Here is a 144,179-nt window from a genome sequence, read left to right on the forward strand (position 1 = left end):
AGCTCCCCGCTAATCACGGCGCCGGAACGACGTCTGCTCACTGCACGTCGCTAGCTCCAAGAGATCATGTGCTAGAAAGGTGGAGCGGGTTGCGCAGATGAGCAGAGCACGTGAGACGAGCAATCTGCTCGAGCGAGGGGTCGAGTAAACAAAAGAGCTCGGCAGAATAAAGTAGCAGCTGCGCTTCTTCTTTTCAGATACCCTAGTGACTTGTCACGGAAGGGAAGCGAAACCTACGCTTGTGATCAGGCCAGCAAGCTGCCTGTCAGCAGCTCACTGAGATGAGCGTCGTTATCACGTGAAGAATCAACTGCAATGCCAAGTGCTTCCAATTTTCTAAAGCTTACCGATATCAGCAACACAGATTGCGAGACCTGTTTGCCAGCAGACCTGTTGAGGAAAATGATGAAACAGCGAGAACTAAGGTCTCTGCATGCATATGCAGAACACCCTACCGTTTTCAGAAACTTTGAGACAAACAGCAAGTGCTGCCCGCTTACATGCTAATTGTTGTTAGGAAATTAGCCGTGAAAGCGATAGATTGATCTATCGAGATAATACACACGAAATAACTGAAAATACCATCTAAGTCTATATCCATAGTGCATGACAATATGCACTCTTCCCCATGATTGCAGCACTGGTCACTACAGAGTCTCGACCGAACCGCCGCTGCTCCCTTACAAGCATGTCGTTATATCATCATTTTAGTTACAACAGCGGTACTCTTATATTTATGGAAATATTGGGTTATAAGAGTTCAACACCAACTCTACATATACCGCTTATTTCAATACATATTCAACAATGATATTGGCAAGAGAGTGGTATGTCATGTTCTTATGTGGAAGTGTGGATGCCATGAAGTTGCATTCGAGGACAATAGTTACTTTAGGGTTTTTTTCCCTATCAATGATTTTCCAATCAAATTACTATTTAGATTTATAATTACAGCTTCAAATCTAATATGTAATCTATCTTGTATAATATTCAACACATATTCGATAAAGATATTAGCAAGAGAGCCGTACATCATGTTATTCTGTGGAAATGTGGATACCATGAAGTTGCATTCGAGGACAATCAACACTTCAGGGCTTTTTCCTTCCAATCAATGACTTTCCAAGCAAATTACTGTTCAGATTTATTAGGCAGCCTTTCTTGTTTGCACTCTGACATGCTTTTGGCTGTTACCGTAGTACTCCCTCTATTTCGTTGTACAGGATAGGGTATAATAGGATTTGAAAATATCTTTCAAATTATATTTTTGCTATTAATTTCTTTTAGAATATAATATTAATTATTATAAAACTAATATCTTGTTAAAAAGACATGTGAAATACAAACTCATTGATACATCTTTTGTACACTCAACATGTGCATAATCTGACAAATTATTGGTCAAAATTTACAAAATTTAACTTTTTTTTAATCCGAAGGAGTACTACTATGTTATGCAAGAAAAAAGGAAGGTATGCCGGCCACTCTTTGTGTCTCCTTTTCCTGTTGCTTGATTGCATCACGTTCTGTCCTTTTGTCAGCGTAATCAGTGCCTTCATTGTGAAAGTTAATCTCTCTTAGAAACATTATTAGTTGAACGTCCATGTCACAGCTTACCAGCAGAGTCTATCACTCTTGACTACACATAGTACTGCTGCTAGTACCACACTGCTTATCAGGAGCAAAGTACTGACCGAGAAGTACCTGCGGCAAGATCCTCTGCACGTACCCATTATGCATCAAACCCAAGTGTCCAAATATTCTAAGATCATTCTAATCATTTTTCTTTTATTTTCTTTTTTTTATTTTATTTCTTTTCTGATTCTTTTTTCTTCTTATTTTCTTTATTTTTCTCCTCTCCAACAGAATTTGAATGGATTTGTAAAATGAAAAGAGAGATAATCTCATTCTAGATATAATGATTTTAGAATCACTTTGTAAAAAGCTATAAAGAAAAACTATTAGAATATTAAATAAATAAAAATCTTTTCGCGAAAAAATTTGTTGGACATGATCTCACGCCTACGTCGATGCCAAGTGTTGACCGATCCCGAGCAGCTACGCACACCTGTGTGCCCATCCAAACATCATTTTTTCACCTGTATTTTGGCATTGTCCATGTTTTGGTAATACCAAACTTTGGCATGTTTCTCATGAGCACAAACCAAACAAGCCCTGAAAGCCCGATGTGGCCCTAAAAGGTTATCCGCTTGAGGATAATATCAGCCGGGTTGATCATGTTATCCGAGACTAGGCCGGGCCGGGCCGGGCCGGGTGTCTAGCAGTAGCTTGGGGGCGACGCTCCTGCATCCGGTGATTCTTCACGCTTTGCCTTCAAAGGCTCAAAGCACCGGGTCCCTAGTTTACCGCGCATCGGAAAAAGTCACCCACATCCTCTGCAGAGAAAAAGGAAGGAAAAGAAAAGTCGCCTCCATGAACAGATCCGGGCGCCGTAGAGAATGCACATAAGGTGGGGCTAGTGGCCGATCATGTCTCGTTGAATCGATCGCGCCGCACGCAGGAAAACGCCATGTTTGAATACCATTCCCTTCCAACCCACGAGAAGGTGAGCACGCCGCGGAGCATGTTGCGGCGCGGGAAGGGGGAGGAGGCGGTGTAGTGGCGTCGAGAATTAAGGCGCGCATGTGGCCGGGCCGGAGGGAACACCTCCCTTGTCAACGCCCTGTCTCGCGGACGCTGCTGCGCCCGGCCCCTCCTGGAGCACCGCCTAAAGCAAACCCAAGAGTGGATTTGGAGGCCGCTAGCTTTTCTGTGTGCTGAAAAGAACATCACGTCGATCACTAATCACTAACCAAGTAATCAGAGAGAAACCGGCACTTGTTTGGGTCGTCCGGCGAAGTTTGGCGAAACCCGAACTGCCTCTTGCGTTGCGAAAGTTTAGGATTCTCTCGCCCACTGGCATGGCATGGCATGGCGAGGAAATAGGAGCAAGCGTGCAGTTTGTATGCTCAATGTCAGCACGAAACTCGCAGGTTTAAGGAGGAGGAAAATCAGGGGAGCAAACATGGCCGACATAGCAACTTGACTCGCCTAATCTCTTTGCCTTTGCGTTCCTTTTGCTAGCCCAAAGCCAATCCCAAGGCAAAAAGAGATGCCCTGCACTCACTAGACTAACCGCAAGCAAGCAACTGTCTCAACTCTCAACCAATCAGCACCTCATCAATATTCAGTCATCACCAACGAGGCAAGAACCACCGTAACCGACGCCCCATGAACTGGTGCTGTTCCCAGCTACCCCTCGAGGCAACGCACTCCCGTGGCGCCACCGACACCTCTCGCAGGGTCCACCCGAGGACAACCGGTCGCCTTCTGCAGCAATAATGCAATTTGTGCTTTCTTTTTACTGTGGGTCTGTGATTAAACCTGCCCTTGGATTCCGACCTGGGGTGTTTTCTATTTTGACAGGCTAACAGACCGGAAGGAGTATTGTGATCTTGTAAGCTCTGTCCGTAGACTTCGACGAATATGCGATGCTCCCGCCATCCTAATTCCTTCTCCTCCAATGGATCTACATTTTGGCGGCAAAAAAAACACACTCGGTAGTAGGTACCGCAACAAACTTCTGGAGACAGCTCTAAAATTCTAAATATTCCTACTTGTCAGAGTTAGAAAAGTTTCCAATGGGAAAACTTTATGACAAGTAGCAAAAGAATTTTTGCGGTATGGTTAAAAAACAGCAAGATGAGAGAAGAAAGAATTATGAAATTTGCAGTACAGTATTTAGAAAGGTTTCCAATGGAAACAAATATGACAAGGTATGGTTAAAAAACAGCAAAATGAGAGAGAAAAGAATTACAAGATTTGCAGTAGTGCAGTGCTTAGAAAAGTTTCCAATGGAAAAAAATTATGATAGGTAGCAAAAGAATTTTAAGGTATGGTTAAAAAACAGCAAAATGAGAGAAAAAGAATTATGAGATTTGCAGCACAGTGCTTAGAAAAACCCTACTCCCCTGACGCCGCACATGCCTACCCTCGCCCTCTATAAACCCCCCTCACTCCTCACACTCCACCCCGCAGCTCGCCCCCCAAGACACGCATCCAGTCCGCAAGCCAGTCACCACCCTGCCGGCGGCCGCGCGCGCGCTGCATTGCCTGGCCTCACTCCCACCCGGGCGCCGGAGCGACGATGGACGCGACGGTGGGGCTGCCGGAGGCGTGGTCGCAGGTGCGCGCGCCGGTGATCGTGCCGCTGCTGCGGCTGGCGGTGGCGGTGTGCCTCACCATGTCCGTGCTGCTGTTCCTGGAGCGGATGTACATGGCCGTGGTCATCGCCGGGGTGCGTCTGCTCCGCCTCCGCCCCGAGCGCCGCTACCGCTGCGAGCCCATCCCCGAGGACGACCCGGAGCTCGGCTCCGCCGCGTTCCCCGTCGTGCTCGTCCAGATCCCCATGTTCAACGAGCGCGAGGTACGCCGCACCACACGTTCGCGCGAGCGAGCTACCGGCCATTGCCGAGCTCGGTTGGTCACCAGCAGCATCTCAAGCTTGTTTCCAATGGAGTGGTTCAATCTGATCGGGATTTTGATTAATCTTTGTCTCGCGACGCGCCGCAGGTGTACCAGCTGTCGATCGGGGCGGTGTGCGGGCTGTCGTGGCCGTCGGACCGGCTGGTGGTGCAGGTGCTGGACGACTCCACGGACGAGGTCATCAAGGTAACACAAGAGTTCAATTAGCAGCACTAATCACGTCGCGTCGTCATCTTCTTCTACCTCTCGCGCCTGTCGGTGGGTGGCCATTGATACGGGCTTGGAGGGGGTATATCGGTAAAAAAAAAGGTGAAGCCGTAGAGAGTAGAGCCGGGCTCTTTACTTTTTGCCCCACAGTTCACTGCCCCGTCCGGCCATCCCAGTCCCCAATTAAAAGGGCCCGTAACGCGCGGGCATCCTGCCAGAGCTGCCCCCGACCACGCTCGTGTTCTTTACTCACGCTACACGTCGCACCAAAAGTACGGACCTGGCAGCCATTGCTAGGGCTACATTCCTGGCTTGGCAATGGAGATTGGAGGGTGATAGGCCACCTTGCTCTCTACGCACTGTGTGCAGGTGCGCTTTGGAACGCATAAACTCTGCAAGAGTGTCACAGGAAACGGTCCAGTTCTGGAAATATAGGACCTGTTTGCCAGGCTCCAATAATTTTTTGATCTGGTCATTTAGAGCTCTTAGAAATTTTTAAAGCTGAAGCTATAAATATATTGATGATATTTGGTTGAGTCACATTGTTAATATTTTAGACTAAAAATAGTTATTTAAACCACATTATCTTATTTTACAAACTCCAAATTATGCATGGATTTTGGAGCTAGAGTTATGCCAAACAACTCCATAAGATCATGAGCAGTGGCCTTAAAAAGGAGTTCTTATCTCACAATTTTTTGGCTGGAATTTAGCTTAGGCACATTGTTTTCCCCCCGTTAATTTTAGGTACCGTAAGTTTACCGTGGAAAGTCGTATGCCGAATTGTAAAAGAAAAACCTTGCGGGTCGTTTCGACTTGGCGGGATCCAATAGAAACACCGACGGGGGCATAGCAGGGATTTCAATTTCGTTTAAGAATTTTTTTTATCGACGAAAAGATCGAAATTCGTAAAATTTTTGTTAAAATTTCGGTTATTTTTCGTCCTTCGCTCAGTGAAAGAAAATTCCGGAATAAAATATTCCGTTCACTTCTGAAATTCACAAAATTTTGCAGAAATTTCGGCAAAATTTTAATCCCTGGGCACAGCCCATTGCTGGGGGACGTACCTTTGGCGTCCGATTCAAATGACGCAGCAAGAATGTTAATTTTTTGGCTGTTTGGGGTGCAGGAAATGGTGCGACAGGAGTGCGAGCGGTGGGCGAGGAAGGGGATCAACATCACGTACCAGATCCGGGACGACCGCAAGGGGTACAAGGCCGGCGCGCTCAAGGCGGGCATGAAGCACGCCTACGTGCGCGAGTGCGAGTTCGTGGCCATCTTCGACGCCGACTTCCAGCCGGAGCCGGACTTCTTGAAGCGGACCATCCCGTACCTGGTGCGCAACGCCGAGGTCGCCCTCGTCCAGGCGCGATGGAGGTTCGGTAAGTGCTTCCGTAAATCCCGCTGCGATTTACTTACTATTCACCGTGTTTCCTTCGAAGAAGATAACTTAGTTTAGCCTTGGAATTGTTAGTACAACAGTGCATGCAACATGCTTGGGATGCGTCTAAGTCCAGCTAAGTGAGCTATTATTATTGTCCTAAACGAAACCGGGGTTCGGGGTTTGTGTCTTTGACTTTGGGGCGTTTGGCACACGTGTCAAATGGCCTAGTAGAGCCTTCAGTCGTTGGATTATTCTACGGAGGATCCAGATCGGACTCGGAAGCCACCGACGGTCTTGCACACCTCCTCCTCGTGCTACGACGGACCCTCTAGATTAATCTTGTGCCGCTCGAAGCTGATCCAGCGGACGGCAACATGCCAAGCAGATCGAGCCATCTTGACCCCGCCGTGCGGTACCTGGATCCCCGATCCCGTTGCGATTCCGCCGGGACCGCGCGGAGGATCCCCCATCGTGTTGGCACGCGCCCCGCGCACGTGATCTCGTCGCTGGTCACCGGTGCCTGCACTTGTGGCTGGCACGGCACGGTCCGGCGGATCTCGATGACGTGAGGACGTCGCTGCCGTCGGCGGAGTGTACCGTGTACGCGCGTGCGGCCGGGTGCATGCAGTCACCGTCGGCGCGGGCGGGCGTGTCGGAGGACGTCGCCGTGTCATCGGCAGGATCTCGGTCCCTGCGCTGTCGCCGTCGCCGTCGCCGTCGGCCGGGGACCGGCCCGGGCATCGTCGGTGATCTGCTGCAGTTGTTTTCGGGTTTCATTTGCTGCAGTCGTCTGCCGGGTGGGCGTTTACTATTTCGCCCTGCAGGTGTAGCATATTCGCTCCTGCTGGACTGACGAGGTTAACAGTAAGACAGATTCTTACCGAACTGTGTCACGTGCCTCTCTCTCGGGTGAACAACACGCAACACAACTCCCATCTCTCTCTCTCTCTCTCTCAAGTCTCTATCCAGATCCAGAACTACATGAACTGTGTCCCGGCTACACTGACACTGACAGTAGGCCGGCCCAGTCGCCGGACAAGTTTTCTGTGTCCATGTGGCGCAGTCCGCCGGAACATGAGGAGCGGGCCCGGGCGTCGGTTATCCCGGAACGCAGACGTGGCCGCACATGATTGACCATGAGTCCATGGCCAACGCTCGCTGTCTCTGCTCTGCTTTCGTGCAGTGGTGCAGGCACGCCCTGGTGCGCCCCTGCCCCAACCCCAATGCCTATCCTTGGGCCTCTCTCAATTCAGCATAAAGAACACGGTCATCAAGTAGCAATTATGGAAACACATCCAGATCCGGACAAGCATGGTGAATTTATGAGCAAAATACTGTAGAATATCTCTGGACTAAACTAAGCTACGGCACGAACGAGTTCACGCTGTAGGCCTGAGGGAGCCGGTAGCGAAGTCGTTCTCAACGGAACACCGCTCTCTTCTTGTGTGGCTTGAATTTGGTGAATGGAACCAAGATTCAGCTCGAAGTGACATTATTCAGCCTCTGTTTTGATGGCATCCAGTTTCAGTGTGGCCTGATCTTTCATCTGTAACTTCCTTTTTTTATGATGCCCTTCGCTGTAACTTGGTAAGAGCAAGCAGTACTAGCTAGTTTCCTTTTCCAGCCTGACCACATTGCTTGGTCGGATAGTTCAATTACTCACTGACCAACCTAGAAGTGACAGAACAAAAAGGAGCGAAAAAAAAAACCAGAGTATCATGCACATGTGTCCACGGCAGTGCTGGTCCGTTGCAGCAGTAAATTACTAGTGTCTGTCCGGTCAACCGGACTGTAGCGCACAGAAAAAAGCCTATACACGTGGTCTTTGAAGCTGTGATTTCTGATGGTCTCTTTGTTTTAGTCCTAGACATTTTTCTTTGTCACATGTTTCCCTAGTGATTAGTAGATCACCATGCATCATGAATTCATGATATGGATGATGACTCTGTTTTTTCTGCTGTTTGTTGGTGATCAGTGAACGCGGATGAGTGCTTGATGACCAGGATGCAGGAGATGTCCCTGGACTACCACTTCAAGGTGGAGCAAGAAGTCAGCTCATCCGTCTGCGCCTTCTTCGGCTTCAACGGTAACCAAGCTCACACCCAATCCTCTCTATACTTGGCATTCTGCATTTGCATCTTCTTCATAGCATCTGATTCGTTTTCGCAACCAGGAACCGCTGGCGTGTGGCGCATTTCTGCGGTGAACGAGGCCGGAGGGTGGAAGGACCGGACCACGGTGGAGGACATGGATCTGGCCATCCGGGCGAGCCTCAAGGGGTGGAAGTTTGTCTACCTGGGTGATGTTCAGGTACAGTTGATATACCACTCATGGCATCCATCAGTGTCAGCTAGCACCCAATGCATCTTTCTGCATTGCTCTCATTGCATTTCATCCATTTCCTCTTTCCGAGGCAATAGCACATTCAGATTGCTCAAGAGGAAAGTGTAGTTAAGCCATGGTGTGCGCAATTTTCAGGTGAAAAGTGAGCTGCCGAGCACTTTCAAGGCTTTTCGGTTCCAGCAGCACAGGTGGTCGTGTGGGCCGGCGAACCTGTTCAGGAAGATGCTGATGGAGATTGTGACAAACAAGGTATCTCTAAACATGATTCATAAATCTAAACATTTGAACCCTCTGAACACAGTACAATCGATTGAATTCAGAAGTTTGACGCGGGCAGAAAGTGTTGCTAACTCACTATTGACCATAATGCAGAAAGTGACAATCTGGAAGAAGATCCATGTCATCTACAACTTCTTCCTGATACGCAAGATCGTGGCACATATTATAACCTTTACGTTCTACTGCCTAATTATCCCAGCAACTATCTTTGTCCCTGAGGTCCGCATACCGAAATGGGGCTGTGTCTACATTCCTTCATGCATCACCCTCCTCAATTCTGTTGGAACTCCCAGGTGAAAATCTATTCGAAAACCTCACAAAGCCAACGAAATATGGTCATAAAAGATGGTTCTTGGTGATCAGACCACATGCTTACTTAACTCGAAGACGTTGATTTCTGCAGGTCTTTCCACTTGCTTTTCTTCTGGGTCGCCTTTGAGAACGTCATGTCACTGCACAGAACCAAGGCCACATTGATCGGCTTGTTAGAGGCTGGCAGGGCGAACGAATGGGTGGTGACAGAGAAGCTCGGAAACGCTCTGAAGATGAAAGCGTCTAATAAAGCGACGAAGAAACAGTTCATGAAACAGTTTATGAGGATATGGGAGAGGTATGGAACAAAAATGAATTCTACCATCTTCCCGGTGTTTTCTTAAGCCCTGCAACTAATTTTCAGTGACAAAATTCAGGCTACACGTTACGGAGCTCGGCGTTGGAACCTTCCTTTTCTCCTGCGGATGCTATGATCTTGCGTACGGGAGGGACTATTTCTTCATATACCTTTTCTTTCAGTCAATCGCTTTTTTTATTATCGGTATTGGCTACGTTGGCACAATCGTCCCGCAGTCATAACAGACGCATGCTCAGATCATCCGCCTTCGATTTTCACAATGTCTTCAGCGAGTTTAGTAGCGGATTACCAGTTTGAACTAAAGATCATGCAGTCCTCTCTTTCAATGTATTTTTGAGGACTGGCCATGTAGCCTTCGGTTGTATGTGCTACTGTAAAAATAGAAGTGCAGTGTAGTAAGATCACTGCAGGAAAAATTTAGAGATTGCTGCCATATGGGCTGGAATATTGTGGTGTTTTTGCTTATATATACCAAGTATGTGCTGTGTTTTAAGGGGTGCAGGATGATTGCTTCCAATGTACTAGTAACATACAGAAAAAGAGGTTCAGATATGTGTTGAGCAAAATAAAGTGTTCAGCCTTCTCTTTTATGCCGCTACATTTCAGACGTGTTGAAGATAGTCCCTCTTCTGGGTGTATTTGTATGACGTAGTAGCTTCTCTTGTGAATGTAATCGTCTACTTCCAGTGGAAGTATCGTAGGAAACAGATTGATACAACGTTGGGGGATACCAGGATAGTCCTTCCATAAAAATTGAGCCTAATAGAAACTAACCTAGTTCAACATACACAAGTAACTTCAATCTTTTAAACTTTAATAAGTAAAAGAAGTTAGTGGAGAAGGTTTGGATGGAAAATTATCTAATTATTTAATTAAGTCGAACTAAGAGGATGTATGAATATCTATTGGCCTATCCATAAAATTAAGGTGGCATTTGGATAGAGATTGGGTTAGGAAAAGGAAAATGAGGTGGGATAAGAAGAGTTGGGTAAAGAATAGGGATAAAGTTTTTACACCTATTTCTATATTTGGTATGTATTGAGATAGGGATAGAAAATAAAATTTTAAGTGACTACAGTACCTTGTTTTTGATAGAGAAGAATCAGTAAGAACATAACTTTCAAAGGCAAAAATATAATTTCACGTATTTTTACTCTATCCTATCCTATCCCACTTCTCCCATAGGTTTGAAACGGTAGGAAAAGAGAACCTCGTATCCCAATCAAGAGTTGTTGTTTTTCCCAAACCCCCTATCCAAACATAAAAATAAATTCATCCCACATCCGATTTCCAAACGTCACCTAAAAGTACCCGCGTTACTCTCCCGCCTCTGAGTCTTGGCGCGCCAATGTTGCCGCGCTGGTAGGCGTGCCGCCTCTGTCTCGCGCGTCCGCCTCGGCCGCGCGCTCCAAACGTACCCTCGCCCAAATCCTGCCCTCCTGCCTCGCCGGCGACCTCCTCCCGGCCGCCCGCGCCGTCGTTTCCGACGGTCTCGTTGCCCTATTTCTCACCAACCTGCTCCTCGGATTACTCTGAAATCGGACTCCTCCATGATGCCCGCCGCCTGTTCGGTCGAATGCCTCACCGCAACCTCGTCCCCTGGTCGTCGGCCATCTCCATGTACGCGCAACACGGCGGCAAAGATGAAGCTGTTGGCCTGCTGCTCTCTTTGCAGCGTTCCAGAAGGCCTCTCACGAGGTTCCTAGCGAGTTCCTAGCGAGCCTGCGCACAGTCGAGGGCTGTTCCTTTAGGCGAGCAGGTGCATGGAACTGCCGTGAATCTTGTCCTGGCTGTTTAGGCTAGCAAGTGCTGTCAGTATGTTCCGCACTTTGCCTTCTTAAGGGACAGGCAAATACATGGTTATGCGAATCGAACTGCAGGAGAAAAGTATGCTTCTTAAGGGGCAGGCAAATACATGGTTATGCTTCTTAAGGGGCTCGGAAGCTGTTTGATAGATTGGACAACTATAATCTCTGGTTATATGCAGAACGCATTCGAGAGCGTCTTCCAGTTTTGGTAGCAGCGTGCTCAGCGCAGAGCTCCTGAGGAAGTCCGAAAGGGTCTAAACTCTGTGGTGATCCTTATGGTCTGATCTATTTGGAAGCTTTGTAACCGATGTATCTTCGATGGCACTCGGCCTAATGTGAGGAGTTTGTTGCGGGAGATCAACGTGGAGGCTCAGCTTTGGTGTATGGGGTGCAGCAGGGTTGCGTTCTTTGTTGGCGTGAGTGTTTGGGCCGTGGTCGTAAACACAAGTCTGGCGCGTTCATGAAAAAAAAAAAGACCGGCTGTAGATGTGGCGTTGTAATCGGATGATATATTTTTCTTAATATAATGACACGAGTTCCTCTACATATTCGAGAAAAAATATGCAGAACGCATGTGATGCTGAAGCCATAGCCATGTTTCTGCCAGATGAGACGGGCTGGCTGGATGGCTGGCAGATGGATGTTTTTGCTTGTACAAGTATCTTGAACTCGTGTGCCTCATTGGATGCGATATGGCAAGGAAGACAGATACTGCCTTTGCCATAAACACTAATCTAGAGAGTGACAAGTATGTCAAGAATGCTATCATCGACACGTATGCTAGGTGTGATCATCTAACTGAAGCGAGAGGTGGTGTTTGATGCCTTGGCAGAAGCTGATGCAATTTCTTACAACGCGATGATCGAAGGATATGCAAGGCAAGGTGATCTTATAGAAGCGGTCGATACATGTGGTAAAATGAGGCATTGCTCTCTAAGGCCAAACCTATTGACTTGTTTCATTCCTTGGGGTGTCCATTGTTAACTCCTAAACATGATTATTAGCCCTAATTATGAACACCAAAGTCATTAGCGGAAGTGTGAGGATTGACCTGATCCCGATGAGGCCATTAGGGCTTGACGGCGAGTTGAAGCAGAGCGTTGATGTAGGTGTACATGTTGGTGAAGACCGTTGATGCAGTGACGGAGACAAAGTAGCCGACATGGTGAAGCAGGTTGCAGGCATGGTGACCGTGGATGATGTGGTGGTGGCGGTCTTTGCACTGTAGTAGCGCGCTTATGATCGGTTAGGTTAGGGATGTAGGGTGAACGCTAAACCTTGCATGAACTTGTCAAGCCAGGCGCCAAACTCTTCCCCTTTTTATATATAGCACTGCACGGATACAGCCTATAGGACCGCACCTATCGAGTCAGTTACGCTGCTGATCAAGGTGCATGCTCGGGTGGGAACCGAGTCCCCATGTATCTCAGTCAGTTAGCACATCCTTGGGGACGTTAGGAAGCCGAGATCAATCCAACATCCGTATCTCAGTCAGCCCAACTCATTTTAAATGGCTGACATCGGTTTTGCTTTTAAGCCATTTTAGTGGGGTTTTTTAAGACCGTTCGGTCTTGCTCCAAGATTCGTGCTTTGTTTGATGGTTTACTCATCTGGCCGGAAGAAATAGCAGCCTCTTAATCGCGTGCAGCTACGGGCCCAAAGCACGTTTCTCTACGCCTATGGCGGGCGTCGCTCTCCCACGACTCGATGGGGAGCTTGTTTAACCTTTCCGCCCACCCTTGTTTGAGTGGTAGGACCAACTCTTGTGATTCCCTTATGCAAGAGGGGTAAGAATAGAGATTCAATTTCTTTCTTCATTATTAGTTTCGGTTAAGTTACAACCAAAGTTACATTCCTATGCCAAAAAAATATTACATTTCAGCATAGTCAAGACCCTAACGCAATTAGATGATGCAGGAACATCCGGAATACAATGCCCAGCACCAAAAGAACCATGACAACTACCCACTGCCGCTACTCAAATAAAACGAAGCAGGGTAGAAATTGGGGCATCTCCTCCGACCCAGCCTATCTCGTCTAATCCCCAGAACAGACTAGCCCCACAAACTAATTTCGCCGCCGGCTAGTCTAAACGACAGCACTTGCTAGTGCCATCCCTCAAAACAGAATTTACATAGAGCAAATGTCAGCAGAGATTATTCTGACCCTGAATACCAGCACGGAGGAACTGAAAGGGGGTAAAACAAGGTTGCGCCCTTATCGGGACACCAGAATCTAGGGTAACCAAACGACCATAAGGGGCCACATAGGCCGGGACTTTGTATCACCATCATCTATACCTTCGATCTACTTGACCACGGCGTCACATTGTTATGCTGCCTGAGAACTGAGAAGCTTCTAAATAGAGAGAATCTACAACGGAGCAAGGAGCACCCTCCATTATGATGCTCATGATTCCGCCTCTTTCCTCCTCTTCCCCTTGTTAGGCTTTCCATTGTCAGCCGGCTCAGTGTTTGGAACATGATCCTTCATGTAGATGATGCAGTCATCAAGAGTGTAGATCCTTAGTGCGAGCGAAGATATAGTAGCTGTCTTGATAGCTGCTGTGAAGGAGGACCAGTACCACCAATCGTTCTTCAGGAATTCAGCTTTTATCATACTCTCCAACAAGTTGGTTGCCATTACCATCTAAAAGAGGCACAGATGAGATTAATCAGATAATTAATATGCTAAAACGATTTCAAGCATAACTGAAACTGCATTTACACAGACTTGAGTTAGAAGGTAACGACAGAACTACAGATTAGGTCACCAACACCTTGGTCTGTCATACCTCCAAATTAGCCAATTAAGTCCATATAATTCTAAACTTCTAAAAATTGTTATTGGCTTATTTTCTCAATCTGGTGAGAATAGACCTTGTACTTGTCATTTTTAGTCAGACACATAGGGCAGCAACAAATGGGGCAACATTTCAGATGCAAGCCTAGCTAGTTAAAGCATGAAATCGACATGAAAATTTCTGGGAAAAACTTTACATGTACTTCCCAGTTTACTCTACCTATGTACAAAATGTGAAGATAAAATGCATTGAGTCAAGATTTAGGAGTCAAAAAATAAGTTCTGATAAATCATAAGGAAAAAAAGAAGTGCTATCATAACAAGAAAGTTTTCTGATATATTTTTTTGTTTCTTCAAACACACTTCGAGATTGAAGTTGAAATTTTAAGCCTGCTACAACACAGGCCCCATTTTTTATACTAAATCCATACAATGCATTATCAAAAATTTGGATTTTTTTTAATGTTGATTCGGTGCCCCAGCTGAAGCTGCACATTATAAGTTGTCAACATATAAAACGAGGAGTGATGAAAGAGATGCCACATGCCATACTTTTGAGCATGGCAAGTTTTTGTCGTCAATTGAACAAAATTTGCCTTCTAAAATTATAGATAGCACTTCTGACTAAAAACTTAGTGCACTGCACTGTAATCAAAACTTGCTACCTGGAGACTGTATACATGGTGTTTGGAAACTCATTGAAAGGTAACCTATACTGTTCAAATAGGTTTTGTCAGTAAATAGGAAATAAATAAATAGGTTAACATACCTGGGATATTGATTCTGCATCCTTGACAAAAGCTCGCCACGAACGTCTTCTTATTTGCTGAGACTTTGAGGCCCTCAATGCTTCCTCAGGCAAAGTTGCGTCTACATCAAGCAAGTTTATCTTTAGCTGCTTCAAGATATGAGAGTTCCTTCCTATCACAGGTCTCAATGATGACTCTGGAACAAAGCCCCCATTAACAGCTAGCAATCTTGTTGGTTTGACTCTTGCAGAAGATGCTTCCTCGCCAGAAGTACTATCCCTGACAGGCTTCTTTGATTTTGGCATCTGCTCATCACCTGCATTGCCAGGACAATCTTGACCAGACTTGGACCCCTCTTGCCCGATCTTTTTGGCAGACATTGCCTGGCATTCCTCCAAAGAGTAAGTCCAATCATTTGGGATATCGTCATATCTTTCATTTTGACTTTGCACAACTGGCGGTTCAAGGAAAGATGAAGGTGAAGGCACAAAAGATGGAATTCCATTTGATCCAATGAGCCCAATCTCCTTCACTGTTTCCTTGTTTGAATCATTTGTGACGAATTTTCTGCAAATTTCTTCAAAGTCATAAGGGCATGGCTCCAATTTTCTGTTGCTAGATGGCTCAATGGAACAATTATGATCTGCTGGATCTTTTTCCTTTGTATCAGACTTAGTAGCCTTCAGTTTTGGCTCATCATTTTCTTTGGTTTCATTAGGAGAATGATTGCTTCCTTTGCATTTTCCACCATTATGCTCTTCATATTCTGCTGATTTGAGATAAGTCTCATGACAAGTTAAACAATGGTATCGAGAAGGCCATATAGGTTCTAAACAGTCGCAGCGGTACGTTCTTTCTTCAGAACCTGATTTTGTCTTCTTTCCTCGCCTTTTCGAGAGATCACTAGTATCCTGGTCCAACTGAAAGCCATACTTTTGCTCCAAAATTATGAAAGCCTTGGTATTTGGAAGGTCTATAAGTGGTTCACTCTTTGAAAACTTGGACGCTGGAGGATCACTAAAAGGAAAACTAGCCTGGAGATTAAGAAGTTTTTGCCAGAGCAGGATAGAGTCTTTCAGTTCTTTGTCCCTTGGCTCGTAGTCACTTAGCCAGTCAACAAGACACTTGATTTCTTCATCAGATTCATACATAACAACTGACGCTGAATTCCAACCTCTACAATCAAATGTAGACTGAGGATAGCTGCTAACCATGCTAATGTCTCTTTCCTTGGGTACCAGCATGCTTCCATCAGCAACCAACCAAGGACGTTTACCAGGTCTTGTTATAACCCAGTACAATCGACCCACAGAATCCTTTCCCAGACACTCTCTTCTCAAGGATGACATAGTGAGCTGTGACTCTACTGTGCTAATTGAATCCTGCAATTGTGAAATCCGATCCAATAAAATCTTCATTTCATTGTTATCAGCATCATGATCAACTACTCTGGTTGATGATTCCTCAAGGTTATCTTGGAATGATGTACTAGCATTTTTGTCAGACAACTCTCCATTTGGTGCACTGATAATTGTAGCTAAATGAGCCTCTCTCATATTCAAGTTATCGCAAGTACCACTTGTGCTACCTAATGACTTTTGGTAACTTTGGGACCCTTCACCAATAGCATCCCCATCAATCCGGTCAGCAGTTATCCCTGATGGCTGCTTGGAAAGTCCCAAAGATTTATTTCCTTCAATCAAAGATGCACTGGATACGTCATTGTCAGTTTTGTAAGGTTTACCCACATTCAATTGCCCAGAGGGAGCCCCATCAGCTGGGTGGTTGAGGTTAACTCCAACATTAACCCGTTCAGCCTCTTCAAGATGGTCCGATGCTGTGGGTGTGCCACGCTGCAGATTTTCCACAAGTCCTGAACTATTATTCAAATGTTCATTTTTGATCCATCTACTTTGTTTGGCGCATGAAGTCTTTATTTCTAACTTATATTTCAACTCTTTCAGTTCATAATTCCTAGAACGAAACTTCTGCTGGAGATCACTTGACTTCTCTGAACATTGATCTAGATGTTCCCTGATTAGAGCTGTGTTGAGCATTTCATCGCATAGAAACTTCAGCAAATATATTCTCTGCATTTTTAAAATCAAAATGATATATCAGAAAAATCTGTCACTTGTCTTCTATGGAAAGCAGCATGGAAAATAAGGTTTAAATTATAGGATTTGCATGCACAGTTCATTTCTTGTTATTTTCTCTCTTTTGCCCTTTCTTATTTGATTCTCTTTCCTAAGCATTTATACATTCTGAGTTTCTGACAACTAAACTATTATCTCCCATCTTTGTGGTTTTCTAAACCTATGTGACCAGTCAAAATATGCTTTATAAAAAACAACTGACAGAGTATTAATAGTTCAGTACACTAATAGAGAACAGCATATCCAACAGGCTATGTAAAATCATACCAAGCTAAAAGAGCATGTGATATCCGTAAACTGATAAAAAAGCATCCCTAATTATAGAGCGGAAAGAAACTTGAAGACATCAATAAAAACAAGTATTTAGCAGCCACTGAGAAAATAAGCAGTACACAGAAACTCCTTGCCTGAAATGCATAGCTCCAAAGAAGCAAATATGGGATATACTATATTACTAACATAGTAAACCCTTTTTTATGACATATTTAGGGCTTGTTTTAGAAGAGCTTAGCTATTTTTAAAACCCATATTTAGGGCTTCTTAGAAAAAAAATAGGATTGAGTAGCCTAACCTTCCTAACATAACCAAGGCTTGACCTTACCTGAGATGTTACTACATCAAGGGCAAACTTAGAACAACTGCATGGTCAAGCTTGGCCACATCGATAGTAAACTTATAACAACTCCAATTTAAGCTTACGCCACTATAATGGTTTGAGCTTAACAGGGGCCTAAGTTTACAGCAAACTTACCTCCGACATAGGAGCAGGCAAACTTATACATAGTGGCTACACTTGCAACTTTCCAGCAAAAACAGTAAGTCTGGGATTGGCGTTGCAGTGGTTTTCTCAAAAGCATTTATTCTTACTTTGGACAAGACAATTAGATGAAACATCTTTTTTGGAGCCATAACAGCAAAATCTAACTGCACCTGGTAAAAAATTCGTAACTAACAGAAACTGAACATGCCAATGCGAAAACTTTGGTTTAGCTAGAGGGTGTGATCTGATAGGTATAAGCCTGTAAAGCTAGCATGCCCGGTCTCAAGGATGCCAACTCTTTTAACAAGTGAAAAGAACTTCACAATTCGATGCCCCATTATTAGCAACGGATAAATTTGAATGGTTCTCACACTTTCTTTATCTGAGATGAAGGAACAAAAAGAAAAACATTTTGAACAGTAAAGAGCCAAGAACTTTACTTCACTTTAAAGACAGAGAGAAAAGACAAACCTCTCGTATGCTAAGCTCCCAGAAATCTTTCTCTTCCATTGCCGTAGCTAACTTATTAAGTGCCTCATAAAAAGCATAAGAATCCTCCCCAACACGCTTCTTTTGTTCTCGCATCAAATCTGGAACACTGTGATCAGGATGTGCTCTCTTTTCGCCTGCCACACATGATGGGCAGTACCAGTTTCCTTCTGGTATGCGAGCTAGTGGTGGATTCAAGCAGTATGTATGGTATTCCGAGTCACATTTATCACATAGCAGAACACTATCATCGTCTCTATCAATGCCACATACTTTGCAAACACCATCCTCCCACGGAGCTTTGGTCATGTTGTTTGCTGCAGTGAGGATATCAAGTAACTCCTCATTCATTTCCGAATTGGCATTCTCGTTGCAGAGGTACTTATCAAACTTCTGAACAAGGTCAAGTACCTACACCAGCCAAGTTCAAAAATATAAAATGAATTGAGAAAGGTTTACTACAAAATCATGGCTATATTTTGTCATAAATGGATATGTTGACAGTAAGGCCAATGTGTACTTGATGAAAGCTAGTACCTAAGCATTATCCTAGGAAGCATGTTTACAAGTGCAACTGGTTAAATACAACATTCCAAAATAAAATAAACTCTTAGGTTTTTGTTCACGAATCACAATTCATAATCAATTCAGAAAACTGAGCGAAGTGAAATAGTAGATTAGTAGTGACTGGTAAATCAAAGTACTTCTAAGAAACAGCAATTAGATTATATTTATACACCAGTATAATCTAATCGTTGTTGTGAGAACATCTAATCCATTGTTACATACAGCAAACCCTTGGGCACATTAACAATACCATAATGGAAGGTTACTGTGAGGTATGGTGGCAGCTAAAATTATACAATGAACAGAAAAGGCAAAATTCTACAGGGACAGAAAACCAACCTCTGTCTTATATAATGACTCAAAACTCTGAGACAATGCTACAACCATTTCCAGCACATCAGGTCGATCACCAAATGCAGTGTGCAGATTACGGATTACCTGCAGACAAACAAAAAGGCACCATAATTAGACAATGGAACTGCTTGCAGGGGCCTCATTTTAAGAAAACACAGGCATATCCAATCAAATCCAATCGACAATGGAAGGATGCAAATCAAGATTCAAGCATGAGTTTGCCATTGTAAAACTGCTGAGAAAGCACATCCATCAAAGTACAGACATTTATTAGCAAAGATCACTCTAGCTTATCCACAAAATATAACATCTTTTTTGCTACATATCTTGAGCAGGGCTCATATAATGAACACAAGTACTGCTCAACTTTTATTTAAGAAAAGTTATCGCTTCATGTAAACTGCAGATAGAAAATCAGCAAACTAAAGTTTAGCACTACTAAACCATATTAACAATTCTACACTAACCTTTTGTATATCTTTTGGTAACTGCTCACGGACACCGCATGAACATAAGAAATTCTTCACAACAACTTATTTTCATTTACTTAATAAAAAACCTAAATTAAAATGGAATAGAGTTTCAAGATTAAGCACATTATTTTAGAGTTTAGATCTATCATATCTTATTTTCTTTGCTGGATAGCTTGGCTCTGTTTTAAGGCAACTGAACCTCATCAGCATAGTAAAGCTCATTCAGTCTATAGAATTAATGGAACTAATGACGTGTTAGAAAAAGGGAATCATGAAGATATGGACTATTCTTACAAAGAATAAAAAATATTGTCAATTCACGAGCTATATATATTTATATAATAGTCCTACAAACCAAAGATTATAATAAAAAGAAGACTTTCTAGAAAAGATAGAATAAGGGCATGTTTGGTAGAACTCCAGCTCCATGAGGGTATTTGGATGAGCAATCTTATTCCTATTTTACACTAAAAGTAGAGACTTAAACCACTTTATTTTAGATTACAAACTCAAAATATGGCGTGGAGTTGGAAGGTGGAGCTCTGTCAAATAGGGCCTAAATCACAAGACATGTCAATAATAAGCCATCATATTTCAATAGAAAAAAATAAGTGTGGTGCATGGATAATGGGTATAATTGCATTACTAAAATAAATAACAAGATTGATAAATATAATGGGATCATTACTAAATTACACTCAACACTAGGGGCTAAAGCAGTCCAGGGGCTAAAGCTGGCATAATGAATAATCCGTGGTTGTGCAAACCAGTTCTATAGGAGAAGGCATTCTCTGGCATGACAAGATAAACCAAAAGCCTAAAAAAGCAAACTGGCAGTGGAATGCTAGAAGTACAACCATGGGTACCATGACATATCTGTCTAGTTTTGATGGAGAAAGGCAGAAAGAGGATAGTATCAAAATAATGCATTAATTTAAAGATATCACATGAGTGCAAGGAGATTCCATATGTGCATCAACACTGAATAATATAGAACAGGGTGTTAAAGAAAAACATACTTCCTGTACATCATCAAGAAAAGCCTCCCAAGATCCATGATAAGCTCCCATAGCCAACCTTATATCAATTGTGCGAAAGTCCAAAGGGCGAGATACCATACCAGGAAATCCAAGGATGCCCTCATCCTCATTCTCATTAGAATTCGTTAGAGTTGTTCCAAGCAAATTGCCAAAAAGCTTTGATTCATCTGACGAAACAGCACGCCGCAGGGCAATACGACACTTTTTCATGATAGCCTCTGAGATGGAAATAATGTTCTTTTCTTTTCTTGGGTTTCCTGGATTTTGTGGTACTTTTACACGACATGCCTCTGTCAAGACGGATAAAACAGCTTTCTGAAAAGCAATCAGCGCCTTTTAGTATATTTTCCAAATAATCTCCTAGTTCTAGGAATTTTCTCAGAGTAAAGGATAGACAGCAAACGTCAAGGTGAAGACCAAGTCTAATTTGATGCTGAATTCATTTCTTGTACTCCCTCCAGTCACAAAAAGGTGACGTTTTGGACATCGGCGTGTCTCAAAAACGTAGCTTTTCCCTCTAATTGCTGTTGTAATATATTTTTAAAATAAAGTAAAATTATAATGTTATGAGAGTAACTTTTGTGACAAATCTAAATATAGCATTTTAAGCTTAAAATTTGACTGCATGTTCTGAAAATGACACTTTTTTAGGACTGGAGTGAGTAATAGTGTTTGATAATGGCCTTCCGACCTGGTGGCTTTCCTATTCTGGCAGCTATATACAAAACTTTGGTGAAATTTTGATGAACCGGCAGTAACTTCAAATTAACATTTAAGAAAAGTTTCCTGATCAGATAAGCTACGGAAGCAAAAGCATGTTACAGAGCATCAGACTGATTTCCTTGGGGAATAAAATGTGCATCTCACATGTAAGAGTACAAGGTAGTAAACTTTGACCAGCTAACCAGATAAAATCACAAGTATGTTGGGTTGCTCAATCCTCCCCCACCCCCCAAAAAAAGGATACCTAGCTTGTTATCCTAAGCCTTAAAACTGACATCCCTCTTTGATATGACAATAGTTCATAGCATATAACATACTAAAAAAATTAAACAGTGTGAGGTTCACTATTTTGAGTAAGGAGGTTGACAATCTTATGGAATTTATCCAATAATCAGATACTCTGACCTATATTTGCCCAAAAAAAAAAAAAAAAAAAAAAAAAAAAGAGAGAGAGAGAGTAAAAAACACAACATAAGAAATCACACATAATGGCAGCTTTCTTATGTTACATACTAAGTAGCAGCAGGAACTTTACTAACCTTGGTTGGTCCAGATGCATTACCCTTGTAGACCTCTTTACTGATTGAATGTTCCAAAATTTTCCTTGCCCACTCTGGAGGTTTCCTCTCCAAAGCTTCATAAACACACTTTCTTATTCTTGTTCCCACATTAGTTGGTAATTTTCTCACAGGCTCCAGTGATTCCACCCAATCTGGTAATGTCTTAATATCAGTAGTAGGCTCCTCGGGAGAATCTACAATATCAGTATCCTTATAATCCATCATAAAGACCTTATTCCCTTCATTCGCTGAAGAATTGCATATCAAATTCTCAGCCTCTGCAAGCAGCTGAAAATAGAAGAAGAGTATTTGCTAACAGTCAATACAGGCATAACTGTCAAAAACCAGAAATTTTACAATTATCTCCTTAGTGGCCACAAAATTACTTCAGACGTGGGCATATTTGTAGTATTTTTTCTCCGCAAAATTGCAGGAGGAGATAAACTACAAACAAAAACTAACAGACAGCATGACTCAATCCGTGGCACACATACAAGCTTATATGGTATAAGAAATCAGAAAAATGCGATATAGCTGGACAAGCTGTAGCTGCATCATATCAAAGAGATCTCTAAATGGCAGCTGTTACTTAAAAAATCATTTTTAAACAAATCTCTAACCAAATAAGCAAAAAAGGATTCTCATAAAAAGAAAAAAAAAACCTCAAAAAGATAAGTAAAAACATGAATTATGTCTACACAGAGACGACTCAACAGCAAATTTATGCAAACAGGTCAAAAGGATCCTTAAAACCATATAACAGTGCCAATGCAACAGGTGCAAGAAGATTTCCAGCAAATATTTCCCAAGTAGCAGTATAAAAAAATGCAAAGTAGCTAGAATTATACATGTAAAGAACAATGCACTAGTACAATTTGGAAAGCTTGGAACAGGTTGATATTAAAAACTGGATTCCTTTATGACGAAAAAACTAATGATGTATATTATGATCCTAGGATCATTAGGGGGATAAACATCCACGGGGAGGATAGCCGGGCAGCGTTGGCTGCTAGGGGGGAGAGATTAGACTATAGATGAGGGAGACTTAGAATATTGGGGGAGACTTAGATTAATTCTTCTTTGCTTGATAACAATGATGTGCGGCTGCCCCTTTATATAGAGAGGGGAAATTACAATCCTAAATCAATTCCAACTCCTAATGTATATGTATCTCCTACCAAACTTATCTCTAAGCAGTCCTAATTCAATCCGACTTCTAACTTATCTCCTACCAAACTTATCTCTAAGAAAATCAACTTGAATCCTAACATACCAAACTTATATCCTAATTAAAAGATAAGATTTATCTCCTGCTGCTGCCGTGGTGATCCTTGGGCCCACACGAACGGCCGGCTGGCTGCCAGGACACTGTATGCTAGCTTGGCTAGAAAGCCTCAGTTATGTTTTCTTTAATTTTCATTTCCCTCTAGGTAGGCTTATCTTCCCCACATAAATGTCCTATTGGGTAATCTGTACTCCTATACATATTACATATACAATAGGTTTTGGCCTCATTGTTGGTTATGATAGTGGTAATGAAAGGAAGCGAATCAAACTTAACAATGAATAGATGAAAAAGAAGAGTTGATGATAAATCCAAGAAAAGATAGAACATAGCCATAACATCGTATATGACCAAAGCAAAGTAGCAACAATGGTACTAGCTAACTATAATTATAGAAACTCAATGTCTAACTTGACGAAAGAAGAGACATGACAAACTATGTATCTACTGTGCCAACTAAATAAGAAGTGCAGCTAAAACTAAGAAGCAAACTCCTTACCAAAGCATCCTTCTCCATGCCAACAACACCAGGTAGTGCTCCACACAGGATACCACCATCACCTTGAAGGCAGCGAAACAACTTCACTCCTTCTCGACTAGAAATATCAGACAAATCCATGCACCCACTCATGGAAGAAACAGCTAAAATATACCTTCGAGACAACTCCGGCCAAGTCAACTTGTTAGCAGTCAGCATATCAATCTTTAACTCTTTTGTTATATTATCAGCGTCCCTCTTTCTTCCGCGTTTGGATTTTGATTCTTTAGGGTCGATGCTTGGATCAACAAAAATTGCAACTTTCGATAATAGCTCACTAAAAAGAACCCTCAAGAGTGCAAGGTGGATCTCAGGCAACACTACACCACTACATCTCCCCAGTGTCTGAGCTGCCAACTTATCTTGAGCAGCTTCCCTTGTTGCAGAAGTTTCAACTGGAATAAACACAGATGCCATCTCTTCATTAGTAGTTAGACCTGATTCACCATTCGAATATGATGTTGAAACATTCGCAGGTGAATTAGTCGAAGGAGTGTGATCCCTGTAATGTTGAATGTCCTTTTGACAAATTGGCCATGGATCAATAAGTTCGTCTTCTACTTGCTCAATTGAAGGAGCTTCTTTCAGTCCAATGATTTCAGCAAAACGCCACAGAAACTCTGATATCTACAAGCAAATTGCAATGATAACACGATATTAGAACAAGAAGTGAACAAATAAATAGGTGTTTCTTTAAACAGTAGGGCAAGTGACAGAAACAGGTATCAAACTACCTGGAAAACATCTCCGGCCAACTCTGGTGGAAGCTTGCGGCTAATAGGATTTCCCGGAGGAAGCTCACGGATGCTAGAAGAGCTAGGCTGAGTACGACCATGTGGCCCGGACACCACAGATCCATGTCTGCCATATGATATGACGTCCCCGTTACTCTGATTATTTTTAAGCACAGATAAAAGTGCGCCACTTGCAACCGTCAACGAAGAGACAAATCCATCCCTGTCACACAAGTACTGGTAGTTTAAACAAGCCCTGGATTTAGGAAGGGATTCCACAATTTCTTGAACAAATTCCAAATCAAATCCAATTCTGTCCTGATACAACCATTTTTTAAGTATTGCACAAGTTGATTCCGCGTCATCCTCCTTTTCTATAATTCGCGGTATACTGGGCCCATAGGATGAGCAAAATCTAGTCAATGGATTGCAAGGACCATCAGTGTTCTGAGATCCGCTCCCATAGTCAAATGAAGGTATTTCACTACTGTGCGTGCAGAAGAATACCAAATGCCCATGTTCCTTGTACATTTTTTCACAAGCTTCTGTCATGGCACAAGAAATCATCCTCCAGACTGAGGAAGGTGATGTTCCTTCAAATGTAAACTCACCAATTTTGTCATGCAGATTTGCTTCTTTAGTCGGTGCCCAACTGAAAGGCCCAGAATGTGACGGTATAGTTGGCATTGTCATATTTGAACTTGGTACATTACTGCACTCTAATTTCCTTTTACCCTTCATATCATTACCAAGACATGATAAGAAATCTTGATTCGTCTCAGAGGGATCTGATAGGAGCACGGAAAGATTATCCTCAGTATCATTAGCAGTATCTTCAATCAAACTGCTACTTTCTTTTGTTTCTATTGTATCAGCCTTTCTCACAACATTTCGGCATAGAGTGGTTGATGCATCCGGAAGTGGGAACACAGAACACGGTAACCTTCTCACCTTAAACAAAGGTCCAAAATTCCCTCCATCGCACACCTCACACTCAAACAGTGAACCAGTAATTCTATCATGCCAGTAAGACATAAAACCCACTGGCCATATCTGGTAGGAATTATGGTAGCTTGTCCGATTGTCGATTTCTCCCAAGCTGGTAATAAAGAAATCACTAAATTGAACAGGTAGGCCAACCTAGAATTTCACCACAACAATGTAATACAGTCAAAATCAGTATCAAAGCAAACAGAAGATCAAAGATATACACTTCAGTCCAGGCCTCAAAACAAAAAGGTTGTACTGTTGGAGAACAATGACCTAAAATGAGCAGTGGATGAAGGAATAGAATCTGAAATGGACAAAACAAAGCACTCACTGTATGATGTGACCGATGATTGCTATTTTCCGCAAGAAATTTTGGAGGCTTCAATGAACTTCTGTTTTCACTAGGACTTGATTCCATTGCTTTGGCAGAAAAAGATGGATCCATGTAAATGCTGGCACTTCCAAACTCATGGTTCTCAGCAAACATGGGTAATGTTGATGTTTGTGGAAGATCTCTTCTTCTGCGTAAATGAATTGACCTTTGTGGTGCATTTCCATCAGCAGCTATATCTCGGTCCATGGAAGCAATTTTTTGTCTCATGTCAAGACAATGAGCAAGATCAAATGCTGGCATAAACTGCATTCCATCTGCAACAAGACAACCATAGGTGAAATTAGTATGAACTGCACCAATAATAGCCAATAATCACATTTGAAACCACATATATAGAAGACATGCAGCTCTGAACACCAGGCAGGTGACTTAAAATGTTAGTAAGCTAGCTGAATATTTTGGGACCTAGAATCACTATGCAGAAGTGGACACACAATGACATACTGCGAGTTTCCTGACTGGCTAGGCACTGAGCATACTGACTGGAAGGATTTGACCTTCATCGTTAGCACAGCAAATTGCTTATTGCTGTCTAAAAAGCTAAAGAACTAAAAAGACACATAAACAGTGAAAGAACCGATTTGCAATAGATATGATGAGTATATGATTGCTCTGTTATCCTTACCATGAAGAGCAGTATTCTTCAAGTGAACCCCCTCAAGATTAGGCGACTGCTGGTCAAATTCACTCAAGTGAGCTCCATCAGCGAGATTTGCTCTGCAAGAGTCACAAGAACATGTTAACTAACTTACGATAATAGTGTCTGTATAGCAAAGGTTATTACAAAACTTCTAATAAATCCAGACATTGTTACTATCAGAGCACCCAAAAACACTCCAGGTTGTAAACGTTTTTGCTAGTTTGGTAAGAAAGCAGGCACCTAAAAACAGTGATGATGATATGGCTGTCCCTATCACCCAGCTGTCGTGATTTCTTATTTGGAATAGATCAGTCATTTGTAGATAGGCCACTCTAAATGGTCATCTTCTGAAAACCCTAATTCCCCAGATTGACTCATCCAATCTGACTCACCCTACTTTTCTTCACCTCAATACAGATCTACATTGTGGGTGAGATTTACCATCCAAAACAACCAGATAAAGGCAACCGATTGAAGCTGTTACATCGATCGGTACCATGGAAGGCTCTCTCAAGATTACAATCTTTGTAATTCGTCGGTAATACCGATGATCTGATGCAAGTCTAAACACTTCACAACTCACAAGACAGCAAATCTGTAGTTAGTTTGAACCCTAGATGCGCATATCAAATTACAGCCCCTTATTCCCAACCCTCACACCCCAAACTGACCAGGAAAACAAATTCATGCTTAGATCTATACCTCAAGATGCACAGATTTGCAGATCAACCACTCCCTTGTTGGCTGAAGCAAGATTTCTGTGTGGATTGGGCGCAAGAGTGGTGAGGGCAAAGGTTGAGAACTTGGGGGTTATCCCCTTTTTTTTTTCTTTCCTTTTTTTACTGAGGAAACAGGTTATTAGGTATATATAAAGGGGAGGCTGATCCATAGACTCGGTCTACCAGCTCCATATAACGCGAGAAAAGCGTTCCTAAATATATTTATTACAAATTCCACATCAGCATTCCAGCAAGTATATCCGACGAGGCTTGGTTGGGCACATGGAATAAATTACAAGGATTAGGTTGAACAATTTGAACATATGGACAGCTAGTTGAATAATTTCAACCCGCGGAAATCTAGCAGATCATTTTTGACATACAGATATGTGAACAATTTTGATGCCAGGCCACCTAGTTGAATAATTATGTCACATGGATACCTTGTTAAAAATTTCTCTATGTACACAGACCTAAGCTTAGTCTTTCCCAAAGGATCCAAATTAGATGTAAATATTTGGCCAAGAATTTTACATTAAAAAACCACATCTAAGGGCTAACGCCACCAACGCTGACCCTTGAAACCAGAAAAACATCATTGTTGTCTTACAAGCATCGACTTTAAGTTGTTAAACTAAATACGACATGGATAACAACAGTTACAAGACCAAGCAATTGATCTAATCTGTGACCACAGTCCAATCTCCAAAAGTAACAGATGGATTTTCCTTTTCTGATAACTAAAATAGAAAAGGGATAAATTGCAGTAACACCAATGCAAATTCCAGTTTGAACTTTCAAGTTAGATCAGAATCAATCATTCATTCAACATGAGCATTAGAAAAAAGTGAACTAGTTGAGATGATAGTTACATAGCATGGAGAGCTATGACTTATATTTAGTGTATCTACACAAATCATTCAGCAGTAGTGGCAAGCTGCAACCCCAGATGTTCCCTGCGCAACAAGCTACCAGTAAAAGGAAAGCAACACATTTTGCAAGAATGCACTCATATGTTATATATTAGACCAAGCAGTCCAAATAGTTTTGTATATGAAAATGCATTTCTGCCATATGGATGGTCAGCAGAAGGGTGACGAAATGCGTATGAACTAATCAGGGAAAGAAAACTTACAGCCATGTTAGAGTTGTCATGTTAAAAGAAAAGAGTGGATGATTTGCAAGTTTCCATAACAAAATGTTAATATCATTAAAGATTAGTTATATGCCAATATAAAACTCAATTAGTAGGATGCTCCTTCTACCCCAAGTACAATATATTTGACATACTTCCATTATTTGTTCTTGACTATTTTCTCTGATTCAATACTTGACATCTTTATTTCCATCCAATATCGTGCAAATGTGGTAGCTTTCCAAGATACCAAACATGAAGGGCCAGACCACAGGGTTAACAATCCCAGAAGAAACTAAACATTTCCTGGTGAGACCTGGTGGCCTATTTGCATGGGCCTAAATTTTGTGGTACGCCGACCCAACAAACTTTAAGAACATGGATGGGCCTGGATCCCACCCAGTTCTGACACACTCAAACAGCCCTGAGAATGGAAAGAGGCGAGGACCAGGACATCACAAAATCAGAAAGCAGAACAGCAAAACCAGGCATGAACCGGATTCAAATTCAAAACACACGTTTTGATTTCACAGGTAAAACAGTCAAGAAAATACAATTCCCTGTACCATCCAACTGGCACAGTTAAAACTTCAGAATTTGTAAACCCCCGCTGATCCACATTATAGTGAGTGGGTGCCCACTCAACTTTGGCTTTGCCTATACACTAATATGATGGAAACTGTTTATACCATATGTCTTAATCCCATTCTGATGGCTATTTCATTTTCCTTAATGGAATGGAATATTTCAGTACTGGATCATTACAGTTGTGTATGGTAAAATATTTATAAACACACAAGGAAAAGGTCCATATATTGTCCCTCAACTTTTTCGGTGGTTTAGTCTTCATCCCTAATGTTTCATGGTGTTTAGAACTCGGCTCCAACAAGCAAAACCAGAGCACATCAAGTCCCATGACTGGTTTTGTGGGTGGTTTTCAGTAATGTGGCCACCTCATAATCAGCTTTACCATGTCCTCTGCCACATCATCAAGTTGACCCCACATATCAGCCCATGCTGTTCCTTTCAAATAGAAAAGAAAGAGAAACTTGGAATTGGGACCCATATGTAAGTAACAAGGAGGAAGAGAAAAAGATGTGTGCTGCGCTTGCATGTCGAATCAAGTTGATTATGTGGTTGTTGGCATGGCAATACCAATGTTGTGGCAGCCACTTCACTCAAAACCGTCCACAAAACCATCCTTGGACTTGATTTGCTTTGTTTTGCTTGTTGGGGGATGGGCTCTAAAAGGTATTGGACATCAGGGATGAAAATTAAACCACTGGGAGAGTTTAGGGACCAACTATAGACTTGCAATACACAAAAGTTTATATAAATGTCAAACAATGCATACTAACAAGTTTTGTAAAAAATATACAAGTAATACTATATTTTTCTAACAAAAATATCTTAATATGGAGGATATAGACATATAACCTCAATTTCAAGATACATAATTGTCCCCATTAACTAATAACTAGCAGAACAGAATGGAGCATTCCGGACAGAATAGAGGGAAGAAAATAGATAAAAGACGAATGGAATGCAAGACTTTGTGATGTTGTTTGCTAGACACAACGGAATGTTTTGTCATTCCGTCCCATACTGAGAAGGAAGTGATGAGAGGAATGAAATACAAGACTTTATGTTATGGTTTGCAGGATGCAACACAACATTCTGGCCACTGCGGCCCATACCGTAACTGAATTGATAAGAGGTTCACACCTCCGATGCATCAAGAGAAGAATGAGGTTGAGGCTCGCGTGCAAACATAGCCAATGTGGGTGCTGTCCATGCAATTCACATTGGCAAGTCCCTCAATTTGGAAAATAAATAAAGGTTAAAATAGAATTTGAAGATTGGAAGTGTATTTGCTCCAACCCCAATTGAGAGTTTAGGAGTGGTAATCCAATTACACAACGTCCAGTGAACTTTTGTTGTGTGATCAGATATTACAAGGGGAATAGGGAAAAGAAGGAAGAAAGCAACAACAGAATAGATGGGGACAGGGTTTCCGCAGGGAAGAGAGAGGGAGACATGACAAGGGTGAAGTAGATTAGTTTACTAATTGCTTGCCTTACTCAACAATAGCCACCGCCATATAAGGTTCAACTCCTAACAAAAGGTAACTATCTCAACAAGACCAAAACTAATGATAAGGGGATCAATTAAGCTTGACCGTGAACGCTAAAGAGACTAAGAGAGCTCTAGTAATGTTGTCTTCCTGTGCGCCATGCACCCACAGCCATGATTTCTTGTAAAAGATTCTTCTTTCAAAGTTATCTAAATGGAAAATATTGATGTCTTAGTTTGTTAGCATATTTGATATCTGCAGACAATAACTATATGCAGCAGTTTTTAGGGAAAATACATCAATGTCACAAAACAACACAAGAAATTCAAGCAAAAAAAAACATTACTTGATTAATTAGTTCTCATACCATGAAAGAGTATGGTGATGGGGGAATACTCGGCTTGCCTTATTCCCATGTAGCCGGCTGGCTTTTATAGATGTACAAGGTGCTAAACTAGGCAATACAATGTGCTAAACTAGGTAAAGGATCAATCACTCTAAACTAGGAAAGAGATCAATCACTACAGCTGTACTTCTATATATACAAAACCCTGTTTAGGGTTTGTGGTGGTTGGGATATTGGGCCGGCTAGGCCTGGCGGGTGGCCTGGAGGTTATGTATTTCAACACCAATGTCTACATGGTGCGTTTTCTACTTAGTTACATGGCTTGCTAGCAAAACACGGGCACAATATATGGCATCAGAGTCGATGATCCTAGCATGGCTTCTAGCGTAGACTAGAAGGAGAACAACTACTTGAAGGCCATGATTACCAAGCTAAGAAAGCAATTTGCTGGAAGCTTCACCAAGGTCCAAAAGGAATCAGTAGCTATGCGTCAAGACTCATTGGGCTTGATGAACGCGTAACGAAAGAGGAGAAAGGTAATAGTCCCTTCTCAAAGCTGGGCGAGCTGCATATTCTGTCACAAGGATCACGCCGAGCTCATCTGGCATGATCACGATGGCCTCCTTAGGGTAGCCATACCTATTCCATCGATCGTACTACAACCACGGCTTATCCAACAACAGGCTTCCTTGCCGCAATTACCACCAACCTTACACAATCGTAGAGTTGCTTAAACTTTGTGCCGCAGTACCTAATGCCCTCCCTCCAACGTTTTAGGTCATTGGTCCCTAGTCCACATAGCGGTAGAAGTTGGTGTCATTACTCGCTATTACAAGATTGAATTTTCAAGTTATGAAGGTAACGAGAACGATTAAATTGGATTAATTGATGTGAACAATTTTTCTCGGGAGAGAGAATGGAGGAAGGCCACAATGGTTAGCTACATATGTATATAGCTGGCACAGCCTAATAGTGGCATATTCAATTAGAGAGCATTCAAGGAACTCTGATATGGAATTGCTTAAATGAACGCTTTCATCCACGTCAACTCGCTCAAATCCCCTTGGGCATTTGGCTAACTCCATCTCACCTAAATCGTGGCAGATTGTCAAGAAAAGTTTCAAGCCTTACTATACAAGATTGGCGCGCACTATCAACATGATAGCAAGTCCAGTTATTCACATCTAGGCTATGAGATCAAATCTTCTGCATGCATACGTTGGGCTCCAAATCCTCTATATTCCTAGGCAGCCATGGGTTCAGCTTGCGCTTATGAACAATGAGCTTTTACACCACCTCGATCACTTTTGCTGCAAATGGTGAGCTGTGATCTCCAAGTTTGCAATGTTCAAACCATAGGCACTAGAATAGATGCAAGGTAGTTAACGTAAGTTTGGGGGAAGCGACACAATGTACCATTCCATTGATTTTAATATATGGTCTACAAATAGATACAATTGCACAACTTTACATCTATACAAGAGATACTTACATAAGAGCATATAACTTTACATCTATAAACCATGTATGATGTATGTTACAATGTCAAGAGATCATGGCCCTAACTAGGGATATGCCAATGCCTTGGCGTAGATGGCAATGTAGGTAAACATTAACACGCCTCGCAATCACATATGCAGCATTGCTATTGTTTTAGCCTATCATGGCAATTGAGAAAGAGTGACGATGCTCAATATTTGGTGAAGACATTGACAAACCAGAAGGAAGGGAGATCAATCTCGATGTACTTTGTGAACATAACCCAAAGCAATATTGTTTCACTCAGAGATTGATCTCGATATGCTTTGTCAATGGAGTTGGGTCAGATTGGTGGTCATGTACACTGCACTGACGTTGCAAATGACGATGGTCACCTTGGATAGCAATCAAGGGGCTTCAGCAATAGCATTGACAAAGCTCGGTAGCCAACCTCATACTTGAGCAAGAAATAGTATTCTAGCATTTGGAGGACCATTCCACAAGGTTAAATCCAAGATAGACAATATATAAAAGCATAACGCCCAGTATCTAGGCAACCCATCCAATTAGCATATGTATATGTAATAACGGAGGCAAGAGAGGGAAGGGAGGCAAAGATCGGAAGAAAGGGTGCCATCAATGTACCGATGGACATGTTCACTAGCGAAAGATGACAATCATGGGGATCATGCGTATCCAAATACATCAATCATACAACTGTGTAAGTCGAGGAGAGTGAACATGAGGCATCGAAGGACACTAATAATGCTATGGTATGCAGTTTGGTCGTTGACTAATGCACTGGTGCTTAGTTTACGAAGAGTGTCAATAGGGTTGGTGGCCGATTTGTGTGAGGTGATCCTCAAGAGCATTCTTGCCAACAGTGGCATCGAAGAGTGTACTAACATGGCATTGTTGGGCATGACGAGCTTGAGTGTAACAAGTATAAAGTATTGATGTTGACGTGTCAACAATCTGAGCACAAAGTTAGTCAGATCTCAATAACCATGGCAAGCACACTTATTGACATGGCTATTGAAATCGGACCAAAGCGGTTGACCCAAAAAAAAGAAACCGGATCCCCCGCTGGTTAGGTCTAGCTAAAAGACCACAGGTGCTATCAGACCACTATGAGCTGGAGAAAACAGGGGAAAACCGCCCAATCTAGCCGTTGTACGCTGCACTTGGCGTGAAGGCGGGTTGGGCATGGATTTCGAACTGAGGACTTGATGCTTGGAAGTGTGATCCCTTACCACTACACCATGCTTGCTTGATGCTTTATGTATGAAACTCAGATTATTTAATACGTTTTGTAGAGCCTCCAGTTGAGAGGCCACCCACCCAGGCTCGAACACGGCTAAACGACCGTGTTGGGAGCGAGAGGAGGCGGTCAAGGCTTGTGTCGTAGTAGGAAGCCGAAGAGGGAAGCGGTGCATGCGACTATTGCACCTCCGAATTCAGATGTTGGTTCGAAGCTCCTTCATAAAAGGGCCGAAAGGCTTAAACTCAATGGAACAAGAATTACCCATAGTGAATTGACAAACAAAAATAAGATTTTTTTAATTGTTCGTGGAGAAGCAAGAACACTATGTACAAAGAGGGCACATTGTTTAAATGGAAGACACATGGCCAGTGGCGATGGCAGGAAGACGAGAACCACAATGATAATGCATTAAGAGAAAGTTGAGTTTTCATAGGAGAGATTACTAGGTAGGTGAAAGGGTGTGTTGGAATCCATGAAACACTCGTTGGTTGCTCGAGGGAGTGTTCATGATGCTGACAAGGGATGATGAATCCCATGGAGATGTGGATCGGGGAGGTGACTTCCTAATGGTGCAATGGCGAGGTGCACCTCTTACAATATGGATATTAGTGGGCTTAGGAGGCTCTACGCTGCAAGTCCCATCTAGGTAGGATGAGGGATTGGATGTTGGCCATCCTAACCTAGCCATATCTGAAACATCTTTGTCCATGGATTGAACCATGGCATCGCAACGCTGGGGAAGGATTTGTGACCACCTTCAATATTTGAGGAGTTGCTGCCCCAATACTTGCCCTTGGACTTGCCACTCTCATCCTTAGAGTTGGAGCCGTTGTTGTTGGAGTTTCTCTTAGGGTAGAGGAATTAGGGTTTAGGGTGGAGGCGTGTATAAGGCAATGGACCAGGAAGTGGTTTCAGTGAGTCATTTCGTCAAGCACAAGGATGAAGTGGCACCTGAGAAAAGAGGAAGGAGGGGAAGGGTTTTTTAGCAATGACAATCCTCGCGATGGTGACAAAAGGCTCAATCAACAGAGAATGGTGAGGACGAGAGTCTCATCGAAGATCTTGTGGTCAAGATTACCGAGAGTCAACTATGGACTTGAGGCGTTGACATAATGGCATATCGTCTAGAGGTGTGCTCTAGAGTTCGGCCTCAAAAGAGTGGATCTAGACCTTCTTGTTGTCATCATAGAGTCTCCACACTGGACCAAAGGTCGTGAGTGAAGGCATCACAGTGAGGATGATGCCAAGAATCTCATCCAAGTTGGTGCTGTAGATCCTAGAGAAGATAGAATCGTTTTGATCCCAGTCGGCATCAGTGATGGGTTTGACGAAGCCGTCAACGTGGTTCGTTGGCCTGAACCGACGAAGAATAACGGAGAACAACTTGCGCTAGGGGATGGACTTTGTGGCTGAAGGGGATAAAGGATTTGGTGTTGGATATGGTGGAGACAAGGGGATGGGGTTTCGGAGCGTCACCGGCCATGGGAGTGGTCATCAGGAAGGAGGGTGTGGCATGCAATGTCGTATTCTTCTCGATGATGCGTATATATAGGCTTGAAAGTGAGCAAGGTAAGTACAAAGAATGGAAAGTAATCTACACACTTGGCTAAATACAAATGTACCGGATTTGATTGATATCAATCCCGTTGCATTGATTCAGTTGGGTTGTTGCTAGAAATGCAACAATCCTTGTTGTGCCGGATATGCTACAACGGTAGCTTCTGCAGGAAGGAAGGTGCCAGGATGTGCGGCACACGGTAGGGAGATAGTTATAACCTAACATATCTTATAACCCTTAGTGCCCTTCTCCAAAAGCACCTACATACTCTCCAGAGTCTGAAACTTCTAAACCCAGTCTGGTTTCTATTTTTTGGTGGACCTACAGGACAACCCAGCAGCCCCAATTTTGCTACCACAAGCGTCAAGGGGATCATTCCGACTATTAGGATGACAGAAGAAAGATCAAGCAGCAAATTTCCAATGCAATACAATCCTATATCACAACCTGCAAATGAAATTTCATAAAAACAGAAACAAACTTCTCCTAGGGTTTGCAAATCAAGGTGATCCCCAATGCCTTGAGGTCCAGAATGCATGTACCTGTCCTGAATCAAACATGCAGGTGTCCAAGTTGAGTTAACTAACAACACTTCACAAATGACCAATGAGCGGTGCCAAGACTACTGAAAGATAAACTACAATTAATCATGTCAAAAAAAGGGTTAAGGCGTCAAGTTATCTGCACTGTCTCATATGTAGCAACCTGTTATTCATGATATATTATGGTGATGAATGCAGCATGCCCGGTTACTCAATGTGGAACCTAAACTTACACAAGAGGCTAAAAAACGATGTCATGCTTTAACAATACTAACGCTCTAAAACTAAGCTACTGCCAGTTGCTAACTATAGCATCCAAACCTAGTCAATTCAGCAGAAATGATGCAATGCGGTTCAAAGACATCAGTAATCAAACAGAGCAGGAAAAAAACAAAGATAGCATACCATTAACAAAAGCTACACTATGTAGCATAACAAACCAGCTGTAAGTCTGTAAGACTGTAACAATAGCAAGCAACGAACCGAACACAGAGTCAACCATAATAGTAAGCAATAACAAGGCTCAAAGCATCATCCCCTGTCCCCGATGAGTCTTGCCATTACCGGTTGCTTATTACTAGCGTTTGGTAAGCAACAACCTACTTAGAACCTTTAAGAAGTTGTTCGATGATCCACTCAAAAAAGAAGTTGTTCGATGATCAAATAAGCTGTGATGATATCAATATTAGTTAAAGAGAGCTGACGTAACTGCCTCATGATGTCCATGGAGGGGTCCTCCGGCGGGGCGGCGTTGATGTCGAGCGGGACGGGACCCAGCTTCCACCGGGTCGAGCGAGCGCCACGCATCTCGCACTCGGGGCAGATCCAGTCGTCGTTCGCCGCAGCGCGGGGCCGCCGCGGGCCCGGGGGTCCAGGCGGCGGCAGGGGCGTGAGCATGAACGGCGGCCAGACGCGGACGCACGAGGGATGGAACCCCCGGTCGCACGCGTCGCATACCATGGTTCCCCCCAGAATCTCCGGGTGGCCACAGGATGCGCAGGGACGCGGCGGGTGGCCCCAGCCCGCCTCCCCCGGGTGCTGCGGCGGCGGCGGCGGCGGCGGTGGCACCCCCAGACCAGGAAGCAACCCGGCGGAGACGTTCCCAATGGTCCCAATAGGAGTATTCCTCGGCTCAGGCGCCCGGTGGAACTGAAGCGCCATTTCGATGGCCTCCTGCTGGAGCACCAGCTGCTGGCTAGCCGGAGCCGGCGGCAGCCGAGGCTGAAACTGCGGCGGCGGCGGGGCATGGACGGGCGCAGCGTTCCCCCGCGGCGGGGGCGGAGCACGCGGCGGCGGGGTCTCGCACTGCTGCGGCGAGGGCGCCTCGTTGAGGTCGAAGTTGAGATGCGGCGGGCGATCCATGTGGGAATGGGGGATCGTGGTCGCGCTCAGGCTAGGGTTATGACTCCAGGCATGGCCGCGAGGATGAGGAGAGGTGGGTAGGAAGCGTGAGCGGAGCGGGGGTTTGGAGCGAGCAACAGAAGAAAGGAAAGGCGAGAGAGAGAGAGAGAGCGAGAGAGCTCGCACGAGCAAAGCGAGGCTGGGGTTAAGGAGGGGGAGGATTCGGACGGGAGCGCAGCGCTGACGCGGAGGTGGAGACGGAAGGGGAGGACACGTGGCGGTGCGTCGTTGGAGAGACGATACGGTGCGTGTTTGGCAGCGCGTAGCGGATGAGGAAGGAGTTGGTGCGGTCCCGTTGTCAGTTACGCACAAGTCCGTTTCGGCCGGAGGGGATGCGGAATGCGGTGAAGCGAGAAGGGCACGCGACGGGCATGACGAGGGCCCGGGCCGTGTCCGTCCGCGCGGCGCGCGCCTGTTCCGGGTGTCTGCTGGCAACTGATAAGCGCGGGTCTGCCCGGTTGTTGCACAGACAGACGAATTGACGCTCGGTTGACTGGTTTGTGCCTACATGGGATACATTTTTTAGCAGGCTTTTAATGAATTCCTGAGGAGAAGGATGGTTTAAATTGGTAATTAAGGAAGGATAACGAGAAGAATGCAGTCCATTATGTGTTGATATGCTTGGCTGCTTGGGTGATTTTATAAGAACATGCAGGGAGGGATCATGTTTCTGTTGAGAGAGTAGACGCTTCATAAGATAAGTATTGATTTAATAGCATGCTGTCATTGTTTAGCTATATATCAATAAATTAGTAACGAATGAAAGAACAGACAAAAGATAGTAGTTATAGATGTGCTGGAATTCTATGAGGACTTTATCGAAAACTCCAAAATTTCTAGAACTCTTTTTTTTATGTGGTTAACTTTTGGAGGAAAAGGGTCATTGTAGTTGCATGCAGACGCTGCTGAGGTGTATGTGAATAAATTAGTAGTTAAGAGAGGATGAACCAAAAGAGAAGAGTCATTTATATATTGTGATACTTTGAGATTTTATCGAAAACATCATATTTTCTATATGATCCTTTTTAGATGCAATGAACCTATTGAAAAAAGTGTTGTTGCAGTTGCACAAAGTCATTGATGAGTTATATGCTAATAAATTATTGATTAGGGGATGATAGTGAAAAGATAGAAGTCATATGTGCTAAAATATGTTTACTGATTTTATTTGTATTTCCTACAAAGGTATAAATTTTTAGCATATTTTTAATGAAGTCTTGACGATAAAGATGGTTTTATGTGGTAATTAAGGAAAGAAAACTAAAAGAATGTAGTCAATTATGTGTTTATATATACTTGGGTGATTCTATCAAGAATATGTATGGAGGGATCACGTTTCAATTGAGATAGTACATGCTTCATGAGATAAGGATTGATATAATAGCATAGTATCATTGTTTAGTTGTGTGACAATAAATTAGTAACTAGTAGAAGAATAGTCGAAAGATAGAAGTCATATGTGTCGGAATGTTTTGATGACTTTACTAAAAACTTCCAAAATTTCTAGAATTGCTTTTTGGTTAAGATGTGGTTTACTTTTGGGGAAAAGGCTTGTTGTAGTTGCATGTAGACGTTGATGATGTGTATGTAAATAAATTAGTAGCTAAGAGAGAAAGAAACAAAATAGGGGAGTCCTTTATGTGTTGTGACACTTTGAGATTATATAAAAACATCATATTTTCTATATGATCTTTTCTTAGATACAATGAACCTCTAGGGAAAAATGTTGTTGCGGTTGCACAAAGCCATTGATGAGTTGTATGCTAATAAATTACTGACTAGGGAATGGGGTGAAAAGATGGAAGTCATAAGTACTAAAATATGTTTACTAATTTTATTTGCATTTCCTACAAATAATCAATATATGGTATAATTTTTTTAGCAGACTTTCAATAAAGTCCTGGCAATAAGGATGGTTTTAAATGGTAACCAAGGAAGGAGGACCAGAAAAATGGAATCCATTGTATGTTAATATGCTTGGGTAATTCTATCAAGAACATGCAGAGAGGGATCACGTTTATGTTGAGATGATAGACGCTTCACGAGATAAGAGTTGATTTAATAGTATACTGTCATTGTTTAGTTGTATGCCAATAAATCAGTAACTGATGGAAGAACAGCCAGAAGATAGTAGCCATAGATGTGCTAGAATTCTATAAGGACTTCATCAAAAACTCCAAATTTTCTAACACCGTTTTTTTAAGGATATGGTTAACTTTTAGGAAAAGGACCGTTGTAGTTGCATACAAATGCTACTAAGGTGTGCGTGAATAAATTAGTAGCTACGAGACAAAGAACCAAAAGAGGGGAGTTGTGGTACTTTGAGATTTTATAATAAACATCATATTTTTTACATGATTGTTTTTTTAGATGTAATGAACCTCTTGGGAAAAGTGATGTTGCAGTTGCACAAAACCATTGATGAGTTATATGCTAATAAATTACTGGCTAGGGGATGAGAGCGAAAAGATAGAAGTCATATGTATTAAGCATATGTTTACTGGTTTTATTTGTATTTCTTACAAATAATCAATATATGCTATAACATTTTTAGTATATTTTTAATGAAGTTCTGACGATAAGGATGGTTTTATGTGGTAATTAAGGAAGGAGAATCAAAAGAATGTAGTCAATTATGTGTTTATATGCTTGGGTGATTCTATCCAGACATACAAAGAGGGATCATGTTTCAATTGAGATGATAGATGCTCCATGAGATAAGGATTGATATAATAGCATACCATCATTATTTAGTTGTATGCCAATAAATTGGAAGAATAGCAAAAGATAGAAGTCATATGCGCTTGAATGCTTTGAGGACTTTATCAAAAACTTCCAAAATTTCTAGGACTGCTTTTTTGGTTATATGTGGTTAACTTCTGGGAAAATGGCTGTTGTAGTTGCATGCAGACGCTGCTGAGGTGTACGTGAATAAATTAGTAACTAAGGGAGAAAGAACCAAAAGAGGGGAGTTCTTTTATGTGTTGTGATACTTTGATATTTTATCAAAAACAACATATTTTCTACATGATCTTTTTTTAAGATGCAATGAACATCTTGGCAAAAGTGTCGTTGTGGCTACACAAAGTTATTGATGAGTTGTATGCTAATAAATTACTGACTAGGGGATGAGAGTGAAAAGATAGAAGTTATATGCACTAAAATATGCTTACTAGTTTTATTGGCATTTTCTATAAATAATCAATATACATTATATATATTTTAGCATGTTTTTAATGTAGTCGTGACGATAAGGATGGTTTTATGTGGTAATTAAGGAAGGAGAACCAAAAGAATATAGTTAATTATGTGTTTACATGCTTGGGTGATTCTATCAAAAGAGGGATCACATTTCAATTGAGACGGTAGACACTTCATGGGATAATGACCGTCATTGTTTAGTTGTATGTCAATAAATTAGTAACTGATGAAAGAATAGCTAAAAGATAGAAGTCATATGTGTTGGAATGCTTTAAGAACTTTATATCGAAAAATTCCAAAATTTCTAGGACTGCTCTTTTGTTGAGATGTGGTTCACTTCTCGGGAGAAAGGCCATTATAGTTGCATACACACACGGCTGAGGTGTATATGAATAAGTTAGTAGCTAAGGGAGGAAGAACCAAAAGAGATGAGTCATTTATATGTTGTAATAATCTAATCATTTATGTGTTGTAATGATTTAAAATTTTGTTGAAAACATCAACATTTTTTCATAGGACAGTTTTGTTAAGGTGCAATAAAATCTTCAAAATACTTTAAGATAAGGTTGATTTTTTTGTTAACTAAGTGTCGGTGTATCTGGAACAGGGGGTCCCTGAGTCCCGAGGCCAAGCCAGCCGTCCGTCACGTGTCACCATCCCGCGAGGTCCCTCCTGCGGGGTGAGGAAAGTCCAAGTTCCGGGAGAAGGTGCTCGGGGCCACAGTTCCTGGTCCCCGAGCACCCCAGTTCCCCCATGATCCGCAGAGTCTAAGTACCGGGAAAAAAGTGCTCGGGGAGGTGCCCGGTCACCCCCGAGCACCCTAGTCCCCCGACGATCAGAAGAGCTAAGTTCCGAGAGAGAGTGCTCGGGGGCTACGTGTGGCAGCCCCCGAGCGTCCGGTTCCCCGAGGGTCAGTGTGAAAGTGCTCGGGAGAGAGTGCTCGGGGCTGCACGTGGCAGCCCCCGGGCTCTCGGTTCTCCGAAAGATCTGATCAAAAGTGCTCGGGAGGGAGTGCTCGGGGTTGCACGCGGCAGCCCCCGAGCACTCGGTTCCCCGAAGGTTCGTGCGAGAGTACTCGGGAGAGAGTGCTCAGGGAGGTAAACAGTGCCCCCGAGCACTCGATGCCCCGACGACCCAGAGAGGCCCCCGAGGGGCCTGCCGATGAGGTGTCAACCAGTCAGAGGTCCGAGGCCGCATTTAATGAGCGTGCGCGGCCTGACATCCCCAACTGCTCCCGCCGCAGTGTCAGTCCCTGTCATGCTTTGGCAGAGGGGCGTGGGGCCATTAATTGCACGGGTGTCACGTCCCAAATTCTATAATCACATAATTATGCATAATTATGCTTCTTAAGCATTATGTTTAATTTTGTGTAATTTTGTTTTATAACTCTAGCGCAATTCGTTTCATGTCAATCGGATGAGAGAATCGAATTCGGGAGTGAAAAGAATGAATTTCGCAGTCAAAGCGGACTTTTTCCTTAGCATGTGGGACCCACCAGCTGGCCGGCCCCACACCTCACTCTCTCTCCCTCACTCGGCTGCCAACTCCACAGCAGCCCCACCTCACTCCCGTGCCTCTCCCGTGCAAGCAAGGGAGCCACCTTCCTCTCTCACTCTCTCAAGCCCCTCTCCCTTTCTCCCTGAAATCCGTGCTCTAGGAGCCGAATCAAGGTATGCATGTGGTACCATTGCGATCACAAGCTCACAAGCATTCCATTCCTCCAATTTGTTTGCTCATTCCCGAAGGATTTGAGCCGATTTGGATGTCTTTTGGTGTTAGGGTTGAAAAGTGAAGAACGTCGGAATTCTTCGATTTCCCACCGTTTTCTTCATCACCCGGCGGCCACTAACCTTCACAAGTGTTGTGGGTAAGTCTCTTAGGCTCCCCATAGCAGGAATTCATGATTCGATTGGTCGATTTTGCAAAAGAGTGAAATTCATGAGTTTTTGTGAGTTTAACCCTAAATTGAGGAATTGGATGAATTTGAGTTAGGAATGGAGTTTCTAGGTTGTTAGATGAGTTCTAGAACCCTTGAACTAGCTCAAACATGTTCCCTTTTGGTTTGGAGAAGATTGCAATTCGTTCCGGGCATTTTCCCCCTCAAAACAGCCCAATTCTGGAGCTTCCCCGGAGTATCCGGCCTTCCCCGGAGTCTCCGGTGAGCCCCAGCCGAAAATAACAGACAGGGTGCTGCCGGAGAGTCTCCCGGAGTCTCCGGTACCCCGGAGTATCCGGGTGCACTGTTTATCAGTCTCTGCTGAAACTTGTAAAATCCATAATTAATTCATACGAACTCCAAAAATCATGAAACCAATTTTGTTGGTTTCATAATAAACTACTCTATCTATTAAAAATATCCCCAGCCTTTAAATGTTGAATTAAATTTTTGAGGCTAATTAATTAGACTTAAGCTTCATTAATTCACCATTAATTCTTTGCAAGTCCAAAATGGATGAAACCAATTTTGCTAGTCTTCTTATGACCTGTTCTAGCTAGGAAAAATATTTTCCTACATTTTAAAGTATATTTTTATGATATTTCATCATTTGCACCTTGTGGCTTAGATTGTTGCATTTCATTTATGCTTATCATTGCACGCGTTATGTTTCTTAGAACACGCCGATCCATCGATCCCGGAGACCGAGGTCGATCCCGAGGCGCCGCACCTTTGTGAACCAGTGCATCAAGGCAAGCAACCTATTATGTTTGCATATTGCACCCGTTTAATCGAATTGAATGAAGTCTAAAATTGACAAATTATACTTGTGTATGTTTGCATGTTTAGTGAGTCATTGTCGGGTATAAATGGGTAGATCCTATATTGAATTGCATATCCTCTACCTTGATATGTTGTTTATCCATACCCTTGTCGCCTTGAATATGTTGTTGTCTAGATTACAAATTAATCGAAATGCTTAGCAATGCATAGGTCTTTCGGTAGAAGTCGAGCGGTGAATGGTTTCATCGTTCGCGAGCATAGGCATTATCTACTTTTGTTATGATCACAATGTTGGAGATTGGTTGGTGATGGTTGTATGAGTGGTGAGTATGAGACGAGATGTGGGCGGTGCTAGGATGGTGTTTTGTCCTGCCCGGATGTGGAGTTCCCCTGGGTAGGCCGGTAGAGGAAGACCGGACACCGTAGACCGCTTGCATCGTTTAAGGCCGATCATCGGGGTAGTTGGCTTTAGCACTTACCTTACTCACCACATGCCGATCTAATGGTAAGGCGAGCCGAATACCTTCGCAGCTGTGGCTTTGTGGGCGTGGACATCGACGGTGTGAGCGAGCGGGCTTGTAAGCGGTACTAGTTTGCTCCGGGAGTAGTTCTAGTATCACCGCGCCGAGCGATGCATGCCCCACACGGTTGGGGCTGGTTGGGAAAGGTTGACACGGGTACCCCCTTGTGTGCACTTTAGCGGGTGGCACAAGCCGTATGGTCCCCGAGTCGTGTGGGTCCAGGAGTATCCCCCTGCAGGGTGTATAAACAGTTCGAACTGCCGCGCTCTCGGTCATGAGCATGCTATTGTTTCATTTGCACCCGGTCGTAGAGTTTCGATTGTGGTTGTGGTTGGTTATGTGGGAGATGGACGAGTTGGTTCTTGGTTACATATGTACTCATGTTGGTCCTAGTTTTATGTTTATGTTGGTTACAATTACCTTTATGTTCAGTTGGTATATGCAGGGTAGAATCATGTTGTTGGTTAAGTTAGTTGCTCACACATAGATGTCTAGATTGCTTACCGCTTATGTTTAATATAACCATGTGGCTTTATCCTTGCTAATGGCTCAATGCATAATCCTTGGAGTCGAGCTAGGTTTATGTGCTCTATATGGTTTAAGTCTTGCGAGTACTCTTCGTACTCATGCCTGCGTTTCAGGTGCTGCTGCTGAGGAAGAGGCGGTGTTTGGCTACTTTGTGCCTGCCGATCAGGGTGGCGGGCAGGAGTAGCACATTCTACTCCGAACTCGATGTTCGGGTATGGAGCCTAAGGGCATGTGGCTCCATATCCTTTTGTTGTATAGCTTTTAGTCTTCCGCTGCTTAGTTCTTTTGCTCGTTAGGAGTTGAGCAAGTTTTAGTCTCCTCCTACCTCTCTTTTTCTGTAAATTGTGATAACTTATTGCATGCTTAAGAACTTGTAATATAATGTTAATTACTCGCTCTTTCTTAAGCTTTGTTGTGATGTACATGTTGGAAAGGCATGTGTTCCGATCTTGGGCACAAAACACGTGCCGGGACTACCGGGATGATATTCTGGTTAATCATCGAGGTTGTGATTATGAATAATAATCCTCTTGATGATAAATTTGAATACTGTTTGGACGGGTCCCCACAGCGGGTCTCGTCCCGTATCACCCGGTGTGTCTCGGGATAACATCGCCAGGATCAAGGCATTCCGTCCGCCACCCTGCTGTGGCAGAGGAACAAGACAGAGCGGGCACACCGGGTTGCTCTGTGGCTGCCCAATGGGCCCTCTCTACGGCGCCCGTTGCCAGGGCGTTTATGGTGATAGGTGACCGGGCGTGCGCTGTGTTTTCCACCCCCGGTCACTTCACCCATAAGAAATGATGACGCCTTTTTCAGTCATGGCGTCTTGAAACTTGTGCCCTCTCCTTCCCGTTTGGGGCATGCCTCAGCCGGTGAGTGCATAAAAGAGTCGGCACACCCAAGAAAAAAGGGAGAGTTTTTCCAAAAGAGGGCCCCCGGATCAACGAAGAAGAGACCGTAAGCCTCGAACACAGAAGCACCAAGAGCCGAACCATAGTCGATGCCCAAGAACAAGGAGCCTCAAGCTCTTAGTTAGACACAATATTCTTGTAACCAGCACACCCTTGAGGGACTTCCTCAGGGCAGTTATTACATCCACACAGGAGTAGGGTATGACGCCCCCGTACGGCCCGAACCTGTCTAAATTTTCGGTGCATTTACTTCTTTCTGCACTAGGTCATCATCCCCGTCCACCGGTCATTGCATTTACTCTCATTCATTTCTCTGGTGAACTTATTCAGGATCATCCCCCCGGCCGAATCTTTAAAAAGGGGTCTCTCGGGATCCCTGCGACAGGAGTTAATCCTCCGATACTAAGGAATAAGAACTCAAAGATTGTAGGCATATATACGTTGATATGCTTTGATGAGTCTATCAAGAACATGCACAAATGGATCATGTTTCAATTGAGACGATGGACATCATGAGACAAGGTTTGATATAATATGATACTAGCATGTTGAGATGTATACCAATATATCATTTGCTAAGTGAAGAATAGTCAAAATATAGAAGTTATATATGTGATAAAATGCTTTTAGGACCTTATCATAAACTTCCAAAATTGCAGCAACTACTTTTTAGTTGAGATGCAGTGCACTTCTCATGAAAGGGCCATTGTAGTTGCATGCAACCGCTAGTGTGGTGTATGTGAATAAATTAGTAGCTAAGAGAGGAAGTTATTTATGTGTTGTAATACTCTGTGATTTTATTGAAACATCTTATTTAGTAGGATCCTTTTTGTGTGAGATGCGGTGAACTTTTCAAGAAAGTGTTGTTGTAGTTGCACAAAGCCACTAATGAGTTGTATACTGATAAATTAGTAGCTAAGGAAGAAGATTCAAAAGATAGAAGTAATTAATGAGATGGAATGCTTTGAGATTTTATTGAAAACATCCATCTTTCATAGGATTGCTTTTCTTTTTTTCATATGCAACTATCTTCTCAGGAAAATAGTCGTTTGTTGTTGCATAATGTAAGAAACCGTCTAAATAATATCCTAATTAATCATCAAGAGGATCATTATTCATAATCACAACCTCGATGATTAACCAGAATATCATCCCGGTAGTACCAGCATGTGTTTTGTGCCCAAAGATCGGAATACATGCCTTCCAACAGGTACATCACAACATAGCTTAATGAAGAGCGAGTAATAAATATTTATATTACAAGTATTAAGCATGTAACTAATTTCAATAATTTACAACAAAAGCGAGCTAGGGGGAGACAAAAACCCCTCAACTCCTAACTAACAAAAGAGACTACGCAGCGAAAGAAAATAAACTATACACAAAAGGATACGGAGCCACATGCCCTTATGTTCCATACCAAAACACTGAGTTCGGAGCAGAATGAGCTAATCCTGCCTGCCGCCCTGATCAGCAGGCACAAAGTAGCCGAACACCGCCTCTTCCTCACCAACTTGTGAACCTGCATCAACTTAAAGGTAGCACCCTAAGTACGAAGGTACTCGCAAGTCTTACACAGTATGAGTATATATATATTCCTGACTCCAAAAATCATGCATTAAGCTGGTAGCCAGAATTAAGCATGATTAAGTTAATTAAGCGGTAAACAACCTAGACATAGGTGTGATTAACTAACTTAACCAACATATATGAAACTATCCTGCATGACCATCAACTGAACATATGTAAATGTAACAACAGGTGTATCAAATATAAACAAGTGCCATCCCGACCACCAGCCCACAAACCACCATACCATCATCCAGACCACCACCACATACCCAACAACCACAACCTCATGCCATCGCCCACAAACCACAACGAACCTCTATGACCGATACAAAGGAAACAATAGCATGCTCATGACCGAGAGCGCGGCAATTCGAATTGTTTATACATTCTGCAGGGGGATACTCCTGGACCCACACGACTCGGGGACCATACGGCTTGTGCCACCTGCTAAAGTGCACACAAGGGGGTACTCGTGTCAACCTTTCCCAACCGTGTGTGACATGCAACGCTCGACGTGGCGGTGCTAGAACTACTCCCGGAGCAAACTAGCACCGCTTACAAGCCCGCCCGCTCACACCGTCGTTGTTCAGGCCCTACAAAAGCCACATCTACGAAGGTATTCAGCTCGCCTTACTATTAGATCGGCATGTGGTGAGTAAGGTAAGTGCTAAAGTCAACTGTATCGACGGACGGCCTTAAACGATGCAAGCGATCTACGGTGCTCGAGTTCCTCTCCCGACCTGCCTCCCGGACTTTCCGCCGAGGCAGACGACACCCCTATCACCGCCCACATCTCGTCTCATACTCACCACTCATCATCCAACCATCTCAACATCCGTGAATAAAAGTATTGCGAACCATAAGTAAGTCCTATGCTCGCAAACAACGAAAACGCCGTCGTTCGACTTCTACCGAAATACCTAAGCATTTCTAAGCATAGCTGTTAGTGAATCAGGAACCGGGGGTCCCTGAATCCCGAGGCCCGACCAGCAATCCGCCACGTGGCGCCATCCCGTGGAGTCTCCTTCGCGAGGTAAGAAAGATTAAGTCCCGGGAGAGGGCGCTCGGGGGTCACAGTCAGTGGTCCCCAAGTACCCAAGTTCCCCGATGATCTGCAAAGTCTAAGTACCGGGAAGAAAGTGCTCGGGGAGGTATACGGTGGCCTCCGAGCACCCGAGTCCCCCGACGATCAAGAAAGCTAAGTACCGGGAGAAATGTGCCCGAGGGGCCGTAAGCGGTGGCCCCCTGGGCACCCAAGTATCCCGAGGATCCACTGAAGGAAGCTCCGGGAGAGAGTACTCGGGGCTGCGTGCAGCAGCCCCCGAGCACTAGGTCCCCCGAGGATCCGTACAAGCGTGCCCGGGAGAGAGTGCTCGGGAAGGTGAACAATACTCCTGAGCACTCGGTTCCTCAAGGATCAAGAAAGTGCATTCTCGAGAGAGAGTGCTCGGGGAGGTGAACAGTGACCCCCGAGCACTCCGTTCCCCGATGACTCAGAGAGCCCCCTGACAGTGGCCCCCGAGGGGCCTAGTGATGAGGTGTCAGCCAGTCAAAGGCCCAAGGCCGCATTTAAAAAGCGCGCGTGGCCTGTCACCTCCAACTGCTCCCGCCACGCTCGGTGTCAGTTCCTGCCACATTCTGGCAGAAGGGCGTGGGGTCATTGAATGCACGGGTCCCATCCCGTGCCATCCGGCCCGTCTCGGGATAACGTCGTAAGGGCCGAGGCGTTCCGTCTGCCGCACTGCTGCGGCAGGAGAACAAGACATGGCGGGCACGTCGGGCCGCTCTGCGGCTGCCCGGTGGGCCTTCTCCACGGCGCCCGTTGCCAGTGCATTTATGGTGACGGATGACCAGGCGTGGGACGCATTTTTCACCCCCGGTTACTTCGCCCAGAGGCTATGATGACGCCCTTTCCATTTATGGTGTCTTGGAACTCGTGTCCCCCCTCCCGTTCGGGGCACGCCACTGCCGGTGGGTATTTAAAGCAGCTGGCCGCATGGACAAAGAAAGGTTCTTTGAAGCTTTGAAATTTCCGAGCAAGCTCGACAAGTTAGACAATCTCTGAGAAGTTTTCGAGGTAGCGAAGAGAAGAGAAGAACAAGGAGCCCTAGGCTCTAAGTTAGACAAATATTCTTGTAACCAGTAACATTCTTGAGGGACATCATCAAGGAATTTATAGTATCCATACAGGAGTATGGTGTTACGCCTCCGTGCGGTCCGAACCTGTCTAAACACCAGCGCATTTACTCTGTTCCGCATTAGATCATTCCACCCCACCGGCCATCTTATTCATACCCATTTATTTCTCCGGCGAACATATTCAGGATCATCCCCCCGGCCGAATCTCTAAAAAGGGGTCCCTCAGGATCCCTGCGATAGGAGTTAACCCTCCGACAATAGCGAAGACCTTTAGACATCAACATCACTTCTAGGCTTCGAGGAACATACATGAACTCATGACCAAGGTCGAAGAATGCAACGGCATAGGTTTTACCCAAAGGTACCCGACACATGCATACATAGATAAGCATAGATAACATTTTAGACTTTCAAATTTACATAGGCACAATATGATAGATGCTTGCCTTGCTGCCCTGGATCACAAGTGTGAGGCACGCCGCAATTGAACTCGGCCTCCGGGATCGTCAGATCAGCGTTCTCTAAAAAAAGAATAACGTGTGCAATGCTATGAGTATGGATAAAATGCAACAATTCATGCCATAAGATGCGCAAAACATGAATTGCCCAAGTGGTTTCATAATTTTAGAAGATGGGATTGAGTATCGGTAATTTACACCAGCGGAAACACATTTAAATAACTCATTAATTCTCCAAAGTATTTTCTTTAGTTTCAACATTTTTATCATATAGTTCACACTTATACGAAGCTAACGCAACTGGTCTCACATCATTTGGAGTTCAGATGAATTAATTATGAATTTTACAAGCCTTAGCTCGCCTGATGAATAGTAACTACGGACCCTCCGCACATTTGCAGACTATCCGCACATTTTTGCAGAGGTTCTAGACTTTCCAGAACTGCTCCTATTTGAGGAAAAACTTTGGCTAAATCGATTTGCGATCTTTTCCACTCCAAATAGGGATATGGTTGGAAGAGTTTAGAGAATCTAGAACTCACTCATCAACCTAACAACTCGATTCCTAATTCAATTTCATCAAAATCCCCATTTTTGATCCAAAATATCAAGAACTCTTGAACTTTGCTAAAACTCGAAATCAACCAACCAAACCACGAATTCTTATCATGGGAAGTCTAAGGGACTTACCCATGGAGTTTGTGAAGGTTGGTGACCACCGGGAAATAGAGGAAACGCTCGGGAAATAATGAATTTCAGTGTTCTTCACGTTTTGACCTAGAACACGAAAAGACACCAAAATTGGTTCGAATCCTTCGGGAAAATAAAAATGAATTGGAGGGATGGATAGCTTGCGAGCTTGTGATCGCAATGGTACCATATGCATACCTTCAATCCCTCTCTTGAGCTCAGATTTCGGAAAAAAAAAGGAGAGAGTGCTTGAGAGAGGGAGTGAGAGGGAAGGGGAGCTCGGGTGGGAGCCGTGAGGGAGTGAGGAGGAGAGAGAGAGGGCATGTGGGGGCTGCCCATCTAAGTGGTTGGAGGGAGTGGGTGAGGTGTGGTGTCCACATGTTAGAGAAAGGAGTTCGTTTTAACTGCGAATTCAACTCTTTTTCCTCTCGAATTTCTTTTTCTCATCCAATTAACTCTTAACAAAGTGCAATAATGTTCCGAATTACAATTATGTAAAATTAAACATAATACTTAAAAAGCATAATTATACTTAATTGCGTAATTAAGGATTTGGGACGTGACACATAATGCCACTGATGAGTTGTGCGCTAATAAATTAGTAACCATGGAGGAAGAACCAAAAGATAGAAGCCATTTTTTGCTAAAATAGTTTGGGGATTTTGTCAAAAACATCCAAAATTACTAGGACTGATCTTTTATTGAGATGCACTAAGCTTCTCAGAGAAAAGGGTCATCTACTGATGGGTTTTATGCTAATAAATTAGAGACTAGAGAAAAAGAGCCACAAGATCGAAGTCATTTATGTGGATGCTTTGGATATTTAATGAAAATGTACACCGTTACTAGGGTGCTCTTATGTTGAGATACACAAAGCATCTTGGGAAAAAGGACTACTATAGTTGAAGCTAGCCACTGGTGATGTGTATGTGAAAAACTAGTATATCTAAGCAAGAAGAACCAAAAAGAGAGAAGTATTGCTTTTTGTTAAGGGTCATTATAGTTGTATATAATACTAATGAGTTGTTGTAGGAACATATACAAAAGAGTTGTTGTAGGGACATGCACAAAAGAGTGGTTACAGGGGCATGTACAAAAGTACACTATAATTGTCTCTAAGATCCAAAGTATAAGTCTGGTCATAGGTTTGATAAAGAAAAGCCCATATGACCGAGGGGCATATAGCTTAATCGATAGCATCAAGTTTAGTTTAGGTGCATTATCATTTTATCTATTGAGGCGAGGCCAAGATTAAGTCATTACTAGGGCAAAGTTCTAAGACTATGTTACATGGAATGGAATGTTGATAATACAATATGCCAATTTTTCAAAAAGAATAAGAAGAAAAATAATAATACATCAATATGTCTCTATATTTATACAAATTTGTCAACATGACACTATTAAAACGTGACTCTTTTTTTTTATATTAGTTGTAGGACACTCTTTTTTTATATTAGTTTCAGAACATTGCAAAATTGCAGTATTAGCTATACCACATTGGAGGAGGAGGGAAAGACCACTATACCCTCACCTTCACACCTCCTCTTTCATTTTCCTCTCCTCTCTTTATCTCTCTTTCTGTATCACAACCTGGCCCCACATGTCGAGAACTCGAGCACCACGATGTTCGCAAGCTCAGTGAGCAGCTGCTCGAGCGAGTCGAGTAGCCCGAACACCCTTAGCACTTCATCGGTAAGCCAGTTGACTGACAGATAGGTTGACCACCATCAATATGGAGCAGTTGAACAGCTCTAAGAGGATCTTCTTGCAGTGAGCATTGCCTAGAGGAGCAGGTCGGTGAACTTTTGAAACCATCCTGGTTACGACGGTATCAACTTAGTGAGGTTGGAGAGCCCGCTCTGGAAGAGCAGGAACAACCCTAACAATGTCGAGTTGCCACCAACATGAAACCATTGGATAGGACGGTGCCCAAGATGTTGCAGGTGGAGAGGTTGGTCGGATCTGATCCGTACTCAGGTCTGTTTGGCAGAGCTCCCAGAGCAGCTTCCCAGTTGGGGAGCTCCGCCAAACAGCAGCTTTCAGCTTTTAGCTCCCTAAGTGAAATCCGTGGGAGTGATTCTCTGAAATAAATTAGAAGCTGAGAAGCTGAAAAAAAGTAGTTTCTCCTGATTTACTTTCCGCACATAATCACTTTCTCTCTATATTTTATTTTATAGAATCACTTTCAGTCACAGAATCACTTCCTCCAAAAAATTACTTTCTACAGAAAATTTAAATCAGAGAAAGCTTTTTCAAATAGGCCCTTAGGAGGCACGAGGTACACTGGCGAGGAGAAGCTGCTGCTGGGGTGCTAGCCGAAGTGGGCTGGAGCTACTCGCTGCTTGGCACCTGGGGCTGGCCCATGTGAGCATTAGTTGGGCCACTGGGCTGCGACTAGGCCCAGCTCCGCCCTTTTTATCAGGCCCACAAGCTGGAGTAACGAAGGGAAGCGATTCCGAACGGCAAGCCAGGTCTCCCCTTCCACCGGACGTCTGCCCTCGTCGTGAGGCGTCGCCGTCCTCCTCTCTACTGGTTCTGGATCGGTGGACCGGCGTGGAGCGGACATCCCTCCATCGAGACGGGATTGATTCCTTCTTCTGCTCGTAACTGGTAAGTAACCCTAATTTCATCGGATGGATTCCTTGCTCTAGGAGTTAGTTTCATTTCTCAGTCAGATGCAAATCTCTCTCTCCATATCGAGTTAGTTGCGGATTTTTGCTACTAATCCATCCCATCCATCCATCCATCCGCGGTTCCATTAGGTTCGTGTTCTCCATCGCGCAAGTGCGATCTCAGCAGTTGACACCGAAGGCGAATTGGTGCCCTAGGTGGCTGTGCAGTTCATTTTCCAAAAGATTTGGGGATTCAGTAGAACCCTATGCCCCGCGTTAAGCCTGCCGCCGGCATGCCCCCTTACCACCACCGGCCGCTCCCCGGCCCTGGCCCTGGCCAGGGTCCACTCCTAGCCCATGGGATGATGCACCGGGAGGTCCGGGACCCGTACGGCCCGGGGATGCACCTGCCGCCGCTGGGGCACGGGCCATTCCCCTACGACGTGCTGCCACCGCCGCTGCCGGAGGTCCTGGAGCAGAAGCTCACGTCGCAGCGTGGGGAGATGCAGAAGCTGGCAGTGGAGAACGACCGGCTCGCTGCGAGCCACGGATCGCTGAGGGAGGAGCTGGCGGTGGCACAGCAGGAGCTGCAGAGGCTGCAGGCGCAGGGGGATGCGGCGAAGGCCGCCGAGGAGCAGGAGATGAGGGGGCTCCTCGAGAGGGTCGCGAAGATGGAAGCTGACCTGAAAGCCTGTGAGTCTGTGAAGGTGGAGCTGCAACAGGCACACGCAGAGGCGCAGAGCCTCGTGGCGGCGAGGCAGAACATGGTGGCGGATGTACAGAAGCTGAGCAAGGACCTGCAGAGGAACCTCGGTGAGTCGCAACAGCTTCCTGCGCTCGTGTCTGAACGGGATGCTGCTAGGCAAGAATACCAGCACCTCAGGTTTGTAGCAAGTGCTGGGTTTCTTCATTACTATGCATTTGTTTTATTACGTGATTGGCCTCAACTTTGCAATTTGCATGCACTCTTTTATATTCCAGGGCTACTTATGAGTATGAAAGGAAGCTCAGGGTGGACCACTCCGAGTCGTTGCAGACAATGAAGAGGAATTACGACTCCATGGTCATGGAGCTGGAAAAACTTCGTGCTGAGTTGAGGAATGCAGCTAATCTTGACAAAAGTGGTATGGAGTTTGCTGTTTATCAGTTATTTCATTTATTACTCTATAGATTAGTATAGGTAGAAACCAATGTTTGCAGTATCAGTGTTTTGACATGAAACATTTCTATATGTAGGTATGATGTACAATACTAATACTGCTCAAACGGATGATCGTACATCTAGCCATATTTCTGTTGGGCAAATTGCTTATGATGGTGGTTATGGAGGTGCACAGGTGAGCAGCTTTCCTTCCTGGTAAAGGAGTAGCTTACGTGTTGTGAAATATATTATTTTCCTGAAATATATGTCGGCATCATGTCTACCATCACAATGTGGCCCTTAAGTTTTGCTTCAATTGCACAAATTTGTTTATCAACTAGCAACTGAAAGTGGTTAGTCTCATGGAACATGTGTTAAATGGAGATATACATATGTATCTCACATGAGACACCATTTGAGCTTTGAAGATGGACAGAAATATGAAACACCACATCACCTTACCTCTCACAAGGCACAACGAAGTTGTGATTATCCAAGAAATAAGAACTTATGTACTGTGTTTCACGAACACCAATTCAAGGTTGGAGTGAAGTTATACTTGTAGATATTTGAGGGGGAGGGGAATAAAAATGCAGTATTTGCCTGTGTTTATGTTTATGTGTGGATATAATGAACAAAGTTGCAACGCGTGGGCCAATACCCTCCTTACATAGCAAGATGTAAGGTTTTCTCCTATTAGTTTCATGTTCATTTGGTGTGAACCATAACTTTATGATCTTTGAAGTAATTTTGTTTTTCTTTTGGCAACTTGTCTAGGTTTATGTTATTCATACAAGTGCTATAGTTATTAAGGCATCGCTATGTCGTCACCATATTGACGAATTAGCGGTATGGTGGTGAACTGGACCTCGCCACGTCGCCGGCGTGTATGGCGTCCGCTACATCGGCGTGGCGTCGCCGTGGCACCGATAAGGCGTCTTGTGGCGACCTTTTTTTGTGTGACAGGTGCCATTTAGGGATGGCAACGGGTCGGGTAAGGGCAAAGCAAATCCATACCTGACCCACCACCCGAATCATTTGACCTAACCTGCGCTCGTGAAGGGTGATGGGCCAATTTCCGTACCCGTGTCTGTGCTCGCGGGTACCAATTTGATCGTGCTCTGCAATGGATCTGCGCTCTATGGCGGCGGCGGTGGCTGGTTGCGGAAGGGGTTCGGGTGCGTGGTGACGCGAGTGAGGGGCGGTGACCGGCCAGGGGAGAGGCTGGCGAGCGGCCTGCGCGACGACCGACCAGGTGGGGCGGGACACGAGCTGGCGACGACGGCCAACTAGGGAAGGGGCGCAGGCGGGCGGTGACGGCGGGAGTAGGTGGGCAGCTGGGGGGGCATCGGCTAGCGTCGAGCTGTTAGGGGAGGGAGGGGCATGGCCGCACGGGGGGGGGGGGGGGTGCGGCAGCGAGGTGGTTGCAGGGGTGGCCGGGTGGGGGCGGGGTTGCAGGTGGGGGTTGGGTGGGGGTGGGCTGGTGGGGGTGGGTGTTGAGGTGGAATTATTGGGTTGGGCTAGGGTTAGTGTCACACCCTAGCATAGGGTCTAGTGGTAACAATTGCCACATGTTTATGTGAATTTAACAATCATGTAAGGCTCAAATAAAAATCTCATTTTATTATATCAACATTCCTCTTGAGAGTACTTTATTTATTACATTTGATAATGCGGAAGCTAAAAGCAAGTGTAAATCATATCAACTACTAGCTGGATTTATTTCTCCTCCTGTCAGCTACACCTGTGGCTCTTCTTCCTACCCAGTGGCATGACTATCACTGTTCTAGCTACAAAAAAAAAGGTTAAAGCAAGGGTGAGTATGATAAATCACACTCAGCAAACAAACACATAAAAATAATAAATTATTTAACAAAAAATATTTTCTCATAAGACTTTTGTGTTACATAAGACTGCAAGCTTCCCAACCCGTGAATCACAAGGGTGAAATTTCACACTTTAACACTCTTAAGAGGGGTACTTCGACATCACAGTCTCTACTAGAACATAGGTCCCAGAAGAGTTGAGCCCTTAACACCACGAGTAACGACAACCTTGACTTACTAGTATTGGTCGCTCCTACGGATTCACCGATTACTCTGTTCTGTACAAGAGTCGTTCTTCGTGGAGAACTTAGACAGTCCCATACCTGAACTGTGATCAGTACAATATATTTGCTATCGTAACACCAGCATTTTACGAGATAAATAAAATAAAACAACATATAATCTGTACTGTAAACAGACTCATGCTGATATCAAAATTAAGAACAAGAAGAGAGTACGAGATACTAGGGTGATCTGCTTGCCTGCTCTGCACAGTAGTCGGCCAACACTGAACTACCTTTTACTCCTGCGATCCTTACTTTCAGCACAGAACAACTTGTTTGTGATTTCAGTGTGGCGTGTCCTCTTAAGCATGGCCACCACCCCTATTTATAGGAAGCAAAGGATCTGTCGAGGGTTATCTCGTGCTGTCAAGTTGTCCCTTGAGAAAGCGAAAGGATGACCTTTCGGTACATGCAGGTGAACCTAGGAGCTAGTAGATTTGTAGGTCCTTCACTGCAGTCATTCTGCTGGCTCCATCTCAGCCAAGCAATTGCAAGTAAGCTTTATTTAATTAGTTTGGGAGAAGCCAATTTTTGTGCATGCATGGCCAGGCGCAATGCAATGTCATATACTCATGATGGCTAGTGTACTTCCCAGCTTCAGTTAATCCTTATCCTAGTGCCTTCTTCTTTTGTCTCTACCATGGCACATATGAAAGATACGAGAATTGACTCATGAGTTTGTCCTTTTTTTTACTCATGCTATGAAATGCATAGAGAAATGCTAGCAAATCATATTATTATTATTATCTGTAAGTGATTTGCTACATGTTATAATATTTACTAGTAACAATATTGTGGCTATTATAATTAGCAATGGATAGTGGATTGGATGGGCCAACATTACATATCGGGTATACCTGTGGGTACCCGTGGTCAGACTTTAAAACCTGTACCCGACCCGATGCTTCGTGGGTACCCAACCCGTGTTGCATGTTGACAAAAATCAGACCCATGACCGCACGCTCTTTAGTGGAGGGGATCATAAGAGGGATGAGAGGTTGAGTGGGTCACAGACCGAGAGGCAAGAGCACTATTGTTTACCTGACTGGATCGCTTGAGTCGGCAAGTTGCTGCCGAGACCAAGAGCTGTCTGCCGCCCGTGCTTGGTGCAGATCCAACGGGTGGAAGGAAAAGGCGATGACAGTGCGGGTGTCGTGCGCCAGAGAGGGAGGAGAGGAGGGTGCGCAATGGAGGCGACGGTGCGGGGAGGCGGATGTGGAGGGAGTAGGGGGCGTGGGGAGGCGGATGCGGATGCGGATGCGGAGGGAGTAGGAGGCGTGGGGAGGCATAGGGAGCAGGGCGGCGCAGTGAGGAGGCAGAGTGGCTGTTAGGGCAAGTAGAAGGGGCATGTTCTATTACATGGGCTGAATTAGTGGGCTGGCAACCTATGGCTGGCTGGCAACCCATTTTATTAGTGTATTCTCCTTTTTTTTTTCTTTCCTTTTTATATATACTTTGAGAGATGAGAGAGTTCTATGTCTTTTGTGTTACATTTACATATTTTGATTTCCTAAAATCCTAGACTATCACTTTTGAACTATATTTACATTGTTATTTGCCAATATAATTTTCTACTATCCTATACTATGATGTGTGTATGGCGTCGTCACGCCGTGCGCCATAAGCACTGTAAAGGTGTGAAGGTGATGGGTCGCCGCACCACGCCACATCACCGTACCAACAATGGTGCTATATACTTTTTCGTCAGATGTATTGGACTTTTCTTGTGTCATGTTCACATTGCATTTATTTGCATAGTGAGAACTGTTAACCTACAGTTCTCACTAAGCTTGTTCTTTCTTTTGAAAATTTTGGGATCAAAAGTTTGGCACGTGGTTCTTCAAACTTTTTTGAGCTAATTTAAAGATGGCACGGACCCACCATTTCAAAATTTCATAACGTGGATCATGCATATTGTACTACTTTTGAATCCAGAAATAGTTTGCCTCTGTAATAGCCTGCCCAAGACAGAGTTGCTGATAGCAAATGCAGAATAACGAAGATGAATGCTGGACTATTCTAGCTTTAAATTTATTACAGTACCCCAAACATCATATTGCATTTTCCAACTGAAATGGGAAGACGAAACAAACAATTTAGGAAATTGAAATTTGCTCTCCTGATGTTTTTGTTCCTTATTTTTACCCATATCAATACTAAACAGTCTTCAGCTTATTGTAACTAGGTGCTGGGGCAATCTTTATATAGTAATAACAATAGAATTATCATTTTATTTCAGGCAAGGACAACTACTGGTGGTCTGGCAGACTCTCTAAGTGGAAACCCAGCTGGGACTGCTCCTCGTTCTGGATATGAGCCATCAAGAGGCAACACATATGACACTTCTCGTGTTGCTAGTATCAGTTCTTCAAAAGCTGGAACTGGAACACATGATGTATCAAGGGGTTCCACTGGCTATGACTCTTTGAAGGGTGCTGGATATGACGCTTCAAAGGCACCTGCAATTGGAGGACTGGTGGCACCTACAGCAGCTCATGGGAGCAGTGCTGGTTACTATGGATCAAATCAGGCAACACCGCCTCCATATGCATGGGGACAATCTGCATCCACCTATGGATCTGTACAGACACCACCATCGTACGCATCTGGGTCTGTCCCATCATCCTACAGCGGAGCAACAGTGCGTCCCTATGGCTCAGCTCAGGCGCTACCATCATATGGGCAAACACAGGCACCATCTGCATATGGACACACACAGCTACCGTCATCCTATGGACTAGCACAGGCATCATCTCCCTTCGCCGCTGCACAGGGATCCTCTCCCTATGGGTTGGCTGCACAGCCTCCAGCCTATGGATCTGGGCGAGCCGCAGCTAATGCTGGCAGCAATTATGAAGCTCCTCATGGACGTAAATAAATTGGCAGCAAATGTCTACTGGTGTGGTCTTATTTACAAAAGAGAGCTTTGTACACCGTAGTCCAATTCCTCTATGCAGCTACCGAATCTCTGTTAAAGATAATCTTTGTAAAGCATGTCTCGTGATTCTTTTAAAGCATCTTTGTTTTAGGTTAGGCAAATAAGAGTAGTGAATTCTGACACGAGTCGTACTGTTGGTTTTATTTGGCTTTACCAAGTTATGTTCATATCAGTTGAAATGCTGCATGTAAGTTATGAGATGTACACTGCAGATACTGAGGCTAAATCGTAGCATGCTGCTGGAGCCTCCATCGTTCCGGTTCTCAATCTTGAAGATTTCGCATGCCTTGTATCTGTTTATCCAGTAACTAATGCCAATAAGTGTAGCTTTTCTGAACTGGGTTAACAGTTACAGCTTCCTGTGGCGTGCAGCAATCATCAAGTTTGTTCTTGCATGTGATCACATTTTTTTTATAAGCTATGCTTACATACATCAAGTAGCTGAAGAAACATCGGTATTAGATCACTTGCGTGCAAATTCTGATGGTTTATTGGTCAGTGGTTCAAACTGTCTAACAAGCATCTGACGTGGGGTGAAGCTGCAGGCAAAAGATCATGGGATGCCTGCCTGAAAGCCTGGAACTTAGTGGTATGCCGGATTGTGAATGCGCATAATATCCACTCGTCCATCAATTTGCTACAGGATGACAGATTGAACAGAACATTTTTCCATCCCAATTGTTGACGGTACATCACGGATCCAGTTTCATGCAGCGTATCAGGGAAAAGGCCATGAAAATCCGTCGTGACGTCTCCTGAACCTGCATTTCAGTGGTTATGGATTCACAGAAATTGGGCAGGCCAAGTCGTTGAATTCCAGCCGTAGTTCTTGGTGCCAGCACTACTATGTCGATGGCTCTAAACCTCTGACTGGGCTTGGGCAGAATAAGTTCATACAACCTTTACAGAAAAAAGAACAGAAAATACTCAGATGGTTCCAACTCTACACACAGGGGAATATATTAGGCCCTATACTGTCTTAAGTTTAAACTTGGTATTAAGAAGATGCCGTGATTAGAAGGGGATAAAGCGGAAAAGATAGGAGGCTTTCCAAGGGTAGTAGAAGTGAAGCTCTCAAGGTAATTGGCAGCTGGAAAAGGCTCAGTGAATAACACTCTTTTGTCCGAGGGGTGCTTTATTCGAAAATGCGATCTTCTTGCAGTAACATGGCCCAAGGTGAGAGTTTATTCAACTTGTGTCAAGTTACCAGTACGGTATGTGCACTAGTGTGATATATAGCTTCAAGGAAAGGAAAGCTGATCCATTATACCACTGGATGATATAGCTGCTTGAAAAATGACTATTATTTCGCCTTTTGTGATTTATGTCTATATATGTTGCCTGCCTGCATATTAGATATCTTCTATATAACTAGGTTACATTGCAACAACCATCGTTGATGCAATAGCAACAGATGGGATAATTTTTTTTGAAGCATATTAAAACTTACTAAATCAGGCAGAAGATCATAATCCACTTTATCGATCAGATCACTATCTTTTGCATAATGTTTTCCCCATAGAATTGTACATGTGCACCGCACTAGAAAGCCAAGATATTTATTGCATGCTTTCCATATCCTCTAAATAGAGATATATCACTTGCTTTCTAGGTTCTCTAAGTAGTTACCTTTTGTCGGATTCTATTATCCTCCGTTTGTTTGGCTCATAGGAAAGTAAAGTAGGTAATAAATTAGGGTTAATTAGATCCATGCCATTGCCAATGTGTAGGAATCGAAAATTGCCATTATAAATTGGCTATATGTAACCATGCCATTACAAATCTTGTTGTACCACAACCATACCATTTTGTACACTCCGGACATGTTCTGGCGCCATCGTATCTCCGTATGGACCTAAATGCCCCCGGTCCGAGCTCACTCTTCTCCCCCATCCTTCTCCTGTGCGCTCATGAACCCTAGCCAAAGCCTCTCATCTCACCACGCCCACTCCTCTGCGGCCCTCTCTTGCGCTCGGCACACCATCCCCAACGGCAGCCCACTCATCTCATCTCCTACTTTCCGGCGCCGACAACGATGTCCCAGAGCAAGATTAGGGGTAGTCCATTGAAGGCCACATCAACGACATCGCGTTTCACCAGGAGCGACAAAAACGACCTCCCCCTTTGGATTGCCCGGTTGTGGGATTCGCGTGGTGAAGCTACGAACCAAGCAGCCGTATACATATGGAAGAGTTTTTTTTTTCAAGTGTGAGAATAATATCCTGGTGAGTTTTCGGAATTTTGGGTAGAAATAAGAGTTGTTTGGTTGTGCGTTTTGGTGATTTAGGACTTTGATTTTTGTTGTTAGCACAGAACGACATGAGTTGTGGTTTCTTCAAGTGGGAGAAGGAGTACGAGAGCTATCTGCGCCGATTGAACCATCCCTTGAACAAGATGGAAGAAGAAAATGGAGTGTTGAAGGAAATTGGCGCACTATAAGATGAAATTTTGGAGCTGAAGCGACTGACATATGAGCTGAAGCAATTGACCTGTGATATGAAGCAAAATGTAGCATCATATGCTTCTATACATGTGACATGGAGTGTCTGTGTTGGTTGTGTGTTTGGAGTGGTTGTGACACTTCTGTGCAAGTGGATCATGAAACTACTGATGTACCTGAGTTCATGTGCAAATTGATTTGTTTTGAATTCTAGTTCTTGCAATTCTGTTGTTGAAATGTGACTTGGTAAGGACATGTGAGCTTGCAATTTGACTTGGTAATTGTCTTCTATAAATATACTTGCATTGTGATAGAACTTGCAATTTACTTCTGACAGAACATGTATGCTTGTTGAATGGAACATGTTAGTCTAGTAGTGACAGAACATGAATGCTTGTCGAATGTATTCTACCAACAGGACATATAAGCTTGCAAGTCACACAACATGACCATAATACTAGTTTAGACATTAGGTTGAACATAACATCAGGTTCATATAGGTTCTGTCACTACAAATGTATTATGGCACTACACCATAAGCCATACAGGACAAACCAGATCCATATAGGTTCATACATGTTCCAACCATAAGCATTATATGACCATACATTGCCATACATGCTACTACATGATCAAAAGGTACACATCTTCAATTCACATGGCTAATCATTCTGATAGCCTCCTAACAACTCTAGCAGATGGTGCACTAAAGGTGGCTTGATAATTCTGCTTTTTTAGTGTCTTCTTCTTCTTGGGTGTCCTCTTCTTCTTAGGTGATATTATCTTCTTTGGTGCACTAGTTAGACTTCCATCTTCTTGTCTCTTCCTGCAAACAAGTTAGGCAATCCATTATGTTTATACTTTGAAAACAAATTAGGCAATGGATATGGTATGTGCAAAGTGGAATGTATCTCTTCCTGGTTGTTGGTTGTGTTGAAGGCTCTCCCTCATCTAGTGCTTCTACTAACCTGCAAGTCTTCTCAAAGTAACCAAAACCACCACATCTACAACATCTCATCCTTCTTGCCCCTGCTTCAAGAGCCCCACTTATCCTTTGAACTCTAGGCCTCCCTGCAACTCTTTTCTGCTTGGGTGGATACACTTTGAAGCCAAGATCAACATGAGGCCACTTGGACCTATCTGGTATTGGTGCAACTCTAACAGCATATGCAGCTCTGAACTTGCTCACAGAGTAGTATTCATGGATAAAGGTAGAGATTTCAACACCTTTGTTGGAGCATATCAATGTAAGTGCATGGTTGCATGGTTTTCCAGTTATTCGCTAATACCTGCAGGAACATCTTTGATTAGCCAGGTCCACTATGTGCCTTATGGTGATATTGTTAGCATCAACTAGTGTGACCTCTGCAAAATCATTATCACTCCTTGAAACTTTCACAACTTTGTGGGTTATGTCTTCAGATTAGCAAATTTAAAACCTCTTCTAATGGCACAATGTCTTATTGCTTTTCTGAATGTTAAGATGTTAGGAAACAAAGCATCATTTTCAATTATTGGGTTCTATATATCATGCAGGATATTTATTTTCTCTGGGTCTATGTCATTTATCTCTGCTTCATGTGGTTGTGCACTACCAGATGGTTCATCACACTGGACATGTTCATCAGGCTGAACTAGTTCATATGGTTCTACAGGTGGTTCAGAAATATATAAGTGTTCATCATTCACACCTACATACTCCTCAACAATGTCAAATATATCAGGCTCTGGAACATCTGATTTTGTGGCTACTCTGCTACTTTGGATGCAGATGCTCCCTGGCCTGCCTGAGGCTATGAACTACCATACTGAGAATATAGATCCACAGGTGGAAAAGAAGGAGCATGTTGGCTAGGTGTTGGAGGGCATGCCTCACTAAAGAGTTCTTCAAGTGGCGAGACTTGCTGGCTAGGTGTTGGTAGCACAATAGACAAAGGAACTAAGGAATTAAGCTCATATTCCAGTTATTCAAAGACTGGTTAGTACTAAACAAGCCTACAACAAGCTCCACACACATATTAGCCTTGTACATTTCAAGCAATTCTACCATTTGAGATTGATCTACTAGCATCACATCCTCACCCAATGTCTTGTTAAAAAACCACACTGCTGCAGTTTGGTCCTTCCCCCATTTCAACTTTGTTTGAGTAAATCTAGTGAAAAAGATCGTCTCCATGATCCATTTCAAATATCTGCTCTTGTTATACACACACCTACCATGTGAATCGGGCGACACATATGCTTCAACCTTAAGGACTACTGTGAAGAATGGTCTACCAACAAATCAAAGAAGTAAAACAAACCAGTTCCTTTCAAGGACAACTACAACTCCATTCCATCCTTATCTACTGAGATGTGGATGGAGAAGCGTCAGATTCACAAGGTAGGGGATGGGGGCGTACATGGTTCCTGAGCCAGTCCCGAGCGGTCGCCTCCCTTGCCGTTGCCGAGCAGGTGCCTCAGTCGCCAACTTGAGCTAGGGTTAGTGTTCGTCGTCTCTCAAGCAGAGAGCTTTCATTATGGCGGCCATCACTTGGTGGAGTCAGACTTGGACAAAACAAAATGGCTTGAACCGGGGGCATTTAGGACCATACAGAGATACGGAGGTGCCAGAACGTGTCCGGAGCGTACAAAATGGCATGGTTGCAAATAGCCAATTTATAATGGTATTTTTTGATTCCTATACATTGGCAATGACATGGATCTAATTAACCTAATAAATCAATACTAGTTTGATCAAAAGAGGTAAACACTTTGGCAAGTGAAAATCTTAGCAGCAAAGATGAGTAATATCTTAATCCTCTCTTCTTTTCTCTACGATTGCTGTCTTCCTTTGGAAGCCATCTACCCTCCCATGCCAAAATTCATCTCTAGCAACATCTTCCAATGCCATTTGGACACAAAACACAAAAAAATAACTGATGGAGACAAAACATATAAAAAACTAAGCAGCTTTACTACATGGAGAATCCAATTAATTTAACATAGATTAGGACACAAACATATCTGTACATCTAAATTCGTAGCTCTCGCCTAACAACTCTGGACCTCTGCCCATCATTGCTCCAATTCCTCCTCAAATTCGTTGTTATGATTGACGAATAATGTGATTACAGCAAGAGCACACCTGCACGGTGAGGACTAAATTAAGCAATGAGCCAAGGGCACAAAAGTGAAAATCTCTTGTATTTTGTAGCCTCCCTCATCTAAACATGGCAAGCCCAGCTATGGAAAGCAGTGGGAGTGGTAAGCAGCACAGCTTGCACTGTGCACTGTGATCAGTGAGATCTTTATGTGATTGGAATCCCTTTTACATGGCATAATCTCCTCTTTTACTGGTCCTCATTAGTCAGTAATTTTGAATTTTACTATATGGATAGATACATGTACATTTACACGGCATAGCTCAAGGAGGTAGGAATGATTTGATGAAAGAAACTTGTGTGAGTCTACTTGTTAGGCACCGAACTTGGTAGATAATTAGAGCAGTGTGAATGCTACTTTTTCCACTAATTTTTTCTTGTGGAACTCTGATTAGGGGTCGTAGATGAGGGAATTGTGTGCAAATCAAGATTTTATTTATCTGAGGTTCCCTTAAATAGGAAGCCATGTCATGGATCCTGAGGTAAATATATAGGCCAAATCTTGACCACAGTCTTATTATAAAGTGGCCCTGAAGTGACTAAACATATTAGCCATTCTGAGATGCTGGGTTATCGCCATAAGCTTCCTTATCTGAATAGTCCCTCCATTATCTGAATTTACATTAAAAACTGTCCTTATCTGATGCACAAGACACTGCTGTGGAAGCTCAACTTGGATTTTGCTCGTATAATCAGCAGTTATATATAGAGAAGGTGCAAATAGAATGGTGGTAAGACCTCTAGGTGTGAGGCTACCAACCAGAGTTTGAATCTTGTTTCTCATAGAAAAAGGCCCATTGCTGTGTATTCCCTATGGTCGTGATGTGGTCGCTCAACGATAGTGTGCGGGTTGTAGTCGACTTTCGAGACTTTTTCTCAACCTTAATGCGAGATATCTCTCCCATTGGATCGAGTTTCTTTTATTAGAAGTTATATATTCGTGACATCTCAAATCTGAAAAGGATTTATTTCTGCACAGCTAGATTTGTTCAGAGAACAACCAGAAAAGTCTGAAGAGTCCTTTCGGCAAATGGGACTTTACAGCATGGTACGATGTGAAACACATTTCAATTGCATGTTACTATTGGAAATATTTTTTTTCCTGATTGTCATCAAAGCCCTCAATTGACTAGTCAAAGATAAAATGATCGGTAATAGAGGTGAAAATTATTTTTTCAAACGAACGACAAAGAGAGTTGCCGAGTTTATATTAGAAGGAGTAAAAGAGTATACAGATAAAACAAAAAGCCCACCAACCAAGCACTACGACACACCAACTAGAGCCGTAAGCAAGAACATAACACTCCGACTAGCAACGAAAAACTACTAAAGGAAACAGATTATTGAAAAGAAAAAGCACGACGCCGCTGTTCAAGATCTTCTTTGATGCCATGAGCCACCTGCAACGGTGGCTAGGCTTGGTTTTGAAACGTTCGCCTGTTCCGCTCCTTCCACACGTTCCACTAGAAAAAAGTCACTAGCCCTATGACTTCCTTCCTATGCTGTTTGTCCACCCTTTTGCTTACTTCTCGCCACCATCTTTTGATGGTGCGGTACTTTGTTAGGCTTGACAAGGTGTTTAGGTGAAACTAGCTGGCAACCCATGCCCAAACCTCTTTGGTGTATGGGCAATCTTTGCATAAATGTAGTGTCGTTTCATCAGCGCTGCCACAAAGTTTACAGGTGGAATCATGTGGCCATCCACAACGAGCCAAATTATCCGTCATTAGGATCTTTTGTTGTAGAAGTACCCACACGAAAAACTTAAATTTCGGCTCCGCATGCTCGCTCCAAACATGTTTCATATTATGGCGTTGTATTGATCCTTGGAACTGCATTTGATAAGTACTTTTAGTGGTGTATTCTCCATTTGTTGTCCATTGCCATATGATATTGTCAGGGACTCCTGCATGTATAACAACATCTTGTATGCTCTCCCACAACTGCATGAACTGGTCCAGTTCTTGAGGTGTATCAATTTGCGCCAGGCTTCACATCTAGTTATGGTCTAGCAGTTCTTTGCTGACTGTTTGATGTTTCCTCCTTGCTTTGTTATATAGGGCCGGTGCTATGTTCTTTGGGGCTTGGCTGTGGACCCAACTAGAATATCAGAACAATGCCATGTTTCCATCCCCGATATTGACCACCGTCGATGCGTTGAACATATCCCTGTCTGTCTGATCGCATGGAATGTGCATTCTTGCCCACGACCAGTCTTCTTCCTTCCATTGGAACCATAGCCATCGAAGCCGCAAGGCCCAGGCAAATTTCTGTATGTTTGAGGTTCCCAGCCCACCTAAACTTTTATGCTGGCATACAATCTCCCAGGATAGTGTCCTCCACTCACTTTCTCTGGCTCATCTCCTTTCCATAGGAAGCTGCGTCGAATCTTGTAAATATTTTTTGATAACCATTTCTGCAAAGGTAAGACTGTTAAGTGATAAATCAGTTGTGATGATAGCACCGTCTTTACTAGTGTTTCTCTTCCTGCTGTGGTGAACATTGTCCCTTTCTACCCTGGCAACTGACCACTCAACTTGTCTAGCAGCGGTTGAACGTCCACCTTTCGTATCCTCCTTGTGTGTAGTGGTAGCCATAGGTATTTGCATGGGAATTGGCCTACCGTCCCTGGGAAGCTTTGCAAGAATTGATCCATAGGTAGTTGTGAGCAATGTATCGGAAAAATCTCTGTTTTTTTAGATTGGTCACTTGTCCTGAGCATTTGCCAAAAGCAACAAGTATTGCATTTAAAACTAGTAGTTCCTCTCTGTTAGGATTTACGAAGAGGGCAGCATCATCGGCATATAATGAACATTGAAGCTGCGATGCTCTTGGAAGGAATGGCTTAAGAAAATTCCTTTGTACTGCCATTTGTATGATGCGCTGTAACGGGTCGATTGCCAAAATAAAAAGCATTTGAGATAGAGGATCATCCTGACTCAACCCTCTGGCATGTTGAATTTTCCTTCCTAGGGTACCGTTTAGCAGAACTTGAGATGAAGAAGTGGCGAGCATAATTGATATCCAATCATGCCAACATTGAGCGAAACCAATGGCAGTGAGGACCTCAAGAAGATATGCCTAATTTACTGAGTCGAAAGCTTTGGAGATATCTAGCTTGATGAACAACGCTGGTTGCTTTTTCCGTTACAACTCCTTGATGACGTTCTGAACGTACAGGAAGTTATCATGTATGTAATGCTTCTTAACAAAAGCACTTTGACTTCTCGACACAATTGATTATAGTTTATGAGCAAGTCAATTGGCTAGTAGCTTTGTAATTATTTTTGAAAAACTGTTAATCAAGCTAATTGGCCTGTAGTCTCCAATTCTTGTTGCATCATTCTTTTTTGGAAGGAGGATGATGTTTGCAGTGTTGGCAAGTGACACATTGGAGCACCTCAGGTTATAGAAACCTGTAATTGCCCCGAGTAAGTCTGATTTAATAATGTTCCAGCATTTTTGGTAAAAGATGCTGATAAAGCCGTCTGGGCTTGGGGACTTTTTAGATGGCATTTCCTTAATTGTTTCAAACACCTCATCTTCTTGAAAAGGGTCTTCCAGGTCAGCCAGATCTGCTGGTTGGTACCCTAGATTATGCCAGTTGAAGCCCAATTCCTTTGGCCTGTTAGTGCCTAGTTGAGTCCAGAAGTGTATGAGCAGTGATTCCTCCTTATCTATAGCAATGACTGCTTGCCAGGAGTCCGTTTGTAGAACCAATATAGTGCGTTTTCGTGTGTTTGCTTTGAGTTGATTTTTTTTGTGTGTGTTAGTATCTGCCTTTCTAATCCAAGCTAATCTCGAATGTTGTCGAGCTCTTGTTTTTTCAATTGCCGCCAAGCCAACCGCCTTTTGTTTGAGGAACTTTCTGAATTCCTTTTCCTCATCTGTGAGGTTGCGCGACTCCTACGCAACATTGAGTCTGAAGATAACCTCCTGTACTATTGCAAGCCTGAGCCTAATATTGCCTATTGTTTTCCTGTCCCAGATTTTGATTTCTCTGGCTGCTCTGTTAAGCTTTATGTGTAGGCCGCATGATAGCATCTGTGGTATGCACCTGTTGATCCCAGGCTGAAAATTATGTTGACTAGCCTGTCAGGACCAGGTTATGTGCCTTCCCTACATGAAGTTAGGGAGGACGACTATCAGAGTGATAGGAATTTTTTAAGATTCATGCGGCCACTTGTGAAATTTTGGAGAGGGTTCTCGATCTCCTGATACGATGGGCTTTAGTTTAAGGGCAGTCTTGAGAAAACTTTTTCCTCCGGGATTAACACAAGTGAATTTGGTCATCCAATCTTTTCCTCCAACAAATCTCCCACTTGGAAGTTCAAGAAAAGATTCTTGGTAGCATCTGATGTAAAAAAAGTTAAAACACCTTCGGCCAATGAGCCTAGCTCATGGCACCACATTTGAAAATCCCTCTGCGATTCAAATAACAAGCAATGCACAGAGCCACTTCGTTGCGGTGATAAGAATCCAGAAACTCTCACTTGAACATGACTCAGGAACTCTCATGTGAACAGCACCTCTCTATCTCTTCCTGAGGAAATTTCTCAGAAACACATGGGCTGATCCTGCAAACCGCTAAACTACTCTACTACCAGCCTCGTTTGGTACACAGGAATTAACAGAGATTCCACATAAAGCAGTTCAATTCTTGCAGGAATCAGGGAGATCTCTTGCTTTCCTAACAGAGCCGGTAAAAGGAAAACTTTATTACCTCTCATTTATATCAAGATGATATAATCATATAATAGTTTACTTTTAGCTTCTACATATCATAGATAGACATAGTCAAAAGACAAAAAAAACCCGCTAAGAATAAAGAAGAAGAACCGATCAAGCTTGTGAGAGTTTCTCGCATCTATAGTTATTGTGCTCAAGCTTGGATTTGGGTCAGATTGCCAACCAAACCAGATAAAAAGTTTCCTGGCCACTCTCTTCAGGCCTGCGCATGCCAAAGTAATCAGTTCATATTGCTCCTGCCATTGTAGCACAAACCCCAAATAAAATCAATATATAATATTAAAAATAATTTGTAAAGGATAAAATAATATTTTTTTGGTTAAAGACAATATTTTTCATGCATAGCTATAGAGACCAATTTGGTGGCAATTTGACATAGCCTGTACAAATGACTGGCTGAATGGCACTTCAAGCCCGGGGAGAAAAAGAACGTGTGCCACAGCAACGCTGCTGGCCAAGGGCCAACGATCAGCGAACAACCAGACCCCCATCGTCCCGTAGAATCCACCGGTGACTGACCGCGTGCTCGCGAGCACTACAGTAGTCTACTCGCTACAGTAGTCTACTCGCGCGTGTGGCATGCCCACCGTCCGAACCGCCCGGCAACTTGCGCGGAATCCTTCCGCTTCTGCTCGTGCCGCAGCACAGCTTGCTTCCCCTTCCTAAGCTTCACCGCGCCTTCCCTCGCCGAACCCCCGCTATAAATCATCGCGCTCGCGCCAACCCAGCCCCGCCATCGGAAGCCAAGCAGCAGCAGCCACTTGAGTCCTGCCGAGTTCTTGCGCTTAGGAGCGTGGCAAGAACCCGGCCAGGAAGAGAAGCAGGTGCACACATATAGTGCAAGCACAATGGGAGGGTGCTTCTCCTCGGAGGTCGGCGAGGAGCAGGCAGGCTACGGCGTGGAGAGTCAGGGGAAGGTGTGGCCCAGCGACGAGGACGGCCGGTGGCCGTACGTCGGCGAGCGGGACGTGGACAAGAAGGCGTCCATCTTCATCGACAACTTCCACCGCCACCAGTCCGACGACTGCGACTGCGCCGACCAGTTGGCGCCGGCCGCCGCCCCCTGATCAGCACGGCGCGTGCAGGCACGGATGATACGAAGCACCTGAGATGCATAGGGAGTATCTTGGTTTTGGTCCACCGGTTCTGCGATTGCTTCTGGTTCTTTCTTTCGCTAATGAATAAGTGAGGGATTAGCTGTAGTGTATATGCATGTAGCATGTATATGCAACGCTTGAGCAGGGATAGTGTATATGCATGTAGCATGTAAATTAGTGTGAGATATATACATGGAGTATGCTTGTTTTGGGAATCCATGTAGCGTTTGATAAGGGATTTCAATTTTTTTTTGTTCACCGATGAAAAGATCGAAATTCGTGAAATTTAGACCTCTGCTCTATATGTCTCAAATATTAGTGAAATAAAATTCTAGAATTAGATATTTCGTTTCCCTCCAAAGTTCGCAAAATTTCGCAAATTTTAATGGCTTCGCTTGATTATCTATAAGTTTTTCTACCCTGCAATTACAAGGACGACCCATGCAGTACACACACCAACTCTCTAGTGACCATCTAGCACCGAGAAACTATTACCAATTCTCAGGTTCAAAGAAGAATCTTGTATGATAAAAGTGGAGAAAATATATGAAAAATGTGCATTCATCAATAGCATTCATCAATAAGAAGTATTTGTATTTTTTTTTTGGGTTTTTAGATGGTTGGCTTGTCTCTTCCTTTTTAGGATTTTTTAATCTTTCTTATGCAAGTGATATTTTTTTTATCAAGTTTTTTTCACTTGAATGAGATTCTCTTATTGAATTTCTTCAAACTAATTTCTTGGTGCTTTAGGAGTTGTTATTGCACTCATCAAGAGAGAGATTGAGAAACCAAGTTAAAATGTGCTTTGATTTATTTATGATGAATGATTGATATTGATATTAATTTGATTTGATGATCTCTATTTTTAAATGAGATTTGATGTGCTTATTCCCTCCATCCTAATTATGGCTAAAGTGGCAAGTGCTCCACTACCTAATACACTATGTTACTGCAGAGGATACTCTGTTGATGCTACTTAACATAACTAATTCCATCTTATCTCGTAAGCTTCCAACCTGCAAAAGCATCCTGCTTGTGGATTTTTACAAGCTAAAATTTCCCCCTCATGCACATGCTACCAACTCCCACATCTTACACTTTTTTAGGCCTAAGTTCCTAGTAACTTTGATTAATACTCCCTTTGATTAAAAGTGCATGATGTTTTTAATTTTTTATGATTTTTGACGTACAACTTTAATCACTATTTTTATTATAATATAATTATAATATCTAATAAAAATATAATATTATAAAAATATTTTTCAAGACAAATCTACGTATATGATTTTTATGTTTTTAAACTAAATGTTTTAAAATCTATTGACGGTCGAAGATTTAAAAGTTTGACTGAATCTTGATTAAAATGTCGAATATTTATAAGTGGATGGAATACTTTGCTTAAGGAATTTGACGAGCTAATTAGTCATAGGAGACAGACGTTATAAGATGCTCCAAACATCAGAATCACAAACAATTAGCAGGGGCCCCATTCGAGCGTCGATTTTTCAAGGCTCGGTTTCTAACAGCAGCTACGACGTCCTTTCCCAGCTCGTTTTCGGGGGTGTGGGGCAAGAACAGGAGACAGGAGAACTGTGTTGACACTTTAGACAACATTGGACGGAGGAGACACGGCTGAAACAGGTCCGGAGCTGTGAAAGACTGAGGATTTGCGGCTCCCTGACGGCCCTTTTCTGAACTTGGAAAATACCAGAATTTTATTTTTGTTTTGTTTCCCCTGAAAATGCTGACCATGCCATGAAAACTATTGTGTCGGTACAAGTTGTTCAAGTACCATCATAGCAATTACGACCGAATTTTTTTCTCCTTTTTCCCGATAATACTCGTTGAGCCAAATTCATGATCATTTTTCTTGGTTCTGAAAGTAAGTAGTACCACGGTAGACCTTTGTAGCATAGCAAATATCTCATTATATTTTTTTTCGAGAACGTGCTATCTCCTTTTACTTTGGTCATTGTGAACAAGCAGTACAAAGAACGGAATTCTCATCAACCTTTGGACGATCTTCACCTGGAAGATATCTTTGGAAGGCGATTACCTGAGAGGAAACTTGAGCATAACCAACCACTTGCTAGAGCCCTAGACATGCAGTGATGTCAAGCTGTTCACCTTATCCCGTTTCGTAGAATGGACTCGAGATGACCGTAGCTCCATTGCTGTCGACCTCAAAATCCACATGGATGAGGATAATTCAATCATCAATGCTACTTGGACATCCGTGTTCAATTTTTTTACCAAATCAAACACTTCGAATCCAAATCGATTCTGACACCTGCATTAGATTCCGAGTTGTATTTCGTATGTTCAAATTTTATTTACCGATTTGAACACCGGAATTTAAATCAGATTCCAATATCAGTGTCAGGAAGCACTGCCAATCATATGTCCTGTGCGATGTCAAATCCAAGCCCATCCAAAACAAATCCTAGAAGAAACACATAATCGCCATCTTCATTTTACCTCGTAAAATTTGCTCAAGAATACCATCACATCACTAAGGGCCTGTTTGTTTCAGTTAGAGATTCTGAAAAGCAGCTTATAAAAGCTGGATTGTTAAAAACTGGATTGTGAAAAGCTGGATTGTGAAAAGCTTTTAGATTGTAGATTCTAAAAAAATTTAATGGACAGTTTAGTAAAATGGACTTTCACAATCTATCAAAAGCTGAGGAAAACCAGCTTCTCAGATTCTCACAATCCAACCAGCAGATTTTAAAAAGCTATAACCAAAAGCTGCCTGTTTGTTTCAGCTTCGGATTATAAAAGCTGAAAGCCAGAATCCGAAGCTGAAACAAACAGACCCAAACAGGGCCTAAGGGCCTGTTTGTTTCAGCTAGAGATTCTGAAAAGCAGCTTATAAAAGTTGGATTGTAAAAAGCTGGATTGTGAAAAGCTGGATTGTGAAAAGCTTTTAGACTGTAGATTCTAAAAAAATTTAATGGACAGTTTAGTAAAATGGACTTTCACAATCTATCAAAAGCTGAGGAAAACCAGCTTATCAGATTCTCACAATCCAACCAGCAAATTTTAAAAAGCTATTATAACCAAAAGCTGCCTGTTTGTTTCAACTTCGGATTATAAAAGCTGAAAGCCAGAATCCGAAGCTGAAACAAACATGACCTAATTACTACGAGTATTACTCTACTTCATCAACTATTTCGAGTCTATCAACGATATTCATTTGTACCATGCGATCTTTCGATGACCTAAAGCCATGTAAACTCGTAAAAGCAATGATGTCACTTAAAAAATAACTTTTTGTGTAAAAATATGCAAAAAAAAATCTGTATTCATAATGGTGAAGCTCCCACGTGCATAATCATAACGGAGAAACAGCGGCGAAGATGACCGGAGGACTCGCCGTCGCCGGTCAACTTCTCCTTCCGGGAACAAGGACGCATCCGCACTGGCCCAGAAATGTGAAGAGCATCAGGCAGCCAGGCACCGAACGCGTCGCGTGGACTTGGAGTCCAGCCGACCACCGGCCGTCCGGACCATCCCTCGCCCAGCGTGTGCCATGTTCTCGTCGTCCTGCGGCGCACGGGGCCATCAGCCCACCGGCGGAGACGGCCCGCGCCAAGAAAGCGTTGCATCGCCGCACCCGGCCACGCGCTGTCCTCTCCTACTGGGCCGAAATCCTCTGTCACTCATCTGTGCGCACAGAGCTTTTCTTATTTTTATATTTCGAAAATAAAAAAACATGTCGGCTTGCAACGGGCGACAGGTTAAAAAAAAATGCGTTCATTGCCCTCAACATTCAAAACATAATCGAAATAATCATAAAAATTCTGAAATATTTTTGTGCTGTAGATAATGCTATGATATAGCTCTTCAAAAAATTTGAGGTAAAAATATGATTTGTACTATGGGAAATAAAAAAGGCAAATTTTATTATACATTCAATCAGACTGTGTACAATAAAATTTATCTTTTTTGTTTTTCATTGTAAAAGTAATTGTTTGAGTTAAAATATTTACAGGGCTAGATTATAGCATCCTCTACATTGTATATTTTTTCAGAATTTTTCATCACTATTTTGATAATGTTCTGAATTTTGAGAGCTTTGAAATACTATATTTTTATTTTTTTAACCTATTGTCTAGTAGCATATTTTTACAATTTTTTCAAAGAGACAACTATTTTTACAATTTTTTCATTTTCAAAATAAAAAAATAAAAAAATTATGGACGCACACCGCTGCTGCAACCCGTCAGCCTGGGCCGCACGGAGGAGGATTCATAATTTCTTCCTCTCCTCCTCTGCGTCGAACAGATGTCCCGTGCCAGCTGATCGGAGCGGGCAGTACCACAACCGTTTGCGGTTGACGGTCTTTTTCTTTCTTTTGTTGGGTTGTTTCTTTTTGTTTTTATGTACCTTTTACCTGTTGGATTTTCTCTTTTTTAATATAACGGATAGCTCTTTAAAAAAAAGTACCACGAGCAGACGCTTGATTGCAGTGTCGAGGTCGGAAAGGGAGCTATCTCTCGGCTGCACGATTGGAGAGAGCTAGGCGTCTAATTCTTTAGGATGGGGCTCTTCGTCGCACTAGTTTAGCTTGATAAATTTTGGTCTTAACATACAGAGGAATCAGTGATTCTTTACCCACAGCCTCTTCGCATTGCATATGCGTTCGGTGAGATTATATAGATGAGTATAGTTAGCAAGATTTGTTAGATTCACCATTTGAATCTTAGGGTATTGTTTTACATGGGAAAAATATAGTTTTCTAGGTAAGAGAGTGTAATTTCATAAACAATAATATGCCAGATATCATTGTTTCTTAAAAGGTTTGCGAAAGACCGAAGTCTCGACACATAGCGCTCATCTTCAGGTTGTTAAACCTGTCTATGCTCCAAGCACATCACTCGAGCTCGGTGCCCCACACCACCGGCCATGCATCTCTCCCTTCTCGGCTACACGCCCCTGGCCTCGCCGTCTCTCCTCTTTGCCCGACCCGCCACTTCTGTGTGCTCTCCATCTCCCATCCCATCTGCGCTCCTCTGGACTGGGCCATGCGGAGGTCTCTCCCGTGCCGAACGGGTGCAGCGGCTGCTGCTGACGGTTGTGCCACAGAACTGCCTGTTAGCTAGCGATCTGCACGCTCTTCTGCATGTGTGAAAGGCGTGCTCTTCTGCATATGTGGCAGACAGAGAGCGAGCCGGAGCTCGGTTTGGGTCCCGTCACCTCGCCCTCGCGCTCTCGGTCTCCCAACCAAACTGCCACACGCTCACGCTCTTCTTCTACTAGCAGAAATAGTGAAGAGCTGAAAATCACGTCTCCTCTTTTTCTTCCCTGAACCGTTAATCGGTCTAATTTGGGGTAGCAGAGTATGTACGAAGACTCGAACAGTATGGTAGGATAGTTGCACGGTATAGAATGCGAACAATACAGCCATCCATGAACCATAACTATCGGTCTCTGTCTAGTAGTTGCACGGTATCAGCGTATTGGATTTTTTAATATTATTATTTTGTACGGTAATTTCAGAAATAATAGAAAAATCATGAAATTTCAAGAATATCACCTGTTTCGTGCGACTGTTTAGAGAAAAATAATTTTCGCACAACGGTAAAGCAAAAACTATAGAAATAGCACGACTATTCTGTGAAAATATAATTTTCGCGCCACATAATAGCGAAAATATTTTTGCATTTTCAAAAATTGAAAAATTAAAATTTGAATTTTCACTGAACGGTAGTGCGAAAATAGTTTTTTCGATCTGGTTTCGCAAAAATATTGCATCACTTTTCCATTTAGCGAAAATATCTTGTAAATGCAAAATTAATTTAAATAAAACTTCTTCCTTACAGATTGCGTTACGATCCACGTTCCCAAGTTCAGCAACAATTTCTTCAATATCATTCCCTGCATTAGCCTGACCCTCAACCTCTGTCGTCTGCCTATGCACAACAACCTCTGGCTTGGCCGTCTGCCTTTTCTCAACTTCCTCTCTCGACACTGTATGCTGTAGTGAACATGGCCCTCTTAGAACATATATAAGATTTTGATGATTAATGAAAACATAGTCAATGCGACTAACATATTTATCAAGTATATGTTTTATTAGATCTCATGGATGTAATATATGAAGAAGTCACTGTAGCTGGGACAAATATTGATTGAATTGGAGAAGTCACAGGAAAAATGACCTTACCGGATATGTCGGTGAATCAGGAACCAGGGGTCCCCGAATCCCGAGGCCAGGCCAGCAGTCTGCCGCATGGTACCTTCCCGCGGGGATCATCTCCGCGAGGTACGAAGAGACTGAGTCCCGAGAGGGGGTGCTCGGGACCATGAACAGTGATCCCCGAGTACTCGAGTTTCCCGATAATCTGCGAAGACCAAGTCTGGAAAGAGAGTGCTCGGGGTCATGAACAGTGGCCCCCGAGCACCCAAATACCCCGAGGACCCAAGAAAGGTAATTCCGGGAGAGAGTGCTCGGGACTGTGAACAGTGGCCCCTGAGCACTCGGTTCCCCGAGGGCCAAGAGAGGGCGTTTCCGAGAGAGAGTGCTCGGGAATATGAACAGTGACCCTCGAGCACTCGGTTCCTCGACGGCCCAAGAAGTCCTTCGTCGGTGGCCCTCACAGGGGTCCAGCGGTGAGGTGTCAGCCAGTGAAAGGCCCGATGCCGCATTTAAGTGGGCGCGTGGCCTGTCACTTCCAACTGCTCCTGCCATGCTCGGTGTCAGTCCCTGCCACATCCCGGCAGAAGGGCGTTGGGACATTTAATGCGCGGGTCCCATCCCGCGTCATCCAGTGCGCCTCGGGATAACATCACGAGGCCCGAGGCGCTTCGCTTGCCACCCTGCTGTAGCAGGCGTACAAGACCGAACGGGCATGCCGGGCTGCTCGGTGGGCCCTCTTCGCGGCGCCCGTTACGGAACGCCATAGTGACGTCCGAGACCGGGCGGGGGGCGCGTTTTCAACCCCCCGTCACTTTGCGCAACAGCCCATAATGACTGCTTTCTCATTTATGGCGCCTTGGAACTCGTGCCCTCCCTTTCGGGGCACGCTACCGCCGGCGAGTATTTAAGAGAGCCGGCGGGCACGGACAAAGGAGGTCGGATCCAGTTCTCCAGTGCTCAGTACGAGGCTCTAAGAGATTGAGGAACTCTGGAACACAGACGCCAAGACTCGAAGAACTCTCAGTACAAGCACAGAAGCCGAGACCATCGAAGAACAAGGAACCCGAAGCTCTAGGATAGACAAACATTCTTGTAACCAGCAACATTCCTGAGAGACATTCTTAGGGTATTTATAGCATCCACACAGGAGTAGGGTATTATGCTCAGTGCAGCCCGAACCTGTCTAAAAATCCCTCCAGTGCATTTACTGCATTCTGCATTAGATCATTCCATCCCACCTGTCATCACATTCACACCCATTTATTTCTCCCGCAAACATATTCAGAATCGTCCCCCCGGCCGAATCTCAAAAAGGGGTCCCTCCGGATTCCTGCGATAGGAGTTCACCCTCCGATAGCTGACGCGCCAGGTAGGGGGGTTGCATCCCTGAATTTGTTTGTTTTTTCCTACAGAAAAAATGGCATGTGGCCATCGTCTCCAGCGCACCAGCTCCAGCTCCAGTAAGGAAATGGAGCCCCTTGCGCAGGAGGCCCTAGTCGCTGCTGCTCCTTAGCAGCAGCCATGGTCTGCACGCACGACGCTCCCCTCTCAGGGGGACCATGGCGCTGGGCCCAGCAGGGCCGCCGCTGCCATCGCTAGCGCGCGGCCTAACCCTTAGCACGTCTGGACAGCGCCGGGCGCCGTTGCGGCGTAGGCTCGCCTTTGGCGAGGCCAGTCCTGGGAGTGCGCTGCTTGCGGCGCAAGCTCTCCTCAGGCACCCGCCAGTCCAGGCGGCAGGGGAAACCGCAGAAGGCCACTGGCTCCAGGAGGTGGCCGCCTTGGTCGGCACGGCTCACCGTCAGGTGCTGGCTGAGAGTTCCCGGGTTACCTCCCACCGCGGTGCGACCAAGGCCGATCCATCCTCGGGTGGCTGCCGAACCGGCCGGGGGGCTTCCAAGCGGAGTGCCGGCCCCCTTGCCACTACCAGAGCTTAGGACCTCCGCTTGCACCTTAACGAGCGGAGAGCCGTCGAAGACGCGCGTGTTACCCTTGAGCGCCAACGGGAGTCCCGGCATGAGGCCGAAGCTGAGGACCAGGCTTCCTCCATGCCAACCCATGACCGCCGGGCCTCCTCGGCTCGCCGGCATTCACCGCCCAAGGGCGCTGCCCGCGCAGCAGGGTACGGTACAGGCTGCCGTGCCTTCATCAGCGAGCTTTGCCGGGTTAAATGGCCCACCAAGTTCTAGCCAGAACTGCCGGAGAAGTACGACGGGTCCATCGACCCCATCGAGTTCCTCTAAATCTACACCACCACTGTCCAAGCGGCTGGCGGCAGTGAAAAGGTGATGGCCAATTATTTTCACGTTGCCTTGAGGGGCTCTGCCCGCTCTTGGCTTATGAACTTACCCCTAGGATCCATCGGTTCCTGGGATGATCTCTGCCACCAGTTAGTGGTGAACTTTCAGGGCACATTCACACGCCCCAGCCTGGAGTGCGACCTCTACACCGTCAAACAACAGGAGGGGGAGACGCTGCGACGCTTCATACAGCGCTTCAGCCAGGTCCGCAATACCATCCCGCGGATAACCCCCAACGCTATCATTGTCACGTTCCGACAGGGTGTCCGCAACGAACGGATGCTCGAGAAGCTGGGCACGCACAAAGTCGAAACCACCGCGGAACTCTTCGCACTGGGCGACAAGTGCGCCAAGGCTGCGGAGGCTCAGGCGTGGCATGTTTTGCGCCCCAAGCATCCCGCCGCCGATCAACCAGGTCCTTCCCACTCTGACAGGCGGGAAAAGAAAAAGAGAAGGAGGCACGAGGCTATCCCCATCGAGCTGGCCCAGGGCCCCGCCCATGGGCCAGCCCAGGAACCCGACCGCTGGGCAGCTCGCTGGGCGGCCACCGACAGAAGGCCCACGCCCGCGAGGGCTCCGGCCCGAGCCCCTCCGAGGGCCCCGGCTCCCGCAAGGGCTCCTGCTCCCGCAAGGGCCCCCGCTCCCGCGAGGCCCGAGCCAGGGAAGTTGTGCCAGATCCACCAGACCAAGTGGCATGACCTCACGGAGTGCCGCACGGTCAAAGGTATAATCGAGCAGCGCCAGAGGAATCGCGAGGAGCCCCGCAGGGGTGGCGACGATAGAGCCGTCCCCGACAACCAAGAGCTCGGCTTCCAGGAGCCTGAGCACACCGTCACCTTCATTGACAGAGGCGCGTACACGCCCTCCTCCCGCCGCAGCGTCAAGACCATGCGGTGCGAGGTGTGCTCGGCGACCCCGAGCACTGAGGCCGCAAGGCCCCTGAAGTGGTCGGACACCCCGATCACATTCAGCCTGGCCGACCACCCCGCTAGTACTGCAGGCGTGAGGCGACTACCCCTGGTAGTGTCCCCCACCATCTGCAACGTAAAAGTCAGCAGGGTGCTGATAGACGGGGGTGCGGGCCTGAACCTCCTCTCCAGGGAGGCCTTCGAGAAGCTGCAGGTGCCTTCCAGGCGCCTAAAGCCGTCGCTCCCCTTTTACGGGGAGACGCCAAGGCACTCCCTGCCCCTCGGGAGCCGGGATAACTTCCGGACGGAGAACGTCATCTTCGACGTCGTGGAACTTCCCCTCCCCTACAACGCCATCCTCGAGCGCCCGGCGCTTGCTCGGTTCATGGTGGTCACCCACTACGCGTACCTCACGGTCAAGATGCCGGGCCCAACGGGCCCCATCTCTGTGTCCACCGAGACCGGCAGCGCCGTCTCCTGCACCGAGCAGTTATACTCGACCTTGGTCTCTGCTCGGGCTGAGGTCGAAGGTCATCTAGGGGCCCGGGACCCTCTCCATCCAAACCCTGTCTCGCTGCCGACACCTCTGTTCCTACGAAGGAGGTCGTGGTGGGCAAAGACGCTTCCCAGGTCGTCCGAATCGGCGGTGACCTGGGCAGCAAATAGGAAAGCGCGCTCGTCGCCTTCCTCCAGGCTAACATCGACGTGTTTGCATGGCAACTGTCCGATATACCCGGGATCCCTAGGGAGGTGATCGAGCACCACCCGGTGAAGCAGAAAGTCCGGCGGTAGGCGTCCGAGAGCCAGGAGTTCATCCGGGAGCTAGTAAGTAAGCTCCTTGACTCCGGCCTCATTCGAGAAGTTCTCCACCCCGAGTGGCTGGCAAACCCAGTCATCGTCCCGAAGGCCAACGGCAAGCTCTGTATGTGCGTCGACTACACCGACCTAAACAAGGCTTGCCCAAAAGATCCTTTTCCTTTACCCTGTATAGATCAGATTATAGATGCAACCGCGGGGTGCGATCTTTTATGTTTTCTAGATGTAAACTCTGGTTATCACCAAATTCGCATGGCTATAGAGGATGAAGAAAAAACTTCTTTTACCACTCCGGTGGGGACTTATTGCTATGTATCGATGCCATTTGGTTTGCGCAACGCTGGGTCATTTTTCCAGCGCGCTGTGCGTATTACCCTTGACTTGCAGGTTGGCCGCAACGTTGAGGCTTACATCGACGATCTCGTGGTCAAATCCCGAGATCGCGCCACCCTGCTTGAAGATCTAGCCGAGACATTCAATAGTCTCCGCACTACCTGCTTGAAGCTCAACCCCGATAAGTGTGTTTTTGGGGTACCTGCGGGCAAGCTCCTCAGTTTCTTGGTCTCTAGTCGAGGAATCGAGGCCAACCCAGAGAAGATCTGGGCCATCGAGCAGATGCGTCCCCCGGCTCGACTTAAGGAAGTTCAGCGCCTCGCCGGCTGCATGGCGGCCCTCGGGCGCTTCATCTCCAAGCTCAGGGAGCGAGGACTCCCTCTCTTCAAACTCCTAAAGAAGACCGGCCACTTCGACTGGACGCCGGAGGCCGAGCAGGCCTTCCGCGACTTGAAGAAATATCTCACCTCGTCGCCCGTATTGGTGGCCCCCTCCGAGGACGAGCCACTACTGCTCTACGTCTCGGCCACTCCTCAGGTCGTGAGCATAGTACTGGTAGTGGAGCGTGATGAGTGCTCGGGGCAAGGTGCTAGGTCCCAGCTCTCAGTCGCCCCCGAGCACTCCCCAGTCCTCGTGGCTCCTCCCGGGCAGAGAGTCGAGCCTGAGCACTCGGCTCCTCCCGACCAGGGAGTCGAGCCCGAGCACTCGGCTCCTCCTGACCAGGGAGTCGAGTCCGAGCACTCGGCCAGCCCTGACCACTCCGCCGAGCTCGGGGGCTGTGACAAGCCCTCGGGTGAGGCCGCAGTCCAGGCTCGCCGTGTACAGCGACTGGTGTCCTTCGTCAGTGAAGTCCTCCGAGACACCAAAACAAGATATTCCCAAGCCCAGAAGCTGCTCTATGCAGTACTCATTGCTTTCCAGAAACTGCGCCACTACTTCCAGGCGCATAAGGTCTCGGTGGTTACCACGTATCCATTGGGGCTGATCCTCCGGAACTGAGAAGGCACCGGGCGCATCGTCAAGTGGGCGGTGGAGCTGGCGGAGTTTGATCTGCACTTTATCAGCCGCCAGGCGATCAAAAGCCAGGCGCTCTCTGACTTTGTGGCAGAGTGGACGCCCGTCCCCGAGATCAACCAAGAAGAAATTTCCGCCTATCCCAGGCACGATGCGCCCGGGTACTGGATTATGCACTTCGACGGTTCCCTCACGCTGAAAGGCGCGGGGGCCGGAGTGGTTCTCACCTCCCCAATGGGTGAAGAACTTTGGTACGTCGTGCAGCTGCAGTTCCGAGCGACCAACAACATGGCGGAATATGAGGGCCTCATCGCTGGCCTCCGGGCCGCGGTGGGCCTCGGGATTCATCGCCTCCTGGTCAAGGGAGACTCCCAGCTGATCGTCAACCAGGTGTCAAAGGAGTATCAGTGCACGGATCCTCAAATGGCAGCGTACGTGGCGGAAGTCAGGAGGCTGGAGAGGCACTTCGACGGCCTGGAGCTGCGGTATATATCTTGCCGCGTCAACACTCTGGCCGATGACCTTTCTCGCCTGGCCTCTTCCCATGCGCGCGTCCCTGCCGGAGTCTTTGAAGAAAGGCTCACACGGCCTTCCGTCCTGCCTGCCGACCAGGACGAAGGGGAACCCTCGAGCCTATTTCAGGGGACCCAGGTGGTGCCCTCAGCGGGGAGCCCCGTCAGGGTGCCACCGCCCGGCGAGTGCGCTGCACTTGCTGGCAGTTCTCAAGATGCCTCGTGGATGGACGAGATCCGAGGGTACTTGAAAGAAAAGTTCCTCCCCGGGGATGATGCATCTGCCGAAAGAATTGCACAGCAGTCCAAACGCTCTGACATAGTAGACGGGGGTCTCTACCGGCGCGGCACGAACGGTGTCCTCCTGAAGTGCATCACCCGGGTAGAAGGCGGTGAGCTTCTCGCTGAGATCCACGAGGGCGAGTGCGGTGGCCATGCATCATTCCGCACGCTGGTCGGGAAGGCCTTCCGGCAAGATTTCTACTGGCCTATAGCTCTCTAGGATGCTTCCGAGTTGGTTCAGCGCTGCAGGGCATGCCAGTTCCACGCAAAGCAGATTCACCAGCCAGCTCAGGCTCTTCAAACCATCCCTCTGTCATGGCCCTTCGCGGTCTGGGGGCTGGACATCCTGGGTCCATTCCCCCGAGCGATCGGGGGCTATGAGTACCTCTACGTCGCCATCGACAAGTTCACCAAGTGGCCGGAGGCGGTTCCAGTCGTCAAGGTTATCAAGAATACGGTGCTTTAGTTCATCCGCGGTATCACAAGTCGCTTCGGCGTCCCAAACTGGATCATCACCGACAATGGCACTCAGTTCACAAGTACCCTATTCGGGGACTACTGTGAGGACCTCAGCATCAAGCTCTGCTCCGCCTCTGTCGCTCATCCTCGGAGCAATGGGTAGGTCGAGCGTGCCAATGTTGAGATACTGAAAGGGCTCAAAACCCGGACCTACAACGTGCTCGCAAAGCACGGGAAAGAGTGAATTGACGAGCTGCCTGCTGTGCTATGGGCCAATCGGACCACGCCAAGTCGCGCCACCGGGGAGACGCCTTTCTTCCTCGTATATGGCGCTGAGGCGGTCCTCCCCTCCGAGCTCACTCTTGGCTCCCCTCGGGTGCATGCCTACTCCGAAGGCGAACAGGAACAACGAAGGCGTGACGATGTCAACTACATGGAAGAGCGCCGGTGACGTGCCGCCGTTCGAGTAGCCCGATACCAGCAAAGCCTGCGACGCTATCATCAGCGTCATATCCAGGCCCGGTCTCTCGAGGTGGGGGATCTAGTTCTCCGACGCGTCCAATCACAGAAGGAAGGAATAAACTGTCCCCTATGTGGGAAGGCCCCTTTACCGTGATCGGTGTCCCGCGAGAAGGCTCTTTTCGGCTGGCTACAGAGGACAGGCAGCCGCTCCCTAACACGTGGAACATCGAGCATCTGTGCAAGTTCTATCTGTAGGTGGCATTTATGTGCTCGGACCAACCAGGCCAGGGGTCCCCCCCCCCGCCCAAATTGGCTGGGGGCTAACACTAACCATGTAAGTCGCCCAGTCTTGTATAAAATTGTCAATATATATATTATCATTCTCCAGTTCTTATTCCAAATTTTATTCTTTCTCTGGAATCCATATGTTTAATCTGTCTGGTGAGGTGCTCGACTGTGCGAGAAAAACATACTCTCTTATTTTTCCCGTTGATAAAAGAATCCCAATCGGTATGCGCGCAGGCAGCTGCCGCTGACCTAAGTATGTTGTGGTAGGCTGTGGTGTCCGGTGCCATGGCAGCACCCCGAGCATCACCGAGCCTCTGGGCTCTCGGGTAATCCTACCGCTCGAGCAAAGAGTGGTCGGGAGCCTAGACCCCAGGGGCGAGCTATCGTGCTCGGCCTGGTCAGTCCTTCCCAGGCGCCACCAAGCCATAGGACATCTGGGTTATGCCTCTGTCTGCATACTTCGCCGGTCCGGGTATTCGAGAGGTCTCGGGTCGAAAACGAGAGCAGCCTATAATGAGTACCGCACTAACAGAGCACACCAAACAAAGAATCTTTTCCTATTTTCTTAAGTTACAGATCAACAACCGAGAATAAAAGTAGCTCGACCGTGAGGGCCTCAGAGCCTAGGCCGCTGCTCAAACCTAGGGATCCTCGGGTAATCCTACCACTCGGGCATGAGTGGTCGGGACCGCCTGGCCCCAGGCTCCCTCTCATGCTTTCCAGTGCTCGGGCACTCCGACCGAAGGAACTAAGTTCCCGGGCACCCCGAGCTCGGAGGGCGTACCTCTCAAGGATCGGTCGGTCGAAAGCCTGACAGCTGTCCGGTGAGTGGTTAAAGTCATACGAATTTACATTCAGCTACCTATTGTTCCCGAGCAGTCCTCGGGGCCCTCGCATTCTAATTTGCTCGGCGAGATGGTCTCCTCGCACACAAATCCCTGCCCACGTGTTCGCTTTTTCCGGAACAACAGAACAGACAGTAGAAAGGTGTACCGTACGAACGGCAATGTCTGACCGAAGTCGTTCATGGTGGTCGTGGTGCTCGGCTCGCTTAAAAGTACCCCAGGCACTACCGAGCCTCTAGGGTTCTCGGGTAATCCTACCACTCGAGCAAAGAGCGGTCGGGAGCCTAGACCCTGGGGGCAGGCTGTCGATGCTCGGTCCGGTCCGTCCTAGCCCGGGCACCACCAAACCGTGGGGACTCTTGGTCGCATTTTCGCCCGCACGCGTCTCTGGTCTGCTTGTTTGAGTGGTCGCAAAATGGGAAAGCGTTCACTGGTCGTGGCGTGCTCCGTGCTGGATTGACCTATCTTCCGAGCAAAGAAGTTTGTGCCTTTGTCTCTTAACTTAGCCGCTGCGGACTCGCGAGGGCTCGGGGGCTGAACATGCGGCGAGGCCTCACAACTCAGATGATGAGTGGTCGGGGTGACTTCGTTCTCGGGGGGGGGGGGGAAGGTCGGGCTCGGTCCGACTAAGTACTCCTTGGGACACCAAGTGAAAAGAGGAAAAACTTCATCAAGCATCAAGACAACACTGGAGTTGCGATCCCAAGGAAAGGCTTCCATTATATTCAAAAAAAGGACAGCTATTCAGAGGGATCACTCCCATATTTACATCAAGTCAAGAAAAGAAAAAAGAAAAGCCTAATCTAGGTTGGCGGGCTCTGGAGGCGGCGTGGAGTCCTCGCTGCTGCTGCCACTGCTCGGCACCGGCGGCGGCTCCCGCGTGAAGCAAGCTGCCACCTCGGCGGCGACGCCCTGGACAGCCTCCCGGGAAACCTCCTCCTCGGCCTCGACCACCCCTTCCCGGGCTGGCTCCAGCGAGAAGTTGGGGTCCCGGCTCCGGTAACAGGCCAGGCCGTGCTCGGCCACTGCTTGGGCCAGATCACACCCTTCCCGGGAGGCTAACTCCTGCACGGCCCGGGGAAGCGCCTTCAGTCACCGGCTGATCTCTTCGAAGCCGAGGGCGATGTGGCCGATGGTCGCTCACTCCATCCCCTTCTCGCCCACATAGACTCGCCCGAGCCTGGCCACCCTCACGGACCTCCGTGCTTGTCGAAGGATGTCTCGCATCATCAGCTTGACGTTGGCCCGCTCGGCGGTAACGGCCTCGAGCTCGTCCTTCGCGATCTACAGCTGCTCCTCAAGGCTTATCTCCTCGGCCGCGCTGGTCGGGACGACGCTGGTCGCCGGGGCTTCGGCTTGCTTCTGCTTCACCTGCTCGCCGAGGGCAGAGGGGTCCTCCTCCCGGGCATCCAGAGTCGTAGGCGTGATCCCGACGTCGGTCTCGCGAATCGTGACCTCCTCCTCCCGACGGAGGACTTCGACGCGGCTCCGCTCAAGCTCGTCGTTCCGGCGGGCTAAGTCTGCCTGCGAGGCCTCCACCGCCTTCTCGCGCGGCAGGATGGCATCCTCCCGAGCCCGCACCAGCCGCTCCCTGGAGAACAGCTCTGCGGCCCGCCACCGCGATATCTCACCCAGGCGGGTGGCTTCCTCTTGCGCACTTCATCCAGGGTCTCCCGCTCCTCAGCCATCGCGCGCCTCTCCCTCTCATGGGCGGCCAAAAGGTGGCCTCCCTCTCATGGGCGATGCGGGCCTCCAAAAGGTGGCCGACCTCCTCCAGCCGCCCCCTCTCCTCTACGAGGGCGGCGCGCTCGGCCTCGAGCTGTGCTTGTTCCCCTGCCACGGCCAACTCCAGCCGCTCGATCACCTCCAGGGCGCTTCCTAGCACGTCCGGGAGGGGTTCCGCGGCCTGGTTGGACGACGGCCGGGCACTAGGTCCCCTGCGAGCCCTCTCTGCAGAGGCGCTCGGGGTCCCCGACTGCTGCCTTGACGGCGCCGCCCTCACCGCGGCCATCTGCCCCGCCCTTGAAGTACTAGGGGCGGGCGTGGCCGGCGCAGGAGGCTCGGGCGCGGCCGCTGCCCTCGGCTCAGGGCTCGGCGGCGCCTGCGGCTCCGGCTCAGCCGGCGCGCTCAGCTCAGGCGAGCTCGGCTTTGGGACGGGAGCCGGCCTTGGTGCTTCCGGTCGCCTTTGGTCCCCGACGGCGTCCTTGGGCAGCCTGAAAGCAAAAGCAGGTTAGTCCCCGAACTCACTCCGGGCGAAACATGCTCGGGGAAAAGAAACTTACGCAGTCTTTGGTCCTCGGTATTGCCATCACGATTCCGGGATCTTGAACTCCGGGCCCGATGGCTTCGGCTCGGAATCTGCCCTCCTTCTCTTCGGTGGGGGGCTCTGCGGGGCCGTCGCGGAGCCCGCCTCTGGCGGCGGGCCGGCTTGGGCACTCGCTGTAGACGCGCTCTCGTGCTGGCCTTGGTCTCTGGGCTCTGGCGCTGGGGGCCTCGCCTCCGCCGTGGGGCCTGTCTCCGGCGACAGGCCGGCTTGGGCACTCGCTGTAGACCCGCTCCAGCGCCGACCTTGGTCTCCAGGTTCCCGAGCCCTGGACCTCTCCTCCATCGCAGACTCCACGCCGGATGACTGGCCGCCCCGGCCTCCCTCCTTCGCGCCACCCACCTACGGCCGCTGCCGTGGAGGCGACGACGATGATGAAGATGATGGCTGAGGCACAAACGTCGGGGGGTGTTTTCCCTTGTCCCCCGGGGCCGCCATTCCACTGCCAGCAGCGCCTCTCCCGCCGGCCTGATGCCTGCGGCCTGCCGACGGTCTGCGTCCGGCCGCCTGCAGCCTCCCTGCCGCTCGCGTGCGGCCTGCCACCTGCGGCGTCCCGGCCGCTGGCCCTCGGCGCGCCGCCGGTCTCCTCGTCCACCCCGGGGATCTGGATGGTCCTGGGGTTCGGGCGCCCCGGCCGGTCGACCAGACCCTGGGCGTCGAACTCGGGCATCGTCGTTTGCAACGCCACCAGCCCCGTTTCCGTGCAGAGCGCCAACTGCTCTGGGGTAGCTCCGCCCGGGTCAGGTCTTCTACGCCATTCACCACCCGGAGCAAGCCCGATAGCGCCACCTCGTCCAGGTCCCAGTCCTCGTCGATCTGGGTCCTGGTGATGTCTTGGGGCCCGGTGTACATCCAGCAGGGGCGGGTCCACTGCCGCAGAGGCACCAGGTGGCGGCGTAGGTAGTCCACCACCACCATCACCGACGTTAACCCCGCCTGGCGCAGGTCGTCGATGCGGTTCAGCACTGGCCGCATCCGCTCATCCTCCGCCGGCGTCGTCTCCCAAATCGACCTCTGGGGTTCTGCACCACCTTCGGCAACGTGAGGCGGTCGTGGGGGCTAACGTTGACGTAAACCCAGTCGCGCCGCCAGTCATCCCACTTGCTCCGCAGCACCTGGGGGATGTACACCTCCATCATGCCGTCCCGCAGTCGGCGACGTCCGCGGTGGAGAAGCCTTTCTTCTTCCCGGCCGGCCGCAGGACGAAGAAGTGGCGGAATAGCGCCAACGGCGGTGGCACTCCGACGAACATGTCACAGAAATGCGCGAAGATCGCCAGAATGACCAACGAGTTCAGGCTGAGGTGCGCCATCTGAATTCCGAATGTGTCGAGGATCTGGAGGAAGAACGTCGAGAACGGCGGCACCAGTCCAGCTGCCATGAAGGAGACGAAGATGACGACGCGCCCTGGCCGGTCCGTGGTGGGCGGGTAGTTCGCCGGCGTCACCATTGAGGCCTCCTGCTAGCCTTCGAGCACCATCATCTTCCGCACCTTGTCCGCCCCCTCCTCGTTGACGAACCACGACTCCGGCAGGATGCTGTCGGGGCCTTTGTCACAGCGGCTGCCCCCTGCCCTCGGCATTGTCTTGGGGTGGGGGGTGTGCTGGAGCGGTGGGGGAGGAAGGATGTGTTGCGAGCTGGAGAGAGGGCGAAAGCTTTGGAGCGCAAAGAGGAAGAAGAAGGCAAAGACTTGATCGCAAAGATGGCGTAAAGAGGGGGATGGTTCGCTCCCCTCTTCTGTTTATATCTTCGGGAATTCAAACGATGCCTGCCGTGGCGCGTTCGCCGAGACGAAGTTCCTCGACCGACGCAAGCGCCAGGCGAATCTCCCTTGGCTGGCGCGGTTGCCAGCGCATTACCCTCGATCTGCGCGGTTGCCACGCGCGCCGCCCGCCTCGTTATCACGCACCTCGGGAGTCGGCTGGACGCACATCCATTCGGCTCCCCGCTCGGCCGTACCAGAAGCCCGGGCCAGAGAGGCCAGCGCCTAAAAATACGCCACGTGGTGTCGGTGCTGGTTTCGACCTCGATGAAGACGAAGGCCCCATCCGCAGTCTCTGGGCCATCGCCTGCCAATGGGCTCGGGGGCTGCTGTCGGTGAATCAGGAACCAGGGGTCCCCGAATCCCGAGGCCAGGCCAGCAGTCTGCCACGTGGCACCTTCCCGCGGGGATCATCTCCGTGAGGTACGAAAAGACTGAGTCCCGGGAGGGGGTGCTCGGGACCATGAACAGTGGTCCCCGAGTACCCGAGTTCCCCGATGATCTGCGAAGACCAAGTGCCGGGAAGAGAGTGCTCGGGGTCATGAACAGTGGCCCCCGAGCACCCAAGTACCTCGAGGACCCAAGGAAGGTAATTCCGGGAGAGAGTGCTCGGGGCAGTGAACAGTGGCCCCCGAGCACTTGGTTCCCCGAGGGCCAAGAGAGGGTGTTTCCGGGAGAGAGTGCTCGGGGATATGAACAGTGACCCCCGAGCACTCGGTTCCCCGATGGCCCAAGAAGTCCTTCGTCGGTGGCCCCCACAAGGGTCCAGCGGTGAGGTGTCAGCCAGTGAAAGACCCGATGCCGCATTTAAGAGGGCGCGTGGTCTGTTACTTCCAACTGCTCCTGCCACGCTTGGTGTTAGTCCCTGCCACATCCCGGTAGAAGGGCGTGGGGACATTTAATGCGCGGGTCCCATCCCACGTCATCCGGAGCGCCTCGGGATAACATCGCGAGGCCCGAGGCGCTCCGTCTGCCGCCCTGCTGCGGCAGGCGTACAAGACCGAACGGGCACGCCGGGCTGCTCGGTGGCTGCCCGGTGGGCCCTCTTCGCGGTGCCCATTGCGGAACGCCATAATGACGTCCGAGACCGGGCGGGGGGCGCGTTTTTAACCCCCCGTCACTTCGCGCAACAGCCTATAATGACTGCTTTCCCATTTATGGCGCCTTGGAACTCGTGCCCTCCCTTTTGGGGCACGCTACCGCTGGCGAGTATTTAAGAGAGCCGACGGGCACGGACAAAGGAGGTCGGATCCAGTTCTCCAGCGCTCAGTACGAGGCTCTGAGAGATTGAGGAACTCTGGAACACAGGCGCCAAGACTCGAAGAACTCTCAGTACAAGCACAGAAATTGAGACCACCGAAGAACAAGGAGCCCGAAGCTCTAGGATAGACAAACATTCTTGTAACCGGCAACATTCCTGAGAGACATTCTCAGGGCATTTATAGCATCCACACAGGAGTAGGGTATTACGCTCAGTGCGGCCCGAACCTGTCTAAAAATCCCTCCAGTGTATTTACTGCATTCTGTATTAGATCATTCCATCCCACCTGCCATCACATTCACACCTATTTATTTCTCCCGCAAACATATTCAGAATCATCCCCTCGACCGAATCTCAAAAAGGGGTCCCTCCAGATCCCTGCGATAGGAGTTCACCCTCCGACAGGATGGTTCGGTGTTCAGTATCTGAAGTGGTTCTGTAGTTCAACACACTAGATGGTCTGATGTTAAGGAGAAACACTGGAGTGTTTTGGCGCAGAAGAAAAAGTTAAAGAACACACCGGATGGTCCGGTGTTGAGGTGATATACACATCGGAGTATTTTTCAAGAGGTATAGGAAAGGAGTTGTACACATTGAATGGTCTAGCGATGAAGAAGAGTGTACACCAAAGGCTTCACCGAGTATTTTCCAAAAGGTTTTAAGTAAAGAGAGGAGTTGTACACATCGGATAATTCGGTGATCAGAATGTTGTACACACTAGACTAATGCACAATGAGATGTGACTCGGTCGGCTCAAGTCTATACACTAGATAGTCTGATGATGAGGTTCAAAGTTACACCGGAATATCCGGTGTTCACAATGGTTGTGAGAGGATTTTCAACGGTTAGTTTTCTACTGATGTACACACAGGGTGGTCTGATGTTTGTACTGGTGTTAACATTGGATGATCCGATGTTCACGGTCTTTTGTGACCATTGGAGCAACAACTAGTGCGCTGGTTTACGGCTATATATACCCCTACTTTACTATTTGAGTGTGCTGGAGTCCAAGAAAGCTTATAGACACTTAAGAAGACATCGAAGCCACCAAAATGTTAAAAGTGATCATCCAACGCAATTAAGCACATGATTAGAGAGTGATGAGTGCTAATAGGCCTAGAGAGAATTATTGCTAGGTATTGCTACCTAGAGGGGATCAAGGAGTGATCGTATATTGTACCAAGTGGTACGCCGACGTCTTGGAGTCTTGGTGACTCGCTGGCACCTTAGGCCTTGGTGGCTCAAGTTTGTTGACCCTCTGACTTGGTGTGGAGCAGCGTAAAGACTCTTGTACAGGGATGCAAAGACCCTTACTTTGGTGGCTTAAGATTTGAAGTAAAGACGACGACAAGTGCTCGGAAGAGAAACTTGTGGTAAAATCTTGCCTTGGTGGTTTGGCGGCTCAACCTACTGAGGCCTAGGTGACTCAAGAGTTGTGACCGGGTGCCGTTCAGGAGCTATAGTCTAGGTGACTGCTCCAACATGGACCATGGGACAAAAATCCATTGTGTCGAGTTTGCTCTCTCTACCATTTTTACATTTTCACATTTACTTCTTGCAATCTATCCTTGCATGTTTATCTTCATAGAGTAGTTTGCTAGGATTAGCAATAGCTTGCAAACTTTTTGAACGGTAGAGTAGACACACTAGATGAAACTAGAGCATATTTAGATAGAAATTAATATAAAATTATCTTGTGAATTTTTGGAACCGATTAATTTTAAGTGTCCTAATTCACTCCCCCCTCTCTTAGGATATCACTGATCCTTTCACATGTCCCCGCCTACCATCTTCGTCTATCAGTGTCGATGCACTGCTACTGTGATACACTTCTCTTGGACATGTCTGCACCAGGATATTGAACTCAGCCTGACGCCGCCTGCACCACTCCAACCACTTCAACCATTTATACATCCGATACACCGGCTTTAACTCATAAGAAACTGGATCTAACATACAACTCCACATGCATTATGCCGTTATAAAATAAATCTCAAGGGCCACCTGAAAATATTCGGTGAACCATATTTTCATCTACTTCATCCTTATACCCTCAAGGTTTGGGTGCTTAAGGATGGTAAAGAAAAAATTCCTCAAATCAACACCAGATGGACCGTTATGGATTTGACTATTTCTATAGAAAACTCTAAATCTTATAGGATTTAACATAACTACAACCTAACAAAAATATATCAAATAAATTACCAAGTTATTTTCCCTGTTAATTAGAAACAACATTTATCTAATGTGACTAACTTAGAATTACTTAACTTAATGCCCAATTATTTTCTCTAAAATGTGACCTATTATAATCTTCGTTACCTAAAATCTATACATATATATATATATATATATTATTTTCTTAATCTAATACTCAAAATAAAATTCTTTGTGACCTAAAATATAACCTACCATCGTTTTTTCTAATCCATAATTAAATCTTACATATATACATATAAAGTAAAAAAACATAATGTCTAATTCGTAATTAAAAACAAAATTATAAAAAATTTCTTTTACCTTCCGCTTCTTCTTCTTCCTCCTTCCTTTTTCTTTCTCCTCCCCTTCTTCCTTCTTCCTTCTCATTTTCTCCCTCCTTCCTCCTCCTCTTCTTTCCTCTTCTTCTCTCCCAACTGGCCTCCTCCCTTTCCCTGTCGAACGTGCGGCCTCTCTCCTCCTCGCGCACTCGATGACAGTGTCAAAGATGTCGACCGACAGTGAGAGAAGAAGGAGGCGCGAGATGTCATAGGTAGACTGTATGGCAATTTTCACTAGACGGTTCAGCGAAAATTATAATTTTCATGATCTGGTCTAGCGAAAATTATTTTTCCCGCAATGGTCCTTCAAAAACTATTTTCGCGATATGGTCCTGCGGAAACTTTTCTATGTTCGCTATATAGTCATGTGAGCTTACCTTAATCTCTTAATAGTCGGCAGTCTGCACATATACGATCACCATGTGGGCTAGAACATTGAGGTGAGAAGGGCTGGATCTCGCTGGCCTACCGTGCCTCAAGCCATTTTCATGCCGGACCGGCTCACGCACGAACTATTTTTCGTGACGAGTCAGACCATCTATCGTGCCTCGTACCGAGGTCCGACACAGTCATAAATTGTATCGTGTCATGCTTTGGACTAGTTCTCTCCGTGTCATGCTTAGACCAGCCAAAAAAGCACTGTCCAAGTCACAGCTCTAGCGACTAACCGCGTGCTCACTCGCGCGCTACAGTAGTCTACTCGCGCGTGTGGCGTGCACCTCGGCTGGCCGATCCGCACCGTCCAAACTGCCCGGCAACTTGCGCGGAATCCTTCCGCTTCTGCTCGTGCCGCAGCACAGCTTGCTTCCCCTTCCTAAGCTTCACTGCGCCTTCCCCCGCCGAACCCCGCTATAAATCATCGCGCTCGCGCCAACCCAGCCCCGCCATCGGAAGCCAAGCAGCAGCAGCAGCCGCTTGAGTCCTGCCGAGTTCTTGCGCTCAGGAGCGTGGCAAAAACCCGGCCAGGAAGAGAAGCAGGTGCACACATATAGTGCAAGCACAATGGGAGGGTGCTTCTCCTCGGAGGCCGGCGACGAGCAGGCGGGCTACGGCGTGGAGAGTCAGGGGAAGGTGTGGCCCAGCGACGAGGACGGCCGGTGGCCGTACGTCGGCGAGCGGGACGTGGACAAGAAGGCGTCCATCTTCATCGACAACTTCCACCGCCACCAGTCCGGCGCCTGCGACTGAGCCGACCAGTAGGCGCCGGCCGCCGCCGCCTGATCAACACGGCGCGTGCAGGCACGAATGATACGAAGCACCCGAGATGCATCGGGAGTGTCTTGGTTTTGGTCCAGCGGTTCTGCGATTGCTTCTGGTTCTTTCTTTCGCTAATGAATAAGGGAGGGATTAGCTGTAGTGTATATGCATGTAGCATGTAAATTAGTGTGACATATATACATAGAGTATGCTTGTGTTGGGAATCCATGCAACGCTTGATCAGGTATAGTGTATATTCATGTAGCATGTAAATTAGTGTGAGATATATACATGGAGTATGCTTGTTTTGGGAATCCATGCAACGCTTGATAAGGGATTTCAATTTTATTTTATTTTTTTCGTTCACCGATGAAAAGATCGAAATTTGTGAAATTTAGACCTATGCTCTATAGGTCTCAAATATCAATGAAAGAAAATTCTAGAATTAGATATTTCGTTTTCCTCCAAAATTCGCAAAATTTCACAAATTTTAATGGCTTCGCTTGATTATCTATAAGTTTTTCTCCCCTGCAATTACAAGGACGACGCATGCAGTACACACACCAACGCTCTAGTGACCATCTAGCACCGAGAAACCATAACCAATTCTCAGGTTCAAAGAAGAATCTTGTACGATGAAAGAGGAGAAAATATATGAAAAATGTGTATTCATCAATGAGGAGTATTTGTATTCTTATTGGGTTTTTGAGATGGTTGGCTTGTCCCTTCCTCTTTAGGATTTTTGCAATCTTCCTTATGTCAAATGACATGCTTTTGCCTTTTATCAAGTTTTTGTTTACTTGAATGTGCTTCTCTGGTTGAATTTCTTCAAACTAATTTTTTTCTTTTGGAGTTGTTAATGCACTCGTCAAGGGGAGATTGAGAAACCAAGTTAAAAGTGTACCTTAATTTATTCATGATAAATAATTAATATTGATATTAATTTGATTTGATGACCTCCATTTTTACATGAGATTTGATGTCCTTTTTCCCTCCATCCTAATTATGGCTAAAGTGGCAAGTGCTCCACTATCGAATACAATATATGACTGCAGAGGATACTCTGTTGATGCTACATAACATATAACTAATTCCATCTTACGAGTATCTCGTAAGCTTCCAACCTGCAAAGACATCCTGCTTGTGAATTTTTTACAAGCTAAAATTCCCCCCATGCACATGCAACTCGTACATCTTACACTTTTTTAGGCCTAAGTTCCTAGTAACTTTGATTAATACTCCCTCCCTTTGATTAAAAGTGCATGATGTTTTTAATTTTTTATGATTTTTGACGTACAACTTTGATCACTATTTTTATTATAATATAATTATAATATCTAATAAAAATATAATATTATAAAAATATTTTTCAAGATAAATCTACGTATATGATTTTTATGTTTTCAAACTAAATGTTTTAAAATCTATTGACGGTCGAAGATTTAAAAGTTTGACTAAATCTTGATTAAAACGTTGAATATTTTTAATTGGATGGAATACTTTGCTTAAGGAATTTGACGGGCTAATTAGTCACAGGAGACAAACGTTACAAGATGCTCCAAACTTCAGAATCACAAACAATTAGCAGGAGCCCCATTCGAGCGTCGATTTTTTAAGGCTCGATTTCTAAGGTTATTTTCAGCAGCTATCTTAAATTTTTATCCTCAAAAATACTATTACAGTATCTCCTATCACTATTACAGCATTCCTTATTTTTTCATCTCCAGCAACTGCCCTATTTTCTACCTTCTACTCCTCTTTTTCTCTTTCAGCCCGTTGTCAGCCTCTATAAACAGTAATGCTACATGGCTGCTACAGTGTTGCGGGTGCTACAGTAGCTCCGCAAAATTACGGTACATTTTCCCTCTCCGAAGCACTGTAGCAACACTGTAATACTACAGTATGTGAACAGTACACATCACATAAGAATAATATTAGTGAATTTTACTAGTTTTTTAGAAATTTATTTAAGCCCCTGACAATTTCTAGAACTTACAAAAGTAAACTTTTTTGAAGAATTTTAGTTTAAATTTTACACAGAATTTTTTGGTGAATTCAATTAAAATGGGTTTCACATGGATTATGTAACACGTACAAAAAGTTTTAAGATTTTTAGAGTAACAGAATATCATTATTTTGAATAGAGAAGGTAATAGGGAAATTGAAATTCAAAGTACTGTTCATCGCGGGTTACTGGACTGCTTACCATTCTCTTACGGGGGTGGTAAGGGCCTAGACGTATATTTTTGTAAATCTTTTCATCCGGGATATATTTAAATAAATTTTTATCTTAAAAAATATAAAAATAAAAAAACTCAGCAAGCAGGCACTGACCGCGTCGCGTGGACTTGGAGTCCTGCCGACCACCGGCCGGCCCATCCCTCACTTAGCCGACCACCGGTCGGCCCATCCGTTGCCCAGCGTGTGCCACGTTCTCGTCGTCCCGCGGCGCACGGGGCCATCAACCCACCGGCAGAGCCGGCCCGCTCCAAGAAAGCGTTGCATCGCCGCACCTGACCACACGTTGTCCTCTCCTACTAGGTCGAAATCCTCTGTCACTCGTCTGTGTGCACCGAACTTTTTTATTTTTATATTTCAAAAATAAAAAACCTGTTGTCTTGCAACGAGCGACAGGTTAAAAAAAGAAATGTGTTTTATTTTTATTGCCCTCAATATTTAAAACACAATCGAAATAATTATGAAAAATTGTAAAATATTTTGGTGCTGTAGATAATGCTATGATGTAGCTCTCTAAAAAAATTGAGGTAAAAATATGATTTGTACTATAGGAAATAAAAAAGTCAAATTTTATTATACATTCTATCAGACTGTTAAGGTGATGTACACATCGGAGTATCTCTCAAGAGGTATAGCAGAGGAGTTGTACACACTAGATGGTCTGGCGATGAAGAAGAGTGTACACCAAATGCTTCACCGGAGTATTTTCCAAAAGGTTTTCAGTAAAGAGAGGAGTTGTACACATCAGATAGTTCGATGATCAGAAGGTTGTACACACTGGACTAATGCACAGTGACATGTGACTCAGTCGGCTCAAGTCTATACACCAGATAGTCCGGTGATGAGGTTCAAGGTTACACCGGAATATCCGGTGTTCACAATGGTAGTGAGTGGATTTCTAACGGCTAGTTTTCTACTGATGTATACACCAGGTAGTCCGGTGTTTGTACTGGTGTTAACATCAGATCATCTGGTATTCATAGTTTTTTGTGACCACTAGAGCAACGGCTAGTGCGCGAGTTTAAGGCTATATATACCCCCACTTGACTATTTGAGTGTGCTGGAGTCCAGGGAAGCTTATAGACACTTGAGAAGACATTCAAGCCACTAGAAGTGTTAAAAGTGATCATCCAACGCAATTAAGCATATGATTAGGGAGTGATTAGTGCTAACAGGCCTAGAGAGAGTTATTACTAGGTGTTGCTACCTAGAGAGGGGATCAAGGAGTGATCCTATACCAAGTGGTACGTTGGCGTCTTGGAGTCTTGGTGACTCGTCGGCACCTTAGGTCTTGGTGGCTCAAGCTTGTTGACCCTCCGACTTGATGTGGAGCGGCGTCAAGACTCTTGTACGGGGACGCAGATACCCTTGCCTTGGTGGCTCAGGCTCCGAAGTAAAGATGGTGGCAAGTGATAGAAAGAGAAGCTTGTGGTAAGGTCTTACCTTGGTGGCTTGGTGGCTCAACCTACTTGGACTCAAGAGTTGTGACCGGGTGCCGTCCAGGAGCTATAGCCTAGGTGGCTGCTCCAACATGGACCACATGATAAAAATCCCTTATGTCAAGTTTGCTCTCTCAACCATCTATACATTTTCGTATTTACTTCTTGCAATCTATCCTTGCATATTTACCTTCATAGAGTAGTTTGTTATGATTGGCTATAACTTGTAAACCTTTTGAACGGTAGAGTAGATACACTAGATGAATCTATAGCATATTTAGATAGAAATTGATATAGATTTATCTTGTGAAGTTTTTAGAACCGATTAATTTTAAGTGTTCTAATTCGTTGCCCCCTCTCGTAGGACATCACTGATCTTTCACACGCCCCCGCCTACCATCTTATTCTATTAGTGTCATTGCACTGTTACTGTCATACACTTCTCTTGGACATGCCTGCACCAGAATATTGAACTCATCCTGACGCCGCCTGCACCACTCCAACCATTTCAACCACTTATACGTCCGATACACATGCTTTAACTAAAAAACTGAATCTAACATACGACTCCGCATGCATTGTACCGTAACGAAATAAATCTCATGAGCCACATGAAAATATTGGTGAACCATATTTTCATCTCCTGCATCCTTGTACCCTCAGAGTTTGGGTGCTCAAGGATGGTACAAAGAAAATTGCCCAAATCAACATCAGATAGACCATTATAGATTTGACTATTTTTATAGAAAACTCTAAATCTTATAGGGTTTAACAAAACTACAACCTAACAAAAATATATCAAATAAATTACCAACTTGTTTTCCGTGTTAATTAGAAACAACATTTATCTAATATGACTAACTTAGAATTGCTTAACTTAATGCCCAATTATTTTCTCCAAAATATGATATATTATAATCTTCGTTACCTAAAATCTACACATATATATTTTATTTTTTTAACCTAATACTCAAAATAAAATTCTTCGTGACCTAAAATATAACCTACCATCATTTTTCTAATCCGTAATTAAATCTTACATATATACATATGAAGAAAAAACATAATTTCTAATCCGTAATTAAAAACAAAATTACAAAGAATTTCTTTTACCTCTCTCTTCTTCCTCCTCCTCCTCCTTCCTTTTTCTTCCTCCTCCCCTTCTTCCTCCTTCCTTCTCCTTTTTCTCCCTTCTTCCTCCTTCCTCCTCCTCTTCCATCTTCTTCTCTTCCGACCGGCCTCCTCCCTCTCCTTGTCGAACGTGCAACCTCTCTCCTCCTCGTGCACTCGATGATAGTGTCGAAGATGTCGACCGATAGAGAGAAGAAGGAGGCGTGTGACATCACGAGCAATCTGTACGGCAATTTTCGCTGGACGGTTCAGCGAAAATTATAATTTTCACTATCCGGTTTAGCGAAAATTAATTTTTCCCGCAATGGTCCTTCGAAAACTATTTTCGCAATATGGTCCTGTGAAAACTTTTCTATTTTCGCTATGTGGTCCTGCGAAAACATTTTTCGCTCAACCGTAGTGCGAAAACTCTATTTTTCGCGCTACGATTTTTATAATTTTGTTTTTCACTTTACCGTCGCACGAACAAGTGACATTTTTGTAATTTTGTGATTTTCCATATTATTTCTGAAATTACCGTAAAAATAATATTAAAAAATCTCAGTATATTGTCCAAAGCACTTATTGAGACCTGGCCACGTTAACCGGTACGTAAGCTTACCTTAATCTCTTAATAGTCTGCAGTCTGCACACATACGATTATTATGTGGGCTAAAACATTGAGGTGAGAAGGGCCGCTGGGCTACCCCGTGCCTCGAGCCATTTTCATACTGGATCGGCTCACGCACCACCTATTTTTCGTGACAATTTAGGCTTAGCCGGACCATAAATTGTACCTCATATCAAGATCCGACACAATCATAAATTAGCCTGGCCCGGCTAAACCTGTCGTGTCATACTTGGACTAGATCGCGTCGTGTCATACCTGACCAGCCAAAAAAGCACAGTCCAAGTCACAGCTCCAGTGACTAAGTGCGTGTAGAGCTGGGACTTTGGGCCATATTTTTTGGGCCGGTCCGAGCCTAGTACGGCCCGGTGAAGCTTAAGCCCGACCCGACCCGAGCACTGATGGGCCGGGTCAGTCCTACCCGATTTATAGGCCGGGCCGGGCCTTGATATGGGGGCCAATGGACGGTCTGGCCCGGTAAAAATGGGTTCGCGACCTCACATGCGGTTGTACTGGGCCCGTGCCAGCCCGGCCCGATAAAGCCCATCGTGCATTCGGGCCGGGTTTGGGCCTAGCTGAAGGAGGATTGGGCTAGCCCGACCCGACCCGAATAGTTTATCGGGCCATCCAAGCACGGCCCGAAAAGCCCGAAGCCCGAATGGGTCGGGTCGGGCCGGCCCGACCCGGCCCAAGTCCCACCTCTAAGTGCGTGCTCACTCGCGCGTTACAGTAGTCTACTCGCGCGTGTGGCGTGCACCTCGGCTAGCCATTCAATTTGACTGGACTTGACACTTGATTTTTACCGTCCAAACTGCCCGGCAACTTGCGCGGAATCCTTCCTGTTCTGCTCGTGCCGCAGCACAGCTTGCTTCTCCTTCCTAAGCTTCACTGCGCCTTCCCTGGCTGAACCCCGCTATAAATAACCGTGCTCGCGCCAACCCAGCCCCGCCATCGGAAGCCAAGCAGCAGCAGCAGCCGCTTGAGTCCTGCCGAGTTCTTGCGCTCAGGAGCGTGGCAAGAACCGGGCCAGGAAGAGAAGGAGGTGCACACATATAGTGCAGGCACAATGGGAGGGTGCTTCTCCTCGGAGGCCGGTGAGGAGCAGGCGGGCTACGGCGTGGAGAGTCAGGGGAAGATGTGGCCCAGCGACGAGGACGGCCGGTGGCCGTACGTCGGCGATCGGGACGTGGACAAGAAGGCGTCCATCTTCATCGAGAACTTCCACCGCCACCAGTCCGACGCCTGCGACTGCGCCGACCAGTTGGCGCCGGCCGCCGCCCCCTGATCAGCACGGCGCGTGCAGGCACGGATGATACGAAGCACCTGAGATGCATAGGGAGTATCTTGGTTTTGGTCCACCGGTTCTGCGATTGCTTCTGGTTCTTTCTTTCGCTAATGAATAAGGGAGGATTACCTGTAGTGTATATGCATGTAGCATGTATATGCAACGCTTGAGCAGGGATAGTGTATATGCATGTAGCATGTAAATTAGTGTGAGATATATACATGGAGTATGCTTGTTTTGGGAATCCATGCAACGCTTGAGCAGGGATAGTGTATATGCATGTAGTATGTAAATTAGTGTGAGATATATATATGGAGTATGCTTGTTTTGGGAATCCATGCAACGCTTAAGCAGGGAATCCATGCAACGCTTTGAAGAACGACATATATAACCACGCGAAGAACGACATATATAATTGTACGTTGGCTTGACCCAACCCAAGTGTCACTTGCACGGCACTTTGAAAATTAAAGAGAAGAAGCTGACACTACAGAAAAAAAAGACAGAAAACATAAAATTAGTTACGAGATGTCAGGACCTATTACTAGACATTTATTAATGACAAGTTCCACTATAACTCATAACTAACATATCATCTGATCGGGATTCAACACAGACCCATCACTAATAATAATTATGACGGGTTAAGTTATAACCTGTCACCGATGATAATAGTGACGGATCAAGTTATAACCTATCACTAATAATTAACTTATCATTGACGAATTATCCTAAACCAGTTATTAGTTACGGATCAAGCTGTGACCCGTCACTAATAACAATATTTTTTTTATTTTTCTCACCTCAGCAACACTAAATGGAAAATGAAACAAGATTGTGGGAAAAAAAAGAAAAAATATAGAGTTGTAAATTTTGTTATACTCGTAACACCTACATACTCGTAACACTAGCATTTGTCAAATACTTAAGATACTATTGTTGTTAATTTTGATTAATTAGATTGTAGTTAATTATTTATTTTATCCTAGTTATTTGTTGTTATTCTTTTTAATTGATTGAATTGGATTCATTGTTGTTCCTTTTGATTAATCAGGACTACCTATATCTGAAGAAAGAAAAGTTGGACTAGTTGAATTTACCTAGTATTTTATTTTAGAATAGATGGAATGCAATAGATATTCATAAATATTTTTTATTTTTCATACATCAACAGCACTAGAATAGAAATTATTGTATATTTATGCTTAAGTTTGATGTAAGAGGTGACGGCTATGGACACAAACACACATTCTAAAAATGGTGCAGAAACTTTAGGAGACGAGAACTCAATCTTCCAGGCCGAATTTGGCCTAATTTTTTTTGCTAAACCTAAGTTTGATGTAAGAGCTGGTGGCTATAAACATAAACGTACGTTCTAAAAACGGTGCAGAAACTTCAGAAGGCGAGAACTCAATCTTCCAGGCCGAATTTGGCATAAAAAAATTTGCCGAACCATAGATGTAACTTTTTTTTAGATGTCCGTAGAGTACAAAAACGTTAAAATCGAAGTCCGTATGCAAAAGTTATGCCTGTTTTTATCGAAGACACTTGATCACCTATCAAATTGTGATCATTTGCATGAGATATTTAGAAATTCATAAAATACTAATACAAATTTAGATGAAGAAAATTTTATATGTAAAATTATAACCTTCGATAAAATTTAGCAAAATTAGTCAGTAGTGACGGGTGAAGATTATGACCTATCACTAATGTTTAGTCACTACGTGTCACAATTTTGACCTATTACTATTTAGTCATTAGTGATGGATCACGATTCTGACTCGTCACTAATGACCTTCGACATAGAAAATTAAAAGGATAAAATATTCAGTTTCTATCTGAATTACATGACAGGAGAGGTGGTAAGGGGCTACACGCGCGAGGAGATGTTGCCGGTTCTATTTCTATGGAACGCAGACTAAAAATAGTGTGAAAAATAGCGTACCTGGGGTATATACGAAGGGCCTATGTTGGAATGGCTCGGGTGAAAAAAATATTAAATATTTATCAGTCATTAATAACGGTTAAGATTGTGACCCGTCACTAATGTTCAATCATTAGTGATGAGTCATAACTCGTTACTGATGACCTCTCATTATGACACATTCGAAATGACGGATGCGAAACCCGTCACTAATGACGGTTATAATCTATCACTCAATGTCTTTTTTCAGTAGTGCGAGTGGTTTCTGGCGCGATATCGGCCTTCAGCCCTTCAGAGTACGCAATCTGATGCAGCACAAGATTCACAGTATGCCACAATTCAAATCTTTTTACAATCTCACTACCTCCTAGAGATTATTAACTCCATTTCTCTCTGTTTACCTAGAGCTGGTTCTGAGGCATATCAAGAAGTTTCAACCTTGTGGAAAAGCTAAGGAGTCATTTCGTGTTTTTTTATCAGTCTTTTCCTGTCCTCTTATGCCATGCTACTGGGTCGACATGGTGGACGATCATGATTCGCTGATAGCAAGGTACCTGGACCAGGCTAGAGAGATTAGAATTTTTTTTTGATATTTCTTGGTACTATTTTGATTGCTTAGAACTATTTTGCCAATTATGAGAACTGTGATAAGCCAAATCTACCGAATTTTAATCACATATGCAAACTTTTTAAACTAAAAAGAAGTGCAGTGTGACTGTGCACACCCCCTAATATATCACCCTTTTTTTTGCAAGGTTATCAACAGCTGGTATCTAACTTCTTTCTTTTTAAGAAAGTAAACGGCTGATATCTAGCTTCTTCGTTTTAAAAAGGAAAAGGTAGACTGCTGGTATATAACATCCAGTAGGCAACATGACTACATAACAAATTGTACATATCAGATGTACTAAAACACTTCTTATAGGATTACTATGGAACTTCATACTGTCACCAATCCAACCAATCAAGCAATTCCTGCAAAGTAATGTTGTGCCACTGCCTGGCTGCCTGCTTGTCATGTCCTTTTAACAGTAACAAACATGTCCTGGGTAGGTTACCGTCAGTAACCGTGTTTTTTCGGTGGGCACCTGTGAAATTTAGTGGCACTGGACAAAAAATGGTGAAATTTGATTTAACTAAGGCCGAAATGATCAGTAATTTCAGCCCGTTGCAGGTGTTTTTCGGAACTTCAGTTGGTTACTGGTTTTCAAATCCAAATCTTAATTTGAAATTCTGGGCTGGATGTCGCGATGGCCGGATCCACACGCACTGCGGTGTGGCGGCCGGATCTGCGCCCTCGGCGGTCAGATCCTCGCGCCCGTCGGTGTGGCGTGGCGGCTTGATGGCGCGGCCGCCAGTTCTACGTGCTCGGCAGTCAGATCCGCGCGTCAGGCGTCCTAGTGGCCCGTGTTGCTGCCTGGTGGCCACCTCGATGGCTTAGTTTGGCAACTCGTTGGCATGGCGGCTTGGTTGCGTGTCGGCACTGAGGTGCGGCACAACGACACGGGGAGCGGGTCTTCGTGCCTGTTGTACTATGTTGTGCACCCCATTTTTTGCAGGTGACATGCGTGTGTGCACGCATCTGTGCGTGTCAGTGCATCCGTGCTTGTATGCGCACGTACGTGCTGTCACGCTTGCCTGTCGAGTCCAGTGTTGTCGCGGTCAGCGCAGTGCGGCGTGCGCGGCATGGTTACCCTCAGTCCCCTTGTGCCATGGCGGCTCCTCCCCTTGTTGGATTTCTTCATTCTTGTCAATCTGACCCATGGGGAGCCTCATGGTGTGGGGCGGCTCTAGGGTGACATGTGCTCATGCTGGATGTGGCGTTGGGTGGGGATTGGGTGCCCCGGACGAAAGCCTTGCCTGGCATTTGGCCTAGGCTGACAATGGTGACGTCTTCGGACGTCGCTTGCTCCTTGGAGGCGTTAGTCAAAGGTGCTCCCCCTTTTCTTCGTCGTGGGATCATTCGGATGAAAACCTTGTAGATGTCTAGACGAGCAATGGCAGTGCTTGGGGCGTCATATCCTCCATGAAGGCGTCACTTTGGAGGATCTCACAACATGTTATGGTGGCCGATGTCTTAGTCGTGGCAGGACCCTTCTTCGACAATGGTTGTAAACACTACGGGCCTCTTCTAGGGGTAAGTTATCGACAAGGCCTCTGCTCTTTTGGTGCTGCACTATTTTGTCCATGGGCGGGCTATGGTGGAGTCAGAGCTGCTATGTCGAGACGTCCGACGAGCTTGTTAACGATGACACATGATGGCCGTGGGTGGGGACACGAGGACATCAAGACAGAGGCTGCAGGTTGTTTCGGAAAGTCAGAGCTTCCTGGTTGCAGCGTGTGACGAGCTTGGCAATGATGACCCATTGACGGACTCCGCGTGTGTTGTTTTCGGAGTGTAGTGTTTTTTGTCTTTTGTTGGTGCTCATGTTGTTATTTTTTTTGCCGGTTGACCCTGATCCAACCCGGCAGTTGTTAAGGTTATGAGCCCAGTTTTCCTCATAAACAGAATCAACTTTCTTCTTCCAAAATTACATCGGCATCAAGACTTCCCACTCAATTTTATCTTACCTAATTTTATCTACGTCCAGGGGATAATACCGAAATGAAACAATCCTTTCTTTTTTTTTATCATAGAGGAGCCGTATGGAGCTAAGGTTTCATGTATGGTTTTGGAATAGCGGTAGGAACTGTGATGTTATCATCGAATATGATTATCTAACAGTTCAAGTACAGTTGATATAGTTGAAGCACAATCAAAATATGATTTTTTATGGAATCTTTGGCTATAGGTTTTCTAGTTTTTCTAATTTCTTCTTTGGGAGAATGTGAAAGTTTACCCTTTGATTTATCAGAAGCCGGGGAAGAATTAGTAGCAGGTTATCAACCTGAATATTCCGATATTAAATATGGTTTATTTTATCTTGCTTCTTACCTAAATTTATTAGTTTCCTTTTTATTTGTAACTATTCTCTACTTAGGTGGGTTGAATTTTTAAATTCCCTATATTTTTTTGGATTTTTCCAAATGAATAAAATGGTTGGAATTTTAGAAATGATAATGGGCCATCCTTTCGGAAATTTTTTCCCCCGTGCACATGTTACCAACTCCCACATCTGACACTTTTTTAGGCCTAAGTTCCCAGTAACTTCGATTAGTACTTTGCTTAAGGAATTTGGCGAGCTAATTAGTCACAGGAGACCGACGTTGTAAGGTGCTCCTAACTTCAGAATCACAAACAATTAGCAGGGGCCCCGTTTGAGCGTCGATTTTTCAAGGCTCGGTTTCTAACAGCGTGCGACGTCCTTTCCCGGCTCCTTTTCGGGGGAGTGGGGGAACAACATGAGGAGAACTGTGCTGACACTTTAGACAACATTGGACGGAGGAGAGACGGCTGAAAGACTGAGGATTTGCGGCTCCCTGACGGTCCTTTTTCTCAACTTGGAAAATACCAGATTTTTTTTGTTTCCCCTGAAAATGCTGACCATGCTATGAAAACCACTGTGTCAGTACAATAGCATTTATGATCGAATTTTTTTTCTCATTTTTCCCTGATAATACTCGTTGAGTCAAATTCGTGACCATTTTTCTTGGTTCTGAAAGTAAGTAGTACCACAGTAGACTTTTGTAGCATAGTAAATATCTCATTATATATATTTTTTTCGAGAACGTGCTATCTCCTTTTACTTTGGTCATTGTGAGCAAGCAGTAGAGAGAACGGAATTTTCATCAACCTTTGGACGACCTTCGCCTGGAAGTTATCTTCGAAAGGCCATTACCTGAGAGGAAACTTGAGCATAACCAACCACTTACTAGAGCCCTAGACATGCAGTGATGTCAAGCTGTTCTCCACAGAATCTTGAAAAGCAAAGAAGGCAGGAGATGAAAGAAAGGAGCCTGGAGTCATCACCGGTCTAGTTGGTATTTCACTGGAGCTGGGGCCTTGGACGTAGCGATTCGACTATCAAAATTCTGATTGTCATTTTTTTTAACTTCCTAAGAAATCCTGGCCGGGTGTGATGCTAGCATACTGACGCATGATGTTTCATCCTTATACCTGTGGATATCGTGGAGACGCTGCTGCCGTTGTTGCGGTGCTGATCGGCGACAATGACACTACGACGAGATCGATTACTTTCTCTTCGTGGTCGACAAAGTGGTCAACGTGATCAACTACTTCCGTTTCTTGGTCGCGGAGTTGCTCGGAGTTGGTCGGAGAGCTGCCTCTTTTGTATTGACGTGCACAATGTTGAATCGGTCTACTACAACTCTTCTTCCGCTGCGCTGCGTGTCTTGTGATAACGATCTATGATCCTCTACTCGTATAGTTTCTTGGTTGAACGCAGTAAATAAAATTTTATTTTATACTAGCGTAGCCTACCCATTCCCCAACAGTGGTATCATAGCCATATAGTTGATATGTTATAGCAATAGATTGGGTCTACTGGTGTTCTACATGGCTGGAAGAACATCATATCGAGGTTGCATGTGTTGCCGTCGTTTTCAAAAAGAAACTTCACACGATGATTAATATGATTGATCTAGTGAAAATTGAGATATTGTGAATAGCTCATAATGGGCTTGATATGATCAGAGATTTTTATAGCGATTTATAGATACGATCCATGTATTTTTTAGAGGTACCACCGTTGCGTAGCGTACACGCATAGATTGTTATAATAACATGTTCACATCGCGACATTAGAATTTAATTCTACGCTTAACTTGTGTTAGTAGAGAATGATGTGACTGGTATGGTCTTATTATTATGTAATGCATGCATGTAATTTCGTGACCTACATGTCATGATTAATTACAGTCTAAGACTGCCATGTTATTGTATAACAACCTACGTATCGATATATGATGCTTGATATTATTATATAATTCATTGCTAACTATTAGATGTAGTAGCTTATTATAGGATCATGGAACCTTCGAGCATGATGGCTATAAGGAAAGCTTGGCAATAGAGATCACTCTGGGAAAGGACATACTACGTCACAGTTAATCTGGTTATGTATAATACTTTTTATGTTCCTCTCATATTATTCTTTCATGTTTTATATATAGTGGATATGATTATTATTTAATAGTTTTCCTAAAAAAATTAAGAGTGATTGATGCCCTTTTAATAGATGCACCTATTAAAAATTGATCATTATGTGGTAGGTCTACTAAAGTAGAGTACCTTCAACTATCTTATTAAATATGAAGGATGTCGGACATCTATAGCATAGCGTTGGTTCACTTAACAAAGCTATCAAAAAGGTTTTAAGCTTTGGGGCATGGTGTTGGGCACCGGGGTATTCGATACCACCCAATAAATAAGAGTCGCATAGGGATATGATCAGCAAGTTATTGCTTACTTGCGTCACTAGGTTTCTAGCGGTGATGCCGAAGCTCACTAGAACATAGATGAACGTGGATCTTAAAACACTATATGTCGTTAGAGGGAAAACAGTTGTAAAACATATAGTGGAGCGTCTTTTGTTAAATTGTTTAATAGAAGATTCGCATAAATTTAATGTTGAATTTGCATGTTTATTTTCTGTTGTAGATCATGGCACCTACCATTAGTAACGTTTTCAGTTTTAACTTGCGATCAATTCTTGAAAAAGAGAAGCTTTCTGAAACAAACTTTATTGATTGGTATCATAATATGAGAAATTTTCTCAAGCAAGAAAAAAAAGAATACATTCTAGAGGTTCCCTATCCTCTTGAACCAGAAGAGGGTGCCACTGTTGCTGAAAAGCGGGCTTATGAGAAGCACACCAATGATGCACTTGATATTAGCTATCTCATGCTTGCCACAATGAACTCTGAGCTTCAGAAGCAATATGAGAATAAGGATGCTTACAATATGATTGTGGGACTTTGTGGCATTTTGAGAACCAAGCTAGGGCTGAGAGGTTCAACAACTCAAAGTCCTTATTTGCGTGCAGGTTGGCAGAAGGTAACTCAGTCAGTCCTCATGTGATCAAGATGATTGGTTACATTGAAAGTCTAGCAAAACTTGGTTTTCCCCTTAGCCCAGAGTTGGTTACTGATGTGATTCTCCAGTCGCTCCCTGCGAGCTTTGAGCCATTCATTCTAAACTTTCATATGAATAACATGGAGAAAAGTATGGATGAATTGCATGGGATGTTAAAGATCATTGAGGAAAGCATTAAGAAAAGCTCTAGTCATGTGATGATGGTTCAGAAGGATACTAAGAAGAGAAAGCGCAAGACCAAGGCTAAGACTTTAGATAAGATCTCAATCTCTAAGCCTAAATATGTTGAAAAGTCCAAGACTGGCCCTGCCGCTGATAATGCTTGCCACCATTGCCATAAGCCTGGCCATTGGCGGAGGAACTGCAAGCTATATTTGGAAGAACTCAAGAAGAAGAAGGAAAGTAAGACTTTCACTTCAGGGACACATAATATTGAAATTAATCTTGCTACTCATCCTAACGATTCATGAGTATTTGATACCGGTGCAATGATTCATACTTGCAAATTATTGTAGAGACTAAGAAGTACTAGAAGTATTGCAAGAGGCGAGGTGGATATTTGTGTCGGCAATAGAGCAAAGGTTGCTACGCTGGCTATTGTCACTTTACCCCTTGTCATTACCCTCAGGATTAGTTTTAGAATTAAATGATTGTTATTATATTCCGGTCTTAGGTAGAAACATTATTTCTTCTTCATGTTTGGAAGAAGATAGTTTTGAAGTCATAATAAAGAATAAGTATTGTTTAATTTATTTAAATGACATGTTCTATGGTCGTTGTCCACTGGTGAATGAACTCTATATTCTAGATCTTGAGGATGTCCTTGTCTATAATATTAATGCAAAGAGGCTTTGGCCTAATGATTTGAATCCCACTTATATTTGGCATTATCGCTTGAGTCATATAAATGAGAGGCGCATGGAGAAGCTCCATAAAGATAGTCTCCTAGCTTCATTTAATTTCGAATCATTTGATACATGCAAATCTTGTTTACTTGGCAAGATGACTAAGACGCCTTTCACTGCTCAAAGTGAGAGTGCAAATGAATTGTTGCCCCTTGTATATACAAATGTATGTGGACCAATAAGTTCTACATCCAGAGGTGGTTTTCAATACTTCATTACTTTTACCGACGATTTTAGTAGATATGGTTACATCTACTTAATGAGGCACAAGTCTGAATCCTTTGAAAAGTTCAAGGAGTTCTAGAATGAGGTACAAAATCAAATGGGCAAGATAATTAAATTTCTACCATCAGATCATGGAGGTAAATATTTGAGCCATGAGTTTGGTGATTATCTAAAGCAATGTAGAATCGTTCCACAGTGGACTCTACCAGGAATGGAATGGGATTTCCGAATGGAGGAACCTAACCTTGTTAGATATGGTTTGGTCCATGATGAGCCAATCTGATTTTCCATTATCCTTCTAGGGATACGCTTTAGAAACTACTGCGTTTACATTAAACAGTGTTTCATCTAAAGCTGTAGAGAAGATATCGTATGAGATATGGATTAGGAAGCGTTCCATGTTGTCTTTTCTTAAGATATGGGATTGTGAGGCTCATGTAAAACATTTGATGTCCGGTAAATTTAATTCTAAATCTGTTAAATGTTTCTTTGTGGGATATCCTAGGGTAACAAAAGGATATTGTTTCTATAACTGGAAAGAAGGCAAAGTGTTTGTCGCCCTGAATGATGTCTTTTTTAAGAAAGAGTTTCTCTCAAAAAGAACTAGTTGGAGCATGGGGCAACTCGAAGAATTCAGGAAACACCAGAAAGCGTTTCAGCTCCTACCGAGTCTCAACAGGATATGCAAGATGTTGTAGAATCTGTTGTTGAGCCACCAGTCCCATGTAGGTCTAAAAGGGCACGTCGCGCAACTGAACGGTTGATGCTCCTAACCATTTGGCAGCGTGATATATTATTCTTGGACAACGATGATCCCAAGAACTATACGGAATCAATGGTGGGACCAGACTGAAATGGCTTGGAGCCATGAGATCCGAATTAGAATCCATACGAGAGAATCAAGTTTGGAACTTGGTTGATTCGCCTGATGGTGTAAAAACCATTGAGTGTAAATGAGTTTTTAAGAAAAAGATAGACATAGATGAAAACGTTCATATCTATAAGGCAGATTGGTGGCTAAAGGTTTCAAGCAAATTTAAGGTGTTGATTATGATGAAACATTTTTTTGCCCGTCGCAATGCCGAAGTCTATTTGGATCCTCTTACTAAATCAGGCAGATGATCATAATCCACTTTATCGATCAGATCACTATCTTTTGCATAATGTTTTCCCCATAGAATTGTACATCTGCACCGCACTAGAAAGCCAAGATATTTATTGCATGCTTTCCATATCCTCTAAATAGAGATATACTACTTTAAGGGGTTGATAGATGCATAATAGGTATTTCAAGGATAAGGCTTTATGGCATAATTTTAAGCGTAAAGTAGGTTTTATGCAGGTATCTAGTTATATTCACCACTGTTAACTTTTTGAAATAAATGTAACAAAGCTTTTGAAAACAACTACAGGCATCTTCTGTTGGTACTGAGTATCACCTCAAGTCCCCAACGTATGAGAAGGTGACCTGATAACAAAGTTGTCAAACGGTTTTAAAAGTAAAATAGTTCAGGCATCTTCCATTGGTACTGAGTATCACCTTAAGTCCCCAACATATGAGAAGGTGACCTGATAGCAAAGCTGTCGAAATAGTTTTAAAACCAAAATCAGGGTAACAAGTTATATCTGGGGATTTTCGATCCTGGGAGGGGCTATATCTCACTCCACATTCCCTTTTATCACATTTGATGTACCTCTAGTACCACACAGCTTCTGACAGATCAAGCCAGGAACCACATCATATGGATATCTAGTCCACACACTCACTCATCAAAACTCACGCACCCGGAGTCTAGTCAAAAAGGTTTTGCCTTCGCATGTCCATGACCGTGGACACGGCTATTCGAATAGATTTACACTCTGCAGAGGTTGTACAGCTTTACTCATACGATATGCTCAGCCTCCAACCGTTGCAAGCGGAGGAGCGAATCATACCAAGACTCTCCAAGCACCGTTCCTGCCGGACTTTTCCACGAGACACGCCAAGTCCCAGAGCTGCATGTTCTGAAGGCCAGCCTCCCTTTTTAAGCCTAAGCCAGTCCCTGGAACCTCCAAACAGCGGGACAGATAGACCATTGGCTGCTCGTTGCTCTCAGCCTCCTGGTATGATGCCCAACTCAGTCTGGTAAAGGAAAAGTCAAGTCCTGCCCATACAGGACGCATGGTTGCACGGGGTTGTTAAGGCATGGCGACGAAATGACTCAGTCCTTAAGCGGCCGGGCCAGGCATCTTCATGGGCAATGAATACCATCATGTAACTTAAGCCTCCAAGAGCATCCTCCCCGGAGGACTACTCTACCTGCCCGCGCCAAAATAGTTTTCACCCATTTTTACACATCACCTTCCATGTCCCACATGGCATCAAGGATTTCACGACCATCATGGAATTCACAACTATCAAGGAGGCATGGTATATGAGTTGTCATTGATAACAGTAAATCTTGTCTCCGAGGAGAGGTGTTTTTAAAAGCGACATCTTCGAGGAGACGTATTTTAAAAGCGATATCTCCGATGAGATGTATTCAACCCTAAGCATGCTAGATATCAAGGCATCGTCTATCGTTTATATATTTAACAATAGGTATTCATAGGGTGACATGTATTCTGGATGATGATATGTAAGGCATGACAGTGTTGATAGGATTAACTACTCCAAGTAGTTTGAAAAAAAACGCAATATATAGTACATTCGATAATAAATCCGATTTTAGTTGATCATGTATATTATTTGAAAACATAGGTTCAATATGATCAAGGAGATAGGACTTGCCTTCCTGAAGGGTCATTTCACGATTGGTTTTATCTCTTGAGTCATCCGGGGTTCTTCTTCATTGTTGGACCTTGCCTTCAGTTCCTTCCTCACGTTCTTGCTTGGAACATCGAATTCGAGTCTACGCATATTAACGACAAAAAGCGCACAACGACTAAGCAAATAAACACCAGAATAAAACCAAGAAATACCAAAGCGAAGAAGAACGACTGGGGGAAAATGACGAAAGCTAAACCTAGTGGAAGACGATCGGCAACTCTTAAGCAACACGAAGCTAATACACAGAGAATAGCGGGACAATCTAGTGAAGCTAGGCTAGGCTATTAACCTAGTTGTTTTATCAACTTAAGAGAAAACCTGAACAAATCACGATTAACTAGGTGAATGTTTATTAGAGTAACTGCAGAAAGTCGACAACTAGAGATTCTATGTGTAGGTGAGTGCACGTGTATATGCATGAATATATGTGTAATACTTATGTCTATATGTATGTGAGCATGTATACATATATACGTAAGTATCACTCTAGACGATTATATGTGCTTAAGTGTGGAGATTAAATATTCTAACCTTGCACTAAATATGGTTATTTAGTAATTAATCTTAATTACTTAGTGTTGTTAATTGCCACACTAATTAAGTTATATTTATTGCTATCATAAAAGCATACATGTAATTAATTAATTATATTAATCTATTCTTTGAATCTAATTAATTAATTACTAAAAGAGTATTCAATTAATTATTTACCAATGATAAATTATTCTATCATATTCTAATGATTGATATTTATTTATTTAACAGCTACATTGGTTAACCTATTACATTAATTGAACTAAGTTTAATTTATAAACTATCACATGAAATAACAATATACTGCAACCTTTAATTAAAAGATTAATCTAAAAACTACTCCTTAAATCACATGATGATTAACCTACACTTAAACTAGATTAATATAAGCAACTTATACATGATTATATCCTAAACATATTTATGAAATTATCTAAGTCACATTATTATTAAAAGACAAAATCTAAATCTAGATTAAGCGCCGCGAATGAAATAATTATTGAACGAGAAAATAAACTAACTTCAAAAATTACAAGATTTGGTATGGACATAGATTATGATTTTAGAGGAATATCGGCGAAAGAATCGCCGAAATCGGAGTTGACACGGAGGAGATACGGACGTCGGAAGATTTATCGAAAAAATAATCCTAGAAATTGGAAAAGGCACTATTCTATAGACTTGGTCTATGGCTTTTGTGGACTGGAGGTGTTTGTGAGAAGGGTGCACGGTGGACCAGAGCTAGTGGACTTGGTCTCCGGATTTGGTGCACCGAGGTGGCTCATGTGGCCGGTCCACCATGGACCATACCGGTGGACCGACCAGCGGGCCCACCTACCGGTGTGAGGAGGGGAGAGCACCAAAGGATAAGGCCGGCTGCCTTCGTGTGGGCGTGTGGTGCTTAGAGAGAAAAAGGAGAGGAAGGAGGCGAGTGGGGGCGTCGGGGAAGAAGGGAGGCCGTCCGGGAGGAAGTCCGACCGAGGGAGAGGCCAGCCGGAGGGGATGGAGCTCGCCAGAGAGGGAGAGAGCAGAGCGGAGGGAGGCGGCGGCCGGCGGGGACGGCGCGGCCCGGGCCAGTGCCGTGGGCCAGCGAAGGCGCGCAGGGGCGGCTTGGCGCGCACGCGGGAGGTGCGGGCTGGCGTGGGTGGCGCGACGTGACACGGCCTAGCGGTGACGCGACAGGGCGCGTGGCCAAGTGACGCACAAGAGGAGGTCGGCCGGGAGAAGGAGGGAGACGCCGGGGGGGGGGGGGTTGAGGCCGGAGCTCGCCGGAGGGAAGTGGCGGCTCGGCATGCCGGTGGCAGCTCGGATTCAGGCCGGCAGCGCGTACGGTGGCGCTGCGCGGTAGGAGGCGGCACGGCGCACGTGGGACGGCGTGATGCGGCGGCCAGCAACGCGGCACAGCAGAGAGATGGCGCGGCACGCGCGGCTCAGCCGGCTACAGCACGGCGCGCAGAGGAGCGCGCGGCTCGGAGGACACACACGGGCCAGTGCGGGTGCGAGCGGCACGGTGCGGCGACGCAAAGGGGCTATGGAGAAAAGGGAGGCGGGCTCACCGAAACAGGCAACATGGGTGGTGAAGCGCGACTGGGCACAACACGGCTAGACGGTGCTCGGTCTGGCGGTGGAGAGGAACAACGAAGGCCGGCGTGGGACGGCGAGCACGCAGGAACGGCAACACAGCGCGAAGAGGAGAGAACGACGCCGAAGGAGCTCGTGGGCGGCTGTGCTTGTGTTGTGATGTTGTTCTCGGGTGGTCATGTCTGTAGGGGCGTGAGGAGGAGGCCAGCACCGGGGCCGCTGCTTGAGCTGTGGGGCGCTGGTGCCGTGGGTGTGTATGTGTGTGGTGGCTTGTGGTTGCCTGTGTATATGTATGCATGTGTGTGAGGAAGAGGAGGCTTACAGTGGAAGGAACGGGAGAGAGCAGAGGAGAGGAGGGCAAGTTGGCTTTTGCCAGCCGGGGAAAAGATCAGGGGCATGGGGATGGGCTTGCGGTGGCCGGCGGCTGGTGTTGGTCAGTGATCAAACAGAGAGGACAGAGGGATGGGAGAGAGCAGAGCTGTGTGGGTGAGAGAGATGTGAGAGCTCAGTGAGGACTTTTTTGTGCCCAAGTGGTGAGAGAGCTCACGGAGGAGAGATGAGAGAGAGTGAGAGAGATGTGAGATATTTGTATGAATATTGATTCAAATTGGAATGGAATGATTCAATTTGAATGCAATTGATCGAATGGATTTGTGATAATTCAAATGGATGTATTTGAATGTGTAAATAGAATGTGTGATGATTCGATGAATGTAGGTGGGTTCAAAATGAATTTATAGCAATTCAATTTGAATAGCTCGAATTGAATCGGATTGGTATGAATTGACAAGATATTGCAACGAGTATTGGATTGAAAATGGATCGGAGTAAATCAAAATGAGATTCAATTGACATGATTTTGGAATGAGGATTTAAATATTAATTTGGCTCGAAGATATTTGGGATTAAATTCAAATAGGAGTATTTGAATTCGGATCCGAATTTGGATTTGGGAATTGCCGAGAAAACTAAAATGGATTCGAATTTGAAAGAACTTCAAATTCGAATCGCCACACAAAGAATCATGAAAACCACTAAACCAAAAATGCATATGATCAATTCATTGCAACGATTAATTCAGAAACTAACTTGGTGCTTTCTGGAATACTTAGCCAGAATAATATATTTGAATATATATATACGAGTATATACACATTCAAATATATATTTTCTTGATTTTATATTGATTTAATAATTAGAATTTTTTTTAATTTGGAGCGAATTTTGCTATATTTTTATATGCTAAAATTCAGGGTGTTACACCTATGGAGGTGAAGAGGAGCTCATTGTAAATGGTTACACTGATGCTAGCTTTCAAACCACATTTTGGATTTGTGTTTTGCCTTAATAGAGACGCGGTGAGTTGGAAGAGTTCCAAACAAGAAATGGTTGCCAATTCAATGACGGAGGACGAGTTCATAGCTGCTTTTGAAGCTATAAAAGAGGCTGTTTGGATCAGAAAATTTGTTTCTGAGTTGGGTGTGGTCTCTAGTGCATATAGTCCAATGGACCTCATTTGTGATAATAGTAGAGCAATTGCACAAGTCAAGGAGCCTAGGTTGCACCAGAAGTCTAAACACATACTACGATGCTATCACCTCATTCGTGAGATCATAGATAGAGGTGACGTAAAGATATGCAAGGTGCACATGAATTCGAATATTGCTGATCCATTGATGAAGCATCTCTCGCAGCCCAAGCATGAGGCGCACATGAGCTGTATGGGTATTAGATGATTGAGTCTTGCACATGTGAGAGATGCCTATGTTTACGTACTTTTGAATAAATCATTTATTTGGTTACTTGAATAATTATCATATACATTGATCAGTAAGTATGTGACTTGTTTGCAAAACTCTTTGTTGTATTATGATGTTAATTCTAAATGACCCATAATCTCGTATCATTATGTGGGACAATAATGATTCATAGATTAGCGCATTGATTGGCAGATGATTATGTTTCACGGATCATAGATATGAAGATATCAAATCAATAATATGGACACATGTTAGATAACATTGTGTTGGATTGATCCACCTTGAGACATTGCTGGGATGTTATTTATTGTGACATCAATTGTAATCTCGAATGATGTACCTGCAGAATTCTTTGATCTGAGATCATCATTGATTACTAGAATATGAAGTAACACACTTAGGGGCTTCCAAATGCTACTCCGTAACTGGGTAGTTATAAAGGTAGTTTTCGGGTATGCTATGAAATATATTTTGGGATGCGATCGATCAAGATGGAATTTGCCCCTCCTAGATAACGGGAAAGATATCTCTAGGCCCCTCGATGCGGATGGATTAAGAAAATGTATGGCCATACCAATGTGATTAAAGAGTTGATCACATGATAGTAATCCACTACGAGATCGAGTGAATGGTCGAGTTATCATAAGAGTTGCACGTATCTCGTCTTGAGCTTCATTGGTATCATGTGGTAAAGAGATTGGTGCATGACTATATTAAGGTTCAGCCGATATGATCTTTATGTGCATTCAGGAGTCAATATGTCATGCTAGGTACCACTATTGACTTGCAATTTGGAAATAGTTTTTAAGTAGCGGCCATTTACATATGAACCTAACGGGTCACACACTTAAAGAGATGGAATTTAAAATTTGCATGACCAACTCTAGTGCAAGTGGAAGATTGTTGGTAATATACCTTAGAGGCGATCGTATATACAGATTAGATCTGCAAGTGGGATTTAATATGATTAAAGGTCCATTAGGATTTAGAGTCATGATGAGCTTTAATGTGATTATATGTCCATTAGCGTGCTCTATATAAGAGGAGGTAGGACCATGGGTGCAGTGATTCAACCATCAAAACCCTAATCGCCACCTCTTCTCAAACTCCTTACGAGCTAGCACACCGGCACATGATGTTTCATCCCTGTACGTGTAAATACCGTGGAGGTGCTGCTACCATTGTTGCGGTGCTGATCGACGACAAGGACACTACGACGAGATCCACTACTTCCTCTTCATGATCTACGAGGTGGTCAACGTGATCAACTACTTTCGCTTCGTGGTCGCAGAGCTGCTAGGAGCTGGTCGGAGAGCTACCTCTTCTGCATTGATGTGCATAATGTTGGATTGCTCTACTCCAACTCTTCTTTCGCTGCGCTGCGCGTCTTGTGGTAACGATCTATGATCCCCTACTCGTATGGTGTCTTGGTTGAACGTGGTACAGAAAAATTTGTTTTATGCTAACATTAAGCGTCTTCAAATGGCGTAGTACTGAGTGTAAAGGAGGAACACATCCGCTTCTGACTGCTCAGTATCCAGCCACTGTAAGAAGTCACATAGTTGTGGCGGCGACTGCAATAAAAACTAATAGTTTAAGTGGTAAATCTTAGTTGTTTTTAAAGTAATTTGGCCAGATGTTATTACTTGGCGGTGGGAGCCAACATTGGCGCTTCCCTGCGGTGGATCGTACTCATAGTTGCGGCACATGAAGAACATCCTTCCGTAGATGTAGGAGGACTTTATGACCTTACAAAGGTATCCGCACCAGTATATAGGCACTTCGACCCCATCAGACGTAGTATCCAGCAAATATTTCTTGGGAAAAAAAACGGATGCTATTTTCATTGGATTTGTGGAGGTTGAAGGTATTGGTTTGATTCCAGGATGCAGTAAGGTAACTTTTTTTTTATTTGGTGCAAGCAACTTCACAGGGACTCCTGTACTCAGCACATTGTCTTATTCCTTCTCGTAGATCACTGGCAAGGCAGTCATGCTTGACGTGGTAATCAACTATGTGCAGCCATTACAACGACAAGTCGATGCAGTGTTAGTGCATCTTTAGTTGAATTGCTTTGGAGTATGCGTCACATCTTGTTAGAATATCATCCGGCACTCTGATGCAATTCGGAACTTGCAGTTCTTGTCAATGAAACTTGCTACTGTCAACCCTGAGCTTAGCTTTGACATTGAATTTATTCTGTCCAAACAAGTAATCCACTCCCGATCATTATACATTTCTCCAGAGGTTGTTTTAGATCCGATGTGTTCAATATGAATTCTTGTTTGAAGCTGATGCTTTCTGCTGTGTCATGGATACATGGATTGCGGAGAAGTCCTCCCTGGGCGAAGAAGACGTTGACAATACTAGAAAGTTGTTGAGCTACTGCCAGAATTATGATCTGTCCATCAGGGAATAAGATAAAATGGATGTATTCTATGCTGACTTTAGATATGTCCATTTTTCGTAACAATATTTTCTCTAGCCACACCTATATCTAGTTTGAATGTGTGGCTTTGAACATGATGCAGACACTTCATTTTTTTGGAGAAAAAGTTCTTACATATATCGTGTTAAAATATGCATACCTACAAAAAGTGCATTGTAAAAGAAAAAGTATATAAGACTTTGCACAAACAAGATCGCTTTTAGATCATCTCCAACTATATTCCTTTCATTTCGTTTTTTTTTTCTAATTCTCTTTCTCGTTTTCATTCCTTTTATTTTCTCTCATCTCCAACAGCTTCCCTTCGAGGAGAATCATAAAGAAAAAGGAGACAGAATTCCGTTCTAAAGGGAATGATCTTGGGAATACCTTCGTGATAAAAACTGTAAAGAGAAACCGTTAGAGCGCTGAACGAAACAAAAATCTCTTCACAACAGGATTTTTATCAAAAAAAAAAAATCATTGGCCTTAGTCTTATCCTCTGAACCATAAACCTGAACGTTGTCGGTGCCTCTTCGTCGCCCATTGTAACAGGAGCTGATAGCGCTACCAGAAGCAGAGCTTAATTACATATCGGATCTTTTTTTTTCTTGATGAAGTTATCAATTCTTGTTTGAAGATGATGCTTTCACAAGAGAGGAATCTTGCTTTGTATGGAGCCGACCGAGGATCAAGCAGCCTTATGGCTCAGTTTAACCAAGGAATTATGTAGCCACAAATGATGTGCAATGTTTCTAATACTGTCGATGTTTACGTTGATAATATGGCTGGTCCGTACTCTTCATGTTTGCAGGGTGATCAAACACATGAAAAAGTGTATCATATGGCTGTCATGTACAAGTCCTCAGGGTGAAAGAACTTAGAGCCTGTTTGTTTGAGTTTCTATTTTTAAGTTTTTTTAAAAGTTATGTTTTTGGCTTGTGTGAAAAATTATTTTTGAAAATAGACTGTTAGTTTTTATAATAATTTTTTTGGTTCTCAGCACATAGCTTCTCAGAAAAACGTCTCTCAACTAGCTTCTCAGCTTTAATTTATTTTCCTCAGAAGCAGACTTCTGGCTTCTCCAGAAATCACTTCTCCAAAACTCCGTTTGTTCTAACTTCTAGTTTCTGACAATAGCAGAAACAGAACCAGAAGAAAAAACAAACAGGATCTTAGCCACATTCATTCCATCAAAACTCAGGGTGAGAAAAGTAAGCACACCGTTCATTCCATCAAAACAAACTACCCAGAACAGATAACCAATCAATTTCACAACACATCTAACCCCTATGTGACCCCAGCTATGACCAACCAATCAAAAACCCAACTTAGTTTGCATTCATAGCAGCGCTCTACCAAACGTTCCTCTTTTATCAAAAATCTTGTGTCTATCGTTTGTCCCGTGTGCACTCACACGGTGCAGACGGTTGTGCCACAGAACTGCCTGTTAGCTAGCGATCTGCACGCGATTTTTTATCCTATTTAATATTAATATTTTAATAATAGCATGTGAGGATCTAAATTTTCAAAAACTAGCCCCTTTTATCACACCAAGGGCTTTGGCATGACTCCCTACTTGGTCACGTTAAGGAGCCTAGCGTGACTCCCTACTTGGTCACGTTAAGGAGCCTAGCGTGACTAGGGTGCCACATTGGCGCGCGGCCGGCCCCGTGCCACGTGGGCGTGCCGACGTGGCAGCCCTCAGTCGCAGCAGGATGCATGGTGCGACTCCAGTTGCGCCACCCAGTATGGCGCAGCTCCTGTCGCGCTACTCAGTTTAGCGTGACAGAGCGCCATACAGGCAACTCCCTAGCCCCTCTCTCCCCACCCACCGCCCCTTCTTCCTCCTCACTGAGCGCTAGCAGCAGGGACTCCAATCACCCCGTTGGTGCCCCCTCCCTCCATTCCCACCGATTTCGGGCCCGATTTGAAGGGGATTTGAGGGGAAAGAGTCCTAGGAAGGTATCTCCTCCGATCCCTCCAAGTATTTTTGGTTATTTTGGTTTGCATTGCTAGTTTTTGGGTAGTTAGGGTTTAGAATTTGATTCGGTTGATCTATGAAATTTGTACGTTTCGGTCTAGATCAGAGGTCATATATCGTGCTATGTATGTATACTAACGTATATGTATTGTGTGAAATTTATTGCATGCAATTGGTCGAGCGTAGGAAATTGAAATACATATAGCTATACTAAATGTATATAAGCAATGCATGTTTTTGCATTGCAGAGATGAATTTTAGTCTAATTGAAATGTATAATGTGTAGGTTTTGTATTCATGCAGTTTTCCGGTATGACTTCGAATTTATGGCATAAGCAAAAGTGGGCACATATCGGTAAGAAGTATCCCGATGTCAGTTACAAAGATGCCCCCGTTCCCCCCGCCCTCCCCGTCCCGACTTGTGACTGTGGTAAGACAGACATGGTTCTTCAGTCGCTACACAAAGATACTGCTGGTCGTGCTTACTACCTGTGCCCGGACTATCGTGTGAGTGTATTTTTGTTATGGATTAGGGTAGAAGCAAATGGCATTACTTTTGCTGACGTGACATTTTAATAATTTGCAAGAGTGGGAGATGTGCTATTTCTTCCAATAAATTGATGGGCCCGAAATGTATGACCAGAGGATTCTGAAGGTGAAACGGTTTAGTCAGTATCCGAAGCCATATGACAAGTTTGTTCGTTGGGTTACTCCTCCACCAAATCCGCCAAAATTGATGGATAAAGAGAAGTGGCAATTGAGGAGTATACGGGTTATGGATCCTCTGTTGTACAACTGCGGAAAGCGAAGCGTACTTTGTGAACCTTCTGGGGGGTCCCCTTACTTCCGCTGCGAAGGGATGACAAGGGTAAGAATTGGGCATGGGTGCTTGTTTACAATTTGAATGTGGAATTGTTATATATCATGTAACATATATCATGAATTGTAATGCAGTACTATGGTGTTACTTGTGGCTTTCGGGATCCATTGTATGGTCCTGATGGTCAATGGATAGATGAGGAAAAAGATGAAGTGAAGAGGAAAAGGGTGATAGAACCATGTCCCCCAAGAAAGTGCCCTTGTGGTGTGAATGCGTAACACGGGATAGTGCCATCCAAACTTGGTGTGGGGGTACTACTGCGGGCATGTGGTCGGCAATGATATGGTTAGGTTCATGAGTATTATGTATATTTAATGTTGCACTATCGTATTGTTAATTATTGTGCATATGTATTTTTTTAAACAGAGTACGCGGAGATGTTCATGGGAGGAGTACCTCGATAAAGGTGCGGTTGATCATGAGATTGCATGGCGGAGTAAGCGTCATCCAAACGTGCTGTCAAGCTATTTGGAGCATCGGAAGAAGGAAACTTGTGATTACTACTGTGCTTTGTACCCCCAATGAGAAGTACCACCATGGAGGGTCAAGATGTTACGGCTACGAAGGTGGAAATAGAGACAATGAAGGCGCTAGTTGGTAATTTGCCCGTGGTTATCCCGGACGACGATGACGATGAGGTGCTATATGATGGGCCAGACGATTAGACCTAGGAGCATAAAGGTAGATGAATGAATTGTCTTATGTGAACTATTTGTGAACGTGATATGTAATCATCGTCGATGAGCAATGAATATTTGTAATTTCAACCTAATTAGAATATGCCAACAAATTTGCTCCTCTTAGGGTCACATGTTTTAATGGATTTTGTAGCATTATTATTCCATGATATTGCCATAATGTTGCGATAATGTAGCATAAAATGTGTAGATTAAATCAATAACTAAGGAAACAATACACATGGAGATTATCCTAGTTAAGTACCAATTGAGTGCAGAAAGAAGATTGCTCAAATTAAGTAATCTATTTTTTCACTAATGGGATTACAAAGGTGACAAATGAAAATACGGAAAATACATATTGACTTCCTCTTCCTCCATACGGATGCCTGTGAAGCAAAAAGGAAGTGTTCTGAGTTGAATGGGTTGCATCAAGACTACCTTGTGAACATATAAGCCATTTATAAAATTAGAAATTATTTATCCTAGCAGTGGCATCCATCAAACATAGATATTGCCCTGCCGTTGCCCTCCTTTCTCTTTGTAAGTCATGACAAACACCCTGACGTGACTAGGAGCCTTGTCACGCTAAGGTCCCTGGCGTGACTCGGAGCCTTGTCACACCAAGGTCCTTGGCGTGACTAGGAGCCTTGTCACACCGGGCCTTTAGAAATTCCAGCACCCACCTGGGATCGTGGGGAGGGGGGGGGGATGTGATCGGCGTGACGTAGTAGCTGTGTCACGCCAAGCCCTCTGTCGTGACTAACATGGGTGTCACGCTATCACTTTGCAATATCCAGCACCACCACATTCCTGATGAGTCACGCCAAGGCCCCTGGCATAACTAACTTTGCAGTCGTGCCAATGCTTTGCAAATTGCAGCACACGACCGGGCCTGAGGTGGGGGGGAGTTGGCCGGCGTGACTCTGCCTTCTGTCACGCCGAAGCCCCTAGAGTGACAAAGAACTGAGTCACGCCATGACGTATGGCGTGACTACGTGTTTAGTCACGCCATAGGGCTCGGCGTGACTAACTGGTCAGCAGCCACGCTTGTTTTTCCCAAACTGGATCACACATCTTTCTGAAATATTTGGTGCCGAGTGGTTCATCTCATCTCAAGCATGTAAGACATTGTATTGTAGCTTTGTTCGTTCGCAACATATGTTAGTTTTATCCTCTATTATCATTTGCTTTAACAATTTCATTTACTTTTGTCTGATTTGAATTCAACAATAGAAATATTCCACATACCTTGCAGTCAATTGCCCATTTTTACATTCTAGTGATCGACCATATAGCAACCATTGTGTACAAACTACGTCACAAATACGAGGCATCTAGTATGATTTGCAAAAATATATTCTTAGTCTGCTAATTGTAAATTCAGAGACTTGCTATCAAATGCGAATTTGTAAATTCGGAGGTTAACATTATGCGAAGTGGCAATGTCAGAACAGTACATATTCGGCGTACAAAGCAACACACGCAACTCGCCGAGCCTAAAATGTCATCGTTCACAACCCGGGGGTGTACGGCTTCTTCTTCCTCCTTTCACAGGCCGTATTGGTCGGAAGGACATTGCTACTCGCAATGTCGGTCCTATCTCGGCGACGCCGTGGGGGCTGTGTAGGCTGGGTCGCTGGAGGGGCGCGTGCGAGCTGAGAGGTCCCCATCACATACGCTATTTCGCTCTTCAACCACTCTGTCGCAGGCTCGTTCAATATCTTCTCCAATTCTACGAGTTTCTTTTCGAGCTGTCTCTCCCCTTTAACCTTGCAAAGTATCTTCATTTTGTTAAGTACCTCCTTGCTCTTCTGCCTTCTCCAAATGTTCGCAGCAAAATGACGCATGCACCACCGGTGCACGAGAGGAGGGTAACCTTCCATGTGTTCCCTTGCTGTATTAAGGAGACCCTGGTGCCGATCCAATATCATACAGACTTGGCGCCCCGCGCCAATTACGTGACGGCGAACCAGGCACAAAAACCAAGACCAACTACAGTTCCGCTCTCTCTCCGTCAACGCAAATGCTAGGGGGATCAACTGATCCTCTGCATCGATGCCAACAGCAATCATCAGTGCACCCTTGTACTTTCCTATCAAGAAAGTGGCGTCGACACTTATCACGGGCCGACAATGTTTGAAGGCCTCCACGCATTGATGAAAGCACCAAAACACACGCTGCATGACCGGCTTAATGACACCGCCATCGCTGCCCATCATGCCACCAGTTGAAATGAACCACTTCGTCCTGGGATTGAAGTGTGAAATTGCATTCAAGATCCTAGGGACCCTCGCATATGCCTCCTTCCAATCTCCCCATAGTAATGCCATGGCATGTTGCTTCGCTCTCCATGCCTTACCGTACAATACCCGGTAATTTGTGAACCCAACTATAGACTCAATTAGAGAGGCCACAGTCGTGTCCAGGTCCGCCCTAATGATTGGGGCTATGCGTCGACCAAGATAAGTAGCCGTGCACTGGGAGTGCACTTGTTCCGGCCTCGCAGACCCGCAAATGTGAGGCTGTTTCACATTTGTGACATTCCATTGTTTGCCGTCACCTGGGATACGACGGACCTATACACCCCATCCATAACCTTTCTGGCATTTTAAAGTGTACCTCTCCTTCGCATTCGAACGAACCACGTCATACGGCCGGTGGTGCCGAATTGAGTAGTCCCTGAACCAAAACTTCACTTCATCAAGACTATCAAATAACATCCCCTTCTTAACCAACTCCTTCTCACTGTCTTATTCCTCCTCCATCGACATTAAGCCATTATCACAAAGAGCATTCTTCGTCAATGAAATGTCCTCGTAACCAGGCACCTCGGGCACATCCACATGTACCGCCTTGAGTTTCCTTACCTCCTGCTCCATGTAAATTCCGTCCCACCAAGCTGCCTCCTCATCCTCTCCCGCTTCTCCTCCCACCTCAACACCCCTGTGTTGTTGCCTAACATGTTCCACTTCTTCTGCCTCATCATCTTCGACGTCATCCTCATCGTCCAAGGAAAATATTTCAGTTTCCTCGACATTTCCCTGAGCCTCCTCATCCTCAAAATAACCATCGTCGAAATCATTACATACAATAGCCAGATCAAATTTATTGGAACCACCGGCATGTACATCCTTAACAGATGCCCGAGTTAACTCTGCAACTGTACCATCTGCGAGTACGGCGGTACCGGCAACCTTTGCGACAATACATGGAATTTCTTGGGTCAAATGCTCAACAGGCTCCACTTCCTGGCTACTATTGCCTGGTATATCTTGAACCGATAGCATCGAGCTTCCTCCGACACCGATATCAACTACCAACTCCGCGCAACAAACTTGAGAACCATTCAAACATTCCTTGTACAGCTTCCAATCAATTTCTGACGCCAACTCCATAACAACAGAGTGAGCCCTACCACCCCTACCGGCATCCAACCTTCCCCGTACGGTAACATTACTTACATCCGCATCAACATTCAAAACTACCCTAACCCGAGCAACAATTTCATCGAAGCAAGGAGAGTTCCCAAATTTCAACACTTCCTCCCTCATCTTATCGAACTCCCCATTTGTACTAACCGTGCCACCATAAAATATACGTACAATCCGTTCCATCTACACAAACCATCCAAACATTACACGTGTACACAAGTATCATCACTATAGCACATTAAAAACCTACACATTATACATTTCAATTCGACTAAATTTCATCTCTACAATGCAAAACCTCCTCCGCTAGTGTACGCACAAAAAACATGCATTGCTCATATACATTTAGTATAGCTATATATATTTTAATTTCCTACGCTCAACCAATTGCATAGAACAAATTTTACACGATACATATGCGTTAGTATACATACATAGCACGATATATGACCTCTGATCTAGACTGAAACGTATAAATTTCATAGATCAACCGAATCAAATTCTAAACCCTAACTACCCAAAAGCTAGCAATGCAAACCGAAATAACTAAAATATTTGGAGGGATTGGAGGAGATACCTTCCTAGGACTCTTTCCCCTCAAATCCCCTTCGAATCGGGCCCCAAATCGGTGTAGAATGGAATGCAGGAGGGCGCCGGCGGCGTGGGAGCGGCTGCTGCTCGCGACTGGTGCGGGAGAGAAGCTTCGGTGCGGGAGAGAAGGCTGGTGCGCAGCCTGTATACCCTTTGTCACGCCAGCCCCCTTGGCGTGACACAGGGGGACAGACGGCCCCGCCTGTATATCGCTCTGTCACGCCAGACTGGGTGGCGCGACTGGAGTCGCGCCATGCACCCTGGCGCGACTGAGGCTGCTACGTCGGCACGCCCACGTGGCACGGGGCCAGCCGCGCATCAACGTGGCACCCCAGTCACGCTAGGCTCCTTGTCGTGACTAAGTAAGGAGTTACGCCAAAACACTTAGCGTGACAAAAGGGCTAGTTTCTGAAAATCTAGATCCCACAGATTATTATTAAAATATTAATATTAAATAGGCTAACAAAAATCCTCTGCACGCCGGGCGTGCTCTTCTGCATGTGTGAAAGGCGTGCTCTTCTCCATATGTGGCAGACAGAGAGCGAGCCGGAGCTCGGTTTGGTCCCATCATGTCGCCGTCGCGCTCTCGGTCTCCCAATCACACCGCCCCAGGCCCGCGGTCTTCTTCTACTAGCAAAAATAGTGAAGAGCTGAAAATCATGTCTCCTCTTTTTCTTCCCTGAACCGTTAATCGGTCTAATTTGGGGTAGCAGAGTATGTACGAAGACTCGAACAGTATGGTAGGATCAGGGGCGAAGCTACGTTATGGAGTGTGGGTGCACGTGCACCCCCTTCCTATCAAAAATACTATTAAAATTAGCTCTGATTAAGAAAATAATATATATATATTATTTTCTTAATCTAATACTCAAAATAAAATTCTTTGTGACCTAAAATATAACCTACCATCGTTTTTTCTAATCCATAATTAAATCTTACATATATACATATAAAGTAAAAAACATAATTTCTAATTCGTAATTAAAAACAAAATTATAAAAAATTTCTTTTACCTTCCGCTTCTTCTTCTTCCTCCTTCCTTTTTCTTTCTCCTCCCCTTCTTCCTTCTTCCTTCTCATTTTCTCCCTCCTTCCTCCTCCTCTTCTTTCCTCTTCTTCTCTCCCAACTGGCCTCCTCCCTTTCCCTGTCGAACGTGCGGCCTCTCTCCTCCTCGCGCACTCGATGACAGTGTCAAAGATGTCGACCGACAGTGAGAGAAGAAGGAGGCGCGAGATGTCATAGGTAGACTGTATGGCAATTTTCACTAGACGGTTCAGCGAAAATTATAATTTTCATGATCTGGTCTAGCGAAAATTATTTTTCCCGCAATGGTCCTTCAAAAACTATTTTCGCGATATGGTCCTGCGGAAACTTTTCTATGTTCGCTATATAGTCATGTGAGCTTACCTTAATCTCTTAATAGTCGGCAGTCTGCACATATACGATCACCATGTGGGCTAGAACATTGAGGTGAGAAGGGCTGGATCTCGCTGGCCTACCGTGCCTCAAGCCATTTTCATGCCGGACCGGCTCACGCACGAACTATTTTTCGTGACGAGTCAGACCATCTATCGTGCCTCGTACCGAGGTCCGACACAGTCATAAATTGTATCGTGTCATGCTTTGGACTAGTTCTCTCCGTGTCATGCTTAGACCAGCCAAAAAAGCACTGTCCAAGTCACAGCTCTAGCGACTAACCGCGTGCTCACTCGCGCGCTACAGTAGTCTACTCGCGCGTGTGGCGTGCACCTCGGCTGGCCGATCCGCACCGTCCAAACTGCCCGGCAACTTGCGCGGAATCCTTCCGCTTCTGCTCGTGCCGCAGCACAGCTTGCTTCCCCTTCCTAAGCTTCACTGCGCCTTCCCCCGCCGAACCCCGCTATAAATCATCGCGCTCGCGCCAACCCAGCCCCGCCATCGGAAGCCAAGCAGCAGCAGCAGCCGCTTGAGTCCTGCCGAGTTCTTGCGCTCAGGAGCGTGGCAAAAACCCGGCCAGGAAGAGAAGCAGGTGCACACATATAGTGCAAGCACAATGGGAGGGTGCTTCTCCTCGGAGGCCGGCGACGAGCAGGCGGGCTACGGCGTGGAGAGTCAGGGGAAGGTGTGGCCCAGCGACGAGGACGGCCGGTGGCCGTACGTCGGCGAGCGGGACGTGGACAAGAAGGCGTCCATCTTCATCGACAACTTCCACCGCCACCAGTCCGGCGCCTGCGACTGCGATAACCAGCAGGCGCCGGCTGCCGCCGCTTGATCAGCACGACGCGTGCAGGCACAAATGATACGAAGCACCCGAGATGCATAGGGAGTGTCTTGGTTTTGGTCCACCGGTTCTCGATTGCTTCTGGTTCTTTCTTTCGCTAATGAATAAGGGAGGGATTAGCTGTAATGTATATGTATGTAGCATATAAATTAGTGTGAGATATATACATAGAGTATGCTTGTGTTGGGAATCCATGCAACGCTTGATCAGGGATAGTGTATATGTATGTAGCATGTAAATTAGTGTGAGATATATACATGGAGTATGCTTGTTTTGGGAATCCATGCAACGCTTGATAAGGGATTTCAATTTTATTTTATTTTTTTCGTTCACCGATGAAAAGATCGAAATTTGTGAAATTTAGACCTATGCTCTATAGGTCTCAAATATCAGTGAAAGAAAATTCTAGAATTAGATATTTCGTTTCCCTCCAAAATTCGCAAAATTTCACAAATTTTAATGGCTTCGCTTGATTATCTATAAGTTTTTCTCCCCTGCAATTACAAGGACGACGCATGCAGTACACACACCAACGCTCTAGTGACCATCTAGCACCGAGAAACCATAACCAATTCTCAGGTTCAAAGAAGAATCTTGTATGATGAAAGTGGAGAAAATATATGAAAAATGTGTATTCATCAATGAGGAGTATTTGTATTCTTATTGGGTTTTTGAGATGGTTGGCTTGTCCCTTCCTCTTTAGGATTTTTGCAATCTTCCTTATGTCAAATGACATGCTTTTGCCTTTTCTCAAGTTTTTGTTTACTTGAATGTGCTTCTCTGGTTGAATTTCTTCAAACTAATTTTTTTCTTTTGGAGTTGTTAATGCACTCGTCAAGGGGAGATTAAGAAATCAAGTTAAAAATGTACCTTAATTTATTCATGATAAATAATTAATATTGATATTAATTTGATTTGATGACCTCCATTTTTACATGAGATTTGATGTCCTTTTTCCCTCCATCCTAATTATGGCTAAAGTGGCAAGTGCTCCACTATCGAATACAATATATTACTGCAGAGGATACTCTGTTGATGCTACATAACATATAACTAATTCCATCTTACGAGTATCTCGTAAGCTTCCAACCTGCAAAGACATCCTGCTTGTGAATTTTTTACAAGCTAAAATTCCCCCCATGCACATGCAACTCGTACATCTTACACTTTTTTAGGCCTAAGTTCCTAGTAACTTTGATTAATACTCCCTCCCTTTGATTAAAAGTGCATGATGTTTTTAATTTTTTATGATTTTTGACGTACAACTTTGATCACTATTTTTATTATAATATAATTATAATATCTAATAAAAATATAATATTATAAAAATATTTTTTAAGATAAATCTACGTATATGATTTTTATATTTTCAAACTAAATATTTTAAAATCTATTGACGGTCGAAGATTTAAAAGTTTGACTAAATCTTGATTAAAACGTTGAATATTTTTAATTGGATGGAATACTTTGCTTAAGGAATTTGACGGGCTAATTAGTCACAGGAGACAAACGTTACAAGATGCTCCAAACTTCAGAATCACAAATAATTAGCAGGAGCCCCATTCGAGCGTCGATTTTTCAAGGCTCGGTTTTTAAGGTTATTTCCAGCAGCTATCTTAAATTTTTATCTCAAAAATACTATTACAGTATCTTCTATCACTATTACAGCATTCCTTATTTTTTCATCTCCAGCAACTGCCCTATTTTCTACCTTCTACTCCTCTTTTTCTCTCTCAGACCCGTTGTCAGCCTCTATAAACAGTAATGCTACATGGATGCTACAGTGTTGCGGGTGCTACAGTAGCTCCGCAAATTTACGGTACATTTTCCCTCTCCGAAGCACTGTAGCAACACTGTAATACTACAGTATGTAAACAGTACACATCACATAAGAATAATATTAGTAAATTTTACAAGTTTTTTAGAAATTTATTTAAGCCCCTGACAATTTCTAGAACTTACAAAAGTAAACTTTTTTGAAGAATTTTAGTTTAAATTTTACACAGAATTTTTTGGTGAATTCAATTAAAATGGGTTTCACATGGATTATGTAACACGTACAAAAAGTTTTAAGATTTTTAGAGTAACAGAATATCATTATTTTGAATAGAGAAGGTAATAGGGAAATTGAACTTCAAAGTACTGTTCATCGCGGGTTACTGGACTGCTTACCATTCTCTTACGGGGGTGGGAAGGACCTAGACGTATATTTTTGTAAATCTTTTCATCCGGGATATATTTAAATAAATTTTTATCTTAAAAAATATAAAAATAAAAAAACTCAGCAAGCAGGCACTGACCGCGTCGCGTGGACTTGGAGTCCTGCCGACCACCGGCCGGCCCATCCCTCACTTTGCCGACCACCGGTCGGCCCATCCGTTGCCCAGCGTGTGCCACGTTCTCGTCGTCCCACGGCGCACGGGGCCATCAACCCACCGGCGGAGCCGGCCCGCTCCAAGAAAGCGTTGCATCGCCGCACCTGACCACACGTTGTCCTCTCCTACTAGGTCGAAATCCTCTGTCACTCGTCTGTGTGCACCGAACTTTTTTATTTTTATATTTCAAAAATAAAAAACCTGTTGTCTTGCAACGAGCGACAGGTTAAAAAAAGAAATGTGTTTTATTTTTATTGCCCTCAATATTTAAAACACAATCGAAATAATTATGAAAAATTGTAAAATATTTTGGTGCTGTAGATAATGCTATGATGTAGCTCTCTAAAAAAATTGAGGTAAAAATATGATTTGTACTATAGGAAATAAAAAAGTCAAATTTTATTATACATTCTATCAGACTGTTAAGGTGATGTACACATCGGAGTATCTCTCAAGAGGTATAGCAGAGGAGTTGTACACACTAGATGGTCTGGCGATGAAGAAGAGTGTACACCAAATGCTTCACCGGAGTATTTTCCAAAAGGTTTTCAGTAAAGAGAGGAGTTGTACACATCAGATAGTTCGATGATCAGAAGGTTGTACACACTGGACTAATGCACAGTGACATGTGACTCAGTCGGCTCAAGTCTATACACCAGATAGTCCGGTGATGAGGTTCAAGGTTACACCGGAATATCCGGTGTTCACAATGGTAGTGAGTGGATTTCTAACGGCTAGTTTTCTACTGATGTATACACCAGGTAGTCCGGTGTTTGTACTGGTGTTAACATCAGATCATCTGGTATTCATAGTCTTTTGTGACCACTAGAGCAACGGCTAGTGCGCGAGTTTAAGGCTATATATACCCCCACTTGACTATTTGAGTGTGCTGGAGTCCAGGGAAGCTTATAGACACTTGAGAAGACATCCAAGCCACTAGAAGTGTTAAAAGTGATCATCCAACGCAATTAAGCATATGATTAGGGAGTGATTAGTGCTAACAGGCCTAGAGAGAGTTATTACTAGGTGTTGCTACCTAGAGAGGGGATCAAGGAGTGATCCTATACCAAGTGGTACGTTGGCGTCTTGGAGTCTTGGTGACTCGTCGGCACCTTAGGTCTTGGTGGCTCAAGCTTGTTGACCCTCCGACTTGATGTGGAACGGCGTCAAGACTCTTGTACGGGGACGCAGATACCCTTGCCTTGGTGGCTCAGGCTCCGAAGTAAAGATGGTGGCAAGTGATAGAAAGAGAAGCTTGTGGTAAGGTCTTACCTTGGTGGCTTGGTGGCTCAACCTACTTGGACTCAAGAGTTGTGACCGGGTGCCGTCCAGGAGCTATAGCCTAGGTGGCTGCTCCAACATGGACCACATGATAAAAATCCCTTATGTCAAGTTTGCTCTCTCAACCATCTATACATTTTCGTATTTACTTCTTGCAATCTATCCTTGCATATTTACCTTCATAGAGTAGTTTGTTATGATTGGCTATAACTTGTAAACCTTTTGAACGGTAGAGTAGATACACTAGATGAATCTATAGCATATTTAGATAGAAATTGATATAGATTTATCTTGTGAAGTTTTTGGAACCGATTAATTTTAAGTGTTCTAATTCGTTGCCCCCTCTCGTAGGACATCACTGATCTTTCACACGCCCCCGCCTACCATCTTATTCTATTAGTGTCATTGCACTGTTACTGTCATACACTTCTCTTGGACATGCCTGCACCAGAATATTGAACTCATCCTGACGCCGCCTGTACCACTCCAACCATTTCAACCACTTATACGTCCGATACACATGCTTTAACTAAAAAACTGAATCTAACATACGACTCCGCATGCATTGTACCGTAACGAAATAAATCTCATGAGCCACATGAAAATATTGGTGAACCATATTTTCATCTCCTGCATCCTTGTACCCTCAGAGTTTGGGTGCTCAAGGATGGTACAAAGAAAATTGCCCAAATCAACATCAGATAGACCATTATAGATTTGACTATTTTTATAGAAAACTCTAAATCTTATAGGGTTTAACAAAACTACAACCTAACAAAAATATATCAAATAAATTACCAACTTGTTTTCCGTGTTAATTAGAAACAACATTTATCTAATATGACTAACTTAGAATTGCTTAACTTAATGCCCAATTATTTTCTCCAAAATATGATATATTATAATCTTCGTTACCTAAAATCTACACATATATATTTTATTTTTTTAACCTAATACTCAAAATAAAATTCTTCGTGACCTAAAATATAACCTACCATCATTTTTCTAATCCGTAATTAAATCTTACATATATACATATGAAGAAAAAATATAATTTCTAATCCGTAATTAAAAACAAAATTACAAAGAATTTCTTTTACCTCTCTCTTCTTCCTCCTCCTCCTCCTTCCTTTTTCTTCCTCCTCCCCTTCTTCCTCCTTCCTTCTCCTTTTTCTCCCTTCTTCCTCCTTCCTCCTCCTCTTCCATCTTCTTCTCTTCCGACCGGCCTCCTCCCTCTCCTTGTCGAACGTGCAACCTCTCTCCTCCTCGTGCACTCGATGATAGTGTCGAAGATGTCGACCGATAGAGAGAAGAAGGAGGCGTGTGACATCACGAGCAGTCTGTACGGCAATTTTCGCTGGACGGTTCAGCGAAAATTATAATTTTCACTATCCGGTTTAGCGAAAATTAATTTTTCCCGCAATGGTCCTTCGAAAACTATTTTCGCAATATGGTCCTGTGAAAACTTTTCTATTTTCGCTATGTGGTCCTGCGAAAACATTTTTCGCTCAACCGTAGTGCGAAAACTCTATTTTTCGCGCTACGATTTTTATAATTTTGTTTTTCACTTTACCGTCGCACGAACAAGTGACATTTTTGTAATTTTGTGATTTTCCATATTATTTCTGAAATTACCGTAAAAATAATATTAAAAAATCTCAGTATATTGTCCAAAGCACTTATTGAGACCTGGCCACGTTAACCGGTACGTAAGCTTACCTTAATCTCTTAATAGTCTGCAGTCTGCACACATACGATTATTATGTGGGCTAAAACATTGAGGTGAGAAGGGCCGCTGGGCTACCCCGTGCCTCGAGCCATTTTCATACTGGATCGGCTCACGCACCACCTATTTTTCGTGACAATTTAGGCTTAGCCGGACCATAAATTGTACCTCATATCAAGATCCGACACAATCATAAATTAGCCTGGCCCGGCTAAACCTGTCGTGTCATACTTGGACTAGATCGCGTCGTGTCATACCTGACCAGCCAAAAAAGCACAGTCCAAGTCACAGCTCCAGTGACTAAGTGCGTGTAGAGCTGGGACTTTGGGCCATATTTTTTGGGCCGGCCCGAGCCCAGCACGGCCCGGTGAAGCTTAAGCCCGACCCGACCCGAGCACTGATGGGTCGGGTCAGTTCGGCCCGATTTATGGGCCGGGTCGGGCCTTGATATGGGGCCCAATGGGCGGTCCGGCCTGGTAAAAATAGGTTCGCGACCTCACATGCGGTGGTACTGGGCCCGTGCCAGCCCGGCCCGATAAGGCCCATCGTGCATTCGGGCCGGGTTTGGGCCTAGCTGAAGGAGGATTGGGCTAGCCCGACCCGACCCGAATAGTTTATCGGACCATCCAAGCACGGCCCGAAAAGCCCGAAGCCCGAATGGGTCGGGTCGGGCCGGCCCGACCCGGCCCAAGTCCCACCTCTAAGTGCGTGCTCACTCGCGCGCTACAGTAGTCTACTCGCGCGTGTGGCGTGCACCTCGGCTAGCCATTCAATTTGACTGGACTTGACACTTGATTTTTACCGTCCAAACTGCCCGGCAACTTGCGCGGAATCCTTCCTGTTCTGCTCGTGCCGCAGCACAGCTTGCTTCTCCTTCCTAAGCTTCACTGCGCCTTCCCTGGCTGAACCCCGCTATAAATAACCGTGCTCGCGCCAACCCAGCCCCGCCATCGAAAGCCAAGCAGCAGCAGCAGCCGCTTGAGTCCTGCCGAGTTCTTGCGCTCAGGAGCGTGGCAAGAACCGGGCCAGGAAGAGAAGGAGGTGCACACATATAGTGCAGGCACAATGGGAGGGTGCTTCTCCTCGGAGGCCGGTGAGGAGCAGGCGGGCTACGGCGTGGAGAGTCAGGGGAAGATGTGGCCCAGCGACGAGGACGGCCGGTGGCCGTACGTCGGCGATCGGGACGTGGACAAGAAGGCGTCCATCTTCATCGAGAACTTCCACCGCCACCAGTCCGACGCCTGCGACTGCGCCGACCAGTTGGCGCCGGCCGCCGCCCCCTGATCAGCACGGCGCGTGCAGGCACGGATGATACGAAGCACCTGAGATGCATAGGGAGTATCTTGGTTTTGGTCCACCGGTTCTGCGATAATTGCTTCTGGTTCTTTCTTTCGCTAATGAATAAGGGAGGATTACCTGTAGTGTATATGCATGTAGCATGTATATGCAACGCTTGAGCAGGGATAGTGTATATGCATGTAGCATGTAAATTAGTGTGAGATATATACATGGAGTATGCTTGTTTTGGGAATCCATGCAACGCTTGAGCAGGGATAGTGTATATGCATGTAGTATGTAAATTAGTGTGAGATATATATATGGAGTATGCTTGTTTTGGGAATCCATGCAACGCTTAAGCAGGGAATCCATGCAACGCTTTGAAGAACGACATATATAACCACGCGAAGAACGACATATATAATTGTACGTTGGCTTGACCCAACCCAAGTGTCACTTGCACGGCACTTTGAAAATTAAAGAGAAGAAGCTGACACTACAGAAAAAAAAAGACAGAAAACATAAAAAAAAGACAGAAAACGTAAAAAATAATATTAAAAAAATCTCAGCATATTGTCCAAAGCACTTATTGAGACCTGGCCACATTGGCTGACACGTAAGCTTACCTTGATCTCTTAATAGTCTACGGTCTGCACAGATACGATCACCATGTGGGCTAGAACATTGAGGTGAGAAGGGCTGGATCTCACTGGCCTACCGTGCCTCGAGCCATTTTCATTTTCATGCCGAACCGGCTCACGCATGAACTATTTTTCGTGTCGAGTCAAACACCTATCGTGCCTCGGATCGAGGCCCGACATAGTCATAAATTGTATCGGACTAGTCCGGCCCGACTAAGCCTTATCATGTCATGCTTTGGACTAGGTCGCGCCTGTCATGCTTACACCAACCCAAAAAGCACAGTCCAAGTCACAGCTCCAGTGACTAACCGCGTGCTCACTCGCGCGCTACAGTAGTCTACTCGCGCGTGTGGCGTGCACCTCGGCTAGCCATTCAATTTGACTGGACTTGACACTTGATTTTTACCGTCCAAACTGCCCGGCAACTTGCGCGGAATCCTTCCGGTTCTGCTCGTGCCGCAGTACAGCTTGCTTCCCCTTCCTAAGCTTCACTGCGCCTTCCCTCGCCGAACCCCGCTATAAATAATCGCGCTCGCGCCAACCCAGCCCCGCCATCGGAAGCAAAGCAGCAGCCGCTTGAGTCCTGACGAGTTCTTGCGCTCAGGAGCGTGGCAAGAACCCGGCCAGGAAGAGAAGCAAGTGCACACATATAGTGCAAGCACAATGGGAGGGTGCTTCTCCTCGGAGGCCGGCGAGGAGCAGGCGGGCTACGGCGTGGAGAGTCAGGGGAAGGTGTGGCCCAGCGACGAGGACGGCTGGTGGCCGTACGTCGGCGAGCGGGACGTGGACAAGAAGGCGTCAATCTTCATCAACAACTTCCACCGCCACCAGTCCGGCGCCTGCGACTGCGATAACCAGCAGGCGCCGGCTGCCGCCGCTTGATCAGCACGACGCGTGCAGGCACAAATGATACGAAGCACCCGAGATGCATAGGGAGTGTCTTGGTTTTGGTCCACCGGTTCTCGATTGCTTCTGGTTCTTTCTTTCGCTAATGAATAAGGGAGGGATTAGCTGTAATGTATATGTATGTAGCATATAAATTAGTGTGAGATATATACATAGAGTATGCTTGTGTTGGGAATCCATGCAACGCTTGATCAGGGATAGTGTATATGTATGTAGCATGTAAATTAGTGTGAGATATATACATGGAGTATGCTTGTTTTGGGAATCCATGCAACGCTTGATAAGATATTTCAATTTTATTTTATTTTTTTTGTTCACCGATGAAAATATCGAAATTCACAAAATTTCACTCTCTGCTCTAGGTCTCAAATATCAGTGAAAGAAAATTCTAGAATTAGATATTTCGTTTCCCTCCAAAATTCGCAAAAATTTGCAAATTTTAATGGCTTCGCTTAATTGATTATCTATAAGTTTTTCTCCCCTGCAATTACAAGGACGACGCATGCAGTACACACCAACTCTCTAGTGACCATCTAGTACCGAAAAACCATAACCAACTCTCAGCTTCAAAGAAGAATCTTGTAACATAAAAGTGGAGAAAATATATGAAAAATATGTATTCATCAATGAGGAGTATTTATATTTTTATTGGGTTTTTGAGATGGTTGGCTTGTCTCTTCCCCTTTAGGATTTTTACAATCTTTCTTATGCCAAATGACATGTTTTTGTTTTTTATTAAGTTTTTTCCACTTAGATAAACTTTTCTTGTTGATTTTCTTCAAAGTAATTTCTTTGTATTTTGGGAGTTGTTAATGCACTCATCAAGAGCGAGATTGAGAAACCAAGTTAAAATATGTCTTGATTTATTTATGGTGAATGATTGATATTGATATTAATTTAATTTGATGATCTCCATTTTTACATGAAATTTGATGTGCTTATTCCCTCCATCCTAATTATGGCTAAAGTGGCAAGTGCTCCACTACCGAATACAATATGTTACTGCAGAGGATACTCTGTGGATGCTACTTAACATAACTAATTTCATCTCATCTCGTAAGCTTCCAACCTGCAAAGACATCCTGCTTGTGGATTTTTTACAAGCTAAAATTTCCCCCCATGCACATGCTACCAACTCCCACGTCTTACACTTTTTTAAGGCCTAAGTTCCTAGTAACTTTGATTAATACTCCCTTTGATTAGAAGTGCATGATGTTTTTAATTTTTTATGATTTTTGACGTACAACTTTGATCACTATTTTTATTATAATGTAATTATAATATCTAATAAAAATATAATATTATAAAAATATTTTTCAAGACAAATCTACGTATATGATTTTTATGTTTTCAAACTAAATATTTTAAAATCTATTGACGGTTGAAGATTTAAAAGTTTGACTGACTCTTGATTAAAACGTCGAATATTTATAATTGGATGGAATACTTTGCTTAAGAAATTTGATGAGCTAATTAGTCATAGGAGACAGAAGTTATAAGACCATGTCTAACAGAAACTCTAAAAATTCATCCACTATAACACTATTACAGTATCCTCTATTTTTTTTTATCTCTAACAGACACCTTATTTTCTACCTTTCATTACGCATAGAATAGTAATAGAGGCTCGTATATCTAGCGGCAAACTTGCCGCAAGAAGCCGGATCCTTTAACCCTGTAGCGCACGGCAAATCAGTCTTCTGATCTCTGTTGGAGAGGACTCCGATCACCTGCGAGCGGCAAATCGCTCCAAACTTCAGAATCACGAACAATTAGTAGGGGCCCCATTCGAGCGTCGATTTTTCAAGGCTCGGTTTCTAACAGCAGCTACGACGTCCTTTCCCAGCTCCTTTTTGGGGGTGTGGGGCAAGAATAGGTAGAGGTGGGACTTGGGCCGGATCGGGCTAGCCCGACCCGGCCCCTTCGGGCTTTAGGCCTTTCGGACCGTGCTAGGATGGCCCGATAAACTATTCGGATCGGGCCGGGCTGGCCCAATCCACCTTCAGCTAGGCCTAGACCCAGCCCGAATGCACAATGGGCCTTATCGGGCCAGACTGGCACGGACCTAGCACCACCACACTCCACCGTGTGTGAGGGCGCGAACCCATTTTTTACCGGACCAGACCGCCCATTGGACCCCATATCAAGGCCCGGCCCGACCCATAAATCGGGCCGAGCTGACCTAGCCCATCAGTGCTCGGGTCGGGTCGGGCTTAAGCTGCACCGGACAGTGCTGGGCTCGAACCGGCCTAAAAAATACAGCCTAAAATCCCAGCTCTAAGAATAGGAGAACTGTGTTGACACTTTAGACAACATTGGACGGAGGAGACACGGCTGAAACAGGTCCGGAGCTGTGAAAGACTGAGGATTTGCGGCTCCCTGACGGCCCTTTTCTGTGGAAAATACCAGAATTTTTTTTTGTTTCCCCTGAAAATGCTGACCATGCTATGAAACCATTGTGTCAGTATAAGTTGTTCAAGTACCATCATAGCAATTACGACCGAATTTTTCTCCTTTTTCCCCGATAATACTCGTTGAGCCAAATTTATGACCATTTTTCTTGGTTCTGAAAGTAAGTAGTACCACGGTAGACCTTTGTAGCATAGCAAATATCTCATTATATTTTTTTTCGAGAAGGTGCTATCTCCTTTTACTTTGGTCATTGTGAACAAGCAGTACACAGAACGGAATTCTCATCAACCATTGGATGATCTTCACCTGGAAGATATCTTTGAAAGGCCATTACCTGAGAGGAAACTTGAGCATAACCAACCACTTGCTAGAGCCCTAGACATGCAGTGATGTCAAGCTGTTCTCCACGGAATCTTGGAAAGCAAAGAAGGCAGGAGATGAAAGAAAGGAGCCTGGAGTCATCACCGGTCTAGTTGGTATTTCGAACTGTCGGAGACTGTCTGAGAGCCGCTGCATTTTGTCCTGAATTTTGAAGCTCAGGAAAATGTTCCGGTTTGAAGTCAGACGCGCGATGCAGCCATCAGAAGCGGGGAAAGGTGGCCGGCCCGGGCATCGATGCCTTGCTACATCGACATGACCGTAGCTCCATTGCTGATTCAGACACTTAAATTTATTTGCTGATTGAGACACCTAAATTTGTATCGGATTCTGATATCCGTGTCAGTAAGCATTGCCAATCATATGTCCTGTGCAATGTCCAATTCAAGCCCATCCAAAACAAATCATTGAAGAAACACACAATCGCCATCTTAATTTTACCTCGTAAAATTTGCTCCAAGAATACCATCACATCACTAATTACTACGAGTATTACTCTACTTCATCAACTATTTTCGAGTCTATCAACGATATTCATTTGTACCATGCGATCTTTCGATGACCTAAAGCCATGGAAACTCGTAGAAGCAATCATGTCACTTAAAAAAAACTTTTAAAATATGAAGAGCATCAGGCAGGCAGGCCGGCACCGACCGCGTCGCGTGGACTTGGAGTCCAGCCGACCACCGGCCGTCCGGACCATCCCTCGCCCAGCGTGTGCCATGTTCTCGTCGTCCTGCGGCGCACGGGGCCATCAGCCCACCGGCGGAGACGGCCCGCGCCAAGAAAGCGTTGCATCGCCGCACCCGGCCACGCGCTGTCCTCTCCTACTGGGCCGAAATCCTCTGTCACTCATCTGTGCGCACAGAGCTTTTCTTATTTTTATATTTCGAAAATAAAAAAACATGTCGGCTTGCAACGGGCGACAGGTTAAAAAAAAATGCGTTCATTGCCCTCAACATTCAAAACATAATCGAAATAATCATAAAAATTCTGAAATATTTTTGTGCTGTAGATAATGCTATGATATAGCTCTTCAAAAAATTTGAGGTAAAAATATGATTTGTACTATGGGAAATAAAAAAGGCAAATTTTATTATACATTCAATCAGACTGTGTACAATAAAATTTATCTTTTTTGTTTTTCATTGTAAAAGTAATTGTTTGAGTTAAAATATTTACAGGGCTAGATTATAGCATCCTCTACATTGTATATTTTTTCAGAATTTTTCATCACTATTTTGATAATGTTCTGAATTTTGAGAGCTTTGAAATACTATATTTTTATTTTTTTAACCTATTGTCTAGTAGCATATTTTTACAATTTTTTCAAAGAGACAACTATTTTTACAATTTTTTCATTTTCAAAATAAAAAAATAAAAAAATTATGGACGCACACCGCTGCTGCAACCCGTCAGCCTGGGCCGCACGGAGGAGGATTCATAATTTCTTCCTCTCCTCCTCTGCGTCGAACAGATGTCCCGTGCCAGCTGATCGGAGCGGGCAGTACCACAACCGTTTGCGGTTGACGGTCTTTTTCTTTCTTTTGTTGGGTTGTTTCTTTTTGTTTTTATGTACCTTTTACCTGTTGGATTTTCTCTTTTTTAATATAACGGATAGCTCTTTAAAAAAAAGTACCACGAGCAGACGCTTGATTGCAGTGTCGAGGTCGGAAAGGGAGCTATCTCTCGGCTGCACGATTGGAGAGAGCTAGGCGTCTAATTCTTTAGGATGGGGCTCTTCGTCGCACTAGTTTAGCTTGATAAATTTTGGTCTTAACATACAGAGGAATCAGTGATTCTTTACCCACAGCCTCTTCGCATTGCATATGCGTTCGGTGAGATTATATAGATGAGTATAGTTAGCAAGATTTGTTAGATTCACCATTTGAATCTTAGGGTATTGTTTTACATGGGAAAAATATAGTTTTCTAGGTAAGAGAGTGTAATTTCATAAACAATAATATGCCAGATATCATTGTTTCTTAAAAGGTTTGCGAAAGACCGAAGTCTCGACACATAGCGCTCATCTTCAGGTTGTTAAACCTGTCTATGCTCCAAGCACATCACTCGAGCTCGGTGCCCCACACCACCGGCCATGCATCTCTCCCTTCTCGGCTACACGCCCCTGGCCTCGCCGTCTCTCCTCTTTGCCCGACCCGCCACTTCTGTGTGCTCTCCATCTCCCATCCCATCTGCGCTCCTCTGGACTGGGCCATGCGGAGGTCTCTCCCGTGCCGAACGGGTGCAGCGGCTGCTGCTGACGGTTGTGCCACAGAACTGCCTGTTAGCTAGCGATCTGCACAGAGCTTTTCTTATTTTTATATTTCGAAAATAAAAAAACATGTCGGCTTGCAACGGGCGACAGGTTAAAAAAAAAAATACGTTCATTGCCCTCAACATTCAAAACATAATCGAAATAATCATAAAAATTCTGAAATATTTTTGTGCTGTAGATAATGCTATGATATAGCTCTTCAAAAAATTTGAGGTAAAAATATGATTTGTACTATGGGAAATAAAAAAGACAAATTTTATTATACATTCTATCATACTGTGTACAATAAGATTTGTCTTTTTTGGTTTTCATTGTAAAAGTAATTGTTTAAGTTGAAATATTTACAGGGCTAGATTATAGCATCCTTTACATTGTATATTTTTTTCAGAATTTTTCATGACTATTTCGATAGTATTTTGAATTTTAAGAGCTTTGAAATATTGTATTTTTATTTATTTTTAATCTGTCGTCTCGTATCATATTTTTACAATTTATTCAAAGGACAACTATTTTTACAATTTTTTGATTTTTGAAATATAAAAATAAAAAAAATTATGAGCGCACGCTGCCGCTGCAACCGCCTGCCTGGGCCGCACGGAGGAGGATTCATAATTTCTTCCTCTCCTCCTCTGCGCCGAACGGAGGTCGCGTGCCGGCTGACCATGGACGGACGGACGGCGTCGCGCCCGCCCCAGCCCGAGCCATTCGGGCTTGCCGGCCGCATGCAGTTGCCCCCCTCCCCGCGCGACTCCGTCTGAGTCGGTCTCAGTCAGTCACATGACTGTGGGCGTCTCGGGCAACCGGCGACCCTCTCGCCGGTGTTCTGCTCAACCCCTCAGTCGGGTCGTATGGAGACGCGCTCCTCGGCCGATGGGCAGTGTGCGACAGTGCCGTTCTGCGCGGAGGAGAGACGGGAGAGTAGTAACACAGCATGGAAGATTTGTTTTGCTTCCATTTTTATCCCCCTCCTTTGTTTCCCTTTCTTCATAGGAAGATATTTAGGAGATAAAAAACAAATCAACTGGAAACGTGATCGCTAGCCGCGCAATTTGCACGGGCCAATTTGTTAGTTTAAGGAATGCAAAGGAACATTGATCCGGCTTCAGTTCAAACCGAAGTGAATCTCCCTCGAGAAAAAAATCACTCAACGCAAGTTCCTCCGCCCTGCTACAAAGCAAGGCATCGTCTCGACCTCGATCGCCTGACCGCCGGCGGCATGCATCCGATCCAATTATCCGGCATGTCTGCAACACAAGGGGCGGGCGAGGTCGTCGTGCCCGTGTGGGGGCATGGCCGTGGACGCGCCGTGGCTGCCGCCGAGCGAGCTGCAGAGGCGTGTAGTCGTGGTGGACGTGAAGGGCTCTGGCTGCAGAACAGTTGGGTTGATCGGAGCGGGTAGTACCGCAACCGTTTGCGGTTGATGGCCTTTTTCTTCCTTTTGTTGGGCTGTTTCTTTTTGTTGTTCTTTATGTACCTTTTATCTGTTAGACTTCCTCTTTTTTAATGTAACGGATAGCTCTCTTGCCTGTTTTATTTGTAAAGAAGTACCACGAGCAGACGCTTGATTGCAGTGTCAAGGTCGGAAGGGGGGGCTATCTCTCAGTTGCACGATTGGAGAGAGCTAGGCGTCCAATTCTTTAGGACGGGGCTCTTCGTCGCACTAGTTTGGCTTGATAAATTTTGATCTTAACATATAGAGAAATCAGTGATATATTCTTTACTCACAGGCTCTTCGCATTGCGTTCGGTGAGATTATATAGATGAGTACAGTTAGCAAGCTTTGTTAGATTCACCATTTGAATCTTAGGGTATTGTTTTACATGGGAAAAATGTAGTTTCTAGGGCAAGAGAGTGTAATTTTATAAACAATAATATGTCAGATATCATTGTTTCTTTAAAGTTTCACGAAAGATCGAAGTCTCGACACATAGCGCGCTTCTTCAGGTTGTTAAACCTGTCTGTGCTCCCAAGCACATCACTCGAGCTCGGTGCCCCACACCACGGGCCATGCATTTCTCTCAGCTCAGCTATACGTCTATAGTCTTCGAAGCAAATTCTATAAGATTCAGTTTAGATAGATCATCGTGAGATCTCATTAATACCATTCATCTCGTATTTCAATAGCTAGGCTTAAAAAAAACACGTATCATTAAAAAGAGAGAGTCTTTTATAAGACCAAATCCTATAAAATTTACTTCCCTAACTCGTCATCCTCTCCTCGTTGCCCGACCCGCCACTTCATCCCCATCCCGCCTCGCTCGTCCCCACGACAAACCACCGGCCGGCCACGCTTGCGCGTCGATGGGAGCACCGGACTGGAGTTGGCCGCGCGCACTTCTGTGTTCTCTCCATCTCCCATCCCATCTGCGCTCTTCTGAACTGGGCCATGCGGAGGAGATCTCTCCCGTGCCGAACGGGTGCAGCGGCGGCTGCTGAGAGAAGTGAGAACTGAAGAGCTCCGTCGTTATCCGCGAGCAGCAGCAGGGCCATCTCCTCCCGTCCGCGCAAGAAGGGAAGGAAGGTGGCCAGCATATATATATGGACCACAGGTCAAAGCTGCCATCATTCTGCTAGCCATGTCCATAAGGGGGCCGGGTTAGATAGATTACTTGCTTACATGTACAGTAAGAACGGACTAATTAACTTTTGTAGATTGTAGTTATGTCTGGTATAGAAACAAAAACTTTTGTAATTGTGTGAAAGATAGAGTTTAAAAGTTTTGTGTGAAAGTTAGAGTTTAGAAGTTTTCAAATATTTTTTTAAATAAAACAGTGATAGGATCAACATGATCGCTAACCGAGGCATTCGTCTCCCCCTTACATCCAAAGATGTATGTAGCCGAATATTTGTCTTCCTAAAACACTTGTATGTGGAAGCTATGTTCAAGTTTACACA

The 144,179-nt window shown here is 44.8% G+C and overlaps 3 protein-coding genes across 3 annotated transcripts; 2 read left to right on the forward strand and 1 right to left on the reverse strand.

The window, feature by feature from the left end:
• The first annotated feature begins 4,017 nt into the window (after window positions 1–4,017).
• On the forward strand, window positions 4,018–9,822 carry LOC133922490 (glucomannan 4-beta-mannosyltransferase 1-like). Its single transcript, XM_062367852.1, has 9 exons — window positions 4,018–4,426; window positions 4,573–4,671; window positions 5,822–6,074; window positions 8,052–8,162; window positions 8,250–8,386; window positions 8,555–8,668; window positions 8,792–8,991; window positions 9,102–9,308; window positions 9,388–9,822. Exons 1-9 carry the CDS (start codon window positions 4,148–4,150, stop codon window positions 9,548–9,550), a joined length of 1,563 nt encoding a protein of 520 aa, XP_062223836.1. The 5' UTR covers window positions 4,018–4,147; the 3' UTR covers window positions 9,551–9,822.
• Window positions 9,823–12,931: 3,109 nt separating this feature from the next.
• LOC133922491 (methyl-CpG-binding domain-containing protein 9-like) lies at window positions 12,932–37,004 on the reverse strand. The gene is made up of 11 exons (XM_062367853.1): window positions 36,218–37,004; window positions 26,377–26,468; window positions 25,689–26,005; window positions 24,368–25,507; window positions 23,595–24,260; window positions 21,790–22,098; window positions 20,507–20,842; window positions 19,000–19,098; window positions 18,076–18,504; window positions 14,709–16,778; window positions 12,932–13,786 (listed from the first exon to the last, which is right to left on the reverse strand). The coding sequence occupies exons 1-11, from the start codon at window positions 36,868–36,870 to the stop codon at window positions 13,547–13,549; spliced, it is 6,351 nt and encodes a 2,116-aa protein (XP_062223837.1). The 5' UTR covers window positions 36,871–37,004; the 3' UTR covers window positions 12,932–13,546.
• A 15,105-nt stretch (window positions 37,005–52,109) lies between these two features.
• Window positions 52,110–58,792, forward strand: LOC133922492 (protein FLX-like 2). Its single transcript, XM_062367854.1, has 5 exons — window positions 52,110–52,264; window positions 52,417–53,149; window positions 53,248–53,390; window positions 53,503–53,603; window positions 57,757–58,792. The coding sequence occupies exons 2-5, from the start codon at window positions 52,533–52,535 to the stop codon at window positions 58,393–58,395; spliced, it is 1,500 nt and encodes a 499-aa protein (XP_062223838.1). The 5' UTR covers window positions 52,110–52,264; window positions 52,417–52,532; the 3' UTR covers window positions 58,396–58,792.
• Window positions 58,793–144,179: the final 85,387 nt, after the last annotated feature.

Source organism: Phragmites australis, chromosome 6 (genome assembly GCF_958298935.1).
Source record: "Phragmites australis chromosome 6, lpPhrAust1.1, whole genome shotgun sequence".
NCBI classification, from domain to species: domain Eukaryota; kingdom Viridiplantae; phylum Streptophyta; class Magnoliopsida; order Poales; family Poaceae; genus Phragmites; species Phragmites australis.

What these genes read in the sequence shown, in the direction of transcription:
- LOC133922490 (XM_062367852.1), top strand. Translation starts at nt 4,148, where the DNA reads ATGGACGCGACGGTGGGGCTGCCGGAGGCGTGGTCGCAGGTGCGCGCG. An exon ending in TCTACCTGGGTGATGTTCAG is followed by an intron (nt 8,387 to 8,554) that starts GTACAGTTGATA and finishes CGCAATTTTCAG; the next exon opens with GTGAAAAGTGAGCTGCCGAG. An exon ending in TGGAGATTGTGACAAACAAG is followed by an intron (nt 8,669 to 8,791) that starts GTATCTCTAAAC and finishes ACCATAATGCAG; the next exon opens with AAAGTGACAATCTGGAAGAA.
- LOC133922491 (XM_062367853.1), bottom strand. Translation starts at nt 36,870, where the DNA reads ATGGATCGCCCGCCGCATCTCAACTTCGACCTCAACGAGGCGCCCTCG. An exon ending in GAAGAATACTGCTCTTCATG is followed by an intron (nt 26,006 to 26,376) that starts GTAAGGATAACA and finishes GTCTTGTTGCAG; the next exon opens with ATGGAATGCAGTTTATGCCA. An exon ending in ATCATCGGTCACATCATACA is followed by an intron (nt 25,508 to 25,688) that starts GTGAGTGCTTTG and finishes GTGAAATTCTAG; the next exon opens with GTTGGCCTACCTGTTCAATT.
- LOC133922492 (XM_062367854.1), top strand. Translation starts at nt 52,533, where the DNA reads ATGCCCCGCGTTAAGCCTGCCGCCGGCATGCCCCCTTACCACCACCGG. An exon ending in CAAGAATACCAGCACCTCAG is followed by an intron (nt 53,150 to 53,247) that starts GTTTGTAGCAAG and finishes TTTATATTCCAG; the next exon opens with GGCTACTTATGAGTATGAAA. An exon ending in GTGGTTATGGAGGTGCACAG is followed by an intron (nt 53,604 to 57,756) that starts GTGAGCAGCTTT and finishes ATTTTATTTCAG; the next exon opens with GCAAGGACAACTACTGGTGG.